Source organism: Pseudochaenichthys georgianus, chromosome 13 (assembly GCF_902827115.2).
Source record: "Pseudochaenichthys georgianus chromosome 13, fPseGeo1.2, whole genome shotgun sequence".
Classification (NCBI taxonomy): Eukaryota; Metazoa; Chordata; class Actinopteri; order Perciformes; family Channichthyidae; genus Pseudochaenichthys; species Pseudochaenichthys georgianus.
The window spans coordinates 30,675,765-30,819,943 of record NC_047515.1 but is presented as its reverse complement, the minus strand read 5'-3'; the positions used below and the strand labels follow the sequence as shown (position 1 = coordinate 30,819,943).

Here is a 144,179-nt window from a genome sequence, read left to right as displayed (position 1 = left end):
CTATTCAGCAAAACTTTCAATAATAATCTAAGGTATTGAGTTTTGGGATATTACTTGCATATAAATCTTGAAATGCCTTCAGGTTTCTAAAATATATATTTTGTGGTAAATTCAACTGAGGACTGTAGTGCCGAGAGATCAACCCAGTCTCATGGCATTTCGTGTTCACCAACACCAATTGTTATCTATTGATTCGTGTTCACCAACACGATTTCCCCCTTTTTTTCGTGTTGCACAGCACGATTTTAAAAGCAATGTATTTCTAATGTGTTTCGTGCCTGCAGCACGTCTTTTTCTCCGGTCGGGTCGTGGAAGACCGGAAGCTGTGTGGTTCATAAAAACATGTTCTTACTTAATATCAAGCCACAATTATTTATTTTATTTTAAATCGTATAATTTCTGACTTTTGTTGCCGTCTGTGAGGAAAATAAATGGGGCTCAGAGCCTCAGAATACTGAAATCTGTATTTTTTAAATCTTTTTTTCCTTCTAATTTGTTATTCTTTTCAAAATAACACACTTTTATTTACTCACCAATAACACACAATTATCCTTGCTTTTTTTATTTATTGGTTTAATTCCATAATCTCAGGCTATTTTGGCGTCCGTCAGGAACTGAATTTCAAAATAAGAAAAACACAGAAAAGACCTCCCCAAAGGCTCGTTGGAGATTTCTCATTTTCCAATGTTTTCTTCCTGGGTATCGTTATGTAGGGATACCCAGTAGCGACGCCCAGAGCTATGGCCGCACCCTCTGCCAGCCAAACATATACTGTTGGAAGCTCAAGTTAAGTTCAAAACTGTATCCAGTCATGCTAACGAAGGTCTGTTGCCTGTCTTGTGAGGGGACATCTTCAATGTATGCCTTACCGAGGGCAGAACCACGACAAAGTCTTCGCAAACATTGTAGCGATTCATGCCGGATATGCACAGCGTAGGACACTGAAGGACGATGCTGTTCCTACTTTGTTTGGACCAACGGGAGATTCGGGTACACAACCTGTAAGTACGCATTGTTGTTTGTGTATTTATGAAGTTTAAAACAAACAAGGTATCTACCACGACTGTTTAAATGGGTACACGTTTTTGGGGCTGCTAAGCCATTGACACAGTGCTAACTGGGCTAACTAAGTTGTTAGCATTTCCATATATCAATATGTGAATAGTATACACATACTATACAGAGATGCTGTATGAGAAACCAATGTGAGTTTTGTTGTATATATAAGACTATGGACTACGATATTTAGGTTGACCGTTTATTGAACACGTTGTTGCACACGCTCCCATGACAACACAACAACAAAACCAACTGTATCCGGTTCACACACCCCCAAACTCCCGGTGCCATCTTAAAGGCACAGTCACACCTGATGTGACATACAGTGGGGCAAAAAAGTATTTAGTCAGCCACCAATTGTGCAAGTTCTCCCACTTAAAAATATGAGAGAGGCCTGTAATTTTCATCCTAGGTATACCTCAACTATGAGAGACAAAATGAGTAAAAAGAATCCAGAAAATCACATTGTCTGATTTTTAAAGAATTTATTTGCAAATTATGGTGGAAAATAAGTATTTGTTCAATAACAAAAGTTCATCTCAATACTTTGTTATATACCCTTTGTTGGCAATGACAGAGGTCAAACGTTTTCTGTAAGTCTTCACAAGGTTTTCACACACTGTTGCTGGTATTTTGGCCCATTCCTCCATGCAGATCTCACCTAGAGCAGTAATGTTTTGGGGCTGTCGCTGGGCAACACGGACTTTCAACTCCCTCCAAAGATTTTCTATGGGGTTGAGATCTGAAGACTGGCGAGGCCACTCCAGGACCTTGAAATGCTTCTTACGAAGCCACTCCTTCGTTGCCCGGGTGGTGTGTTTGGGATCATTGTCATGCTGAAAGACCCAGCCACGTTTGATCTTCAATGCCCTTGCTGATGGAAGGAGGTTGTCACTCAAAATCTCACGATACATGGCCCCATTCATTCTTTCCTTTACACGGATCAGTCGTCCTGGTCCCTTTGCAGAAAAACAGCCCCAAAGCATGATGTTTCCACCCCCATGTTTTACAATAGGTATGGTGTTCTTTGGATGCAACTCAGCATTCTTTCTCCTCCAAACACGTCAAAAAGTTCTATTTTGGTTTCATCTGACCATATGACATTCTCCCAATCCTCTTCTGGATCATCTCAATGCTCTCTAGCAAACTTCAGATTGGCCTGGACATGTATTGGCTTAAGCAGGGGGACACGTCTGGCACTGCAGGATTTGAGTCCCTGGCGGCGTAGTGTGTTACTGATGGTAGCCTTTGTTACTTTGGTCCCAGCTCTCTGCAGGTCATTGACTAGGTCCCCCCGTGTGGTTCTGGGATTTTTGCTCACCGTTCTTGTGATCATTTTGACCCCACGGGGTGAGATCTTGCGCGGAGCCCCAGATCGAGGAAGATTATCAGTGGTCTTGTATGTCTTCCATTTTCTAATAATTGCTCCCACAGTTGATTTATTCACACCAAGCTGCTTACCTAAATTGCAGATGCAGTCTTCCCAGCCTGGTGCTGGTCTACACATTTTTTTTCTGGTGTCTTTTGAAAGCTCTTTGGTCTTGGTCATAGTGGAGTTTGGAGTGTGACTGTTTGAGGTTGTGGACAGGTGTCTTTTATACTGATAACGAGTTCAAACAAGTGCCATTAATACAGTTAACGAGTGGAGGACAGAGGAGGCTCTTAAAGAAGAAGTTACAGGTCTGTGAGAGCCAGAAATCTTGTTTTTTGTAGGTGACCAAATACTTATTTTACCGAGGAATTTACCAATTAATTCATTAAAAATCCTACAATGTGATTTCCTGGATTTTTTCCCCCCATTATGTCTCTCATAGTGTACCTAGGATGAAAATTACAGGCCTCATCTTTTTAAGTGGGAGAACTTGCACAATTGGTGGCTGACTAAATACTTTTTTGCCCCACTGTACATAACATTTACTCCCCCCCCCCCCCCCCCCCACAAGGAGCCCAATTAACTTTAACTATCTACTCTAGATGAACTGGGTAGACTGCCAGTCACCAGCATAGCCATGTGGATTATTCTGCCACGCAACAGACTATGCTCTGAACATTACCCCTGAGAGTCACAAGCTCACAATATAGTCTTCCAAGTATCTTGGTCTGACCCGGATGAGCTTCAGGACGAACCACTGGCTCAACCGGCTCAGGTGGGAACCCGGCTGGACCCTGCAACTGCTCATCAGGAAAAGCAAAGTCCCCGTCCTCCCTGGGTCCACGATGGGGGGCGGTGCTATCTTCCAAAGTCGGCTTGCATGCCACCTTGTGGTCCCGGTTAGGACGGTGAATCCTGACCCAGTCAAGGGAGGCGCTCTCACCCTCCGTCTCTTGTCGAACCGCTGCTTCATACAACGCTGAGCCTCTGCGACCCTGCGGCTGTTAGCGTGACGGCCGCCAGGTCCCGTAGCCGATCCAAAGGGAGCTGCAGCTCACAGCCCATCATCAAGAGGGCTGGGGAGCTGCCGGTAGTTGAATGCGGCTTCGCCCGGTAGTGAAGCAGGATGCGGAGCAGCGTGGCTGAGAACGGAAGACCATCTGCCAGGTGTGCTCTGATCCCGTTCTTTAGGGTTTGGTTGAACCTTTCCACCCCCCCATTTGCTTGCGGGTGGTAGAAAGCTGTACGGATGTGTTTAATCCCCCTCTCTTCCACAAAGGTGGCAAACTCAGCTGAGACAAACTACGGGCCGTTATCCGTGCTGTGATGTTAGACTTTAGCGCAGCTTTCGATGTAATCGATCATAGTCTGCTGCTGAACAAACTCAAATGCTATGGCTTTGATTCTGTTGCTATGTGTTGGATGGAGAGCTACCCGACTAGGAGAAGGCAGCGAGTGTTTTTCAATGGGAGCTTTTCTGAAAGTAAGGTGTTGCAGTGTGGGGTCCCACAGGGGAGTTCTCTTGGGCCGTTGTTGTATTCTATATTCACAAATGACCTTCCTTACGTATTAAATAAGCCCAGTGTAATAATGTATGCTGATGATTCCACAATGTACAGTACAGCATCAACATGCAGTGAGTTAAACTATCTACTTAAAATAGAGATTAAAGCCATGGCAGACTGGGTCAACAATAACAAACTGGTACTCAACATTGCAAAAACAAAAGCAATGGTGTTCGGATCCAGACATATGTTAAGCAGCAATCCTCAATTAAGCCTGACACTGGCTGGTCAGCCAGTGGAACAGGTAAACGAGACTAAGTTGCTTGGCATTGTTCTTGATTCTGGTTTACGGTGGACAAAGCAAATTGACAGTATCGTAACTAAAATGGGAAGGAGGATAGCTGTGGCGAAAAAATGTACAAAGTATGTAACACCAACCACTTTGAAACAAGTAATTCAGTCTCTGGTTTTGTCACATCTTGAGTACTGTCCGGTCATATGGTCATCATCAGCAAAAACACATATACAGAAATTACAAATAGCTCAAAACAAGGCTGCCAGACTAGCTCTCCACTGTTCGAAGTGCACTCATATTGGAGTTATGCATAGAAGCCTATCATGGCTTCCAGTTGAGAAATGTCTGCAATCTCGTGTTATCACTTTTCTAAAAAATGTCCAATTTAGCAAAAAACCACTGTATTTTTATGATCAAATAGTTTACACTAGAGACGAGCATGACCATAAGACTAGACAACATCTAGTACAGCTACATCAGGCCATCTACTGGCACCTAAACCCAGGACACATCTTCTGAAATCTTCTGTGTCTTATAGAGCTATAAAGGAATGGAACTCATTGCCAAACTACCTTACTGAAATAGAGTCCAGAGCCTTTCAAGAAGAGATTGAAGGACCATCTACTAATGACCATGTACCCTTGTGAGCTGTGAACCCTAATTTAATTTGATTGCATGTTGTTGATGATATTGGTGATGTTTTTAATGTTGTTAATGATGTCAGGACTTAAATGTCCTAAATGTTGCTGTATTATTGTTGTATTATTGTTGTATCGTTTTAAGTGTCGGACCCCAGGAAGAGTAGCTTTTGTCGAGAGCAAAAGCTAATGGGGATCCTTAATAAACATAAACATGGCGTTAGGACTGCCCCACCGAGCAAACAGAGAGGAGAGGAAGTCTGTGACCACCCGAGCCGTCACTAGGGCCGGACTGGGACAATAAGTCAGGCCGGGAATTATACACCCAGCCAGGCCACTACCAGGTTTCTTTTGTACCATTTTTCTGGATTTATTTGTCAATATTTACAGCGTTGCTGCCCATAGTGATAGCCCTAAACTTTAAATCTACTATCCCAGAATAAACATATGGACATGAGTTACTAATTAAAAAAAATGTGCAAATCTATTTAGGAGCCTATCCATGTGAACATATTTTAAGTGGAGGTGGGCCTCAAATCCTCTAGGGGGGTCCGGGGGCATGCTCCCCCGGTAGGATTTTTTTTTTTTTAATGTTGGACTTCAATGCATCAATCTGGTGCACTTTGAGGGGGAAATAAAGAAGTCTCTTTATTACCCATATTAAACAGAACTGTATACATTTAAATAATCATAAATTCATAAGAACATGGCCATAACCAATAACATACCATATCCAATATGAAAAAACATTTAAACTTGTTTATTTATTTGTTTTTGGTTCATTTATTGTTGTGAGTGTGTCTGGGCTCCTGAACCAGCCTCACCCGTCTCCACCTCTCCCCCTGCTCCTCTTTGAGGCAGCAGCAAAGACTAGTTTTAGCTCTCAACACGTTTTTAAAGTTTATCTTACCTTTTTTCACCTAGTTTTATTATTCATCCATATTTTACTAATCACTCCCCCTTCAAATGGAAATATGTGTTTACATAAATGGTGACCAAACCGTTTGAGACCCACAGACAGTGATGTACCTGAACGCGTTCAATGAACGCGTTCATATTTTGGGCGAACGTGAACTGAACGTTCTGTATTTCCGCTAGATGAACGTAATTGAGAACGCGTTCATTCTCAGCGCTGTATAACGGCGTTCAAAAGTGCGTTCATTCTCAGCACTGTATTATAACGGCGTTCAAAAGTGTGCCAGATTTCATATGCCTTTCAGCCGAAAACCCAGTTAAAACACACCGTAAACAGGCTTCAAAATAATGCGGAAAACCACCCAATCTGGCAACAGCAAGCTGCCTGTGACGCGTACGCGCCTGTCACCCCTGGCTGTCGCACTAAAATATAAATATACTAAATATATCAGACTCCTCACAACAAACAATGTGGAACCGCGGAACCGGCGAGCATTGAATGAATGAATGAATTAGTATGGACGAAGCCGAGAGCAGCTGCAGCAGCACTCGCTCAGAGTGAGACTCTACGGCAGGGGTGGGGAACCTCCGGCCTCCGGCCGTATACGGCCCGCAAGAGAATTTGGTACGGCCCTCGAGGTAATTTATAAACACACGCAAAAAATTAAAAAAATCTAGACCGCAAACAAATTAAACAAGCGAGTGCCTGTTTTTCCTGGCCAAGGTCAGGGTCCTTGAACACAACACGAGCCTAACGTGTCATCACGTGATATATGTCTCGATTGACAGGGGTGCAGTTCTGACGGAGAGCACCAGAACGCCACTCCAGCACTTCAGAAATTGCAGTACCGATAAGTCCATACACATGCCGCAGTTTCTGCGTGTCTGTGTCTTTAGTTGAAAGCCCAGTGGCGATCTGCTCATCTGTTATACTGATCATACAGTCAATAACTGTGTTGTTATCATTAGCATCTGGTTAGCTAGCTATGCTAACGAATATAAGAAGCTTTGTCTACAACCAGTGAGGTAAAGGCACATCTTTATATGATCATTATAGTTATCAAAAAAATAAGAGAATAAAGTAAACAGGTATAAAATACTATATGACAGTTATTAATAAAGAAGAATACAGTTTGAAAGGGTAGTGATTTGTCAAATATCCATAAATTAAAAGAAAATCTGCTTACAGTTGTGTTTGGGTGTTGAGAGATGTGTCCATAGATCTCCTAATGTTGCTCTCAAAGTGCAACAAATCTTCCCAGGGGAGCATGCCCCCCGGACCCCTCTAGAGGAGGTTAGGTCCCCCCCACTTAAATCATGTTCACATGGATAGGAAACTAAATACATTTGCACACATCTTGTGTCCATATCTTTCTGTTTTGGTGGTCACGCCACACCGTGCACGTGCATGCATACCCGAGTCATGGTGAGATATCTGGATTAAGAGGTTGCTTTTTCTTTGCACAGAATGAAATGAATGAGCTGTGATTTTAGTTTTTTTAAGCAGAGGTCAATAACTTGTACGGCCCTCTGAGGATATTGTAAAAATTGAAATGGCCCATTAACATCGTACAGGAGACAAATAATAGCTCGCAGCAACGTATTGAAAAAAGAACTATGAACTATAAATTAGTTCATTTTTGAAACCATGAACTTTAGTTCAATATTTTGAATTATGAACTATGAACTGAACTAGTTCATTTTAAAATGTGTGAACTGTGAACTGAACTAGTTCATGTAGAAAGTGAACTTTCCCAACACTGCCCACAGAGAACTTAGACTAAGTTAACTATCTAAACACTTTACCTCACCTGAGCTGTAGTTATCAGTCTCTCAGTCTGACAGGAGAGGACTCTCCTCCACCTTGTTGACAGCTCATGATATCCGGTAGCTAGCACCAGATGCTAACAACAACAATACACGTAACTGGTGCACGCGCTTTCTCTCTCGCGACACACATACACACCCTCTCGAGCTTGAATGACACACAGAGACCAATCGAGGGCATTAGTGTATGATCTGTATGAAAGTGGCCATGTCGGCAGGCCACATCATGTAGACAGCCAGTCACTCTCTGTGAGGCAGAGTCAGACCCACATTTGCGCAGCGTTGCGTTCACAATACATACTTAAAAAAAAAAATCCTCAGGCCAGCAGGCCACTTAACAGGCCAGGCCATCGGGAAACCTCCCGGTCCTCCCGATGGCCAGTCCGGGCCTGGCTGTCACGGACCCTGTGGCGACCACCTCTGGCCATTTCGAATGGAGGTCGTAAGCCACCAGGAGGAAGTGTTGGTGGTGCGGGATGCCATGCAGCTCCCCACAGATGTCCAGCTGCATGTGCACTGCAAGGGCGGTGGGGGTGGCGGGCCAGTTTTGCCACTGACCAGGCAGGCCGTGCACTCCTTCACCATTGTCTCTATATCTCGATCTATGCTCGGCCACCACACCAAATCCCTGCAGCGCTGTTTTACCTTCACGATACCCAGGTGGCCCTCGTGCGCCATAGCCAATACGCGTGCCCTGAGGTCGATGGGAACAAACGTGGGGAGGCCACGCAGACACCGTTCCAGCAGGTCAACTCGTCCTTGACCCGATGAAAAGACACCAGCTCCTCCGAGAACTTCGCAGGCCATCCCTCCCGGATGTAAGTGCGGAGCCGGTAGAGCGTGGGGTCCTCCTCCGACGCGAGGCGAAGGTCCTCCAGGGAAACCGCGGCCTGAAGCGGGGCGTGGAGCATGAGTATGAGCTCTGACTCTGTTGCGTCCGGGCCCGCGCCGGGCGCTGGGGTGGGGGTGGCGCGGGGGAGCAGGTCAGCCACCACATTCTCCCTGCCAGGAGTAAACACTGTGGTGAAGTCATACAGCAGTAATCTCTCTGACCATCGGTAGATCCTCAGCGGTTTGTGCCCCGACCCCGATGTAGCAAGCAGGGCTGTGAGAGCCTGATGGTCAGTATGCAACGTAAAATGTCGCCCATACACGTACATGTGCCACCGCTCGCACGCCCAGACGCAGGCCAGTGCCTCCCGCTCCCCCACTGAGTATTTCTTTTCGGCCGAGTTGAGGGACCGAGAGGCGAACGCCACTGGGCGTTCTGGGCCCCCCTGGATCTGGGACAGCGCCGCCCCTATTGCCGTATTGGACGCGTCACAGGTCACGAACGTGGGGCTCGCCAGGTCAAAGAATGCGAGCACCGGTGTTGAGGTGAGCTGCGTCTTGAGCTGGCGAATAGCTGCAGAGCAGGCCGGGGTCCACTCCCAGACTGCGTACTGTTTCAGGAGTTCACGTAGTGGGGAGGTGGTCGAGGAGTACTGAGGAAGGAAGCGCAGGTAGTAGGCCGTCATCCCCAGAAACGAAGAGATCTGAGCTGGACGGCTCAGGCAGGCGCAGCACCGTCTCTACGTTGGAGTGTAGCGGGCTGAAGCCGTCGGCGGTCAGGCGGAACCCCACAAACTCGATGGTTGGAACGGCGAAGTAGCACTATTCCCCATTGAGTGTGAGGTTGTGACTGGCGAGGACGTTCAGCACCCTCGCCAGGCGTTCATCATGATCGGCTGGTGTTGCACCATGAACCACTATGTCATCCAGGAAGACGACCACGCCCGGGATGCCGACGAAGATGGTGGTCATGATTTTTTCAAAACAGCTGGGGGCCGAGCTGAGGCCAAAGGGCATGCGTGTGTAGTAGGGGTGTAACGGTATCCGTATTCGTCCCGTACCGTCACGGTTCGGGCGTCACGGTTCGGCACATGCAGTCACACGGCGAATACGCCTTTTTTTTTTACTACTGGGAAAAAAGTAATTCAGGGCAGTATCCACTACACTATATATAATCCAGGGGGCGGTATTGCACCTAAAAGCTGTTTGCCAGCCGCCCTTAAACAACAAATGAAGAACAAGAAGAAACACAACACCAAACGAACAAAATACAAGAAGAAGAAAAGTTAGTATGGTGAGTTCAGATAACACACAGGAGCTAGAACCCACCTGCTTCTTTTAAATCAGCTGTGTGGGAACATTTCGGGTTCCCTGTGGACTACAATAACGATGAGGTGTGCGAGTGGTGGATCGGACGAGGACGGTGTGTCGGCGTTGTTCGATAGCGGTGCGGTATGCTAATGGAAACACACGCCAAACATGCTAAATCATATCAGAAGGCATCACCCAGATTTGCCAATCACCGGAGCCAGGCAAAATACAACAGCAGTTCAGCAGCTGATCCCCACTGTTTTTAAGAAGCCAATAGACATTAGAGCCGAGAGACCAAAAGTAAATAACGGAAGCTTTTGGCATATGTTTTTCAACGACTTTGCGCTCTTGAAACATTTTCTTATTATTTATGATTATCAAAACATCCTTTTTAGTTTTACAGCTTGATGAAACCTTTTTGTTTGACATCAGCCATTATAGATAATATGGCCATCTGAGTGTACTGTGTATGGTTTGTTTTTAACTGTTTAATACAGTTAATTATTCAAAATGTCAGAGTTCTTTATTTTTAAACTGAAACTTGCACTACTGTTCACACATAAATAACAACAAACCTGGAATTATGCATTTGGGACTTTTTTTTGCTTTTTTGTTGTTGTACCGAACCGTACCGAACCGTGACCTCCAAACCGAGGTACGAACCGAACCGTGACTTCTGTGAACCGTTACACCCCTAGTGTGTAGCGAAACAATCTGACATGAGTCACGAAAGCTGTAAGGCTGCGGCTGTCAGGGTGCAGCGGAACCTGCAGCTTGGCGGTGACATCGTCGCGCAGGGACGAGAGGCAGGCGGCGTATGGGCTGAATCACGGGGTGTACCTCAGGCTTGAGTAGGGGCTGGTGGTCAAAGGCGGTGAGGTAGCCCAAACCACTGAACAGAGCAGGCCAGTGCTGATACCACGGCGAGCCAACAGACAAGATGGCTTAAAGGCACAGTCACACCTGATGTGACACAAGTTTGGAAAATTGCACAGTATAAATCTATTTTAGTATACCTCAACAATGGAATTATGATCAGTAGAAATGGCCATGACATGGGACCTTTAATTATACTTTAAATAAATTCAAGTCAAGCTTAGTAACATGTGATGGTAGCTAGTGAGTGCTCTTACCTGTGTGCCGCCTCCACAACCAGACTGTATTACAACTCTTACAGTAAGTACCAGTTATATCTACTTTACTTCAAACAATTAAAAAGACAAAATCAACTATATTTGAAATAACAATCTTAATTTTAGGTTTCTCTTCTTCTTTTAAATTAAACTTTCAGACGTGAGATATTGAAATACAGTAATAGTATTGTTTATTTGAAAAACTGAGCCACTCCTTACAGTTAACTTCATATTTCTTATTGTCTAAAGCATCTATTACATTACATTACATATTCCCCTCTCATATTCACAGTGTTGATCAATTGAGACAGCGTGGATGTCCAGGGAGTTGCACAGACTTTGTGAGAAACCTCAGTGTGACGGATGTCCTGTCTGTGGGTTTGGCTGGAGAGGACTGAGGTGGAGCGGTCTTTCTCTGGGAGGAGGACCAGGCCTGATGAAGAAACCACCTAACTGCATCTGTGAGCCCATACTGGGCACAGCTGTCACAAAAAAGTATGGTCCTGTTTGACTACACACTATTCAGTGTGCAGATCTTTGTGTTCACAATACAAATGTAGTTTCTTAGTGGATGTCTTGTATTGGTCTTTAATCTCATATCAGCTTTTAATTTTCTTCTTGCCCCTCGGAGAAAACGGTGATGCAGTTGTGTCTTTAAGGTATGTCCTTTCCTAATATAAAGGACAAGAAACATAAAACATATGACATTATTGCAAAGTAAGTGTGTTATTTATGAAAGAGGTGCGTTAGAGGGCTGTTGAAATAAATACACAATTATTTGAATGTTTATGAAATTCATCACTTTGTACTACAAAGATAATCAGATTATGAATGAACAGTCTGCAGTTAATCAACATTAAAATATATGTTATTATTAAAATAATATTCAACTGTTATCAGAACTTAGTGTAAATGTAGAATCATGCTGTTCGATTGTCTCACTGCAAGAACCACTTTTACCACGTTTTTACAGACAATATGTAGAGACAAATGGTAGTAATTTTCACAAAATAAGATAATAATTGCCTTAAATACATGTGAAAGCTGACAAAAAAATCATGTTGCTTGGTCAAATCTAAATGTAACTGTTTGCAAGGAAGGAACCGTCAACTTCCCTGATGTCATGTTTAATGGAATGTATATCAGTGTATTATAGTTGTTACTTTATCTATTTAAACCAGAAAGTTTCTCGATTCTTTGTAAAGTGGTGAATGCTGAAGTTCACTGATGTTAGGAATAGGTCTGTCTCTCGTGGTCAGCATCCTCTGGTCTGTCTGCATCACCTGGAAACTTTAAACAAACAGATAGTAAAGTAACAATGTGTTGGTCACAGACTTTTTTACATGCAAACGTCATGTCCTAATCTTTTTGATTATCCTTAAAAAAAAGTGCTGGATATCACAGCCCTTACTGTATCTTATCAGTTGGATTGTGTATTATTGTATAGTTGGGGTCCTTTTTATTTTACTGTTACTTCTTTATTGTCAGAGAATCTCACACAACGTCATATCTAATATTTAAACAAATCATGTCCTTGTCCCTAAAGCATTGACTACGCAATTTTTCGTCCATAAATGCAGGCATTAAGTTACAAATTCACGTTCTGCTGCCACAATAAGTCGGTTTCTCCAGTGTAATGATAATAAAATGCTTAGTAAGTATTGGTAATAATATTAATAAAAACAACGTTTGGGTTCGTTCGTTTATTATGATGGTAACGTTAAGCTTCAATAATCAACTCCAGCTCAACAAACCATATTGCATTAACGTTATTTCTGGAACCATCTGGAAATGTGAGATTCATATTTTTCAGATATATACACAGATCTTATAGTGAGGTTAATCTCATATAAAGAAACACTACTGTGACGTTAGCTGTCTGCATTGTTGAGCATGGCGATTTTAAATCAACAATATCAATGCATACAGTTACCTAACTAGCAAACTAACTAATGTACGAGGATGACCTTAGTATACCAACCTCACATAGAAGCCTTTTGTTCTACAGTATAATCCTTCTTAATGTTTTACACTTCTCTAATATGTTTTAACTTGTATGCTACAGATAGCATCGTTAGCACAGATGTAGCTTCCTCTCGCTCGTTAGCTGAATAGCTGAACTGACCAGTACGAAATAAAGTGTTTGAATTTCACTTACCGAAGAAACTGCATTCAGGGACGGTCTGTTTTAACTGCAGAGCCATGAGATAAGTCCGATATTTAAATGAAAAATACTTCACCAGGCAAAGTCGTGATCCCCGGATCAGCCGATCCATATCATGAAGGGGGAATCTAACTATACAGAGAATATGGTTTTTTGAACCACGATGTAAACATGTTTATTTCTGCTGTAAAGTTGGTCATTTTAACATGGGGTCTATGGAAATTGCTCCCTTCTGCAGACTGCTCCTGCCGGCCACTAGATGAACTGCAGTTTGAGGCACTTACTTATTGGCCTCCCGGCTCTGCCCAAGAGTTTGTCGCTTGGTTAAAACAACATTTAAAGTGTACCTATCATGCAAAATGCACTTTTGTACGTGTTTTATACATGAATATGTGTCAGGGAACTCACCAAGTGTCAGAAAACACAACCCTCTCTCTTTTCCTCCATACCCATATCTCTAAAAACGGGGCTGCAACGGATCTGATACAGATTTGAAAATTCTCTGACGTCAGGAACGAGGAGCTCCGCCGATATGGGCAACTCTCCACCTATCAGGAGGAGACAGCCACGGCCATTGCCGTTCAAAAGCGCTGAATACGCTGTAGTACATATGCCAGGCCTGTAGGTGGCGCTGTAGTCTGCCACAAAAGCTGCGAAGAAGACTCACAAATTCAGCCCTTGCAAAAACAGGGCTAAAAAAGAGCAAATAGAGCGAAATGAGGCATGGCTAAAATGCATGATCTGTTTGGTATTTTGAAAAAAAAACTTCGCAGACATGTTTTTTATAGTTATGGCCCTACAATATATTATTCAAATATAGCATGATAGGTCCACTTTAAAATATGTTTTTCATATAAGGCATTGTAGTATATATTGGTGAGTAAATATACATGCGCATGATCATTTCAAACAGCAAAAGTTTTATTTTGTAACTAATTTGATATCTTAAAAAACAATATTATTGTACATTACATCTGTAAGTGAAAGGGGGGAGGTAGGATTAGTTGTTTCTGTATCTTTTAATGAATACGTTTCAAACAGCAGATCTTTTTTCTTAACCACTAGTGAGAACCATTTTGTGTGATCAAATCACAATATGTAGATTAAATCAAATTAGCAAAAAGAAGGACAGGGCATCATTAACTACCTTGGGATTTATACTTGGTTTTCACAACACAATTAATGTTGTTTCTTGGAGGCACAACAAAGAAAAATAACCTTGAGAGATGTATAGATGTTGCTGGTACAAAGGAAACTGCAAAGGAAAATACGTTTTCCATGCCAAACCTAACTGCATTCTGATGAGAGTATAGATGTTAGCAGAGAAGAAGATATTTTTGGTCTTAAATGTTGTTAGAATACTTCAGATGTTCACAACCATATGCCCCTTAATACCTCCGCCGCCTCACTCACCCACGCACATGCATGCACACGGATAATGTTTATGAGGTTGAAAAGCAGACATTTGGACCATTTCCATACTTTTGAATATTCATGAGCACCTGCTTTCTACCCAACCCTCATGAGATAACTAACACAACATCACCACAGTGTATGTGCCTCTGATAGGCTGTGTAGTACATTTCAGTTTCAAGTGGGACAAGTTGCATTGAAGTTAAAAGAAAGAATGCTCGACCAAAGATAAATTGATGTGTTGAATGTGTAGATTGTTTATAATGATATGCCTTTTTAGCCCTTTGCCAGATAATTTGATTTACAACTCTATTATAATCCAACAGAAGTGAAAGTTGAACTAAGGCAAAAGTGTTGTAGAATTGTATAGAAAAGATTATGCAGGCATATTTGTATTCAAACCTAATTACAATAACACTATATCATAACCTGTGGTGTCTCGTCAATTGTGTTAGTCGTGGGTCCCTGCAAGCTTCATTGTAGATCGGAGTTTGATCACTGACTTTTATCAGGATCATCCAGGAGGGTCTGGGACTTCCGGAGCAGTCCCTAGAGGGGGGGTACTGTGGTGTCTCGTCAATTGTGTTAGTCGTGTTTGTTTTATGTCTGTCACTTTATGTTTAGTCAGGTATGTAATTCCAAGTCTAGTCAGGTTTCTATGTAGAGTCAGGTTTTCTTGTTACTTCATGTCTTGTCTGTCTATTTCATGTCATGTCTCCTTTTCCCATTTCCTGTTTTATTTTGTACTTACCTCTTGTCTTTCCTTTCAGGTCCTGTTAATTCCTCACGTTGGGTGATTTTCCGTCAGAGTCTGCCCCGCCCCTGATTGTTTCCACCTGGTCCCTATTCCCTCATGTATAAATAGTCCTTGTCTCCCTTTGTCTTGTGCCAGTTCGTCTTGTTTCAGTGTGCTTCCATGTCCAGAGACCCAGCGTTAAAACCAGAGAGGAGAGTTTTGTTTGTTTGAAATCGAGAAGTTTTGTTTTGTCCTCGCATGAGTGATTTTTTGTTAAAACTTTGTTTTATTTTTTCATTAAAATCTGAGCCGTCGCATTTGAGTCCAGTATTTTTGTACCCCGTTCTAACAGAACGAACTGGCCAACATGGACTCAGCCGACTCAGAAAGAATTAAAGCGGCTGTCGAAGAACAGAGAGCAGAGCTTGCTCACCATGCTGCACAGCTGGTCTCCATTAACAGAGGAGTTGGTAACCTCACTGATCGCCAAGCAGAATTCCAGGAGGCTGTAACGAATCAAGTTAATCACCTGGCGGTTCAAGTGCACAGAGCTCTTGCCCAGCTCGAAGCTGGATCATCTACACGGTCTCCTACTATGCCAAGCCCATCCGTTGCATCCACTGGTGCTGCTGCAGACCACATTCCCTCTTCTGGAACGTCGCTTCGCCTTGCATCTCCAGAAAAGTTTTCCGGGGACTCTGGGGACTGTCGCCCCTTTCTGGTACAGTGTGAACTGCATTTCACCCATAACCCCTCAGCCTATATCTCAGACCAAGCTAGAGTAGCCTTTATGCTGTCCCATTTAACCGGGCGAGCTGCCGCCTGGGCTACGGCCGAATGGTCCTCTAATTCTCCAGTGAGCCAGTCAGTGTACATGTTCTCAGAGACTCTAAAGCGTGTTTTTGATCACTCTTCACCAGCCAGAGAGGCCATCCGAGTGTTAATGCAGATTAAACAGGGACCCAGAAGAGTGGCAGATTATGCGATACAATTTCGCACTTTAGCAGCAGATAGCGGGTGGAACACCCCAGCCCTTATTGATGCCTTTATGAATGGATTAAAGGATTCTATTAAGGATCAATTAGCACCCCTGGAGCTACCAACACATCTTAACTCTATCATTACAATGTCTACCCGCATTGATATTAGACTTAATGAAACGAACAGTGAAAGGTTAAGGATCAGCGTGCGCACATCTGCCCCACAACGCCCATGGATAAACGATACACCTCTGACAACATCATCCGAGGAACCAATGCAGCTGGGCGGAGCCAGGATCACGGCAGAGGAACGACAGCGCCGTTTCCGTGAAGGATGCTGCTTCTACTGTGGACAACATGGCCATGCTGCATCTTCCTGCCCGTTAAAAGGACAGGCTCATCGGCGCGACGGAGGGCGCCGGTGAGCCGATTTTCTGCAGCTGACTTTCCTCCACGTTCATTGACCAAGGTAAAATTACAGTTACGTGACCACACCATGACTCAGGGGGTACTAGTGGATTCAGGGGCGGACGAAAGTCTGATGGACTGGGGTCTTGTTAAAAGACTGGGCATTACTACTGTTCCTTTGACTTCTCCTGTAGATGCCAGTGCCTTAGATGGCAAGCTGTTATTCAGAGTAACCCATATAACTGAACCCGTTCAAGTAACCATAGATGACATTCACACAGAAACATTAAGATTCCACTTATTTGACTCTGCACTTCACCCTATAGTTTTGGGACTTCCATGGTTCCTCAGGCACAATCCGAATATTGACTGGCGGTCGGGAAACATTAAGAACTAGGGATCTGATTGTAAAGTAACCTGCTTAGCCTCCCCTGGGAACTCCAGACAGTCTGTTAATCAGACAGACATCCCCAATAGAGTTACCACTGACATCAAGTCAGAGTATACTGACCTGTCCAGAGTGCCTGCATGTTATCTGGACTTAAAAGAGGTTTTTGACAAGACTAAGGCTACTTCGCTACCACCTCATCGACCTTATGACTGCCCTATTGACCTTTTGCCTGGAGCTCCGATTCCTAGAGGTCGGCTTTACTCCATCTCTGCACCAGAAAGAGGGGCCATGAAGACGTATATTGACTCTTCCCTTAAGTCTGGACTCATTAGGTCGTCGTCATCACCTGCGGCTGCAGGCTTTTTCTTTGTGGGCAAGAAAGATGGTTCCCTCCGTCCATGCATAGACTATACTGTAGTCCACTCAATGGAATAACTGTCAAGAATAAATACCCCCTTCCACTAATGTCTACAGCGTTTGAACTGTTGCAGGATGCCCAAGTATTCACCAAACTGGACCTCAGAAACGCCTATCATCTCGTCAGAATTCGGGAGGGGGATGAGTGGAAAACAGGGTTCAACACTCCGAGTGGCCACTACGAATATCTTGTTATGCCTTTTGGTTTATGCAATGCTCCAGGTGTTTTTCAGGGTATGATCAATGATGTGTTGAGGAACTTTCTCAACAAGTTTGTCTTCGTCTACCTTGACGACATCTTAATTTTCTCACCAGATGAGGAAACTCACATTCAACATGTCCGCCAAGTACTCCAGAAACTGTTGGAGAATCAACTGTACTGCAAAGCTGAGAAATGTGAGTTTCATGTCAAGACGGTCTCCTTCCTGGGTTATATCGTCACCGCTAACCATGTTCAGATGGATCCAGTAAAGGTTAGTGCTGTGGAAGATTGGCCAACTCCCACAAACAGGAAACAGATCCAACAATTCTTAGGCTTTGCCAATTTCTACAGAAGGTTCATAAGAAACGTTAGCACCATTGCGGCGCCATTACATGCACTAACCTCTTCTCATGTTGTTTTTAAGTGGAACACTGAGGCGGAGAAAGCCTTTCAAAGACTTAAGACGTTGTTCACAACCGCTCCAATCCTCACAGTGCCTGACCCGCAGAGACAATTCATTGTGGAGGTGGATGCCTCGAACGAAGGCGTCGGAGCGGTGCTCTCCCAAAGGTCTGCTCAGGACAACAAGCTCCATCCTTGTGCTTTCTTGTCATGGAAGTTGACAGACGCAGAGAGGAATTACGATGTGGGGAACAAGGAACTTTTGGCAGTAAAGATAGCCTTAGAAGACTGGCGTCATTGGTTAGAGGGGGCGGAACAACCATTTCTAGTATGGACTGATCACAAGAACCTGGAATTCATTAGAAAATCCAAAAGACTAAACCCACGCCAGGCTAGATGATCATTGTTTTTTAATCTCTTTAACTTCACCTTGTCATACAGACCAGGCTCTCAAAATGTGAAACCAGATGCTTCACGTCACGCATGTACGAGCCTGAACCTGCTGCCAAAAAACCTGAAAGCATCCTTCCACTTCATTGTGTGGTTGGGGCAGTTTCATGGCAAATAGAATCTGTGGTGAAGCAAGCACATGGTGAGAGCCCGGCTCCTAGTGGTTGCCCGCAAAATAGGTTGTTTGTACCTGTTTCAGTTCGCTCACAGGTAATTCACTGGGCTCACACGTCTTTGCTCACCTGTCATCCGGGGGTTAAACGCACAATCTTTATGATAAAGCAACATTTCTGGTGGCCGGCTATGGAGAAAAAGGTGGCAGAGTATGTGGCAGCCTGCACCGTTTGTGCCAGAAACAAGACCTCCAAACAAGCTCAGATGGGTCTGCTGCAGCCTCTTCCTGTTCCACATCGTCCATGGTCACACCTCTCCATGGACTTCGTCACTGGATTACCCGTTTCCGAGGGAAACACCACCGTCCTGACGGTGGTGGACAGATTCAGTAAGATGGCACATTTCATTGCATTACCCAAGCTCCCCTCTGCCAAAGAAATGGCAGAGGTCATGTTACGTGAAGTTTTCCGCATTCATGGTTTTCCCAGGGACATCGTATCGGACCGAGGCCCCCAGTTCATCTCAGGTTTTTGGAAGGAGTTCTGCCATCTCCTGGGTGCCACCGTCAGCTTGTCTTCGGGTTACCACCCGCAGTCCAATGGCCAATCAGAGCGGATCAACCAGGAGCTGGAGACCTGTTTGCGGTGTCTCGTTTCCCAGAACCAGGCATCGTGGAGCAAGCGCCTGGTGTGGGTCGAGTATGCTCACAACACACTGCCCACCGCAGCTACTAGACTTACTCCTTTCCAGTGTGTTTATGGTTATCAGCCACCCTTGTTCCCTGCCAATGAAGGTGAGGTCACGGTCCCGTCGGCACACGTCATGGTCCGTCGGTGCCGCCGGATTTGGGCAGGTGCTCGTCGTGCTCTCCTGCGCAGTGCCAGCCAGATGAAGAAGGTGGTGGATCGGCATCACAGACCTGCTCCATCCTATAGGCCTAGACAAAGCGTTTGGCTGGCTACCAAAGACTTACCCCTTCATGTCATGTCCAGAAAGCTAGCCCCAAGGTTCGTGGGTCCTTTCCAGGTGTCTAAGGTGATTAACCCAGTGTCTGTGCGCTTACGTCTACCCAGGTCGCTCAAGGTCCATCCGACGTTTCATGTGGGGAAGGTCAAGCTTGTAAGAGAGAGTCCTCTGGTGCCCGCCTCTAAGCCCCCACCGCCTCCCCGGATGGTTGATGGTGGTCCTGTCTACACTGTTAAGAAACTGCTTGGAGTCCGTAACCGTGGTCGAGGGAAACAATTCCTCATGGACTGGGTTGGTTACGGTCCCGAAGAAAGACAATGGGTCCCTGCAAGCTTCATTGTAGATCGGAGTTTGATCACTGACTTTTATCAGGATCATCCAGGAGGGTCTGGGACTTCCGGAGCAGTCCCTAGAGGGGGGGGTACTGTGGTGTCTCGTCAATTGTGTTAGTCGTGTTTGTTTTATGTCTGTCACTTCATGTTTAGTCAGGTATGTAATTCCAAGTCTAGTCAGGTTTCTATGTAGAGTCAGGTTTTCTTGTTACTTCATGTCTTGTCTGTCTATTTCATGTCATGTCTCGTTTTCCCATTTCCTGTTTTATTTTGTACTTACCTCTTGTCTTTCCTTTCAGGTCCTGTTAATTCCTCACTTTGGGTGATTTTCCGTCAGCGTCTGCCCCGCCCCTGATTGTTTCCACCTAGTCCCTATTCCCTCATGTATAAATAGTCCTTGTCTCCCTTTGTCTTGTGCCAGTTCGTCTTGTTTCAGTGTGCTTCCATGTCCAGAGACCCAGCGTTAAAACCAGAGAGGAGAGTTTTGTTTGTTTGAAAACGAGAAGTTTTGTTTTGTCCTCGCATGAGTGATTTTTTGTTAAAACTTTGTTTTATTTTTTCATTAAAATCTGAGCTGTCGCATTAGAGTCCAGTATTTTTGTACCCCGTTCTAACATAACCTACATAAATCATGCAGAAGAAAAACAATTGTTTTCGTTTTTGTTCCTGCTGTTATGCAATCATTGCCCTTATTTGGAAGTGCTAAAGCAGTTTGTGATTTTTCTTTTCCGATATTAAAGATGTTTCATTGTTTGCTTGAAGGACAAACAACAGTGTCCCTCTCAAAAGTAGAGAGCAGAGATAGCTACCATTATGCATTGGGTGTCATTGGATGTAGTGTTATTTACTTCTGTGTGATCGATAATAATAATAAATTGTATTTGTATAGCGCTATTCTCAAACCCAAAGGCGCTTTACATTTGGGGAAGGGGAGACAAACAAGGACAGGCAATACAAAAAAACAACAGAAAAGCAGTCAGGAGGAAGTTGGTTGAGAGGGGGTGGGGGCGCTTATGGATATACAGAGTTGAAGAGGTGGGTGATACCATGATTTGGTGTGGGTGAGGAGTCTGGCGGATGCGTTCTGGACACGCTGGAGTCTATTGAGGGATGTAGTGCTGATGCCGTAGTGGAGTGAGTTGCAATATTCAAGGCAGGAGGAGATGAATGAGGCGTGAATGAGGCGTGAATGAGGCGTTCGGCTGCGGGGCGGGTGAGAGAGGGACGGAGTTTGGCAATATTGCGGAGGTGGAAAAATGAGGTTTTTGCAACTTGGTGGATGTGGGGCTCGAGGGAGAGGGTGGGATCAAATATAACGCCAAGGTTGCGTACCTGGGTGGAGGGGGAAACAGGGGTGCCATCAATGGTGACTGTCAGGTTGGGTTTTTTGCTGAGGGTTGATTTGGAGCCGATGAGGAGGAGTTCAGTTTTATTGCTGTTGAGTTTGAGGAACTTGTGTTACATCCAGGATTTTATCAGACAGGATTCAATGTGGGTGAGGGGGGGGGTTGTGGGGGGATTTGGTGCTGAGGTAAATCTGTGTGTCGTCAGCGTAACAGTGAAAGTCCAGGTTGTAGTGGCGGAGAATCTGACTAAGGGGGAGGATGTAGATGATGATGAAGAGGATGGGGCCGAGTACTGAACCTTGGGGAACACCTTGGGTGACTGAAGCTGTGGCAGAGGAGTGGTTGTTGAGGGAGATGAAGTGGGATCTGTCGGAGAGGTAGGACTGGAGCCACCTGAGTGCAGTACCTTCGATACCGATATCGTGGAGTCGGGTAAGCAGGATGGTGTGTGTTGGGAACACAGCGTGCAAAAGTATACAGGTCGTGCTGCAGCTAGATTTTTCTGTCCTCTGTCAGAAGGTGTTGGCGACGAATGTGCAAGGAAGAATGGGTTTCCACAGGCTGTTCCAGTTTAACTACTTTATTGATTTCCAGGGTAGTACATTTTACATGCAATGATAGTTGGATGGGTGTGTGAATGGGTGTGGTATCTGTAACATAAAGATAAACAGGTATGAACAGACATGTACTACAGAGGGACAATGACCAGTGACACCGTTACACAGCAAACCAGGCAGACAAATAAATGGCACAATTAGCTGGCCTATGATGCCCTCTATTGGCCAAAGGCCGCAACAGAATGGCGATTGAAATTACACGTTATTACATAAAGTAATTAACTATTATAAACAATCACGCATGAACAAAATACAGGAATGCACACAATGAAGTCTCTATAATGACTACAATATAGAGAACACTGCATACATTGGCCCCTGCATCAACTTTGCGTTACATTGTTCATTATGCAATGTGAGGGAGCGTGCCTGGTGCGGCCGCACCTCGTGCTGTCCCATAGTCAGCATGGCAAAGTTAGCGGCTATTGCTTAACTGCCGTCTATTGCAGAGTAAGCTCTGTATTATGAACATTAAACCACCAATAACAAAACTAGGCAAGAATATATGCACTTACATTTTCATGCACGAATACATGTCCACAACACACAAATTGAACAACACTACCAATTGTCCGATCGCTACTGGTGTCCTGGCGATCTCGTTATGACAACAAGTGCACGTTCGTGCTGCAATGTGGTTGAAACCATTCGGGCTTATGCTAGGGGGTGCAAGGAATAGTCCAAGTAATGGGGGAGTTGTATACAGTGTGGCTCACGGTATCGAAGGCTGCACTCAGGTCGAGGAGGATGAAGATGTTGAGTGAACCGGTGTCAGCAGAGGTGAGGAGGTCATTGAGGACTTCGATGAGTGCCGTTTCTGTGCTGTGGTGGGGATGAAAACCAGACTGAAGAGGTTCAAAAAGCTGGTTGGTTTGGAGATGGCGGTGGAGTTGTTTGGAGATGATGCGTTCTATTGTTTTTGAGAGAAAGGTTAAGTTGGAGATGGGGCGGTAATTACTGAGGGAGGAGGGATCCAGACTGGGTTTCTTGAGGATGGGAGTGACAGCAGCAGTTTTGAAGGCAGAGGGAACGGTTCCTTGGGACAGGAAGGAGTTGAAAAGGTTGACAAGGTAGGGGCAGAGGACGGGGAGGCAGGACTTCAGTAGAGGGGTGTGGTCAAGCGAGCAGGTTGTGGGTTTGGAGGAGCTGATCAGTTTGAGTATTTCAGGGGGGGTAACCAGAGTGAACTGGGAGAGGCGGCCGTGGGGAGGGAGACACCAGAGCCTGTTTTAGATATTGTAACTACGCAAGGAATCAAACTTGAATTGGTTGCCTGTTACAAATACCTTGGTCTGGCTTGATGATTGTCTCACTTTTAAACTTCATGTCAATAACCTGCTTAAAAAGCTGAGGGTTAGGCTAAGTTTTTTCTACAGGAACAAGTCCTGTTTCTCGCTTGAGGCCAGGAAAAGGCTAGTCACTGTGACCTTTTTACCTGTGCTGGACTATGGTGATTTGATGTATATGAATGCACCTGCCAATTGCCTGGTCAAGTTAGATGCCGCCTATCACAGTGCACTAAGATTTGTGACAAACTGTATGTAAAGCATTAACCCATCACTGTACCCTGTATGCAAGGGCTGGTTTGCTTTCACTAACTGTACGGAGGCTCAGTCACTGGTACATTTTTATAGCCATGTTAGGGAAACTTCCATCTTATATCTGCTCCCTGATCTCACAGAGAATTGTAAGTGGCTACTGCCTGAGATCGAATGCTGTGGTTTTATTAATTGTGCCAACTGCTAGGACTGTCTTAGGGAAGACAGCTTTTAGATGCGCAGCTCCTCTGTCTTGGAACATTCTGCAAATTAAATGGAAACTGAACAATCTGGTGCCACTAAATGTTTTTAAAGCTCGGTTGGATGCTAGTTAGTACGGAGCCCCCTAGGGGACATGGAGAAGAAAAAAAAAAATAATTTGAACAAAAAAAAAAAAAAATGTTTTGCGAGATATCGCAAAACCGATATCGCAAAACCCCTTTGCGAGTTCTCGCAATACTTTTAATTTAGTACTTCCTGGTCAGTTCGGCTGCTACGGCAACACAGAAACCACAACAATGAAGTGGTTCATCGATTTTACTTTGAGCTTGGCCTTAAATATAAAGATATAACATCAGTGCTTGGCAATAGGCACGGGTTTCACACATAGACTGTATATATAAAAGGGTTTCACATAAGTGAAGACACCTCAAGAAAACACTCAGAGCGAGGGGACATGCACGTTCCTCTGAGCTGAGTTATTGACAGATTCGAATTTCGCGGATCACTAACTCATGAACATAACGTTGTAAAAATACAAACAACATGACTTTACAATCATAGCAAGGTAGACAACGAGCTACAGATTCGTTTTTATCAGAACAGTTCGATACGCGCCGTCATCCGAGCTAAACATCAAGAATTGGTCACAATCGGCAGCTGGAGGAGGGAGAGGAGTGCTTAGGGACCGTCTTCAAACTGCAACGGGGTTTTGCGAGATATCGCAAAAGTATTGCGAGATCTCGCAAAGGGGTTTTGCGATATCTCGCAAAGGTTTTGCGATATCTCGCAAAACATTTTTTTTTAAATAATTTTTTCTTTCTTCTCCATGTCCCCTAGGGGGCTCCGTAAGACTAGTCAATCGGAAGCTATTGGTACCTGTTTATGTGGATAATTATGTAAATGATGCTGGATGATGTCCTTTTGGTGTTCTATTTATGTTTTTATGTTTCATGTGGAACTACTTGAGCAGGTCTCCCTTGAAAAAGAGATCAATGATCTCAATGGGATTTATCTGTATAAATAAAGGTTTGAAATGAAATGAAATGAGGAGGGCTCAGGAGGTCCAGGGAGATGGAGGGAGAAATTGTGGCGGTGGGTGTTGGGGGAGATATTTGTGTGTCAGATGCAGTGGAGATAGGGAGTAATTATCCACTATCCACTCTGTAAACAAATCCACAACAATATTGTGGAATATAGAATTGCATTACAGGTGGCTGTGAAATTGCTTAATCCAAACATTCTTATTCTAAATGGCTATGCTAATGGATTGACCTTTTAATGTTCTTTCCTCCTTTGTTTGTTTATTTTTTATTTTTTTCAATCGTGTTAATGTAAATTATAGAATTGTATGTTCTTTCATACTTTAAGCTTTAGGTTAATGGAGCACCTGTGTAAACTATGGACTTCTTTTTATTGCTCTATGATGTCTGTAACATCTACTTCTATTGTCCTTTGTAAAACACATGAGAAGTATATCAATGAAATTACCAATATTTGAACAACATACTCAGAGTTGTGAACAGGCATGCCCTTTCCCTTTTTATGTGACATTATCTCTTAAAATTGTTATACTCCTGGATATACCCGAGTTGTTCTCAGAAGACATAAACTCTGCCTGTGTCAGTCATTGGGATTCAGATGCCACTTGGCCTCTTTTAAAGCAACGGTTTGCTTACAAGGCACGTTCTTTCGAAATCCCAAAATATTGGCAACATCGCTTGAAGGGGCCATTACACATATTCATTTGTGCAATGATTTAATTCTCAGAGGCTCTATCTATCAACATTATCATGACATATTAGACAAGACTTCATGAGCTCTGCTGTAAGACTATTTCAGATGACATAATTATTATCTTTAAAGCTGTCTTTGTTTGGGATTGAAGCTATATTTTGTATCATTAAGAGAGACCTGGATGTTGACTTTTGGGAACGATGAAGATTGATCGTACTGATGAACAGTCCAGGAAATTGATTTGAGCACAGTTCAGCTCATTGGTGTTTACATGAAAGGTCAACATATGTTATAATCCCCTAAATATGAAACTCACACACGGTATGTCCTATTTAGGGTTAGGACTTAACAACCAACAACCATGTAGTGAGGACATGTATTATGATGTACACACACACACACACACACACACACACACACACACACACACACACACACACACACACACACACACGCAAACACACACGCACAATCACACACACCACAAGTCATAAAAGCCTTGATGTAGACCCCCACCTTCCTCTTCCAATACAATAATTTCTCTAAGGCCAATTCTCTGCAGGCACATTCACATCACACAGACATATTTCATCTCTCTCTCTCTCTCTTTATCACACACACACACACACACACACACACACACACACACACACACACACACACACACACACACACACACACACACACACACACACACAGAGCTATATACCATGATTGGGGTTAAGCCTCATGTTATTGTTAGGGAAGGTGGGTGCATGGTGGGAAGAGTGAGTGGATCTAGGTGATGGTCAGATAGATTGTTTGTGTGTTTACGTGTGTGATAGAGAGTTGAGGGCATTTAAAAAAAAATCTGCATTTAAATGTGCTGCTGAAAAGGTCAGGGATTGTTTTAGGAACAAATGTGCTTAGCATGCATGCAGTTATTATGATCATTATAACGGCCATAGCATTAACAACACTCGCCGCTGAATGTTCTGCTGTTCTATAAAAAAAATAGTATATATTTTTTTTTTCTGTCATTGTTAAAAGAAAGTTGGATTCTGACGATCTTGTTGTTTCATTTTTTGTTTTAATACAGACCTTCAAGTCTATGATATGACTGTTTTGGGGCTGAACATTCAATATGTGTATTTGTAGAATCTGTAGCAAATGTCTGGTATGTCATGGAAAATGCTTTTGTTGACCTGAGCATTTAATACAATGCATGGTTTTGTAACTTCTTCTACATTTTGGTAGTCTGTTTTTTAGGTTAATCACACACAATTGCATATTGCAGTTACCATGTTAAAATCTTGCACTAAATTTGTTTAATATTGATTGATATAAAAAACTAAAGTGATAGTATCTACCCTTACGGATTTTAGATTATACAGTGTTTATTATGCTATAAAGCTTTTGGATCTTATTAGCACGCAGGCTCTAATTAAAGCCTACAGATAAGTGAGAGTTACTCGCAGCAGAGTATGTAACTTTCCTCACCTTGTTGGTGCCAACGGTGGAGAGAGACACTTGATTTGATGTTCAAACTTAAGTACCTAGGCATAATATCCATAGTGAATGTCTTATCTTACATTTATGTGGGATGATTGATTTAAATGGAATGTATAGGCACTGTGAATCAGAAAGGGAGCAAGTTGCTACTTAAAAGCAGCACATAAACCGCAGAAGGCATGACATTATTATTTTTTATATTTATACTTTTTTAGTTTTTATGTTGATAAAATTGATAAAAGGAAAGCCAGATTCAGACAGAGTGAAAAGCAAGATCTTCGGACTACTAGGGAGAAGAGAGATAGGGAAATGGCAGAGGTTTGTGACCGCTACATTAGCCTCTGTGCTTGGCTCCCTCCAGCTCCATTAGCATATCATTAGAAAACATCTGAACTCACAGATGTTGGTCTCTTAGCCTGGCAGGCTTGCTGAGAAGCCAACACACAGTAATGCAAGGCATAAACAGGCTCACTGCATATCTAGTGCACTCTCAGTTTGAGCACACACACACAGTGTGTGTTCAACTCCCAGATGTTTTACGTTGGCCTGTGGCAGGATCAGAGAAGAGGAGAGAGGAGCTGGCACAGATCTGAGTGAGAGATCTGATTGTGAGATTCACAGAGATGTTCTGTGTGCATCCATTCAGTAATAGCATGTTCAGGTTCAAACTATTTAAAGATGCCTGCAGACCCAACAACACATGCCAAAGTCTGTCCACCTTCATATTCTTACATCTGCACAAATGCATATTCATGTGTTTTTGATCTGTACTTGTATGTTTCGGTATGCATGCAGTTGAATCAGTGCATATTTGTGTGTGAGTGTGTGTGCTCATACACCCATATTATCTGGGCTGTTTATAGCCATCTGCCAGCCTGTGGGGACAGCGCCGTCTATTATCTGTCAAACAGTCTGCCTTTAGTCTGCCTTGCCAGAACCAGGGCCGAGCGTTTAGACAAGGTGTGTGATAATCCAGGACCATCGCACAAGAGGGTAATCATTATCTGACAGGCACCCAGGGATGGCATTTAATGGTTTTGGCATCCATCCCGGCAAAGTAATTCGCCTGCCAGCTCTGTACCATCCCTACAAGGACTCGTCAAAAGAAAAGGTGATGAAGACAACTTAAATCTTGTGCCGATTCAAGAACACTAAGTTCAGATTCAGTCCCAATAGAATTGGAAAAAAAACTTGTAGTTAACTTAAGAAATGCTGCAGGTTTCTTCTTATAAACAAAAGATGACTCTGGGATTTGATGTAAATTGTCAACATTGTGTATAACCTACACAAAGTCAGACAATCTATCCATTTTGTATGTCAATCAATAGTTTAGCAGCATAATGGCGTGAGTGCAACTTGCTGGGGGGTACGCTGAATGTATACTGTATTTTATGGGTTGATAACATAGTTTTACTGAAAATGTTTGGGCAATTTCAAAACATGTTCGGACCACTCTACTTTTCTTTCAATTTTGGGACAAAGTTGCTAATTTGAGTATACATTCTTGACACATTAGAAACTGTCAATCTAGAAAGAAAAAAAAACAATAGCTTGTTTCTTGATGAGACAACCATGAGCAGAACTGTGCTGGCTTAATCTGTAAATTACTAGCTACCTCATAGTTCCAGCATCCTTTAATTTAGCCTCACGTTAATTCTTGCCGGTAGTCATATTGATGCAGCACACTGTCAGTCTGTCACTGCATCAAAACATAATACAATTTATTTACAAGTCACAGTTAATCTGCAGGCAGGGCTGTCATTTGGCAGATCGGGGAGAGACTGAGTGGAGTCTGAAAACAGTAATGAGCATGCTAGTTCAGTCAATCATCACTGTCTTGTGCAAAGATCTTCAAAGGTTGCCAAAACTACAAGCTGTTGCCTCAGCCTTCCTTACAGTGCTAGAGCAAGCTGCAATTATTTGTTATGACACTTTGGTACCTTTTGGTTTTTGCTGAACATTTTAATCGCCTTTTGAAAACACAAGTGCCATCATTGCCTACCTTTTAACAGAGATTTTGTCTTGAACATAAAGTATTTTAACCTATTCCTTAAGTTAAAAATAGGTTCTCAACAATGAAAAGCGTTGTTTGCCATAACAATGAGAAAACGACACTCATGACTACTTTGCATGCCCACTGCCTTCTGTTCACTGCTGTTGAAATGTTCCATTCATCCTTTAAAGGAAGAAATCAGCCAAAAGTCACAGAGACTGAACAATTGCTGTTCCATGTTATAAATGCACTGTTCATCTGCTGCCATTGACTCGCATTGATCCTCCCCTTACTTAGAGTAATGTGATGAGTCCCCTGCTGCAACCTCACAATGTAACACCATCAATTGATTTGTATCTGCTGATACAAGAGATCTGCTAGGGTCATTGGGGGGCGTGAGAGAGAAAGAGTATAGTAAAAGGAGATGTTCTGCAGCAGAAATAAGGAGAAAATAAGTGTGTTGGCACAGTAGGTTGAGTTGGAGTAAAGAAAGGCTTCGGGGCGAAAAGGAGATGAAAGATACAAGTGAAGAAAAGATACAGAGAGGACTGGTGGATACTGATATTACCCTAACGGTTTGCTGAAAGAAATTCATAAGGGTTAAAGGAAGGAAGGATGGACATTTGGAGGAATACAGTTTAAGGGGTGACTCATCGGGCACATGGCTGGCTAAGGTGAAAGATAAGGCAGAAGAGCTGTCTAAGGAGGAGTATAGGGAGGGCTGGAAAGGAGGAGGTGATGGTGGGGAGGAGAAATGCATTTAGACTGATGATTCACCACAAGCACAGGAAAGAGAAGGAGAAGAATGATGCATGAATAAGCAGCGATAAAAGTGGAAGGGAGGAGGTTATACTTGTAACCTTTAAGTAGGAGTGGTGACAAGTTGACTGGACGAAGGCTTGCAGCGACAAAACAGAACCCTCATGACTCAATGATGATGGTTATATGTATATATAGATGAATCGATAGATAGATGAATCGATGGATGGATAGGAAGATAAACATCGCAACCATATGTCGCTGTGTCAGGAGAATGATTTTAAATGTGGCTACTAGCATGGAGTCCATTAGCGTGTAATGCACAATCTATGGGAGGTCTATCCGTAATGACTGCTCGCTCTGCATGATGATAGCAAAAATAGATGGAGTTAGGTCAAGGGAAAATGGTGGGGGGAGGTGGGCTATACAAACACATTTACACACACTCACACTGACACATACGGCTTTATTTCTCACAGAAAACGTAAAGATCAAATACCGTCATATATCAATTTAAACATTTTTAAACATGAATACACCAGCAGTTAACATAACCTTGACTGCAGATAGGCTATTGGTGTCACAAGGTCTATTGCAAAGTTACATCACAATGACAGATACGGATAAGCAGTAATAACTTTCTGTATTGACATATGAGAGCTGAATGTCAGTGTTAAGTGGTTACATTGGTGGTCATAGTACAAGGGCACATTTAGATGAAAGAAGAAAAAAAGAATAAAATAATGTTATTTGAAAGCTAATCTCAAAATGTTTTTGTAAATGTGATCACTTTTAAGAACACGCTAGAAAACAAATACTGTCCAAGTTCCTTATTGCATTATGTCTCCTGGAAGTCTAATAAAATAGGAAAACAAATTTAAAAAAGGATAACATATTCAGTTCTCTTTTACTCTTTATTTTAATGACCACATAGCTAGTGGAATATGATTGTTGATGGAATGTGGCTCACAACATCTCATTATACATTACTATACAAACAAATCAGCACATATGGACTGGCAAGGGGGCATTAGGTGGTGGAAGAGCCAAGGAGCTAAAGGGTCGTAGTAAGATGATGGGGGGAGGACAGTTTTTGGAACTGTTGGAACTGGGTGGCAGCCATGTATAGCTGCTTCTGAAGGGAGACTATAAGAGTATACAGCCATGCTAGTGGCTTTTGAGGCTGTCATTGCACAGTTGTGCTTTGAGCAAAATACAATGTTAGCAATGTTAGCACGCAAGCCAATCGCTAATTAATATCAGCAGCTGTAGCTCAGTACTGTAGGTAGAATGCCCGGTCCACTGATGGTAGCAATGTTGATATCCTTGAGCAAGAGTCTGAACCCCAAATTCATCCTGATGAGGACTTCTGATAGTTGGGCCAGCACTTTGCATAGTGGTCTGCTGTCATTTGTCTGTCTTTCTTGATTGATTCTGGATCAAATAATCATGGTCCAAACAATCATGTACATGTTGTTTGGACCATGAATATTAGTACACAATTTCATGGAAATTAACACAGCAGTTGAGATGTTTCGGTCTGGACCAGGTACTGGACCAACAAGCAGACATTGTGATTGCTACACTAATGCCTCCAAAGTAGTCTTCATTATAACGAAAAGGATTGTTGTGTTTTGGACTCAATCACCATTTGTCTTTCCAATTGTTCTTATTTGGTAGTCAAACATTGTTGTCTCATCCATTATCCAGCCATATTTGGCAGAGTCTTACAGGAAGTTGAGCTGCTGGCATTGGGCCAGATAGGCCATGTCAAAATATCTTTATTCTTTTAAGCTTTAACTGAAATTTTTACAAATACAAAATATACATGCAATACAAAGGTATTGCACAATAGCTGTGATTTATTTTAACTGAGCTATGCCTGTGGCAAGCTATTTACAGGCTGTGCCTTGTCTTTTTCTTTTTTAGTGTAGTGGAGCCTCACGTCAGAGCGTTTACCGCGATCCATCTTTGGTGTTATGAAGTGACTGAGAGGAAGGGGGGCCTCGCTGCGGGGCAACTGTGGACCTCTGTCGCCTGTCAGGGCAATTTACATGATGCCGTTTTAAAAAATGAAGGGCGCTGCCGGCCCGCTGAGGACCGGCCGTTCTGTGATTCTCCAGAACACACAGATGGCCATTCCGCGCTTACCCTGTATTCCACCGGGTCACCGCGGTGCCGCTGCGCAGACGGACCCGGTGGAATACAGGGTCTACCGCGTTTAGGAACCGTTAAGCAGAACCAAAATTGTGTATTTTGTATGGGTACCCGGTACCCGGCATTTTCTTATCGGTTCTCATCTGGAACCGAGTTTCGGTTCCCAACCCTAGGAATGGGTGGACATGGTGTACAAAATGAGGTTTCTGGTCCGTCACAAAATATCTAAATGATATGTTAATAGTCTACCTTTAACATCACCATCATAGTGTCAGATACCAAATCCCATAGGAGTCTGGTGATGGGTCTGTGTTACCAAGGTTGAATTGACTCTGACCTAAGTTATTGTCTTTGTTCAATTTGTTCAAGTAATCCTAGGCAATAGATATATATGGATTAATTGATTTAGATATATTTGAAAGTGGTATATAGATCAGACGTAATGGAGACTTGGCAATATTTCTCTTGTGACATAATCCTCATTGATGTGTATACGTGCAAAACTAAAAAGGTGGTTATGACCATATATGTGTTGTATATGTACTGAGATGAAATAAACACACAACACAATGTACAACAGGCCAATGGAGAGTTGAGGTTAGTAGTATGTGTGGGGTTGTATGACAGTGGGGTGTGTGTAAATGTTGTGCAGTGCATGTAAACAGAGGAAAGGAAAACACCTAAGAGTGAATAAAGCTGCATGTAACCACTGCAGGGAAGGAGAGAGGGAGACTGTTAGCAGCAGCCAGGGCTTTATAGACTAGGAAACCCCAGCCTAGTTGGGACTAATGATGCCCTGCCACCAGGTACCTCAGGAGTAGAGGAATGGCAGATTGGCAGGGAAGGGCATGGGTAGTAACCAGAAGATGTAGGTCATTCATTAGTAGTCATGTTTTTGGCATGCACCATGAAGTGTGTTGAGTTGATGCCCGCACTGAATCCTACAAAATACTTTTCAGTAAAATGTTTGTTGGGTTTTTCAATGCAATGCATTAATAATGTGTCCCAGGATTATGACCCATTTTATGCCTTTTCTGAACATGTCAGCAGCGCTACAAGAGGTACATGGTTCCAACATGAGGCACATGTATGCAATCATTTTCCCTTCATGTGCATCAACTGTGCTGGCAAAGACAGTGTCGTTTTCTTGCCTTTGTTTAATCCTTCACAAGCCAAAATATTCCCCAAGCTTGTTTTCTTTAATTCATCTTTGATCCTCTACACCTGTTAATCAGCTAGTATTCACATGATCTGGTTATACAAAATGTTGTTCAGGTTATTGATAAGTCTGGGTTAGACATTTGGAATATTCCTTTCACTTGAGCAATACTGTTTTGGACCCAAGCCCCATTCAAAGCTTCAGACCAGAAATACGTTTTAAATGTTGACCTTAATTCATCACAGTTTATGTGTCTTTGAAATCATATACAAGTGATTGTGTTTGGAACATTTACTCACTAACTCTTGTCGTATTGATTTAAGGAAGGCAATTCATTGTGGTCGCCTTGCTGATATGGGAGAGCTTTGTATTAACAGCATCCTAATGTGTCCGAATGAGTGCCTTGTTTTGTTTTTATTAAAGCATTTTTTAAGATTACATATATGGATTAGTGATGAAGAAAATAGAGGAATGCTCATAATTAATGTTTTCCAAGAGCTATCAATGTAAGAGGTTTACCATTAATGGTGTCATGTGGAGTTCAACAAGAGCAATCCAGCCTCCTTTAAAAGGGAAAATTCCCACGGGTAGACCTTGAAAAGATGTAAGTCTCTTCATGTGTTCATTAGGAAGAGTGCCATTAAGAAAACAGAAATGGAAACCAAAATATAATTTCATGTTTCCATCATATTAGCCACAATCTTTGTCACTATTTGTATGTACTGTACAGCCCACTTACATTAAAACATCAGGTCCCAAGTTGGACTGTACAACCATGAAAACACTCTGGTAAGAGAAGTAGTTATCACAGCTATAGTGTTCATACATTAATAACAGACCTGAGTCAATTAACTCCCTTCATGACACATTTTCTTCTGAATTTGACATCTGCAGCAGTGGCTTACCAGCTAAAAATAAACTGCAGTGAATCATTATAACCATCAAACGAACATTCAAAGACATTATTGTACAGATGGCTTAACCCTGGTCAACCAAGACACATTTGGGGATTCAGATGTGTTTGCCTGCACTGCATCATGCACACTCTGGTATGCTGGCAGTTGTATAAAGCCAGCAGAAAGTACACTGGTTGTATTACAGCATTATTTTTGCATCAATGCTGATGTGGCCTATTATTTCTATTTGCAACAAGACAAGAACAAATAATCATAGAAGTAGCAACCATCAAGAGATATTAACTAATGAGTAAGCATGGCTCTCCCTAATAGCGAAAAAATACAACCGCACAGCCAGTGATTTTTGTATTGCTGGTGTTCTAAAAAGCTTTCCTACAGGGCAGTTAAAGCTTGGTGTAAATGTGTGCATATATGGCTCAGCATTATTGCTTCACAATTGTTATTATGAGTTTAATATAAACTTAACATATACCTTGATCAGTCGGCTACGTTAAAAAGTCACTGTCAGCAGCATGAGGTTTTTTTTTTACTAATTAGCACACCTTCAGAGGGCAGCAACAAATCAGTGTCATCTCCTGGCGTGGTGTTTTTGTTTCAGTACTGCATGCAGACTCTGGGCTCTCTGTGCCACATGGTGTGGGAGCAGAGAAGAGCCAGGTCCCCGCTTTATCTCACTGCCTGCATACAGTTTAGCACAGTTTGATTTCAGCACCATGGATAGAGCCCGTCAGTTGGACAGGGGAACTGGACTCCAGCAGCATGAAAACAGCTTGGCGCTGTGCTTATCCTGTTGTAGCCCACATTACACTAGCGAAACAACCACACATTTTCTAAGGCATGTGGGCATATTTTCAAATAAGTTGTACAGAGGTAATTGAGGCAGCTTAGTTGGCATGTACCTACAATAAGTTAAAAACTAAACTTTTAATTCAAGTTTAGAGATATCCCTGAGGGTTGTCTAGCTGGCTGAGGCTCCATGTCCTCATTTAAAGTAAATGAGCATGCTGCCTGTGTAGGAACATGTACTGTGAAATGTAAGAACTTGCATTTGTCCAGGCTATTTGATTTACGTATGCTCAGCAGCAGACCGGGAAAACCCCTCCGAGTTGGGCAGACCGCATCTTTCACTGGGACAAGCCGTGAAGCATCCCTTTCGTTTTGCCATCTGGAAAAATGAAACTGTGCTCTCCACCGTGTAACTGAGATCCCAGACCGTCTGTCAGTTTTACCGACCTGCTACCGGCAGGCTATAAAACGACTGTGAGTGGGATACGGCTATAACATGATGCACTCTAACATAATCTACTCCAGGCTATGATTCCGTTTCATTTTCTTATACACAACACATTAATTCCAGCTTTCATACTATAGTCGCGGAGTGATCGCGCATGAATGTTTGTTTTTCCTTTCCGTGCCCAGATGTTAATGCTCATGAGGTCGTGACGGTGAAAAAAAACAACGATGATTTCAGCGGGATCCCGTGGCGTCTGCTTCCTGCAGCTGTAGGCGGCCTGAAGTTTCCTCTCTGTACGCTGGCATTGGTGGGACGCACCAAGTCTGGGTTGATCGCGGAGTGGCCCATTACGTCAGAATGAATTGGCTTTGTAATGCAACTAATAAGAGCACCTTCTCAATTCCACGTTGGTGTGCTTCAGCAATCCAAACTGTCAAAGCACAACAGATTAACTATCTCCGTTTCCCATGTTCACTTAAACACTTTCTCTGTTTTATTTCCTAGTTGATGACGTTATTGCGCAACATCATTTCTGTTTTCATGAAAGATCTAGACGAGTGGTGATGCATACAAAATAGGAGTCTTGTTAAGATTTCCACTGTCAAGCTTAGGGGACCACGAACACGTAGTGCTAAAAAAACAGTAAAACACACACTCACTTACGCAGATTTGTTTCCTCTTTTTTTTGTACTCCTTTCCCTATGCAACTCGATAAAGCCTTATCAATTGGCAGCAATAAGGCTCGGTGTTACAGCAAGTTAAGGACGGCAGACAGGGGAGGGAAAAGTGTTGTATGGAGAGGAGGGAAGAGAGAGAAGGAGGCTGAGTGGGTAAGAGAGAGAGGGAGAGACGGGGCGCGCATGTCCGTTTCTTCCATGCAGGCTGTTCTCCGAGCCAGTCATTCTAGCGAGTTTCCCCACTCTTCCTCTGCCTCCGTCTGTACATGTGCACCGGACACGCAACTCTCTCCTGAGCGGACACTCCGGGGGAAGCAAGGAACGAGCCCACCATGGAATAGGAATACTGCTGGACAAAACGCGGGAAAACCTCTCTCTCATCTTTCTTCCTTTTTTCCCCTTTTTCTGACGCCCTTTTCTCTCTCTCTCTCTCCCTCTCTCTCAATCTCTCTCTCTCGCGCACCTCTCCCCCGCGCTCTCCCTCTCGATGTCTCTCAACAGTTTCTAAAAGAATTGAAGGAAAGAAAAATGAGGATTATTATTTTGTCTTGGCACTTTCTCGGGGTGTATTCCGCCCTAATGGGGCTGGTGACGGGGGCTTTCCCCAGCTCAGTGCAGTTAGGTGAGTTGGAGGATTACTGAATTTACGCACGGGCACTCAGAGCTGACACACTCCACTGAATGGGAGAGGATTTTAGCGGACAGCAGTCACCAGGGAACGGGGATGTACCGGGACGCTCCAACACACAAAATCAATGTAAAATGAGAAATGTGCGCATGAATGAAGGAACAAGAGCACACACTAGTATATACAACACATTTACCTTCTGGTGCATCTTATCTTTCTTGTCTTTATACAATACATTTTAGTTGTTAGGGGGGGATTGGTGTGTTATCTCTGCTGTGTGTTTTTAAAGGAACACTTTCACTCCATCTGTCTCTTTTTTGAATGTTTGTGTATTTTAAAGACTGTTCGGGGCTCATGAATGTTTCGACAATCGTTGTACCCTTCTAGTCTTCTTCACAGTTTAGACACTGCAGCATTCTCTCTCTCTCTCTCTCTCTCTCTCTCTCTCTCTCTCTCTCTCTCTCTCTCTCTCTCTCTCTCTCTCTCTCTCTCTCTCTCTCTCTCTCTCTCTCTCTGCCCTTTTCTAGTTACCCTCATGTCAGTGCGGAGGAAACCTGTCTTTTCAACCTGCCTTTTAGATCAGAGATAAAGTTAACTGATTCTTGATCATCGTTGGTTTGCTCAGTGCATTGGGACTCCACATGCATGGAGCTGTTCCTCTCTCTTGTACACACACAAACGCACACACACTTAGTAGGCATGTGTGTGATAATGAATGCACTGCATCACTCCTTGTGGGGGGCAGCTGGGAGGTCCTATAATGAGATTCAGCTCCTTGATTCCTTCTCCCTACAGCTGCCAATAAACTTAATACGCTAAATATTTTCTGCTTGGCACACACACACCTATTTGCACAGGTTTTCAAGCATGCATGTGCAAACGTACAGAATGCAAATGCAGTCATACACATGCTGGACACTGTGCACACAGCTGCAAACATGCATTTTAATAAATGTACAGCATGCGGTACACACTTTTTGTACTGGAAAGCATATAGTGCACACACAGTGAACATGCATGCATGCACGTACATGATCGTGCAGAAGCATACACATGCACTCTTTCCTTCTCTCCCACTGACCGTCCTCCTTAAGCACTCGTATATGCTTACATGATCATGCACTCGGCTCTCTCTTAAAGAGTCATTTGCATATCTCTGCATTGCACACAAGTATAATTTCAGTTGAAGCACAGACAGTTTCTTTTTGCAAGTGTGTGTGTGTGTGTGTGTGTGTGTGTGTGTGTGTGTGTGTGTGTGTGTGTGTGTGTGTGTGTGTGTGTGTGTGTGTGTGTGTGTGTGTGTGTGTGTGTGTGTGTGTGTGTGTGTGTGTGTGTGTGTGTGTGTGTGTGTGTGTGTGTGAGAGACAGAGACAGAGACAGAGACTGACACAGACGAGAGCATTAGTCAAATTTCAAAATGGTCATGTTGGGACATATTTATAAAGTCTTTATGTGTTCCAAGGTGGAATTCTAATCAAAAAACATATTTAATTTCTAGACAAATTCACTTTAGATTTCTGATCATTCCCAGGAAAATCTAGATTAATCCTGAATGATCCTTTGTATGCAAACATGCATGTGTTTAGTGGCTCTCTGTGATGACTGATCTATTAAGGCACATAATAAGAAACGCAGATAAAGAATAAATGAAGGTGATACAAACTTTTAGCATGAACGAGACACTGAAAGTTACACACATAAGTGACATTTTATGTGATGGTTGCTTTGTTCAATATGATCTGCCTCCCGACTCCTCCCCTGTCATTTTTTTCCCACCCTCCCTTCCTCCCTCCACTTTCTGTTTATCCCAATGCGATGCCAAAGCTTCACAGTCTGCCATTGTAATCCAATTCTGTTGGGTTGAGTCTGATTCAGTTAAACTTAAGTCAAGTCGGTTTGTTTCCGCTCAGTTTAACCTACCATGTGGAGCAATGTAGAACTAATATATAGGATTAGTATCAAACAAATGTATCAGTGAAATCCACAGCAATATAACACAACATCATGTTCTATTAATGTGAAACAAATGAGACACAGAAGATTACCCTTTTTCAAAGAGACAAGCGTACATTTATAAAATGACAGTTTATCATTCCTTTCCCAACATTGAAATTGTTTATACTGACTTTGACTTCACCTACACATATTCCCAGCAATTTAAGCTTTTAGCATTGCCGTGAATGTTTTGTCAATGCATTGATTATGGCTTGGTTAAAGTTACCCTATCTTCCCCTAATGGCCTGACCTACAACACCTTTCCTCTCTGGGCAGGTCATGGTTAAGAGGTGTGGATTAAGTTACATGGTGACTTTGACAGTTGTCAATGGGAAGTATCTATATCAATAGTATGTTTGATACATTTTCAGTGTATGTGAGTGGTTATTGGCATTACATTCAAGTGTCAATATCAGTGGTTACTCTCGGGAACACATTTGAAAGGATCTCATGACATCTAAATTAATAGAAGAGTCAAAGTATTTTAAGCAGCTGAAGTAATATGCCTCTTCTCCTTCTTAACTTAACTATTCTCTTTTAAATAATACCTTCGCTTTATTTCTTCTTATCATCTCTTCTCTCCCATCTAATTCTTAATATGTCAGATGGGCCCTATTAAGGAATACTCTCCATATTAAAGGGCAACTGACACATACAGTAGACCTCAATTCCCTCTTCCTCTCTTATTGAATGGCCCGTGCTCCTCCTTTATTTAGCCTGCACATTTAGCTCTTCAAACCCCGTGCTGACACCCTCCCTTCCTCCACTTTATGCAGTTCATTCCTACAGTTTTTCTCTGACAAAATCACTGCCATTAATCTCTCCCTATCCACTGCATCTGACACACATACATCTCCCCCAACATCCACTACCACAATTTCTCCCCCCATCTCCCTGGACCTCCCGAGCCCTCCTCCCCACGGCCGCCTCTCCCAGTTCACTCTGGTTATGCCCCCTGAAATACTCAAACTGATCAGGTCCTCCAAACCCACAACCTGCTCGCTTGACCCTTTACCCACCCCTCTACTGAAGTCCTGCCTCCCTGTCCTCTGCCCCTACCTTGTCAACCTTTTCAACTCCTCCCTGTCCCAAGGAACCGTTCCCTCTGCTTTCAAAACTGCTGCTGTCACTCCCATCCTCAAGAAACCCGGTCTGGATCCCTCCTCCCTCAGTAATTACCGCCCCATCTCCAACCTCCCCTTTCCCTCAAAAACAATAGAACGCATCATCTCCAAACAACTCCACCGCCATCTCCAAACCAACCAGCTTTTTGAACCCCTTCAGTCTGGTTTTCGTCCCCACCACAGCACAGAAACGGCACTCATCAAAGTCCTCAATGACCTCCTCACCTCTGCTGACACCGGTTCTCTCAACATCCTCATCCTCCTCGACCTGAGTGCAGCCTTCGATACCGTGAGCCACTCCATCCTGCTTACCCTACTCCACGATATCGGTATCGAAGGTACTGCACTCAGGTGGCTCCAGTCCTACCTCTCCGACAGATCCCACTTCATCTCCCTCAACAACCACTCCTCTGCCACAGCTTCAGTCACCCAAGGTGTTCCCCAAGGTTCAGTACTCGGTCCCCTCCTCTTCATCATCTATATCCTCCCCCTTGGTCAGATTCTCCGCCACAACAACCTGGACTTTCACTTTTACGCTGACGACACACAGATTTACCTCAGCACCAAATCCCCCCACAACCCCCCCCCCCCCTCATCGATTCCTGTCTGATAAAATCCTGGATGTAACACAAGTTCCTCAAACTCAACAGCAATACAACTGAACTCCTCCTCATCGGCTCCAAATCAACCCTCAGCAAAAACCCAACCTGACAGTCACCATTGATGGCACCCCTGTTTCCCCCTCCACCCAGGCACGCAACCTTGGCGTTATATTTGACCCCACCATCTCCCTCGAGCCCCACATCCGCCAAGTTGTAAAAACCTCATTTTTTCCACCACCACAATATTGCCAAACTCCGTCCCTCTCTCACCCGCCCCGCAGCCAAATGACTCATTCACGCCTTCATCTCCTCCCGCCTTGACTATTGCAACTCACTCCTCTACGGCATCAGCACTACATCCCTCAATAGACTCCAGCGTGTCCAGAACGCAGCCGCCAGACTCCTTACCCACACCAAATCATGGTATCACCCCGGTCCTCAAAGAACTCCACTGGCTCCCCGTTTCACACCGCATCCATTACAAACTCCTGGTCCTCACTTACAAAGCCCTCCACCATCTGCCCCCCCCCCCCCCCCCCCCCCTACCTCACTGACCTCTTCGTCCTCTACCAACCACCCCGGTCCCTCAGATCCACCTCAGCCGGTTTGCCCCAAGGCCAAACTCCGGAGCTTCGGGGACAGAGCCTTCTCTGTGGCAGCCCCGAAGCTCTGGAACTCCCTCCCCCAAGACCTCCGTGAGTCTGAGTCCCTCACCCTGTTCCAGTCCCGCCTCAAAACCCACCTCTTCAACTCTGTATCCATAAGCCCCCCCCCCCTCTCAACCAACTTCCTCCTGACTGCTTTACTGTTTTGTTTCTTTGTTTCTTTTTGGTTTTGTTTTTGTTTTGTTTGTCTACCCTCCCTCCCAAATGTGAAGCGTCTTTGGGTTCAAGAAAAGCGCTATAGAAATAAAATGTATTATTATTATTACACCGTCTATTTCGACACTACTCCTCTGTTTTATTTTATGTCCTCTCCAAGTCATTATCTCTTTGAATGTGCAGTGTCGGTATCCATCTTTGGGTTCATTTTTATGTTTGTGTGGGTGAGGATGTGCTAAAACACAAATTACCTTTCGTGACCAAGCTAACGAAGATCTTTGCATTCTTCTCTCTCCTATGTTTTTTCCCTCCCTCCCTATCTATCTTTCTTTTCCCACATTACACTTCTTCTTGCTGTCTCTCACCCTCTCTCGCCCGCTCCCATCTGACCCCTCTCCCCCCTACAATGACTAATTTCCTTTTTCACACCATCGTCCTTTTCCTCCTCTTTGCCCCGTACCCTTATCCCTCTCTCTAGGTGGGTTGTTCATTAGGAATACTGATCAGGAGTATACAGCGTTTCGACTAGCTATCTTCCTCCACAACACCAGCCCTAATGCTACGGAGGCTCCATTTAACCTGGTCCCGCATGTCGACAACATAGAGACAGCCAACAGCTTCGCCGTCACCAATGCATGTAAGTACATGAATATGTATCACTGAAAATGAGGCTTAAACTAAAAGCCTACACTATCTATGTTTCTAAATTTGTGTTGGGTTCAGATTGATTAATTAGCAACTCAAGTTGTTAAAGGATCAAACTGAAAATGTATTGTTGTAGCCTTCTTTGAATTGCCTTGTGTTGAAAGGTGCTATATAAATAAACTTGCCTTGCCTTCTTTGGTGGACATCATGTGAAAACACACTTTTCTGCAACAGTTGCTATACAAATTGCAATTTTTAATAAATGCATTTGAACCATTCTTATAAACACATTTCTCACTGCAAATCTATTTAGAGACAATGTTAGTGGTGTATTTATCCCACATTCTGGCTGATACTGTTCTTTATATCTTACCTCTGCTCCTTTATATATTATTAACATCTTGGCAGTATCCATCCCATCTGCAAAAAGAGCAAATATTACCCAACGCTATTTTAGCTTATATATAGAAAGTTAGTCTTGGAATTGCAGCAGACAGTGGTCAAAATGAGTAATTTGTGTTCAGAACAGTTGGTACTTTAGTCATCAATGATCTCTCGGTGGTGCGTGTGGTGCAGTGGGTTGAGTGTTGGTGTTCGGATCAGGGGGTCACAGGTTCAAACCCCACTGCAGTCAGCATGTCGTTGTGTTCCTGGGCAATACACTTCACCCCTTATTGCTCCTGTGGGGATTGTCCACAGTATTGAGTATGTAAGTCGCTTTGGATAAAAGCGACTAACAAGTGACATGTAATGTAAAGTAATCTCTTGACAGCTAGTCGTTCAGTGTACATTGCTGTTCTCTGGGAACCTAGATCTTATCTTCATACATCCTGTTGACCTGATATAATGTGCCAGACAGTAAGTGGTTTTTGTTAGCGTTGGTATTAACATTCTTATTTGGCCTCTCTGGTCCAGATTTTGCTGTGGGACCCCTGCAGGTTTCCACTTGGTGCCGCTCCGTCCTCACTGCACAGCTTCATGCCAAGATTATAGCAAGATCTTCATAAAGCTTATTAATGACATCAGGTTCCCTATTTATATTGAGTTTATATTCAAAATATTGCCATTAACGGCTTTTGAATCAAGTTTTGACACCAAATGATTTGCCATTGTCTTGTCTATCAATTCTATGAAATCAGGGAAATCCTGATACTCTGTAGGGTTGTGAGCAAACATCGGAATAGGTGTATGCCCGAGTGACTCCCGACTATCTCTTATATTAAGTGTTTGACTCTATCCCCTTTCTGTTGGGGCATGTCTTTTGCATATCAGAGAAAGAATAGTATTAACCAAATGCTCGCCAGTTCACGTCGTCCTACACTTTTACGTTATTGTTTTCCCTCTCTTCACTACGCAGCAACATTTAGTTGCTGGACCACAATGAGTGACACTGGTGTATGCCACACTGATCTTATTTCCTTTTAAATTGGTAGGTTTCTCAGACTGTTTCTCAGATGAGAAGAAATCTCTAAAAGATATTGGTTGTGTAATGTTCTTGCTTTGCCTTAGGTTTTTAGTTACTTTGACACAACACAAAGTTAAAAGTTATAGAAGTGCGACTGAGCTGTTTATTTAATCAGTTCCCTTTCTTAAGGTGTTCAGACAGGGCACTGTTTTTTGCACTTCACTTACAAGCTGAATGTCCCTCAGGGGTATCATATCATATCCTCTCATTTACAATGCCCTTTTGTGAATCAACCTTATTTTAAGGGACGTTTTCAAGTGATTGTACTGTATTGTTTCATCTTCTTATGTTATTAAAACTTTAATAAATCAACCACTGCGGCGACGTAATATCATTGTATTTAAAAAATAATCCTTCAGTATTTTCTGTTTGTAAATGAAAGCTCACAAGCTGCTCCTAGTGAAAATCCCAAATAAGTGGTTCTCAAAGTGCTTCAAAGTCTGAAGGAACGTGAATACAATCTAGCAATCAATATATGTTGTGTTATGCCTGATTAAAATACAATTTTACATTTTACATCCCTGGACGGTAATAATGTATTACATAGAATCAAAAATCAGTGTTTGTCTCCTGCCCCCTGTGACGTAGCCACACTTGAATGAACTGACTAGTTAATACCACCTACAGTGATTGGAAAATGAATAGACCATTTAATACCTCCCACCTACAATATGATCACATGCGGCATCTATTTCTGTTGACTCTTAAGTTGCTTGAGTGGGAAGCTACACATTAAGTACTCATTAAGTAGGTTTGGTATAATGTAAAGGGAGGAGTATGACGTTATTAGTGATGAGCAAATGGTTTTGCTCGAGGGAAAAGATAGGCACAATCAGTTTTAAATGTTCAAAACAATGTATGTATGTTCCAAAAAGCATGGCTAATAGATGTTTTACACTGAGCATCAGAAACCTTCCTTTCTCTTTTTACCTTTACTAATTATTCTATATTCACCTAAACAACAATAACCTTCCAGAGGTTGAGGAACAACAAAGTTCACGATGTGCAGTCAAACATAAACCGAGGGAACCATAAATCCTGAATATGATAACTCTAAATTATTTCCGAAAATGATTCATATAAAATTGGTTAAATCTTCTGTTAACTACTGTATCTTATGCTGTTGACAGTAACACACACACGCGCACACACCAACTCACACACCACACAAATTATATAATTTTAAAATTAAAAGTGTCCTGAAGCGATCGGGTATTTATTTATTTCTGGTTCCACATATTCATGTTAAACACACTTTGGATAACCACTGGACACCTCTGGCTGTCAGTGCTGTGACACCTTGATGCAGCGTGATAATCAGCCACTGGGGTTGACTACTCTTGCAGGCATTGGGGCATGAGGGAGGAGTGTTAGGGAAATGAAGCTCGTATTGGAGAACCCTCTGCTGTCTCTTTGCAGGCTTCACATAACAAGTGTAACCTCTTCTCGGTCTCTCTTTCTCTCTAACTTTTTATCTTTCTCTGTCCCTCTCTACAACTCTTTCTTTTCCACTTGCCATCACACTTGTCAATCTCTCTTCATTTGGCTCCCTGTCACTCTCCACCTTGTCTCCCCATCTTCCTCAGCTCCTCTATTCTTCATCCTGTTTTTCCGTCTCTCCCCTCTCCACAGGCGTGGTGAATGGATCTCTAAATTAATCCCTGGCTCTTGCTCGGGGTGGTGAGCAATGCTCAGAATTAGAATTGGGAATCCTGCCTCTGACCTTGGCTAGTTCCTCTTTATTCTATTATTCAGGAAGCCTGAACGGATCATAAAAATCCCTGGTCCCCATCGTTTTCCATATTCACAGAGGAATACAACCCAATTCCTTGTCCCAGGGTCACACATTCATATATCCTCTTTGGCTGTCAATCTCTCTTTGTGGTACCCTGCTTGCAAGCGTATACCTTTGAGTCTGTGTCTTTTGTAGTATATATATGCTTATATCTGTGTTGGTGTGTGTTTGTGTCTGACGTTCTTCTCGATGTGTTGGCATCTGTGTTTTTGTGTGTGTGTCTCTGCCAGAGAAGCACACTATTCTCCTGGGCTCACTGATGCGTCTCTATTCACTGGCTTATAGAAAAATAATGTACATGGATTAGCATGACCAAAAGCCACAGCGAATGTGTGTGTGTGTGTGTGTACGCATGAGTGGTGACATTTCTGTCAATCCCGAAGGCATGTGTGAAAACGTGTGTGTCACTGAGGTGCAAAGGATCATCCGCTGAGACAGAGCGTGATGAAGATAGACAGAAAGTGATAAGGTGAATTAGGCACGGAGGAGAAAGAAATGGAGAAGAAAGGATTTGTAACAAAGAGGTGGTTATGCCAGGTTTGTGGTGCCAGAGCTTAAAAGGCTCAACGATGTGCCGCCATGGCTGTATGTGATTCTTGATATGTGGGATGACCAAAACTAAGACAAATGACATGATTACAAACAGTACCTATTGTACAGCAGTTGTAATAATGATTATGATGTGTAGTGTGGTGTCTTGGTTTTGGTGGTTGATTATTGTAGTGATGCATACCCTCATTTGTTATCTGGAGTTAATACAGATTGCACTTATAGGGAATCATTCACAAATCAATACTGTTTATGTATTATTGACGGCTACAGATTGCATTTACATGCAGGCTGCACCTGATTATCTTTGCAGCCTGACGGTCAGAGTCAGAATCTCCTTGAGGTGTCAGTCTTGTTTTGTCCCCCCATTGTTAATTAAGGACTCAATTAATTAATTCAGATATGTGGAGACGATAAGGCTTCTGAATTAGGAATGGAAGTTAGATGCACTCATTTCATCAATTACTGTATTTGCATTTATATAATGTTCTAATGAAATATTTACACTTCACCTCAATGTAACCTTGCCTGGTATGCCAGGAGATTCCACGAGGGATTTCTCAGCTAGCGCTTGTTGTGTTTCATGTTTCTTATGCCCCTAAAGACTGTTCATATCAGAAGACAATATAAAGAAAGTTAATGAAAGACTTGGTTGTTGAATGAATGTAAACTCGACATTTGTAAGGGCAGTCGTCTTTCCTTTTTACGTAAAAAGACCACACAAGTTAAGAGTAAAGTGCAGCGTGCCAGTCATTAATGAGAAAAGAACACCTACGGGTGAGCAGCTAATCACACGACTACATTCTAAATAAATCAACGGCTTGACTCACAATATTCATTTGAAATTCATCGTATTGCTTCTGTTTCGAAAAAATGGTCTGTTCCACTGCGTACCATTGACTGCTAGGACAGCAACGTGACCTACAGTAACATGACGTCAACACTGATCAAAATGTTCTCTAATTGTCCAAGTCTGTTCACATTTACTTTTCCATTAACCAGTCTTTAAACACTGTAAAAGCACATGCCATGTTCCCTTTATTTACTTCCCTTCTGTCTTCTTCTGCAAATGTATGTGGTCTAGCTTTCTGAGTCTTTTAAACTCTTTCCTTCTCTCTTGCTCTTTTTCGTTTCTTTACTGGGTACAGTTTAGAAATCATTAATCCAAAGTTTCATGCTCTCTACAAATATAGAAATACATATTCAAAATGTTTTCCACTGCGTTTTGTGATGTAGGAAAACTAATGTTCTTTTTGCCCATCTCTAATAATTAATAATAATAATAATAATTCCTTGCATTTATTATAGCGCTTTTCCAGTGCTCAAAGCGCTTTACAGATACACACATTACACATATATCTCTGACACTAGCCTTAGCAGCGGTCTGCTTACAAAAAAGAGCAGACCTCAGAAATATTAAATCAAAATTGAGTATTCAACTAGTAATAAAATACTATTAAAACATACCTGGATATAACTCCTGATACATTGAGTCTACTTATAATATCAAATAGCTAATACATAAAGTGTTTACGAAGATAATGTGGGAATTAAAGCCAATATGGCCAGATCACAAACTCTGCATCTACAGTAGTGTTTTGGTAGTACTATAAATGAGCAGATCTGATGCTATAAATTACATTTTAAATAATCTCACATACCATAGAAATGTAGGACTCCCATAAATCCCTTGCATCATATATCATTTCAATCAGGAGAGACGTGATGTATGTAATACATGTTTATTATCCGTCACATTATATAAATGAAACATAATGATAGTTTATAACAAAAGAACGAAATGGTGTTTGGCGATTAGGCCCAGGTTTTGTAGGATGTCATTCGGGAAGGGAAAGAACCGTTTCCGATGAACCCCCCCGGGTCTAGACACTGGTGGTGGTGATAAGTGGTTAGGTCCGGTTGGAAGGGAGAAGGTTAAGCTTGGTCCTGAGTTCAATCAATCGATCAATCAATGTTTAGTCATATAGCCCAATATCACGAATGTTACATTTGTCTCAGTGGTCTTCACAGTGTGTACAGAATATCAGTATGACAATACGACACCCTCTGTCCTTAGACCCTCACATCGTACAAGGAAAAACTTCCGAAGAAAACCCAGTTTAAAGGGAAAAATGGGAGAAACCTCAGGGAGAGCAACAGAGGAGGGATCCCTCTCCCAGGACGGACAGACGTGCAATAGATGCCGTGTGTAAATTGAAAAGATAATACATTTGCAACATAGGTAGTCCAAATGTTTGGAAATGCATGTGTGTGCATGCATGGAGTTGAAAGCAGGAGGCGAAGGGGTGGAGGAGGGTTGCGCGTTGACACCTGAAAGACAGCTGGTAGAAAAGGGGAGAGCATATATAGAGGGATTAACAGGTGCGATAATTAGGCTTGTGAATGGAGGGAAGTGATAGGTTGGCTAAGGAGTGGCGCTCTCTCTCATCTAGTGAAAGGAGCGAGTATTGCCATGACGTGCAATACGGAGTGATGGGTCTTCCTGTCTGAACTTGCGCTGAGCTTCATTTGTAAGTGCTCTACCTAACACACCTTTTTGTTGCTTGTTACAACCGACCAATCGCAGTTTAATAGCTCTCTGTTGATTTGAAGTGGCTTGTTTGCACCCTTTCTTAGCACCTGCTCATTAAAGACTTTAGCTGAAAACACACCCTTCAGTCTGTATTCCCCTGTTGACAAGAACATGACAGCATCATTGGTTTAGCTAGCTGAACGGGTGTTTATACAATAATGACCATTAGGACACACATGTATACCCACACACACTTTCAGAGAGTTCATCATCAGTGTTTCGCATTCACTCTACATGTCCAGGCTTGGAGATTTGATTAAATAGATTCTTGGCACACACTGCTACAACTCAGCACCACCCACCTACACACTCAAGTGCAAATACCATGTTGTACAGTCTCCCTCTCTCTGATACGTGTACACATTGATTTGCCACCCTGTCCGTATATATTTCCAACTTCCTCACATACTGTACAGCATTTCTCATTGCCTTTTGCTTGCTCACTTCTTTCGTTAAATGGCTCAGTCGTCTTGTAGATGATTTGAGAAGTTCAATAATGTCACTGTACCATCATTTTTATTGGTGATGTTGTGCGCGGTTATATGTCTTCTTAATGGACACACTCGGGAAAATAGAGTGAAATTATATCTGAAACCTTGGCAGGGCAAGGAGATTTATTTTTGTAGCAAGCCTTCGTTTATTCATGTTACTGGCAAACTGAAAGTCTGGCTGCCTCTCACTGCAACCTAAATGCTTTTCACGGCATTAAGATACATTATCTGGTTGAGTGTTAATTGCATGGGAATAATGGATTTAACTTAAACTCACATTTACAGGTGCCTTTAGTGGAGCAGTCATTTGTCAGTCACCAGTAGGCATTAACGCTGTCATTTAAATGCTTTTATGTTCTTTTTCAGTCAGTTGAAGTAATTTTTTGGTACAGTTTTAATGAACAGTTGTAAGAACAACAACACATTTAGAGATGCATTGCAGCCTAGTATTTATTTGTTCTTGCAATACTTTTATCAAATACAGAGTTTGCATATATGTTTTTATTACCAGACTAACAATTTGAAAAAACACTAGTTTCACAAAGAAGGTTATTTAAATGTCCCCAGACATACATAGTTATGAGTTTGGTAACAATTGCTAAGACAGGAAAAATAACATTTAGAAGGTATGGAGGAAAGTAACAGCACAGCTGGAGTTCCTGTCTTGTAAATTACTTGTAGACTACAAATCTAAAACAGACATAGTTATTGCAAATATGATGTTCTTAGAATACATAAATACTAATAAAACATATTTTTGGAACATGATGAAGCAAAACATGCACAATCTGATTACGTATGGCTCTTAGGTATGTAAGGGAAGTCTACAGTCATATATATTTAAAGGAATGAATTGATATTTTATGTATACTTCAGCATCATTGGGGTCATGGAACTTGCAAACCTTTTCATTTTCTGATCCATTGATGATCAAATGCTGAACTGTATTTAGGTGTGTTTGTGTGTTTGTGTGTGTGCGCCTCCGTGCATGGTGGCTCCTATGGAGTGCTGAGTGCTCCCTAAAGAATCGCTCTGTTGCAGCTTTTTATTCTAGCATCAGCAGTAATGACCAAACAGCAAGCATGTCGCAGCATGTCGCAGTGAATCCACTCATTTGCTCCAGGTAATTTGATTTCATTTAGTGGTACAATAAAACCGACTGTTTCTCATTGTGTCGCACTTCTTTCATTAAAAAGTCTACCGCCGTGGAATAAAACTGACGTCTTAAGGCACTTGCAATAGGGAAAGAGTTTTTTAAAAGCAGTAAATGTTCTTGTTTTCCACTTATATTGCTGAAGGCAATGATGCCCGGGCTGCATTAAGCTCAAGAATTTTGACAAACTATATTTTCAGTAATTTGTTTTTTCTTTATTGCCTGTTGGGCAAATACACATGGAGTCACTTTTTTTCAATTTCTAAGAACAGGACCAAGCTGGGAGCAATGTTCTAGTTGTCATCTTAAAGTTGTAATCCTTTATATCGTGACAGCAAGTGGAGTTCAATACGGCAAGCGCTCCTTGAGCAGCAACTTTCTTGGTAATGAAACACAGCTAGTGTATCTGTTTAAAGAGCAGCCACACAAACTCATAATAATAATAAAAAAAACACTCATTTGTAATTTCAACTTTAATTTGAGTTAATGCTGCACATGGTGTGAGTAGTTTACCACACAAGAGCAGGGCACAGGACATTGTATTACCTTGTTAAAGAGTTGATGGTCTTCAGCATGTCATCCCCAGCTCTTTTGTTATTCAGAGGCTTACAATAACTGTTTCTAATTTTTCCATTACTCCCTTGACAAAGTGACCCGCTGACAAAACAATGTTGAAAATGATCATCTTGTTTTGCCAACATATGCCATTCGCATCAGCAGAAATTCAATACAGTTCAATGCAGTGTACAAGATTACCCTATCTAGAAATATTGAACGCTGTCTTATGTAGTTAAGCCAACACAGGCAGCTATGGTTATAACATATTAATGTTATGACTTTTTAAAGACCTATACCATCATAAATATTTTGGAGATAAAGGTGTTAGTTTGAAATATGTTGCAGTGCATAATCTTGTGGTATAGGAACAAAGGGTTTTAGTTATTAGGATGAAGATGAAAAGACATCTATGGAGTCATACTGAGCCGCAATGATACCGTATTAATGAAATTCTTTTTTGTGGATCTGTAGTTCCTTGAGGCAAGATAAGACACAGTGAGACAGTCGTGTTTCAGGTTTTATAGAGTAGCAAGCCTGAAGCTGGTTAAGTAAAATCCTCCCACAACATGCTGCAGTGTTTTGTCTGCGCCAGCCGAGTGATATTAAAGTAACACGTCAATCAGAAGGATGGAGAGGTTTCTTTCTCCAAGTGGATATGAATCCTTTGTCAGCAACCTATTTACTTTCCTCTTTAATGAACAGTTATTAATATTGTAAGACCACTGTGTCTCAATGAATCACCACATTCCCTGGAGGCTGTCTCTTACCCCACATGGTGACCCACACCTACAGACTTGTATATACACATATACAGCCTCAGGTGCCTTCGTCTAATGTGTTTCATTAAGACCTCTATTTTCCCAGTGGGCATGATATCTGATACAGATATTTGTTTTCCACTCTGTAGTTGTAAGATGAAAAGCATGAGAAGAGATGACAGCGGATTTTAAGTGTTGCCCATCGCTTAAGCAAAACACAGGGGTGTTTATACTGAATGGAGTAATTGTCTCTCAAGTCTTCTTGTTGTTCTTCACTCTTTGGCTTAGCTGCTGTTCTTTTCATGTTCATGATCAAAGAATTTCCATTCACAGTCTTTCTTCTCTTCCCTTTCATTCTTCTCACTTTTTTACGCTTATAAGCACAAGCATGCACTCGGGCATAATCACAAACAAACATGGTGCTTTGCTGCTTTGCTGGTCTCACTTTTCTGCTTCTACTGCTTCAATTCTCACCTTCAATTTCCTGGAGTCATGTTCACCATGTTTCTCTTTATTTAGAGTATTTCCTTCCTCTTGTTTTTATCCAGGTCTCTGTTGAACACCCACCTCTGTCTATCATTGCGCTGTCTCATTACTCGTTAGCTGTTAAGTGGCTTTTGGTGTAGGACAAAAGCTGTGATGTGCGCTTAGTTAATTTATTTAAACTCAAACTGACACATCAGCTGCTGAAGCATCACATCTGTCACTTACAGTACATTTATGTCCCTATGTTTGCTTTGCTCTACCTATCTCTGTCCGCCATTCTCGCAAGCTGGAAATTGAATTAATTACAATCAATGATATATTGTAAATAGCACTGTTTTAATGCATTACAGTTTATTAGGACATTTATTTGTAATCATAAGGCTCACCGTACAATCTAAGCCTGCCCCTCTCAAACACAAACCCTCATGCATGTGTGTTTGTTTGTTTCCATGGATTTATGTTGTGGATGAAAGGAAGGGCTTTAGTTAATATTGATGAGTGCTGCCACTCGGTCCACTCACCGAGGCTCACTTAGAGATGAGAGGCATGACCTTTACACACACACACACACACACACACACACACACACACACACACACACACACACACACACACACACACACACACACACACACACACACACACACACACACACACACACACACACACACACACACACACACACACACACACACCACACAAATGCACTTAAAAACACACAAAAAAGCCCAATGCCGATTCACTTTCTTCCCCAATCTGTGTCCTTCTCTGGAGTTGCCAAGCATCTGCATTTGTGTGCATACACGTGTGTGTTGGTCTCTGGTGGCATACCTAGTACATTGAGAGATGTTCCTAAACCTCAAAGCCAGTCACACCCTTGGACCCATTCATCCATTCCATGGCCCATTGGTATTCAGCAAGGGTAATAGATTCCTATCTAACCAGCAAGTAATTAATCACACTTTCAAATAGGAAGAGACAGAGTATAAAGCAACAAGCTATTACACTGATCAGAGCAGCAACAGGAAGAGAGAGAAAGGCTCTCATGGAAATAGGAAAATAATTAATTATGCACTGCGTGGCGATTATCAAGGGAGCAGATTCACATAGAGGCATTCACATGTATGCACACACACTCACACCATCTCAAACTACAATGCAGTTGAAGCAAGACATCTAACCTTTATGCGAGACAGAGAGATGGCTGCTGTGTATGTTTGGACATGTTCTTGTTTGTGTGTTTACTGGCTGTAGAGGTCAATTTCTTTCTGACAGCATTGGTATTTATCTCCTTAAGCTCACTAGTTTCCTGTGTGTGTCGGTGTGTGTGTGTGCGTGCGTGCGTCCATGTTTCAAAAGTCACATCACGGTTTGCCCACTCACATTCTGGCTCTTCTTGCTGTGGTAGTTGAGTGCATCAAATAACACACAAACACTTGGCATGCGCAGGCACATGCACATGCACACGCGCACACACACACACACACGCGCCCACACACACACACACACACACACACACACACACACACACACACACACACACACACACACACACACATAAACACGCACACAATTGATTTGGCCCTTCAGACATTCCCAGTGATGGATGGACCCTCCCTTGCTTCTATTTTTACCCCAGAGCTCTCTGTGTGTCTGCCTTCTTATCTTTGCAGGGATAGAAACATGAAGAAATCCCTGTATCATCACAAAAGAAACTGGTCTGTGTTTGTACTGGGAGGATACTGGTGATTGTCTGCATTTTGGACTAGCATGTTCTTTCATTCAGCCTCCTGAAACTCCTCCTTCTGAGGCAGCAGTGAGGCGATCTGCAACTTGCTGCCTCACAAGGAGGTACCTGAGGAGTTGTCCTTCTCTCATCAAAGAGAAACATGCAAAGAAAAGCAAAACAAAACCCAGTGAGCAGGGTTGGAAGACCAGGCACATTGGAATCAAGTTGCAGACTCCCCTTGTGCTTGGATGTGCAATCTAAAGTCACCAAGATATGTCTTATTAGGGTTTTACTTAATCTTTTGGCTTTAAATATTGCTTCTTCTACATACTTCTCCTATCACTAGTTTTGGTCACCCATCTACCCAGCTAGAAATGTTTTGTTCTAAAAACATTCTGAGAATGTTACATTCATTGTTCTAGGAATGTGTTCAGCAGGAAGTTATCTTTTGGTTCCCAGAACGTTCTTCTGAAAGGTAGGATAACGTTCACTAAAAACATTCTTAAAATGTTTGGTGATAACCTTCCTAAAATGTTTTTGATAACATTGTTAGAACATTATGCCCTACTATTCATAAAACGTTTTCAGCAGAAGCTTTTATTTTGGTTACCGGAATGTTCTTCTGAAAGGTAGGATAAAAACATTGTTGATAACATTGTTAGAACATTATGCCCTACTGTTCTTAAAACGTTTTCAGCTGCAAGTTAGATTTGTTTATGTTGCAAGAATGTTATTATTTTAGAGAAGGATAACATGCTTTATGTTAAAAAAATTATGTAAATGTTCTATGGTAACAATTTACAAAAATATGTTTACATTATTAGAACAAAGACATAATATTCCTGTAATTGTTTAACTCAAAATTCCTGGGTAACTGGACTGACCACTGTGGTCTTTAGGATGATTGTAACTATTGTAATTTGACTACTAACACATGTAAAAGGATGACTCGGAATCAGCTGGTGAAAGTAACATTTGTTTATTAGAAAAGGGGAGCTGGGAGTGGAGGGTGGTTATGGCAGCAGTGGGAAACAGTTGTTCCAGGGTAGAGAGACCTGGCTGGTCTTGGGAGTGTGGAAGGCCTTGGATTCCTCCTGGGAGAGACACACAAATGAGTGTGAGGCAAAAGCAGGTAAAGTTGTCAAAGAATATGCTGGCAAAAAGCTAGAGCGGCACGCAATAAACCGTCCACGGCAACAATCCGGCAGGGAATGAGTGCAGGCTGCAGGCTTTCATAGTGTGGCTGATGAGCAGGTTGCAGGTGTGGTTGATTGGAGATTGCTCTCAGCCGTGTTGAGCAGACCAGCAGGCAGGTGGGGGGGAGAGAGAGACACACACAGTAGAAACAAACACATACAAACACTAACAGGGGTTTCAGGGACAGGCAGTGATAGTCGGTCCGTTCTTCTATATGTCTGTCTTTGGTTTTCTAATTGTTACTCGATCCATGTGACCATAGAGATATGTGCATAAACAACAAAAACACTTGGGGTATAATGTTCGAACAATGTTATCACCAAACATTTTAAGAATGTTTTAGAGAACGTTATCCTCCCTTTCAGAAGTACATTCTAGGAACCAAAATAAAACTTCTCGATGAAACCATTCCTAGAACAATGAATGGTAACATTCTCAGAATGTTTTTAGAACCAACAATGTCTAGCTGGGAACTCAGACATGCCTACGCAAACATGCAATATCATGAATTGCATGCTTGTTTTTTTTTAAAAAGAAAGGAAAAAGTGGTGACATCAGATTTGTTTAAACATCCTTTTCAAACAAATGCAACAAGTTTGTTTTTTAAAGCGCACTACAAATAAATCTGACATTGACCATGACCGTGTTAATATCTCGCATCACAGCAACGTTTTATAAAAAAAGAATAACCTCCTGAAAACATTATCCAAATGTTGCTTTCAAAATGTTCTTCTTTGGTTATCATGTAACATTGAGGGAATGTTTTATAAAGAACACCTTTAATTAGTTACCCAACAACGTCCAAAACACATCCTTAGAATGTTGCAGGCAAAACGTTCCACCTTTGTTAACATATCACATTAAAGCAACATTTTATAAAAAAACGTTCATCTCAGGCCTCAATAACATCCTCAAAACATCCTCTGAATGTCTTAGTTAACCTTAAACCTTATAGGAACATTATTTGAAAAAATAAATATCCTAAAAAGTTTCTTTAAACATCAGATTAAAACGTTTCTTTAAAACCTTATTAGAACCTGTAGGTAATGTTAGCCAAAGTTGTGAGAACGTTCCCCGCTAGTTGGGTAATGGCTTGGGTGCTCACAGTCAAAGGGCACACGTCTTGTGACATTGAGTATTTGATAACATGGAGATAACCTATATATACCCATGTCTTTGTTACATATACAGTATACATAACAGTAGAAATGTATATTATATGGATTATTATGTCCACAAGGAAGCCTATCAATAGAAAGTAGTTAAAAGCCAAGAACTGACCACATGGAAGGATGGCACAGGATGAGGGTAATTTCTTCATTACAATAGAGAAGGATCTGTTGGAGAAGCAAAACCAGGCAGACGTAATGTTTATAATACCAACAAAGTTCTCAAGATCATTCATAGGTATACTGTGGTCAACTGTATCAAATGCAAAACTCATATTAGGCTTAACTAAAATAAAACAAGCCCAAAATTAGTTACAAGCAAAAGATCATCCCTTACTCGAGCTGTTTCTGGGCAGGTCATTTTCATTTATTTAACTTCTGTGAGATTAATTGAGAAGCAAAAGCCTTTTATTTTTAAAGTTAGGTTTTAACGTAAAAGGGTACAGTGTGTTTCCAGCAGAGGTTGCACTACTGGATTTTATAAAGCTGTGTGGGACAGAGCCAGTTGACAATGAGCACTTGATATTAGAGTGCCCATTGCATTGTGGGCCAACAGCTTGAATTATAGCTTTCAAAAATGTTGGTGGTGTAATCTTCTGGCATTAAACTTAGTTTGAAGTAAGTTGACTGGCAGAGACTTCATTGTCAGATGAGAAGTGTTATGGTCACAGGTGTGATAAGGACCCTAATGTCATCGATTCTGTTTAAGAAACTGCTCACATCTCTCAGGGGATCCTTTATATGCTGGCTGGTGGAAGGTTAAGCACTGAGTTGATTGACTGAAATTATACCCCAGGGTTGTGGCAGCTATTACCAATTAAATTTAAAAAATAAAGAAATACCTTGCATGCTTTTTAAATGTATGCTGATGGTATAGTATCGGACTTTTAAGGATATTAAAAGACACTTTTAGTTGGTCTTTCTTCCATTTATTTTTTGCTCAGCTCTCCTACATTCTCTCTTTAAGTTCCTTAAAGGGCATTACTGTATGTTTTGCTAATTTCCGAGCCTTCTGATAAATGGTATCACAGGAAGATGCAGCTAAGAACTCTTGCCAAAAACTAGCTAGCGAGAGAGAGAGTAGTCATTCAATGTTATTTAGAGATACACCATATGGGACTACAGGTCATTTATTTCCCCTTACATGTAGGATAATCATGTAAGTGAATAATTACCGCTTGAATGAAAAATGACTAATACTTTACATTATAAGAACATACTTAATCCCAAGTGTGTCATACATGCTCTGTGTGAAAATCTGAGCATCAACAATACCTCTTGGCAGTGCAGAAAAAAAAAAGTTCAAAACAAGGTCAGAGCCTTCCCATCTGGGGCCCTTTTAGTTGGAGGAGTCACCAGAGGGTGCTTGCTAAATGGGATCACCAACTGCCTGGAGGACCCCACTGCTGTTATTTGTGTACTCTCACATTTTTCTCAAGGTAGAGGGCACTGCACACGGTCTGCTCCAGAGTTATTTAGCATGTTCTTGACTGTAAGTACATAAGTACTTCGTACAAGATATATATATATATTTTTTTAGAGTTATGTTTTTAATTTTAGGTTTTAATCCATCCATTCGTCCATTGTTCTAGTATTTAAATACTGTTCATTATTAGTTATTATTGTCTGGTGACTGAGCAGCTGGATGGAAACACACAACTCTGAGACCCTGGATTGCAATAGTTGTCATTGCAGTAATTACACATATACAGCGATAGATTTCCCATAGCTTAATGTTAAACTGTGTGTAGGAGTGTTTTTATGCTGCAAAAGTATACTTTTATGTTTCTTATAAATAAAGCTCTGTCGCTTCCATCTTTGTTTGTTCTTCTGTCTTTTTGTGCTGTCTCTCAGACAATATTAGTTGGTCCACCACTTTTTGAGACTGATATTTCATCTACAGTGTTTTTTTATCCAGTGATATCTCTTAACATCTTCCAACATTGCATCTTAGTGACTACTGTGATCCCCTCAGATTGGTCCTCTAGCACCCAAGTGAGTTATGGTTTGGTTTTGATAGAAATGTTCTGACAATTCTGAAAAGGGTTGCCTTGAAATTAAGTACACATATTCAACTTTGTATGAATTCTGAATTTGCAAATATGAGCATGCTAACACACAACTGCAATGGTGAATATGGTAAACACTATACTGGCAAAGCATCAGCAGGTTAGCATAATTGTTTTAAGTATGCAAACATTAGCATTCAGTTCGAAGCGCAGCGGTGCCAACTATGTGATTCTTTTTTCTCTGTTTCTCTGCTTGTGGTAAAACATAACTGACATATGGAGGCAAAAGGAATATTGCATCAGACAGGTTATGGTATTTGTAAGTAGGTGAGACTTGAAAAGAAAGATTGGGCTCATGAATCTGTTTGGTGTCTGCTGTAGGATAGAACAAGAGGGGCAAGATAGAGGAAGGAGATGTATCGAAGCGACACTTCAGAACTGTATATCAATGTATCAACAGCTCTCTATTTATTTTATCCAAACACATACAGTATGTGTTAGTGCAAGGCAAGCCAGTTGTGTGATATATATACAGTATATTGTTTCTGCTTGATGCTCTAGAAAATAATGTTCTTGTTGGCTGTAGTGTTTGCATGGAACATTATAATTGTGTTTGTCAGTGAAAGAGTCATTAAAGCACCGACAACGAGCATCAACTATAACAATCAGCTAGGTGGGGATTATTACAGTGTCTTATCATGGCAGGGTTATGCAGACTGTGAAGTATTGGAACCATTGAACATGCACTTACTCTTCTATCTCCATCTCACTCATCCACATGACTGTAGTCATGCCCACTCACACATGTCCTTATCTCGCTGCGCTCATTCTCCCAAAGGCTCTATTCCTCACACACAGACACACACAAACGGTCACACGCCCGAGGGAATGGATGATAGTACAGATGGCATACAAGAGTAATATTCTCCATATGGGAAGGTAATATTGTCAGAGCAGTCGGCTGGGGAGAAGGAGAAGCAGATTATATCTCAGAGTGAGAGGCTGTGTTTCTGTCGTACATGGCCATAGGATTGTAAAAGACAGCATTTGGTAATGTCATAATTGCTGTTTATATCATCGTAAAAAGATACTTTTAATTGTAGCTCCATTGGGCTTTTCTTTTAAATAAAGTTTTGAATCCGTATCTGATCATATTTTAATTTCTCTCTTGTAAGATAGAAGGTAGCTGAATATGTATATGTTGTTTTAAATAGTAAACTAGATATATTAATTATTGCCGTTATTCCTTACCGTTGATTGTAATAACTTTGGAGAGACTGACTCCACCTCTCTGGTAACTTGTACACAGGCGGACAGGGTAAGGCAGATCACTTTAGTTTTTGTGGTGATTGGATTTAGTTAAACTGTGTTACCGATTTGCAGAAACACCTGTGACAACACCACTGTGTTCTCTTTTGGATGTGGCTTTTAAAACTAATAAATATGGACGCCTTAAACACATACTTGCTGGGAGCTGCCTCAATATTTAAAATCAGAGTTCCTTCACCACCTTTTATGTGTTTGACAATCATGATTGCTTATTTAATTAATCTGGAATAAAAAAAAAAATACTAAGCAATGTGTGACAATCCCAGAGACGACGATACGGTTATACGTTTACCCGCCAAAACAACTAGCGGCAAAAAAGGTCATTCAAAATATAGTTACCCTGAAAAGAGATACTAAATGACATTACTCTGCTCTAGATCGCTTCCAGTGTTCTAGAAACAACTCTAAAAGACTACAGTGTATAGATTGTAACTTCTGTTTATAGAGCAAATCTATTTTTTATGAGAAGGTTTCTGCATTCTGATCTCCCAGGACCTTCTGAGTGTTTGTCTGCTGCGGATTCTACAATGCTGCCAACCGAGAGAAAATGAGAGATAGGAGAAAGAGATAAAGAATATTTTCTCTCGGTCAGTGTATAGGCGGCAAACTGACTCTATAAATGCGTGTTCGTGCTCATCCAACCATTCACCTTAGATGTTGTTCATATCCTGCACACGTCTTTGCACATTTTCCGTCATTTTGTGTGTGCAATTATCTGCACTGTTTGTGTGTGGTTATCTGCATGCAAACAGCTTAGCCTGACGATAGAGAAAGAATGAGTCATTATCAAGCAAAGCCCCTGGAAGCTTGATGTTCAGATAAGGCTCAGAATGTTTATCCGCATATGTGTGATGATACGTGTATAGCATATAAGCCCGGTGGTGTATGTACGTAGCATGGTTACTGTTACAAGGACATGTGTGGATGACCTAAGTCACTTCTTGAATGTTTATTGCTCAACCTAAAAAAAAGACATTACAAATTCATTGATCTTAACTGTCCAATAAAAATGCAAGATAGGAGTACTGTATATGGAAATTAGGGAAAAAAAGGAGGTTGTTATTCAACAGACTTGGTCAATGACGAATAGCTTTCTGCTGACGTACTGTATTCTTTCACTTGTCCTTGTCCGTGGTTTCAAAGCCATACTTGTTAATGGATTATGTTGACTGAACTCACAGGGCTAAAATCAATGTTTTGCACAAGTTCTCTGTCAAGAAGTAATCTGGTTTTTAACTAGGACATTCTGGTGCTGTGTCTCTTTGATAAAGTTGTTTCATTGTATTCACTTGGCAAATCCTCATCATTGAATTCCCTACCCAAGGAAAAAAATAATAAATCACTATGAAATGCAGTGTGAAGACAAATCAAAAGAGAAAACAAAATCTGCACAATAGCTGCATTGTGTTTGTACGTCTTGCAGACCTAGTGTTAACATGACATTCTAGGAGACCTGACTATTGTCATTTGAAATGGTATGGATCTTCAGGGCTTAGGTTTTCTATCTCTCTGGTATAGATTGAACAATAAAGCCATTAATAAGACAACTGTTTTTCTCACACTAAGTTCATGAACACTAGATCAATGCTGTATCCGTCATGGGAGGGACATTTTTTCCATTTTCTCCTCATTTTCTTTATTCATATCCACTTTGCCAACAGCTCAAACTTGTAGAGTATTAGCTATTGTTACCTAGCTCTCAGCTGCCCTTATTTTCAATGTTGTGCCCCTACCTATTCATACTTTCGATACATTTTTGCTCAACCTCTGTCCTTTTTTACAAACCACTGAACAGCTTCACTGGATAACTAAATATCGAGTGCCTTGTTCAAGGGCACCTCAACACAGTTTTTTGAGAAAAGATTTTGAGCACTACTCATTTCCTTTCTCCAACAACACCTGAACCTGACATCCTCTGGTCACATCCCTGTCTCTCTCTATTACAATCTGCCATCACTCTAACTGGATTTACTTTGACATTTAAACGTTTTGCTTTGTCAATTCACTCAAGTTGCCCAAGCATGTTGACAGGTTATTCTGTAATACCAGCCTTAGGTTCTGCTCTCTTGATGTTGAATGGCTTGAACAGCATATTGAAACTCCACCTGTATATAATACCTGAACATAACAAAAAAGTAAATAGAGATATTTTGTAAAGAAATTGGCGTTGAAAAGCATTTACCAACATTTAAGAACATTTAGAGAACATCCATTATCCCCTCACTGATAGAGGGCAACCTAAAACTGCCCTCATAAACTAAGGAAAGACTGCAACATAGACAATGTTCATTTAATGTTCGAAAGGTCAGTTTAAATGATTAAGGGTGTATTATCAAAAGGTTTCTGTAGGAAAATGAAAGCTGTGTTTATCCTTCGTGTGTGGTTTGGTCCGGGGAGGCTTTAAATCTTGTTTAACTTGTTCAACCATGACCATCAGTAATTAAGACTCGAGAGAATTCCTCAGTGTTATTGTGATTCTCGTATGTTTGCGTGTGTGGATATTGTATATCATTGATGCTTTCAAGTGTGCGTAAGTTCATATAGGGTTAAGGTGGACTGTCTCAAGGGAAATGTATGAGCATACAGTGTTGGCGAAGTGTGTGGGTGCATGTGCGTGTCTGTTTAGCTTTCATCAGCAGAGGTTGACTTCTTGCCTGGGGACGGGTACTGTTCACTGCTGCTACCCTGCAGTCTGTCTGTGTGGAGACGCCCAGGGGGAATGGAAGTGTAGCTACTGTGGCACTCAAAGGAACAGGAAGGATAAGAAAAGGTCTTTTTTCTTACACAATCACCTCTGTCCCTTCATCGAAGCGTTTAACTGTTTCATATTCATGTGTGCTTTTTAACCAGAATTCCAAGAGATAATTGCAGCAACAGACGCACCTGGCAGCTGTGATTAGGGGACATGGCTGATTACTGAGTTAATGCTAACTATGAATACTTCTGAGTGTTTCATGGAGGTGTATACCAATTACAAAATCAAGACAATCACCATGTTTGGTAAACAGACAGGAGTAAGATGAAATGTCAAAGTCTAAACACAATTACCACACGTGATTTGCTATTTCCCTTTAAAGTAATTCAAAGCCTCTAAGTTTGAGATTTCAAATATCAGCACCGTGACAGGCCAATCTAGGTCAACATTATGGAGGAAAAGGCCACCAATCATAAATACGATTGAAACCTTTATAACCCCTAGGGTAATTTGCATTGCACAAACTGCACGAAAGTATTTTTTTTAAAACACCATAAACATACATAAATGACAGGACATAATATGACATAAAACCTTATTCATTTATCTTTAATGCACTCGTAGAAATAACCTTACCTTCTTTTTTCCAGGGCTATTGACTATATAGCAAATAGCTCTCATCTAAATTCAGCAGATTAAGCAAGATTGTGTTTTGTTACATGGTATTGTTATGTGTTCACTCGCTTAATAGCTTCACTGTCAAGCTTAGCAGTGTTTTTTAGAACAACCTTTCCTAATTATTCCCCCTTGTGTAGGGCTGAGTTTAGTCCTTGACAACTACATTAGCATTGGAAGAAACATGTCATTACCAGACAAGTTTGTTCACACATTTTCTTAAATGATTAATGTGTTTGTTTTGGATTCCCAAACCTTCTGTCTAGGACAATCTGTGTTTACCCAGGCTGGGAGCTCAGCAGACACACAAACAGTCTGGTGGTTGGTTTGGAGAGAATGCAGTCTCGGTTCCATTTTTTTACATTTTGATTGTAGACTTCTTAGTCACATGCAAACAAAGTTTTTTCTTTGAATTATCTTCAACCCGCTGGTACATGACACAGTTCCACAGAGTTTGACTTTGCCCACCGTGGTTGCCAAGTTGTCCTCTCAATTTCTGCCAGTACATGTGCTAATTAAATACAAAATGTGAGGCTTTTGATTTTGAATTTGAACCACACAGTTGGCTGGTTAAACTCCACATTAACCCTGGCTGTTATACAGACAGATGTACAAAGATATAGCTGATTCTGCGAGAAAACTAAAAAGTGCATATACTGTGCAGAACAACTTGGTATGTTAAAGGCTGTATACTCTATACTCCTCGCTGTTTTGTTGTTTTATTGTTTTTACTATAGAATAGGCGGTTAGTTAAAGAGTACAATTCTTGAAATTGCAAAGTAAAACCCATTTTTGCTGGTGTTGACATTGCAATATATGCAGCTCATGTCCACATCGCATACATAATACAGTTAAACAGGTCAAGTAGGACTGTGTATTGAAATATTGTGCTATTAAGTTAACATAATCTATGGGGGCCAATATTGTTATCACATAAAGTTGGGTAAGAAACCTTAAAGGAGCTTGTTTATATACAAAATATCCAAATACAAGCTTGAGATTCTACACCGTTCTATTATCTCCTCCATCAGCATCAGCAGGGACTACAGGGTCAGCTGTGGAAAGACTAATCCAGAGATGCAGAGTCCTTATGAGCAGAAGGCATATCACAGAGTTGGAATAAATACAAACAAATACGCACTTAGGGGTTGATTCCACCAAGGACTTATTTCTTTTAAAGCTAGCAGCAGAATTCAACAGATGCTTGGGGGAAGTGCTCGTTGCTATGCGATGATATGAGACTACTGGAAGCACAAGGCTCTTTGGGTAATATTGTGCTTAACTTTAATCACACTAGCAAACTAAGTAAAGATACCCTCAGCTCTTACAGTTTAGGACACATATTTTTAACTGCAAACAAGGAGGTGTAGAGGCCAGTGAAGGATGCTTCCAAACACACAGCCTGACTGTGCCAACAGAAAACTGTGAATACACACAATTCTCCTTTTTTATTTTCAATACATCTTTTTTTCTCATTTTAAACTGATGAGTAATATGTGATCAGAGACTCTTCAAAACATAATTGTCACTTAGTTTAAGTGATTGAGAGGCCATCTTACACATCTTAACAGCCATCTTAACACATTGTATACATGCAAAAGCTATATTCCTTAGTTCTACCGTAGCAGAGAAACTAATTTGTGTTTTTAACCATTCCCCAATGAGCTATATTACAGTTAGGGTTCCTTGATTAAGACATTTAACAGATTGAATTGGGAATCGACCAACAATCATGCTGCCAATAGACAACTGGTTCTACCTCCTGAGCCACAGCCATCCAAGCATGTCCTGCGTTGGGATAAGACGAGCCAGTTGACTTTGACATGCTCTAAATTGCCTCGAATTGGATTGAATTGACCAAATTGTATCAAAACAAGTCAAATTCAATGTAATGCTACAGTAAAGACAAGTAGAGATACGAGGGAAGGAGATAAATGGAGATGGAGAAGATGACAGAGGGGACAAGCAAGAGAGTGAGATGGATGGAAAGGCAGGTGAGGAGTGAGAGCAGGAGAAATGGCTGGTGGGATGTCATTTCCTCCATTCAATTACTACTCTGTTTATTTTGTGAGCACACTCGATCACTGTGGACCTGGGAATAAACACGTGTGTGTGTGTGTGTGTGTGTGTGTGTGTGTGTGTGTGTGTGTGGTGTGTGTGTGTGTGTGTGTGTGTGTGTGTGTGTGTGTGTGTGTGTGTGTGTGTGTGTGTGTGTGTGTGTGTGTGTGTGTGTGTGTGTGTGTGTGTGTGTGTGTGTGTGTGTGTGTGTGTGTGTGTGTGTGTGTGTGTGTGTGTGTGTGTGTGTGTGTGTGTGTGTGTGTGTGTGTGTGTGTGTGTGTGTGTGTGTGTGTGTGGTTATATTTTTATTACTTTTTGGGACATTACATTAAGTAATATTCTGACATTCTGCCTATCGTTGTGGTTATCGGAATGGAAAAGGGTGAAAACACACATACACACAACAAAGATAGATACACACTATGTTACCCAAACGTTTTGTCTGAAATGTATTTCTGTCTTTGACCTGTCCCCATGTGAAACCAGATATATAAACACACTCACTATCTCTCTCTCCCACTCTCTCATATCCCTCTCCCATTGTTTACCCATACACATTTCAATCAAAACAGAAGAGACAAGGACAATCATAAAATGATAGTGATCGAGATGTTGCATGTTTACAGGGAACAGAAGGCAGAAGGAGTTGCACCATAGGAGCAGGCTACACACATGTATCCCTAAAAGCTTCTTAATGTGTCGCACTGTCATATCATTATGCATCAGTTAGTGATCAGTGCTTGTTCTAGAGAAAAGTATGCAAGGAAAACGTTTTAGTTAATATGGGCAACTTTGTGATGAAACTATTCCCCAGCCAAAACTGAAAGGAAGACAGAACCACGCAGGGAGAAAGTCCTTCTCAAAGTAGCCTCTAACCCTTATCCCATCCTAAGCCTAACCAAATGTTCCGCATGACATTAGCAGATCTTATCATGGTTACATTTATCCAACAGTCATTGTTAACAGTTTCATAAGGCATAGGCCAATGGTGTCATCCTGCCACTTAAGAAAACGTCATGTGCCGTTCTTAAGAGCAGCTACAAATGATATCATTTGATATTTAATTTGGAGATCTTGTTGGTTGTTTTAAAGAGATTCCATTGACTTCATTCTATATTCATCAGTTTGATACAAAACAGCAAATAAAGACACCATTAGGTGTTAATTAACAGTTGTATAGTCCCAGCAGTCCCCTGTACAAGCACACTTCTGTGATAATGTATCTACATTTGCCCTAGTTATCTCAGTAAACTCCTCATGTTCTGCACTGAGATGCATCTACCTGGGGCTGTCAGGCCTGCATGTGAAATTGACAAGATGAGGATATTTGAAGGTTTGTGCATTGCTAAAAAACTGCATGGAAAATATAAAAGCACATCACAACAGAGGAGTGCATTCCAAGTGTGGCAGGCCAACGTAGGAAATCTGTGTGATGACTCCAGATAAAAGGACTGTACTTATTCAGTATGGGCCTTGCATAGCGAGTGGGATTCTCCTCCCCTCCTCTCTTTCTTCCCCTTCCCTACCTGTCTGCTGTGATGAATGGTTTTGATATCAGCCGTGTGTTTATGTGTGTGTGTGGGTGTGCATGTGTGTGAGCGAGTGCGAGTGTGTGTGTGTGATGAACGACTGTGTTCGTACCGGACAGGCCCGCAGGGCTTTAGCTACTGTTAGTAGTGCTTAAAAATGACTGGAGTAAAAAGGCTCTCTGTCACACATCTCTCTCTCTCTCTCTCTCTCTCTCTCTCTCTCTCTCTCTCTCTCTCTCTCTCTCTCTCTCTCTCTCTCTCTCTCTCTCTCTCTCTCTCACTCTCTCTCTCTCTCTCACTCTCTCTCTCTCTCTCACTCTCTCTCTCTCTGTCACACATCTCTCTCTCTCTCTCTCACACTCACACTCACACACACACACACCACACACACACACACACACACACACACACACACACACACACACACACACACACATGCACACACAGATTAGCCCTGCTTAAAAGAGTGTGTCCTAAGGGTACACTGTGCAGCGCTATGACAGGTGACATGTAGTTTCCTTTTTCTCCCTTATCTTCTCCCTGCCTCCATCCCCCTCCCTATATATTTTTATCTCTGTGGCCGCAGACCTCATTGTTAAGGCAAAGTTTACACAATGTCATTCCACTAGTATATACCGCTGCAAGTATGTGTGTGTGTGTGTGTGTGTGTGTGTGTGTGTGTGTGTGTGTGTGTGTGTGTGTGTGTGTGTGTGTGTGTGTGTGTGTGTGTGTGTGTGTGTGTGTGTGTGTGTGTGTGTGTGTGTGTGTGTGTGTGTGTGTGTGTGTGTGTGTGTGTGTGTGTGTGTGTGTGTGTGTGTGTGTGTGTGTGTGTGTGTGTGTCATGCTGTGAGCAGATATGCTCTGAGCCACCGTTTTGCTGTGGGCCTGTTTTTTTGCTAGGTTTAGTTTAACAAGATGTGTAGCTTGCTTCAGTGAACACAGGTCCTAGGGATATTTTTTTATTGTTGCCATGATAACAACAATTGTTTCATACCTTAAAGAGCATGATATTTAGAAGGTTGGAAAGCTTATTCCAATTACTGATTGAATGGTTTAAGGTTCTTTATACAACATTCAGAAAATAAGACAATAATATAGCAGCAAATAACTGCTTGTGAAATAATGGCATCACGAGTCACTTTTCTCTGCTATCTAACCTAAGCCGGCCGAGTGTGCAAATCCCTCATTGTATGTCCCGATTTCTGTTTTACCGCCCCCGCTCCGCACCACACTCCCACAGAGGTTACCGCTTATAACACCATCTGACTTGCATCAGGAGCGCCCAGCCTCCTGTGGTTGTTTGCACTTGTTAGCACGGACATCACAGCTAGCCGCCACCATCTAAGCTGCCTCTATGATTGTTCTTCGCATTAAAGATGCGAGCCGTGCGCTGGCAATCCCTGAATGCCGCATTAAGCACACAAATTATAATTTGCCATGAATTTACATCAGTTGTATGCATTTCAGCAACCAAACTGCATTATTTCCATACTGATGTCGTTACAATGTGCATGGCAGCTGTGTTAGCCTAGCAACCAATGCTGCATTTAAGGACCCTGATTATAGACACCCTATCTTATCTGCTCTGGTTTGAATATGCTTTAAATGCAACAAATAATCCTCCCTATACAGTATTAGGCTGTGGTCGAGTGCATTTCTATTGCATACAAAATGGAGCATTAGACAAAACCATAGCCCTCACTTCACCTAAACTAACATAGGTCCTACCTTAAGTACATGTTGTAGGCATTTGCACGTCATCTGGCCAATAAAGCAAATAGTTTCAGCTGTGTTTCCTTAGGTGCTTTGTTACAGCATCAGAGTCTCTATCTTTTTCTGGTTATAGTATGATGCATGATGTAGAATAGATACTTCATCATAACTCACTTGCTGCTCAAAGCAATTGTCTCTTGTATGTTTTTGCATGACAAAATATGTACAATATTTGCCTTAATCAATTGCGTTGGTAATGCCTCGTTTTGACAGGAGAGCAACAACCCAGGCCAACTCTGTCACTGTGTGTGATGTGTGTGTCTGTTTTTGCACCACAAGCCTGATCTTCCAAGTAATGTGCTGAGCTACGAAATATGAACTTAAAACACTAATGGATGTCACAAAGATATGTTAATTTCCTCCTGACTTCACAGAAGAGGAACCGATTGATGATCAGTCTTGTCCATGGCTCATTGGACAGAGATAGTGTCAGATAATACCGACGAACAAACCATCAGCGTTCAATCTCATTCGCATGTAATTGCCTCACTCCCAATTTTCTTGTCACTGTCCTTTTTCACTTTTGACTGAATCGCAGAAATGCCACAAACGTAATGGTCAGTCATTATGTATGTCCATGATTCCTTTTAAAGTCCAAGGCTTCGCGACACATCACAAGGGTATTACAAATTAGCAAACTCAAAAAGGCTATTTATAAAACATCAATATCACAGTCCTGCATTCCATTTGTTATTCAGAAAGTAGAGAGCATTTATGTCCACTAAAAAACCAATATAAACACTAAATATCAGGTTTGTCAAACAGCAAATCTTACATCTGTCTTTCAAAGTATTAATTGAACTGCCTGTGTTAATTGGGATCATGCAAAAATAAAAGGTAAATCCAAAAACAATAAATAAAGTAAACAAAAAAAAGATTAACTGAAGTTACATTTTAGCATATTTTTATGAGCATGTTGTATATTACAAAATAGAAATACAGACCAAAAACATACAAAAGATATGAAGACTTTAACATACTTGTGTTTGCCCTCAGTAGTGTACACAAGTCTTTATCTCAGGATGTGTACAGCTACTACAACAACAAACTCTAACAAGGTAAGCTTGTATGCAATTGGAGGCGAAGCCGAGGGCAATCTGCACATGGTTACTGAACAGTCAGAGGACACACTTTAGAACGATAGAATACAAATGTAAATGTTCATTTTGAAGAAATCAAATAAAGATAGTATTGTGGCGGCACCAAATACACACATTTCTGAAGGCTCTCTCTTGCAGCATAAATCAATAGAGGAAAACCAATTAGAGAAACAAGTTAATAAGCTTTCAAAGAACACTACGCTAAAGAGAAACAAGACAATGTGTAAGCTGGTTGGAAACTCGAGCGCAGATCGATGCCAGCATCGTCCCTTTTGTATCCTGAACATTTACCCTTGTGAGCATCAGAATGTGGAAGCCAGTTACGTTCCCAAACTTACCTTGTATATTTTACCTTGTGATTTTTTAATAAAAGAAAGCACTTCATATGCCAAGAGTGAAAATGCAAGTGTTCAAAAATGATATTCAAGTGAAAACTAAATCATTGCAGTTGTGTGGTTGATTAATGATTATCTCTTTTTCTTCTTATTAGACTGCACAATTAGCATATTCACTAGCAGGCCACCAAAGGCCATAGCGATAGCTGACCCCACTCTTAGGCCCTCATTTCCCCCAATCAGTGCTCTTATTCTTAGACCCTTCATTCGTGCAGCCTTAAGGACAGGACCTGGAGGAGAAGTCGTGGGGGGGGGAGAAGGTGCAAGGAAATGGAAGAATGTAATCAAAGAGAATAAAGAAGTGACAGTGGAGTGTGGCTGTTCTGCCCAGGAGCCTTTTTCTCCTTCTGTTCCTGACCTCTGACCCCATATTCAGCCCTGTATTCATTCACGGGTGACCGAAAAAAGAAAACAAAACGGTGTATTCTGGATGGCCTTTGAGGCAGCTCTGTGCATGTCTGAGTTTGAACCTGAATATGCTTGTATTTTCTGCATTAATTGAAATCCAAAGAAGGCACACACACACCCACACACCCACCCCCACACACACACACACACACACACACACACACACACACACACACACACACACACACACACACACACACACACACACACACACACACACACACACACACACACACACACACGCACATGCACAGGTAGAGATGTAAGAGCATTTAAGGACAATTTCCATCCCCTTATTTTCCTTCACTGGCCTGCAGGGCAGCATTTACAGTACTCTCTCTCTCTTACTCTCTCTTTCTCCCTCTTTGTGTACATTCAGTATATAACTTCAACATCCAATTTCTTCTGCTTCTTTTCCTACCTCTATGTTTTCTCTGCAGTGTCTACTTGGCAGACGTACTCTCTCCCTCATCCCTGTCTGAGCCCCTTGTGGGGTTTGAAAACTACTCTCTTCCTCCTTTGCTCTTTTTCTCTCTCTCTGTCCTTTCTTCCCCTCAATGAGTGCCACTGAAGTCCTCTTCTCCTCTCTGCTTGAGGCAGTTATGTGAAAGAGGGACAATAGACAGACAGCAGAAGGAGGCACACAGAGGGATGAATGGCATCATTCACAAGCAACACACACAGCGCAGCGCACATTACACTATCACTCTCAATAATCACTGCCCTGTTTATGAAGCTATCGCGGCTCAGTTATCTTGTGAACTATGTTCTGGTGGAGCGGATCAGATATGAAATCCATAAGGTGGCTGAACTCCCTGCCAGACTATTGATTGTAAAGCTTTATTTGTTATCTTGTCTTTATGATGCTGCTGATGAGCAACATTGCATATTGGCAATCTCTATATTATAGATTTATTTTAATAAAAAGAAGAAAAAAAACATATCTATTAAAAATAACTTAAAATAAGCATATGTCTCTGGGAAGGACTTTACAGTTCTATTTGATTCACCAGAGATGTAATTGGCCGAAAACAGTCAGTGCTTAAACACTTCTCCCATAGGCCTTCTCATTCTTGTGTTATGAAATAGTGAGCATGCTTTCTTCCACAATATCGATCCTCAGGCTTTTATCTTGTCATCATAACTGCTGCTGCTTAGGACGGATGAGTTGTTGTCTGGGCTAAAATGTAGAATAAATCATGTTTATCTTCGAACGAGGAGTAATTGTTTCAAGTCTAATGAAATACAAAGGCTGCTCATATATATTCTATTCTTTAATAGTTTTTGTGATGATGTCATTTGTATGGCTTGTTCTTATCTCTACAGTATATGTTTGTTCGTAAATCCACTGTAAAAAAAAAACACTAAAGCATCATATTTTACACAATTCTAACCTCTGAGGTTGCATTGGTGTATTTCTCTAAGACGTTGCTCTATTGTGTCATAAACTACAGAATGTTGTAGTCTAGTGGAACAAGTTGAAAATCCATACAGGGTCTGTCTTCTCCGCCAAAAATGGATCTCCACCCAGTCTGTCTTGTCTGTATGCTACACTCAAACAGAGCTGTGGTGCCATTGTCATTATAAAATACGTATTTTTAACATCTCTACAGAAGAACCCTTTCGTCTTTGTGTCCATATAGCGTTTTTCACTGGCAGAAGAGTGCTGCCAGGGCACTGGGGAACACTTCCTCTAAGCTTTATCAGAACAACACTCCCTGCTTGTATGACATCAATGACAACATATCACACCGCCATTGTCATATTATCTCATACAATTGGCCCTTTGCTTTGTATTATCTATATTGGTTACTATCTATCTGTGTGCCATTGATTTGTTCACAATGATCATCAGCCAGAGGATTCTTAGTTCCCTGAAAGGGAGCCACGGTAACGATAACAATGAATAGAGACTTTGAACTACAGTAGAAGCATTAGATGGTCTGAGTACTTTTACACAAATACTTGGTGAAGAATTTGTTTTAGATGGTAGCACACCAAGTACTAAATGAACCATTTTATCTGAAGCAACTTCCAATAAGTGCATTAAACCAAGACACAAACTAAAAGAAGCCAGAATCATGCTGGTACATGAGTTATCACAAAGTCAAACCTTAGTAAGTGCTAGTTTCAAATAAGCCCCCATTTTCTAAGTGTTCATTTATTTATTTTGTATACTTGCCAAGCAGCAGTTGAAACAGGTTTGTTTTTTGTCTGAGACGGAAGATGCGTAGAATCTCTGCTGTCGTGATATCAATGGGGGGCTTGTTCCACCATTTTGCAACCAGTATAGCAAACAGGCATGCTTCTGTTGAGGGGTACCTTTGACTCGCAGTGATGGAGACGTGAGCAAATTGGCCGAGAGCGCACTTGCAGGAGAAAGGAACAGATTTCACCATGTCCTGGATGTAGGAATGGCCAGATCATTTTGAAGAATGGTAGCCCAGTAATAGTGTCTTGAGGCAGATTTTGGCAGACATTAAATGGAGGGGAGGAGTGGTGTGATGTGGGAGAACTTCAGTAGGTAAAGACCAGTCAGGCAGCTGCATTCTGGATGAGCTTTCGATGTCGGATGGCACATGAAGGTAGACAGGGAAAAGTTGCAGTAGTCAAGGCCAGAGATGACAAACCGAGTCTATAGTTTACAACTTGCTTTCCATTATTTTGACCATATGTTGTGTAAAAAAATGCGAAAGGAGGAGAGGCTTTTCTTGCATCTTGTGCATCGTGTGTTTTAAATTGTTCATGTTATCTACAGGTTTGTCAGTTAACCTGTAATGCAGGGCTGGGTGTGGGGATCCTGATGGTGCTTTATGAATGATTTAACTATTCTGCTCAGCTCTGGCTGCTGCAGACTGCAGGGGCAGCTGTGACTGGCACACAAATCTCTGCCCTGGTATCTGGAAACACTCTGCGCAGAACACACAGTCCCCGTCATATACAATTAGAATTATAAGGAGAAAAAAAGACAATAACTTAGCATTGAATAACAACTAAATATGGCATTATTATATCATGTAATTAATTATAACTCAAATAATATTACAAGGCGAGGGTACAGGGTGTCAATACAACAGTTAAATCATAAGATTATAGATTACTTATTTACATTTTAAGAAGTAACATCTTGTTAATGTGTTTTTTTAAATAGTCCCAACAAAGATATGAATACAACCATCTTTATAAAATAATAATCTGTATATGTTTTTCATGAAATAAAGGAAACATCGCAATTATAAATTCCATTAAAAAAAAAAAAAGATTGGTTTCAGTGTTCTAAAGCATTATCCTGTATTTCTGTTGGACAAACATGATCTTATGTCTGTCTTTGCCCCTGAGAGCAGCTATCAAACACTGGAGATCAATAGGCAGTTTTACCCAGCATGCACCTACCATTCCCCTGGTGAGATCCATGTAATTGAGAACAGAGGCACAGAGATCTCCCCATTTTTCTTCATTGAATGTTTAACCTTTAAAGACCCCTTTTTGTCGTTGTTTGAGAGGGACAGGGGATGTTTATGTGGAAAAAGCAGCTCAACAGTTGATGCCTCATAAACGTGGTGCACATTATCTGAATGCAGAAACCCCGGTGAGTATTTTGAGATTCAGCCCAGCACCACCAAGGTGAAAATAAGACATTTACATTTATGTATTTATTCATGCAAAAAATGAATTGTTCCCAAGGCTGCATGGGATTAGCATTAAGTGGGCATGTATGTAAAGGGCTGACTTGCGGGAACATTCATTTTAATTTAGATGCCTCGAGGTGAGAAGTCAAGGGACCCCTGTGAGTATGGCCAGGCATTTCCTCGCCATAATGTAGTCTTACACCTTAAACGGTTCTGAAGTCAGAATCCAGGCAGTGATTGTCCCTCAGCATAAAGTCAAATCTCAAACAAATAGAATATAAACAGTTGCTGTTTTCTGTTTGGGTAAATAAGTAACGATTCACTGAAATATATTTGTTGGACCTCAATTAAACAGAACCTAAGTAAAAGAAAAAGGTACACTACAAAGTAACCTGCACGCGACATCATTCATCTCACCTTTAGAGCCTACATCCCTAAAGGTTACAACTGTAAATGTCTGAAACATGAAATGTCAGTGTAAGCCACTCGGTGCTCCCTAATTATGTGGCTCATAAAAGCGTATTATTGACATTTACCTTCCTTCCTCTTGGTGTAGTATGCTGCACTGTCGGTAGCCCTGGGCACTGCCAGGAAAAGTACAGCAGATGGCTTTTGAACTAGTTTGTCTTTTTCTTTCACTCAGGTGCTTCTTTTATCTTGGCCTTTACCTGCATGTAATGAGCGCTCACTGTGTCCTCGTGGTGTTTCTGTGATGGTCTGGAGAATGTGTGTCTGCAGCAAGAGAGTTATTGTTCACACTAATGGGTGAGAAGCCCCTGCAGCATCAGGACTACTAATCAGAAAGTTCAGTGATGGAGGAGGGACGGCTATGGTTGTGTGTGTACAAAGTGCATAGGTGACTATGTGTGTAGTGTGTGTTTTACTTTTGATGTAGTGCAGGAGCAGGTTTATATGTGAGCATCTGTTCTTGCTGTCATGTGAAATACAAACAAGCAGCCGGACTGAAGACATGAACACAATGCTGAGGGAGGTGAAGGGGGGGAGGGAAGTAGAGAGAGAGGAAGGGGAGACACATGGGAAACAATTCCAGATAAGCAAATAGAGCTCGATATTTGTCTGTGTAATATTATACTGCTTGAGCAACATATTTTCTTCCCTGTTATGCAAATTGGACAAATTGAATCTGAAAGAGAAGAAATATAGTGATGTGTGCAGATGATTGAGAGGTCTCTCTACACGCACAGAGACACAAATGAAATGAATCAGAGAGACAGGGATCGCTGCAGTGGAGGATACAAGGATGCTTAGGCTTGATATACTGTATAGCAATGCTGATAAAGGACTGTCGTTTTAAAGAGATTTATGGAGAAGACTGCACACAGAAAAAGCACGGTTTGACATACAGAGGGAATAATTAAGAACCCGACAGGAAAGTGTCCACAGAAAAAACGAACATATGGAGATTCTGAGAGAAGTGAGGGGGAGGCAAGGAGAGCTAGAGGTAGAGGAAGTCCCAGGAGACCTATTGTGTCCGATGCTTTTACTGTGGTGATGATGCACCCTGTCGCTATTCCCCTCCTCTCATTAAAGCTTTATGAGGCGAGCTTTGCACACACTTTATTACAATGACGCCACTGTCTGGCACATTCCTGCCTTGCGTCTGTTGGTGGTGGTGGGGGGGTGGTGGTGGTGGGGGGGGGGGGGTAGCAGGGAAACAAGCCCATGGAGACGTACATCAGAAAGGGACAGAGTCAGAGAGGCAAAGCCAGAATCAGAAGGTGGACAATAAGGGCATTTGAGGAGGTGAATGAGAGGCGAGGACAACAGGGAAAGTAGATGAATAGAGATTGAGACGTACATAGAGATGTTTGTTATGTGCTCTGGGCCTCTGTGTGTATGGTGTTAGAGATTTTGAGGGACAACTGGTCCGCTTTCCAAATCTCCGCGTGTCCCTAACAAGCTGGTTATCATACAGGAAGGAATCCAATGCTACCAAGTAACCGTTAAACAATAATCTACTTTAATGGTAATATGACAATGCAATACAATCAATACAGTACAAATTCAATACAGTTATCTTTGGGATCCCATATTTACCTGAGGTCACGTGAGCCAGCCAGAGGAAAGAGACTGAACACAGCGTGGTTCCTGTCTAATACATTGCTTACAATGGGAGGAGTTATCTGATCCTCCCTTCCAGACCTCCGTGATTGGCTGCCTAAATATCACCAACACCTCACTTCTTAAATCTCCCCAATCACAGTAGCTTAGCTTAATTATCTCCTAGATCTGAGTTGACTGTATGTCAAACCCTCACCTTCCCCCATCTTCCTTTGTTCTCAAATACCACATGTTCAACAGGCCCCAAATTCAGCTCACAGTTTTCTACACAAATCATTTCCCATTTTAAGCTTATTCATAGTTTGCTAACATGAATACATACAAATATTTCCTTACAATGGTTGCAGATGTCTTGGTGTTTAAAAATAGAATGGTTTGGGATTAACACTATCAATATTTCCTTATAGTTTTGATGGGGACCCAGGAGGTGGGTGGGAAATAAAATGTGCAGACAGTGTTGTCACAAACTGCATCTAGGCCATTTGTTTCAGTCAAGTTTAAAAAGACATTCATCTTTCGACATGGGAGAAGCAATACACTCCATGTCACTTCAATACTTGCTCTTGTTTTGCTGCCTTCCTTCGGGTTTTGCTCTGTGCCCTAAAACAGCTGGTCCCAGAAACACAATTTAATTTAGAAACAAGGGAATACCAATTGCCTTGACGATGCTGTCAAATAAATTCAGATGTATGATTCATAGACAGGATAAAGACAGCATTTCTCCGCCATCACGAATAAATGGAAGGTATAATCAATCAAACTTAATATGAGGAAATATCTTAACTGGCTCTGCTTTCTTTTTGCTTCAATCCTTGTCATTTCGCTGTTATTTAGATTTGAGATGACTTTTTCCTGCCTTCTGAGCACCTCATTATAATGTCGAACTCAATGATTTAGTGAGAACATCTTTGTGCATTCCAGGTGTGCAAAATATAGCTCCTGTCATAGTTCATCACACACAGTCTCATCTCCATCGCCATCTCTCAAGTCATGTTGCTATGATCTAAGCTATCAAATTAAACCTGGAAGTGCAATAAAAATCGTCCTGGAAAGCACTACGTTTGTTGACTTTGAGGACGCAATGACTCAGCTCCTACTGAATGGCGCATGCTACGTACGTATGCTAGTTCTCTGAATTGAAGACATTTAGCTCCTGTCATAATCTCAGGCTAAACCCCTGCCTTATCGCCTCCTGGGTGCAGGGGCCTTGGCTTTGTTTAATTGCCACAAGCCGAAAGCGTCAAAGCTGCATCTCCCTCAGTATATACCCCCACAGAGGCTTAGAGCTGATAATGGAATTACTCTGAGTCCCAGGAGGAGGGAGAGAGGGAGGAACAGAAAAGAGGAGGCAGTCGCAAAGGGAGAGAGGGGGAAGCGATGAAGGAAAGTGGATGTTTGAAGCTGAAAGAAAGAGGATGGATGCAGTGTCCGCGAGGGGGGAAAAGGTATGGGATTTAGTGATGCTGAAGGAGATCAAGAAAGGGAGAAAAGGTTACAGTGATGGCAGAGTCTGCCGTCCCCCTGGCTGTCCGTTTACTCCAGTGTGACGTGTAACGGGGTGGAGAGTGAATTATGACGCAGGATAGAGCTCAAGCTCAAAACATGCTTGCCTGAAAGAATCTAGCCTGAAAGGATGAATGGGGCTGAAATAGAAAGGAGAGAGCGGATGAAATAAGAGGATGAAAGAAAAACAACCATTAAAGAGTGTAAAAATAAAAATGAGTAGTCACTTCATTTGCGTAGTTTCTTTTGTTGTGTTCAAACATAGTTGTGATCAGGCCTCACTGATGAACGACAAACCGTAGCAGAGGAAAGATTTTTGAATAAGCGCGACAGCGGGGGGCGCCGTCGGTGCTTTTCACTCAGCTCTGTCATGGCTGAAAGCTGCGGGGTGTTTGAAGACTGAGTCCCAGCGTCGTAGTAGAAAATTACTTCACATTTGAAGCAGCTTGGTCAAGGGTTTTTTTATCTGCCGGTGTGTGTATATGTGTGTGTGTGGGCATGGATGACTTTTAAGGATGTTAGGCTCCAAGCAGGTGGGATTATTTGACTGTAATTTCCTTAACAACTGTATAAGCAGCCGTGCCAGTTTTGCTAGTGGGAACGATTTGGTGACAGAAAGTGTTAAATTGCTTGCCAGGGGCTAGTAGTGTTGTCTACTGTTCACCCATGTATGTGTGGATGGTTTTGCTTGTACTAAAACAGATAGATTTGAATTTGAATCCACAAATCTGTCGCTTTTTGTTTTGGATAAGCTGAAGATTTTTCAGGCTTTTAAAAAACTGATTGATAACTATTTCAAGATTTATCTGAATTTGATGAGACTTTGTTTTGGTAAACCATTTACATACCGTACCGCTCAAAGAGCCTAATTAGCTGAGAGTCACCAAAACGGTTTAAATGTTGAACCATATTCCACATTGTGAATTTTAATTAAGCAACATGTGTCTTTTCCCTTCCTTCCTCTTGCTTGCACATTTTTCACTGTGCATTTGTGTTTTCTAATGTCTCTCCTCTTTTTTTACTTCCTTCATTTGAAATCCCTCCCCAACAACCCGCCTTCATTTTCTCTTCCTTCCTCACATCAGTCTGTTCTCAGTATTCAAGAGGGGTCTTCGCCATCTTTGGCCTTTACGATAAGCGCTCCGTGAACACGCTGACGTCGTTCTGTGGGGCCCTGCACATCAGCCTGGTGACGCCCAGCTTCCCCACCGAGGGAGAGGCTCAGTTCACCCTGCAGCTCCGGCCCTCCATCAGAGGGGCTTTGCTGTCACTTCTGGATCATTATGACTGGAGCCGATTTGTCTTCCTCTACGACACAGACAGAGGTAAAAGCACAATGAAGAATACATTAACAAGTTACATTCAAGAGTTGGTGTTCCAAATAAAATAACAAATGTCAAAATATTGGATATCTTTAAATGTATTTTTTGCGAAAGTTCTTTGGATTTTGTATAGGATTTAGAATGGGTTTCCATATAAACAGGAATAAACCTCCAGGGAAATCATCAATTCGTCCAGTAATATTGTTGGAGCCTTAACGGATTGTTCCTTTTATTATCCAATATAATATAAAGCACTATAAAGTGTTATTTCTGCAGCACAAGGGTGCAACAAATAATTCTACGTTTATAAAATAAAAGTTAGAAAATAAGTAATCCAGAAACTATACAAGAGCAATTAATCTCCGAACTACAAGGCCAGCAGTTTATATAAGTACTCACAACCAGTGTTGTTCATAAGCTAATAATGGAATAATTGCTCTCTCAAGTGAGGGAAGAGTACAAAAGAGCAAATACATTAGTTATTTTTCTCTCTGGGTTCAGGGATTGAAGGAAGAAATTGCTCGAATTTAGTGAGTCAAAGTACATGTTGATTTATAAAACTCCACCAGTTTTAACATCAAAGTGCAGCAGCAGTTTATTTTAAACCCTGTATGATTCAAAAGAAAAGGGTCAGAGGCATCTTGGGGGATTATAGGGTAGTACGCAAAAGGGGCTGCTACTCAGTATTATAGTCTGCATTTACTGTATACCAGAGCTGTCCAAATGAATGTGACTGCAGTGAAGATGTGTCCTTATGGTCCCCCCAGAGATAAGTCAAGTCTGATAACAAGACCTAACTGAGTAGATATACTGTACTGTCTTCTATTGCTGGGCTTACATTAAACAGTTAAAGGACTTTAAAGCAGATTCCCAAATTAGCCTAGTTCCAAATAACTTTCTACGCATGAATAATTATCCATAAATGTGGGTTCAGTTTGAAATGACGCAACATAATTATAATATCATTATATCAAGTCGTAAGAATCTCTTTAAAGGTCTGTTTGCCTGGGATTATTTCCCCTGAATTTAACTCCCAAATGAAGCCTTGTTTTCTTGTTGAAAAAGTACAAAGGTTGTTCTTTTGGATATTTTCTCTCTTGTGTAAGGATCCAGCCGCAGAGACAGGAGTGTCATTTGGCAACTTTGAGCCAGAAAGTCGGGTTTGGCCTCAACTTCTGCAGCATTCACCTGGCTTTAATTTAACCATCCTATCATACACTGCACGTAAGTTAGGGGCTAGGCACAGCTGACGCCCTCAGCCCCTAACCACTGTCATGGGAATGCTTGGCACGTTATCTCTCTCTCTCTCTCTCTCACACACACACACACATACACACACACACACAAACACACACACGCTCAAACTAAGTCCCCGCCACAGGGAGAGAAACACAGGTCAAACATGACACAGAATCCCCAGACCATGGTATAGTGGCGTGTTAGGAAATCAGTGAGCTGCACAGTGTGTGTGTGTGTGTGTGTGTGTGTGTGTGTGTGTGTGTGTGTGTGTGTGTGTGTGTGTGTGTGTGTGTGTGTGTGTGTGTGTGTGTGTGTGTGTGTGTGTGTGTGTGTGTGTGTGTGTGTGTGTGTGTGTGTGTGTGTGTGTGTGTGTGTGTGTGTGTGTGTGTGTGTGTGTGTGTGTGTGTGTGTGTGTGTGTGTCTGCTTCTGCCAGCCTTTTTTCTTCCTCTGCACCCCACGGGTACTAACCCAGACAACTAGGAGCATAGGAAGAAAAAGGAGGGACAAGGGGAAGCAGGAGGTGATTCAAGCCTGTGAGACAGCCTAAAAGAGAGAAAGAAGGAAAGACAGGTGGGAGACATTTCAGGAAGAGATAAACAAGGTGACAGGAGAAGAGGACAAAGTTGAAGTAGATGAAAGGCGCCTGAGGGAGGCAGGGGGGAGATTACATTAGGGACAGGAAGGAGTCGTAAGAGGACAGACAGGACCACAAGCCTTTGGGGATATACAGTAGCATATTACAGGAAAGGGGGTAAAGATGGAGAGAAAGGAGGGAGAAATGGAACGGAGGATGGATGCCTAGAGTTTAGACTTTGCTCACCCTTGACTTGGCCAAGGCAGGGTCCTTCATTAGAGGCTCCCATCAGGCCCTGCTGCCGGTAATGTGCTGGAAAATGGGCAGGAACACTGATATCTGTGTTATGCTCACTGCTCTGCTCCACAGACAGCCTGCAGACACACACTCACAAACACAAATTGAGTATGTCCAGAAACCTGCACATGAGCATTCAAATGCAATGTTTACACAACATGCAGTAGATAACCCCTAACCCTATGTAATACACATCTGAATGTGCATTAATGGATAAATAAGGCAACTGTGGCACAGGGGGTAAAATAAGTATATCAGAGAGTCCCAGAATCCAGTTCTGCAGTCAACATATCGTAGTGTCCTTGGGCAATATTCTTAACCCCATAAGTGATCCAGATAAAAGGGTCAGCTGAGTGAAATTAATTATAATGTAAATTCAACAGTTCAAACGAACACATACATGTACACATACACTACTCTAAGACTAGTGTATCACTGAAAAATACAATAATTTAGGGCTCAGACAAACCTTTTCACAAAATCTCTCTGTGGCAGGAATGGTGAAAGAACAAGCTGCACACATGAATATAGACTCCACACAGAAATGCACTCTCATTCCCACACCTTGATTACAGAGGCTTCAGCTGTGCTTTCTGTTTCAAGTCAAGCAGTAAATTGCTATCTGCGCAGAAAAATAAAACGGATAACAGTTGGAACTGTTGTGCTGCATTGTGTGTGTTTCATTTTGTCTTGTTGTGAGTGTCTGTGTATGTCAGTGTCATAAAGACATGTGCTGTGTGTATAAATGTGACTTTGAGTCAAGTGTGACATTATTCAGTTTTATTCCACACACAATCCATTCTAGCTCAAAGCAGATTCAACCAAATACTTGGAGATTTGATAGAGATTACAACTATCCTCATGGTAACATTCAGTAGCTGTGTGCCAATAATGTGATCTCCCATTTATGTTATTTCTTCCACTTCCCCGTATCATTTACCTTAATTCATTATTGCTTGCGTGGCCACCAGCTGTACATGGGGTCATAAATGTGAAACGTACCCTACAGTATATCACGTCGTAGAGAGTCACATTCACCTGATGTAATCCTCCATTACTGTGTGGGGAAAAAAATGTCCTTACTGTGTTTGGTTCCAGAATATCAAAATGATGAGTGTACTGAAGTGGAAGCGTGTTATCAGATCAAGTGCATTTTAATCAAAGTTAACTTCAGAACAAGAGGCATGAGAAGTTTAATGTCAATGAAATGTCACTATCAACAGCCTCCATTGTGTCGGCAAATAACTCTTTGTTCTGATAAGCTTTCTGAGCTGTTTGATAAAGTGACATACGGAGAAGGAGTGTTGCTTGAGTGCTACAGTAAGTGCTTTGCCACCACTTTTGAAGAGAAATCATTACTGTGTTGCTTTGTCAGATAAGATGGATTGATAAATCGGCTGGATATAATTTCATATCAAAGATTTGGGAAATACTGGTGTGAAGGGACCCTATTATGCTCATTTTGGCTTTGAGATTTGTATGTTGTGCCTCTTCTGTGACATGGGAACATGCTTTAATGTTCATAAAGTGTTTTATTATTCTCATACTGCCTGTGCTGCAGCATCTTTTGTCAACCTCTGTCTGAAACCAGAGACCAGTCTGCTCTGATAGCTAGCCGGCTCTGTTGTGATTGGTCAACCGCTTCAACATGTTCCACCCCATAGCCTATCATGTACAATGTGTTTGAGCGCTAGCCAAAAGAACCATTAGTGTTACATAGTGATATCACTACGTCCTTGAAGTAAGGACTACAATTGAGGCGTGTCAGGCAGAGGGGAATGTATGGGAGACCAGACAATTTACATGCACTACAGGAAAGGGAAAACCAAAGAAAAGCATAACTTGCAAAATGCAATATATTACACCCCCACATGCCAAGAAAACAGCTATTAATTCTCTCTTTCTCCCTTTTCCTCCCTTTACTCTCTGTTGTCTAGGTTATGCAATACTGCAGGCAATTATGGAGAGAGCGGGGCAGAACGGATGGCAGGTCAGGACACACACACACACACACACACACACACACACACACACACACACACACACACACACACACACACACAGATTCCTGGAAACAGGCAGGAATGTGCAAGGACACTCATCATCTCATGTTAAGCCACCACACTTAATTACATCAATGTTTTTGTACTTCATTCCTCAAACACAATTCTTTAAAAAAAATTGGCGTGTGTTCATGACATTTATCCGATACTGTGATGTTTGTTATATGCTTACACACACTTCCTGTATGTATGTATATATGTTAACCCAGGTGAGTGCTATCTGTGTGGAGAGCTTCAATGAGGCTGCATACCGCCGACTCTTAGAGGACCTGGACCGACGCCAGGAGAGAAAATATGTTCTTGACCTGGAGCCTGAGAGACTACAGAGCATCCTAGAACAGGTAATATCATAATACTTCAAACCAAAGTTACTTTGCACCGGACAGAAAATATGCAGCTGCTATACAAACTATAATAAGATTGGTGATGAGAGAAGTAATCTGGCGGGTAAAAGCACCTTATATCAAAATGCAACCATTTCTGAGAAGAAATAGTATTCTTGGGCTTGTGTGCCGCATAAATGGTAGGAAGAAAAATGTACTGATTAACTCGAGAATGTACTTATAAGTTGAGTTTAAAATAAACGTGTTAATGTTGTGGTTATTGGCGGCTTTTGCTGTGATTCTTGCTGTACATTACATAGTGCCTTACTAAGCACTGTAGTACCCAGCGAGAGCACACAAAGGAAAGAAAGAAAAACCCTGCTAGCTTACTGCAGGCACAGGGTGATATTTGAAAACGATCTGGAACCTGAAAGAAATCATGAGATACTGCTTTATATTGAGACCACACTATGTTTAAAGATGCACTCTTACTATCGCTCGGATTCTAACAGACAGGGCAGAGATGACATCATTGAACTGGACTTAACAGCTCTTAACACTGAATAATGAGCCGCAAACACACCACAGTAAGCCACAGACAACAGAGAACGCTGTTTTGGGAAGTAATTAAAAGCAGAACCTTTTTAAGAAATTCAAGTTATCTTGCGCTGCCAGTTATAGCACCCCATATTGGTTTTTTTCACTGCATTACTGGTGTCTGTCTGCCTGCTGACTACTTCTCTCAGCCAGTTGCCACAGCACTCCTTATGCTTTCTGACATCTGGAGAGAAAACAAGATGTTAGTTTATCCCTGGAGTTCATAACAGGGAGTGAAACATGTGTCTTCTCCAACAGCTACTTCAGTGTATGATTGCAATAAACACACCATACTGTCCACTCAGATACAGTGAGTGAGTGAGCCACCTGTCATCACATGATCCTCTGTCTGCACATATGACAAACTCAGTGACACTAACAGCTAAACACTAGTGCTAACATCTAATTGGCTACCCCTCCCACACATACGCAACTCTCATATTGCTAATAATGCAGTATATACCAGTGCACAAGATACGCAAAAATAATATACACACCAGCTTTCGAATACACTTACTCATACAACACACACACACACACACACACACACACACACACACACACACACACACACACACACACACACACACACTTATCACAGTATCCCAGACTGATAGAAAGACAATACATTTCCTTAATTGGCTGCTGTTGTAAGTGAACAGAGAGACAGAGACACACACACACACACACACACACACACACACACACACACACACACACACACACACACACACGCACACACACGTACATCATGAGACAGACACTTGTACACAAACACACACTCCTGACAAAGTGTGTGCTGCAGTGCTGGCATTGGCAAGCGCCCATGCTCTGAGACAGAGACTGCTCTGTTTGACTGCTCCTGCCAGCTGCGGTGTGTGTGTGTGTGTGTGTGTGTGTGTGTGTGTGTGTGTGTGTGTGTGTGTGTGTGTGTGTGTGTGTGTGTGTGTGTGTGTGTGTGTGTGTGTGTGTGTGTGTGTGTGTGTGTGTGTGTGTGTGTGTGTGTGTGTGTGTGTGTGTGTGTGTGTGTGTGTGTGTGTGTGTTTCTGTGTGCGTGTTCATGGGAGCGTCTGTATGTGTCAGTACTTTGCTGTTGATATTTGGCGGTGAGAGAAACAGAATTAAAAAGATTTAAGCAATTTAATAATTAAGTTAAGGCACCCCGCTAATTTGGAGAGCATTTTTCCTCTTTTGTCAAAACTCTAACAATGCTTCATATTTTATTCTACATCCCAATGTCCAGATGTAACACAGATTTCTAAGTTGAGTAAATTAAACTTGACTTCCCTACGATGCCATACTGTTAGCTATCTATTTCAGTAGATGGAGTGGATCATCTTGGACGTGGGTTTGTTGTTGGGACAGCTGAAAAGTGTTAAAAAGGTGTTTTTGTACGTATGTTCCCACTTATTATATCTACGAAATACTATTTTGTGTACAAAAAGGAAAGGCTTTGACTTTTTATTTAATTTTCTATAAAGCAATCATCAGTTATCCCAAAGCAAGTTAAATCATTCTTCCTGCAAGACTTGGGGTTTTTACATGAAGTTGGAATCCACAGGTTTTTGTGTGTGTGTTCTTTATAGAATACTTTTATTGGAGGTTATGGTTGAAAACAGTCTACATTGGTGAATAAAAGCAATGTTATTTCCATTTGTCTTACAATAACAACTTTATAGCAGGCTGGACGGATTAACACAGCCCTAATGGAGCCAACACATTGCAGCAGCTCCAAGAGGCAGCAGAGTTTGAGCCAGTGTGGTACCACGGTCCTCACAGGCTCATCACTCTGCTTTCAATCAGTTTGACTATAACCAAAGCCACACATGGGAGGGAGTCTCTTTATTATTTGTAGTTGGACTCCCCCTCCCACGCTCTTAAACTAAATTGAAACTAACTTTATGTTATCAAGCATGGTAATTCAATGGTGCATCGTTTAATGTGAATCCTAAACACTACATGCATTATAATTTGATAGCAAAGACATGTATAATCTTTCTCTGTTTTTCTTTCCAGGCTGTCAGTGTGGGGAAACATGTGAAAGGTTACCATTACATCGTAGCCAACCTGGTAAGAACCTTTGATAACATTCCTCTGTTTGTTTTATTTTTCGAGATGTCAAATCAAATCAAGTTTTATTTATATAGCATATTTATAAACGATTTTTGGTCGCACCAAAGTGCTGTACATATAATAAAAATAGCCTACAGTAGAGACACTTTACAGCAAATACCACAGCACAGATTGTTCAGAATATCGGTATGAGAAAAAAAAAAAAAAGAAAAAAAAATAGGATCAATATGAAGTCTTAAAAATTGGAATAAGCAATAAAAATACAATCCCTGCTGTTAAGCTATTATCATAAAAAGTGTTTTACTCATCCCAAAGTGGATTTTTTTTCTCGGTTATTAGCATTAAAATAAACCATGTTTCTTGGTTCCATATTGATCTTTCCCTGACTCATGAGAGATGAGATGAGAGATCATGTCCCTTTCACATGATCTCTCCTCAACAAAGTCAGAGACGTACATGTATGTAGCAGCTGGAATTCTCTTTCACGACATGAAGTATCGCGAAGTATCGCTTAACCTTAATCTTTACAATCTGTTCCACCACAATTCTCTTTGAAACTGTGAAAAAGGGTCCATTGAGCTCAGGTCAAGGATAGGCTTTCAGCAATTAGCATCCATCACCCAAAGATCACCTTCACATGTCTCCACCTCTGTCTTTGGCCTGTTCCCAAATGGATCCCTCTTCAGGAGCACTTAACTACGAAGTGTCACTCATCATGAGCTCACTCTCTCAGCTGGAGAAGTCACTCCATATTCAGTGGGGGTACAAATAATCAAATAAACGTTTGCAGTTTGAGGAAATATGATTTTTGTCAGCAGAGGTCCACACAATGTCAGAGGATTTTGTAGTACACTTCCACTCTGTGATTGCAACATCCCATGTTTCACCTCTACATCTCTCTCTGTCTCCCTCTCTCACTATCTCTCCTTCACAGGGATTTAAGGACATATCTCTGGAGAGGTTCATGCATGGCGGTGCCAATGTGACTGGTTTCCAGCTGGTGGACTTCAGCAGGCCTATCGTTATTAAACTGATGCAGCGCTGGAACAAACTGGATCAGAGAGAGTACCCGGGATCTGAAAGCCCACCTAAGGTGATCAAATATGCTGTCTCATCCTTAAACATAAGGAGAGGAACAAGCTGCCACTACCTTAACAAATATAATTTTTAATTGGTGCAATAGCGGGTTATGTTATGGAAATGTTCTACCTTAGGCCACTTCTCTTTCAGGAAACAAAAATGCAGAACTGTACTCAATTAAGCTATTTTCCATGATATAACACATTGGTACCATACAAAACATGAAGATATTTGCAGTGAACGCACACACACATACATTGAGTCGTCGTGACATTAGTGTGGAAATTCTTCTTCATGCACTATGGAAACCAAATGTGCAGCCTCTTTACACAGGTAACCCATCACAGGGTGATATGCTGCATTTGAACCATTCATTTCATTTCAAACCTTTATTTATACAGATGAATCCCATTGAGATCATTGATCTCTTTTCCAAGGGAGACCTGCTCAAGTAGTTCCACATGAAACATAAAAACATAAATAGAACAACAAAAGGACATCATACAGCATCATTTACATAATTATCCACATAAGCTTATCGAAAGCTACTTGAGTAGCACTTGAAATGTTTTTGCTCTATGAAGCCTGATGTACTTATATGATTCTGTTTTCTTCAAGTTTGTATTTTGTTGGTCGAACGCACTTATTGTAAGTCGCTTTGGATAAAAGCGTCAGCTAAATGCAATGTAATGTAATGTAATGTAAACAGGTACCAATAGCTTCCGATTGACTAGCATCCAACCGAGCTTTAAAAACATTTAGTGGCACCAGATTGTTCAGTTTCCATTTAATTTGCAGAATGTTCCAATGTTCAACGCTGCAACTATATGTTGACGGTCATAATCTTTTATTATTGGAATGTCCTCTTTCACCCAAGGACAAGTTTTAGTTGGCCAGTCATCATTCTTAGATGGACCTGATGATTTTGCATTAGTGCATGACGACTGCATAAATCCACACATTCACACGAGAGCCGTTAATGGAGGTACAATTATTTACACGTGATTGTGAAAGATTTACACAGTGAACATGCTTAGTTATTGTCCACTCTTTGAACTTCCTGAACATATCTGAAGTGCACTCAAATGTTATCTTCCAAATCATATTTTCCCTGCTTTTTGCAAACAAGGAAACTCGGTTTTAATGTTAATGATTTATAAATGACACAAAGCCAGATATCTCTAGCGACAACAGATGCTTCCACAGTAAATGGCTCTAGGCTACATTGTGCTGTGTAAAAGCTGAGCTCAGTTAGCCTTGGGCCAACTCGTAGCCTCAGGCCAAGTAGAACTCTGGTCTAATAATGTGCGGTGTGAAAAACCCAACAGGGACATGTCCCCGGCACACTGGAGACTGCATTTGGAGCTCGCTCTGTGCTTTTGGCCATCAATCAACATCTCTTAACCCAGTGATGCTCAGCTGCTGTTCCCCGAAAGGAGCTCTGGAGTGTCTGGAGATGTTGTTGAAGTGTAATGAAAATGATCAGTGACCTGGCAAAGAAATATATTAACTTCATAAAAAGTGAGGCAAGCTGCTTGTGATCAACAAGCAGTGTATAAGGTACAGCCTTTTTGCTTTCTATTCAAATATCAAATTATTTCACACATGTCCCCTAATTGTATAATCAGAATATGAATAGGTCTACAACATCTGTGTTAGCATATACAACGGCTTATGGGCTCCCTTTATCAATATTTGCCCATGTGTAAAACATTAAATGTTTGCCAGAGACCAGCGCAGAGCTAATTGTATTAATTCAATATGCGTGTTCACAACAGCAATAATGAATTAGCTTTGTGTTGTTTTTTCTTACTTTGATTAACACAGCCTTTGCTATATTATGTTCTCTTAGGTACGTAGGTCTTTGGTGAGATAATTAAGTATTTAAAAAGCACGTAGTGTACGCAGTCTTTGCACTGGATTTATTTTAGATGATGATAGAGACAGAGAAAATCAGTTTTGACTTGTTGGATTTTAGCTGAACTTGGAAATGTAAAGCAATCCAAGAAATATCTATAATAAAGAGTTTTTAAAGTGTTCTTTTTAAAAGCCATTACTGTTTCCCAAAAGTACCAGAGGTGTTTATGTCTCTCCTGCTGCAGAAACAGACACAACATGCTTGGCTCAGGTTTGTTGTTGTTTTCTCCTTGAATCTGATCCCATAGTCGTCATGTGTCAGTCGCACGCCTAAAGGCTTCTTTAGTTTCAGCGGGGAGCGATGAAAGGAGGATGACATGGTTTTGCAGTCTTCCAAAACACACCTCATGGGATTCAAATCAAGGGATGTCAGTGAGAGACCTGCAGAGGCGTGGAGAGCATCGGCAGAGTCTCAGCCGACTTCCCTCTTTCCTCCCATTTTTATCTCACCACTCTTCACTGCTGTGATGTGAAGGCGCCCGCTGTGTGTTTGACTGCCTCTGTCTGTCTGCCAGGCGCTGTGCTTCAGTGTGTGTGGGCTGGATGCTGGGTTTGTTGCTGCTGAGTGGGGTGCTCTTCCTCGCTGCGCTGTCTCTTCCCGATAATGAATTTGTCAAACAATCTGTCAAGATCACCACTACATTTAAGAGTTTCATTAAAGAATACATCTTGTAATCTCTTACCCTTTCCCTTTTTCTTACTGAACGTAACATTGAAAAGGTCCCTGTTTTAACTCACCTTGTGCCACATCTTATTCAATGATTAAATGTAATAAAATGAACATTTATACATATTGGAAAGGAAAGTTCCACCTTCAAAAGAAGTACCTTAAAAAGTGGATTGACATAATGGCGATGCAATATAAATTAAACCTGTTTTAATGTAACTTTAATGCCCCAGTTACTCTTTTCGAAATCTATAAGCCTGTCTAGAAGTGGCACCTTTACAGTGATGTTACATGTACAGTGAGGTTGATTGATGTTCACCGGTGTTAAGTGTTGATGTCAAATAAAAGTCAGACTGTTAGCGAGATGGATTAAGGCTCAGCATTTTTAAACACCGGTAAGGGTATTTATATGGAGTTAAGATGGTCAAATGTTATACAGCTTGGATTAATTTACGTCTCATTTACGGAATAAATCATATACAGTATGGTAGAGCAACATTAGCATATTGTCATTTGGGTTTTTAAATCACAGGAAACATATATTCATTGCTGCGTTTCTCATCGAGATAGCGGAGTAGCAAAATCTATGATCACTGTAAAGAAAATGTGGATGCTTTTGTAAAAAGCCAATGAGCACCAAACATACCTTTTAAAATGTATTTGGGTTTCAGTTGTTTGAATTACCTGAAAAACTGTGTGACAGGATAACTTTCTGACGGAAGTATTTATTTTCCTATGAAAAAAAGTCGAACAAATTATAATATTTCTCTTGTTTGTTATCTTTCTCGTCTTTCATTCTTCAGTATACCTCATCTCTGACATATGATGGCGTCCTTGTGATGTCTGAGGCCTTCCGCACCCTTCGCCGTCAGAAAATTGATATCAGTCGCCGTGGCAATGCTGGTGACTGCTTGGCTAACCCAGCTGCTCCCTGGAACCAGGGAATAGATATGGAGCGTGCACTCAAACAGGTTAGCACAGGTTTAAGGTTGTATACAGTAGTTTAGGATAGACAGGTTGCAAAGTGCTTAGACAGATGTTGCACTCAGACACACATTTACATTACACACACACACACAAACAAAAATCAATCAGAAAAACAGCTGGCATGGAAAAGGGGAAAGTATACCAGAAATCTATTTCGACATGTATGTGTTTTCTTGTTTGGACTTTGATAGAGTAGCCTACCCACCAAAGTCCAAACACATACACACACTTGACACACAAACTTGTATGGCTATACTTTCGGGTACATTGACAGGGTCTAAGGTTTAAACTATTTTTATTCCTTTTTACGGTTTAATTTTGTATGCATTTTTTACATTCAGTGATAATCTAAAACACATATAGTAGTTATCAGTGTCTGCCATTCCTGCCCTGAATTTAGATTGCCTGGAACCTATTCATGCATGTAATAATACATGTAATAAGGTACTGTAGTGTATAATGAATTGAAATATTATGATATGAACCTTAATGCTGACTCTTCGCCAAGTTACTGAGTATTTCACTCTGATGCTGCTTCACGTTTAAAATAATATGAATTGTAAAACCACTGTTTGTTTGACTGCACTTTACACATATATAACCTTTATTAAAGAGTTTTAAACAACACTTTAATTTCTGTTACAATATATAATATAAAAGCATTGCCAAATCACCCCTAGAAAAAATACTCAACATTACTAGTGTATTCTTTTTTTATATTCCTCCAGTCCTTACTTTCCTTGTTGTTGTAAATGCAGGTGCGCATTCAGGGCCTGACTGGGAACGTTCAGTTTGATCACTACGGTCGGAGGGTGAACTACACCATGGATGTGTTTGAACTGAAGAGCAACGGACCACGCAAGGTATGCACTTCTCACGGCTTAAAAACAATTAAAAAACACTTTGATTGTGTGGTTTGAACAACTTCAAACCCCTACCACAGCCAACCTATTCTATTCAATCAATATTTATTGTTAAAAGAAAATAATTAACTTCATAGTTATCTCCTTGATTCTTAATTAATAACTGTCCTAATGCCTTTATATGCCTATATGTTTATATAGCTTCAATTGGACCAACACAGCTTGACTTTGAATAGCTTTTTTCAAGTACTCATTGGGGAGCAGGTACAAGTCAACCTGGGGCTACAAAAAGCTCTGCAGCGACACAAATAGCAAAAGTTTGAGCATAATCCTTCTTCGGAATAGCAAAAAGTAGGAGGATAAGGCTCAGGTTGGAAGTACTCATAATTTGTCTTTACTGGAAGAAAAGTATACATATAGCGCCGATAATAAAGAAATAACACCATGTTCCAGCTTCTCAAGTGTTCCTTTGATGGTGACGTGTGTTTATTTAAGGTTCTTCGCTCACATTCAATATCTCTCAGTATGTTCTACAGTTCCAATGGGAAATATGTCGAAGTGAGATCATTCTGATGAATCTTTTTTTTTCATCATTTCTCATTTTCCTTTTTATGTATCTGTTTGAGCAAGACACTTCACCCCAAATTGCTCCAGTGGGGATTGTCCACAGTCCGCTTTGGATAAAAGCGTCTAACAAGTAACATGTAATAATATATTTGATATTTCTTTGTTTCCCTCAGATTGGCTACTGGAATGACATAGACAAACTTGTGTTGGTCCAGAATGAAAACGTTCTGTCCAATGACAGCACGTCGATGGAGAACCGAACAGTAGTCGTGACAACTATCATGGTAATGTACCCTCAGACTGCTTTAATTTCTTCATTCATTTGGGTGAAGCTGTCCTTCAACATCAGTCCGTTCAAATCCACCACTTCATTTCACCCAAACCTTGCTTCAAAGCTCACAGTTGCCTCATATAGATTATTGAAGTACATGGAGATGCAAATGGAAATACAAATCTGGTGCCCAAAAGGTGATTAATATGAATTCTGTTAATAATTAATGTTACATTGGTGCTTAATTAAAAAGAATCTGACATTTTCCAAAATTAGGTGCATGCAATGACAAGAGGGAAGAGGGTATGCCAAGATTTCAATTCTAATTAGTTTGACATGAAATATAGACGGATTGAAAAGTAACAATGGGTGAAGCAGCCTTAACAAAGAAGGTGTTACAGGTAATAATAATAATAATGCATTTTATTTATGGGCGCCTTTCAAAGCTCTCAAGGACACCTTACAGAGCATAATTAAAGAAGAGCACACAGTAATACAAGACTTAAAAAAAAAACAGAGACTTAAAAACAACAATCAGGTAGGCCTTTGCTGCTGTCGTATGGTGTTTCCCAATTTTGGGTTTGGGAACCAATGGGTTAGAAAACACATCTTAGGGCTCACAAGATGATTTAGAAGCTATACGAAAAGGAGATATTCCACTTAAGCACATATCTTTCAAATGTTCCGCTGCTTGCATTTTGTTCAATCAATTAAGGCAAAGAAAAACATTCATTATTGGTTATAATCAGTAAACATTCAAGTTTTCAGTAGGCATTGCTTTGTTTTAATTGGTCACATATAGAAAATGTGAGAAAGTCACTGTACAAGACATACACATATAATTTAAGGTTGAGCCACAGGATGGAAGCTCGAGTTTTGCTCACAGAAAGTCATGGCAAAACATTAAACTTTAAGATGTGATGCATCAGAGTTTTATTAATGTCAAAGATGAGCTGTGTGAGTTGAAGAGAGCTCTCAGAGCACAGCCATGAAGGAGTGGCACTCGTCCAGCTGGAAGATTGCACTAATGTCTCATTAGTAGGCAAATCTAAAACTGGAGTCACATCACCATTTAGAAGTGACCTTAGTCCAGTGTCCTCTAATGGCTTCCACATAGACACAGTCTGCAGTTCAGTGTAATTACTTCTATTTCTTCTACAAACATGGATAAAGGAGGTCTAATCGGTGGATTTGTGCACATCCTCTGCTTACATTTGATGTCACTTCACCCATCTGCAGTCTTTTTATGGTGGCCATCCCCTTCCTGTAAATGCAATCAGACTAATTCAATTGGGCATGCAAAATGATGCAAATGAAAGCAACTCAAAATACTAATTTGAGCCCAGATATAAAACAAGCCACAGATGCTTCAGCTACAGCAATTCAGCATTTTGTTTCTAGCTACGTTGCTTTATCCAGCAAACTTCTAAGTATGACCAAAATATCTGTGTTTGTACTGCAGTGCTTATACCTATAACATGTTCAAAGACTCTATAATATGTTGAAAGTCTTCAGTGCCCCTGGTGGCCGAAGGTGGTAGTCACCAGTCTGTTCTGCACAGAGGAAAAGGTTACACAGGAAAGAGTTCAGAAATATGAATTCAGTTGGACTAAATGTCCCCAGTGAAAGTCCCGCCTGCAGGCCTGCACACTCCAACTAGCAATGTGTTAAACATCAGTGCAGTGTGCAGAGTGGTGCCTACAGCCTGGCCTAAGACAAGAAAAATACAAACACATGAGCACGGTAAAAAAATGAAAGGGCAAGTTATTTTTCTACGTCAAAGTCCTATTTTGAATATGTTAATATAGCATTACTGTAGGAACATATCACACTCATTTGTTGTTCCTGTGGCTTGTGTCTCTTATTACATTCATTTTATGTGGTTGAAAAATATATGCAAATTAGACTTTGGTATTACTGCATACGTATTTGTGGTGTTTGTTCCTCCCCTATATCTTCCCACCCATGTCTGTCTTCCTGCGTTCTTACCTCCATGCCTCCCCCACCTGCATATTTTTATGTGGATGGTGACCTCAGCAGGCCTTGGCTAACGTTAGCTCAGCCACCTCCTCCTCTTTGCAGCCTCTGATGATGAGGAAGCCTCTGCTGCGACACTGATGCCGGGTCTGCAGACAGAGCGACAGGCTCCGAAACCCTCGAAGAGGACAGACTGATAGACTGAGTGTTTCTAAAGCTCTGTACAAATACTCAGTGTGCACTGTTTTTCTTTGTTGTAATGGCTTCTGTTTATTTTTGGTTTACAAATGTGATTTTGAAGTTATTTCTTTGTTAAGAAAGGGTCTGCAATGCATTAGCACAAAATAAAGGGCAAAGAGTGATTGAACGGATGAGAAGGAGATTCACAGCCACCCTGTGTTGAACCTATGAGTCACTGGGATGCTCCTATCTTTTTGTCATGACAAAAGCCACAGCTGGACTGGAGCTCTGCAAGGAATTCTGTGGATTCTGTCAAGATTTGACATTTGGCCACATAGAAAAATCTCCAGACCATCAGGCCCTTTTTATTCAGACTATTTTCTCTCCCCATAATAATGACTAACTCCCATGCTACACTACAGCGAACCTGCAAGAAAAATGACCATCCACAGATGTATATTTTTTCTAAATATGAATAGTTCGATTTTTGGTAAGGAGAGAACTATGTGGAAATGATTTGGCATCATTCCTGCATTTTTCATACCACACTATTTGATACTACCCGCCCTCAATCATCATCTTTCTGCTTCGTCACTCTGTAAATCGACTTAGTCATGCTCACTCGATCACCTTTTCTCGGCTGCATTTTAGTTCCGGCGAGTGCCCTAAAAAGAAAGGTTTTAATCACTATGGGTGTTTGTCTGACGTACATTACAAAAGATGAACACACTTCACATTGTAATGGCACCATTATGTGTGTCTTGTCTTATTAACTTTTACATAAGCATTGAAGCAAAGTGCATTGAAGAGGACTGATTGTTAAGCCTGTCAGCATGTCAATCAATCAATCAATCAATCAATGTTTATTTATATAGCCCAATATCACACATGTTACATTTGTCTCAGTGGTCTTCACAGTGTGTACAGAATATCAGTATGACAATACGACACCCTCTGTCCTTAGACCCTCACATCGTACAAGGAAAAACTTCCGGAGAAAACCCACAGTTTAAAGGGAACATGGGAGAAACCTCAGGGAGAGCAACAGAGGAGGGATCCCTCTCCCAGGACGGAGGGATGTGCCTCTACTAGTGTATACTAACTGCACTAGTTAACAATGACAATCTATTGTTGCATTTGCTTTGCCAATAGTTAATTAGAGCCTACAAAATGCTTGTGAAGTGATTTTGTATGTTTAATTGTCTTAAATATGATATTAGCATAAACAACGATATTTTTACTTAAAGCAAATGTAATTTGCATTTACACATGATTTCAATAGCTGGATTATCAAACAAAGATTTTAAAAATAATCGGCACAGTCCAATAACTGTTAAACTTTCCCAAAAAGTATGTCTATAAATGAGAGGTCAATATACCTTCTTCCACACAGCTCTTCATCAGGATGCAGGACACTCATTCATAGAGCTGTAGATAGACAATCAAGAGAGTTACATTATTTATGAGATCCTATTAAGTAGGTCAAATTACAAAGATAGAAGAAAGTATGCAAGCGTCTAAAGATGTTGACAAATATGTAACACAATCAACCCAAACTTAAAGTTTGTTTGATGGACAAAGACTGTGGTGGTTGAATCATTGGCTGCACAGACAGCAAGGCTTATTTGCTGTTTAGTTACCTACAAGAATGACTTACTCTGCAGCTGACAGTCATTGTGGCTGGAGGACTTAATTGGAAAAGCCTTTTAACTGCAGCCTACAGTCTGTCATTGTGACTAAGACACTGGGTACTGAATGACTTTCGTCTGCTAAATAGTTTACTGTTAGAATGACAGACCGACTGACTGCTGAACTGCCTTGCTCTCTTTATTGCTAAATAGCTGCACGATAATCATAATGACTTACTGGCCAAATATGAGATAGATAGATGATTATGTACTATAATTGCGATAATGAATAAATGAGTGAACTGATTGACCAATTTTGCTGACTGAAACAGGCTGCGACGGCCTGGCTTGCTTCTCTGGCCATCTGAATGGATGGCTCGCAGGCTTATTAAATGTCTCAGTGGTTGGCTACCCCGTAACGTGAGTCTGGCTTCATAAATGCTGAACTGATTGAGCATCTGGTTGGCAGCCTGAATGAATTACTTGACGGATAGGTGACTGTCCATGTGGGTGCCTGTCTTCTCTCTGGCTGGCTAACTGGCTTACAAACCTTTTGGCTCGAGTGCGAAGTGTTTCATGTCTTATCAGCCCAAACCATTTGCTTCTACAAAGCCGTTCTCCCTCTTTCGCCCACCCGTTTTCCCTCCTTATGTCTGTCCTTTCAGCCTTTTCCCTCTTTACTTCTCGACTTCTCTTTTGCTTTATCTCAACTTCACACTTTCCCTTTGTTCTGTTTCTATCTGTCTTATATTCTACCTGTAGCTATTTCTATTTGTATTCTGATCTGCTCCTTCATCTCTCTTGAGTTTTTTGCAGCCAGTATGCATCACATCCTTCTCTCTATTGAATTTCTATCTACCTTTCCCTCCCTTTCAACCACTTAATCGTTGGCCCTGTTTCCGTCCTCTCTCCTTACCTGCCATGAATTGCCATATCCAGACTCATGATGCTTCGTGCAACACCAAAACCAAATGCGTAAAAAAAGCAATATTATTATTTAGTACATGCACTTACACTCACACACATCATTGGCATTACCTTCACACCAAGACAAAGGTGTCTGGGGCAAACTGATAACAAACCTTAAGGAGGCTTGAAAGTGAAACAGTTGGCAGAGCTCCCACTGATGTGTGTCTTTGTGTGTGTGTCTGTTTGTACATGAAGCTAAATTAACTCAACAGAGTAGCTTGCTCTAGTTTCAAATACTTTACTTCTAACATTGTTATTGGGGTTATTTCATAAAGAAAGCAACTGAGATGGTTGCGTCAACTTTGTTGTCACGAATTAGGTAAACGATTCGCCTTGAGATAACAGCCTTTTCTCATCTTTCAAGGGAGGGTCATTACTAAGGCGCAATCCTGATATGGGACACAATGTACTAACGAATGCCCTCCAGTAAATATAAATGAACCTAATGATTGGTTCAACAATCTGGAAAATATTGCTTCTTTACCGAAAGTTAAATGCAGAATGGGATATTGATTGTATACATTACATGTTGTAGAACGTTTCAGTTGTATTATTGTCTTTGAGTCCAAAAGTTGCTCAAAACATTACAGGCATGTTAGAATTATTCACAAAATACTCATAAAATGCACCGGCTAATTTTTGTTAATACAATGTATAGGGTCTCTAGCCAGTTAATATCACAACAGGTTGAAAACAATTATAGCGTTTGATGCAAATCTTTCAAAGCAAACACGCAAAGCAAGATGATTGTAAGAACTGTTTAATTTAGAGCTTCACAGTAATTAGACCACAACCTTGAAACAAGCTGGTGTTGTCCTTTAAAGCTCACATATGTTTTACTTTGTTCCTTTTCCTGCGGCAGTTCTGAACAGTAGTCATTGCTACAGGATGTTAAACTATAAGACTGAATTGACTAGGAACTGCTGTTTGCTGTTCATTAACATTATGATTCATGTTGAGTCAATGGAATGAGCCCTGGGACCTGCTAATGTCCCTGATAATGTCCCTGATAATGTCCCTGATAATGTCCCTGATAATGTCCTTTTTGGAAGAAATGTTTTTCTATGTTTTGACATTCAACCCAATGGGGAAATGTTTGTATTTGATGATGATGTTGGTGACAAAAGTGTTATTTGTTATTTTCATGTGTGTGGTTGGTTTTGGAAGCAATGCATTTTGTTTTAACAAATGGTATACTGATGACTGAATAATGGTTCATTCGAAATGTGGTAATGCATTGCTCCAGGCGGTATTTGTTTGTTTTAAAATGTGAGTTTGTATCCCAACCTTTCATATGTAAATGACTGACTATTATTATTATTTCATTTGTTATTTTTTAATGCGCAAAAAAAAAAATGCATATCCCAGCTTTTAGTTTTTTTGATAAGTGCTAGAGTTATGGCTTTAAATCCAGCTTCTTTTTGCAGGTTGTGTACAGTTTAATTTCCATTGTGGGATTCTTGTATTCCCCTGCCTGCTTTCTTGTGATATAGACTTACTTTCAATGTAATTCAACTTCCTGTATTGAAGATCGTTAACTCCAACTCTGTGGCAGAGGAGTTGTATTACTCATTTGCTCCTGTTTAAAAATCCCCTAAAATCCCCATTGTTTAAACTGTAATTGTTTTCAATGTGAATCAATTTCCTGAATGAAGAATTCAATCCAAAATATGTTATCTTTTATTGTGTTTTATGAACTTCATAAACCTTTTCATAGCATGGGAGTGTTGGATACAGTAAATGCCTGTTTGATTAATTAGATGAGATTAGTCTTTGATTAAAAAGGCTTTGATAGCATTTTAATAGGCTTAGTTGGATTACAGGGTGAGCAGCCTCAGGCATAATACCATAACTCACTGCTGATGGATGCGCTGTCACTCAAAAGTGTGTGTGTGTGTGTGTGTGTCTTTATTTTTCCTATGAATATCCTACGCAGGTGTGGTAATGTGTGTGTTTCTGTGTCATCCCTAATACACCCACAATCTCACTAGACAACATTAAGCCTCCTCTCTGCTTTCATCTTTTTGTTTACTGCATGCATAGACATTTCTCTATCTCTTACGACACATTACCAAAGCTGCAGTTTCCCTCTTTTTCTCCTCTCTTCCTGTTTTGTTTCCCCCAATCTCTTGTACATCACTAACCTCTAAACATAAGTGTTGCACTGAGTCAGGTGCAGGTAAAGTCAGATGGAGGAATCAAACAAGGCACTAGAAGTCAGAAACACAAGATATAAAACATCTTTCTTAGACATGGTCTTGTAAAAAAATAAGGAAAACAGCTGCATATCTATCAGGTATGCACCTATTTCTATACATGTTTGGGTGGCTGCTGTGTTTTTCTGACAAGATATCTGGGAGACTTCCTTAATAGTAAAAGGTGTGATTTCAGAATATTAATGTTATAGTCAAATGTCTGTTCTTCAGTTAAATCTGTCGACATTGCATTGGTGTATATTACATAGCCATGGCCCTTTCTGTTCAGTTGGAAATAGTAATATAAGTGTATTTTCAAACCGTATGTACCTTGATTATTCTTTGTGCAGTATGTGTTTTCCCTTGGTACAATGTTCACAACTAAACTACTTGTACATGTTTATTCCTGCTTTAATAATCGTTGCTGTCATGTTCCTCCAAACTTTTGTCTTTCTCCCCTTATTCTGGCTTTGTAGGAGGGTCCCTATGTGATGCTGAAGAAGAACCATGAACTCTATGAAGGGAACGACCAGTTTGAGGGATACTGTGTGGACTTGGCCTCAGAGATCGCAAAACACATCGGAATCAAATACAAGATCTCCATCGTACCGGATGGGAAGTATGGAGCCAGAGATCCAGAGACCAAGATATGGAACGGCATGGTGGGAGAGCTTGTTTATGGGGTAAGTTTGGATGGGAAATATTTGGATTTGACTGTTTACTCCTAATTGTTTATTACTAATAATAATAATAATTCCTTACATTTATTATAGCGCTTTTTCAATGACTCAAAGTGCTTTTACATATACACACATATCATGGTCAGATACTGTGGACAATACCCACAGGAGCAAGTTCAGGTGAAGTGTCTTGCCCAAGGACACACCGGCTTTACAGACGCAGCAGCGGCGGGTTTCACCCCTTGATCTGATGATCATTGCACAGCGCACTGCGCCACACCGTCCATCTTCACGCCTCGAGGTCATCAAGGCGCTTTTACAAGTACACATTAGTATTATACATGTACTGTGGACAATACCCACAGGAGCAAATCCGGGTGAAGTGTCTTGCCCAAGGACACAACGCCCTGACGCAGTGGCGGCAGTAGCGGGTTTCGAACTGGAGTTCCCCAGCACTCCCCCTTGATCTGATGATCGGATGCACAGACCACTGCGCCACCCGTCCCGATTACTGAGTCATTATAGGTGTTTGTGTTGCAATGTCATTAGCTTAGGTTAATGTCTTTAGTGAATCAGACCTTGGGACGGGTCGGATAGAGATTGTAAGTGATGCCAATTCATGGCCCCAGATGAAAATAGAATAATTCTGCACTTTTTCTCGAAGATTTAAACAAGATAAACCACTGAGGCAACTGTTCAAACAAGTGTAGGACATTATAACATGTTCAACTTCCAATATACTGTAATGCAACCCAGTACACAAGATTGCAAATTATTGCCTCAGAAAAAATGTGTTGGCTCAGAGTCAACCGAACTTCTGTAATTTCGTAATGAAATACTGCAGGGCTTAATCATTGCTTTATTTGTTCTTCTCATGTTGTGACCCCACCATGGGCCATCGAGCAACGGCAGAAGAATGCTCAAAATAACTCTGTCGCAGTAGAGGAACTTGTCGTGCAGAGATGCTTTGTTTCAGAGGGTTCACGTATAAAAGTTGTCTAATAATGCCGTTGCCCATGCACTGTTTGAGATTTCACACTACCGTCTCAATGCAAATGTTATCAACATGCAGGAGACAATGTCACTCTTCACTCTGCGGGAGAGTGGAACTGGAGACGTTACTAGCAGAACACATCAGAATTAATTAGCCTCTAGAAGTCGTCTAGTCAGTGGAAGGCGACACAGCATAAAACCACTGCTTTGATCTATCAGGTTTATTTGTTCCAAACACTTGCAGCCATATATGATGACTCCTCTGTCACATAGAGGAACTACTGAACAATAGCAACACTTCTCTGCCTCCTTTACATATTATATTTGTATGTCATGTTCTTTCTGAGTATCTGTAACCTTCATCTACTTTTTTGCCTGATTTCTGTCTCTTATCTATTACATTTAATGGGTTGTGAACATTTCGTTGCACCCTTGTTACTTTTCCACAAAGCTTCCATTTTGCAGTTTATTCTCCTGGCATTGTCAAATCCTCTCGCCTTGAGGAACACTTGTCAGTTAATACGAGCCTCTTTTTCAGTTGAGACTGCAGACATTTAGATACAAGCAGCTACTCAGAAACAAATACTTAGTGTGCTGAGTGAATGACGTTTTTGACTCTTCTAAAGATTTTGAGTGTGTGTGTGCACACAATTGTGTATGAGTCCTTGCAGGCTCATTTATATGTATATATATATTATTTATATTATATGTTTCATGCCCAAGTATGAATAACTTCTCTGTCATCCTACTGGACTGGTATTCCTTCTACCCCCTCTTTCTTTTTCCACCCTTCTCCCTTGTTTAGAGTAGGTGAGGTCCTGATCATTTATTCCGGTCAATTACTCTACTAATTGACCTGACCGCAGTTACTGAGTCTATGTAAGTTTACTGCTTGGCTCAGATCCACCAACGTCAGCAAGATCTCACCTCTATTAACTCCCCGAAGAACCAGGTTCAATTAACTGCTGTTTCTATTCAGACAACTCTTTTTAATCTGTTTAAGGGATCCCGAAGGATTTTGATATCAGTAAATGAGGTGTGTTCCTACCTAAACATGTGTGTGGCAGGGTGCAGTCTTACCTTTGAAGCAGGAGAGGAGAGCGCAGATTTTCTTTTTAGTTGTCCCAATCCAACAGGTGAGATCAGTTTATTTGAAGAAAAAATAGGTCCAATCTAATACAGAGTCTTTACCTTTTAACACATTATAATCATATGAAACATATCATGCTGGGGTTATATTTTTATCTAAATCCTTAATTCATATTTCTCATCTTTCCCAGATTCAAATAGAGTTATTAGTTCTAAGATCCCTATACGTACTAATAACGTATTCCAGGTCGATCAAAATAATACTATTAGGTCTAAGATTCCCGTACGTCCTAACAACGCCTTCCGGGTAGATCTAAATAGTGTTATTCATTAGATTCCTGTACGTCCTAACAACGCCTTCCGGGTAGATCTAAATAATACTATTAGGTCTAAGATTCCCATACGTCCTTACAACGCCTTCCGGGTAGATCTAAATAATACTATTAGGTCTAAGATTCCCGTACGTCCTAACAACGCCTTCCGGGTAGATCTAAATAATACTATTAGGTCTAAGATTCCCGTACGTCCTAACAACGCCTTCCGGGTATACCTTACCGAGAGCCATCTAACCCAGCTCTGAGGGCCAGAGCTTACTGGGAGAGAGTATACCAGGGGTTTCCCCCTCTCTCCCCCTCGAAATCCAAAAAAGCCAGTCTTTACCTTCCCAAGTTTGTGTAAAAAAAAAAAAAACATGACTAGACATATTCTATGGCTATGACATAACCACCCTTTTGAGGCCGCAATGTGTTTCTCCTTAAGTCAGGAGCCCCCCTCCCTGCTGTGAGAGGAGAGGGAAGAAACTGCCTACTCTCTTATCAGAGAGTAAGGCATAAATCATTATAGGTCTTACACTCAACTTAACAAACCACTTTGTTTTGTTTATGCTGTAAATATAGAAAAACCTAAAATATGAATCATTTTCATTGTGGGTTATACAAGAATATAATTGATTATATTTGATTATAACTAACATTCGTTTTAAGCATTCAACATACTATGAAGCTCTCAACACCCTCTTTTTAAAACGCAAAGTTATCAAACAGCAACAACTAAAATTGTAAGCATACATACATATTCAAAAACCATCAAGAAGCATTCTCATTATGGGTTCATACAAGAATATGATTGATCATATATGATTTATAATTAACTTTCGTTGTAAGTATTCACTTCATACTATGAAGCTCTCAACACCCTCCTCCGCTGTGCCACTGCCCTTTCTTTCCCCTGGTTTTTTATTTATCATATCTCCTTCCTTTTATCGTCATTCTTACCCTTCCATCCTGCATGTCGAGGAGTTCACAGATAATTCCTCCTCGCAATCACTGTTCTGCTTTATGTCAAGTTAGTGTGCATTAGCTACCATTTCCACTTTATACCCAAAATCATCTAAACACACTCTGTTTTCCCATCCACTCTTTGCAGAAAGCAGCAATTGCTGTGGCCCCGCTGACCATCACTCTGGTGAGAGAAGAGGTGATCGACTTCTCGAAGCCCTTCATGTCTCTGGGAATCTCCATCATGATCAAAAAGCCCCAGAAGTCTAAACCCGGTGTTTTCTCTTTCCTGGACCCTCTGGCCTATGAGATCTGGATGTGCATAGTGTTCGCGTACATTGGAGTCAGTGTTGTGCTGTTTTTGGTGAGTGATTGTTGAACACTTAGTACTTGAGTTGGATTGCAGCGCTGTAGCAATTTGAAGAGTTTTTAAAGCTTTAGGGATGATAGAGAAGATGTCTTATTTGGCTCACAGACTAAAATAATCTCAACTATCGAGCGACAGCATATGCTTCTGTCAATTTGGTTATTTTTACTAAATAAAGAAAAGAGGAGATGAGTGTTCTTTTCATGGAGGATTTCATATACAGCTGGATGCACTTTACTGATGATATAATAACTTAATTATTGAATCTTCTTGGTACACCATGTGTAGGTTTTAAGTATTATTAAAACTCTCCTCAGCTGTAATGTATTTTTACAGTCTTCTTCTATGCTGAAAAAATAATGACATACATAAAGATGTCCTATGCAGACATAGCATCACAAACTGCTCTGTATATACATATATATACATTTGATACATGCAAGTTCACATATTCAAGAGGCACCGGAGTAACTGAATATTCAAGGATGTCTCTTCCATAAAAGTCACAAGAAGCGGACCCTCTAGGCCTAGTGTGTGGTATTTAGCTGAATACAATTCTCTCTCTGCTTCATTCTGTATAATAAGAAACTAGATGTGTTTTGTACCTGCACTGTTCGTTCTTCCTTTCTAAACCTCTTAGTGATCTATGACATTTATTTCTTCCTCCTCTGTCTCAGGTGAGTCGCTTCAGTCCGTATGAGTGGCATGCAGAGGAACCAGAGGAGGGAACAACAGAGCTTGGCCCCACCGACCAACCTCCCAATGAGTTTGGCATCTTCAACTCCCTCTGGTTCTCACTGGGAGCCTTCATGCAACAGGGCTGCGACATCTCGCCACGGTGAGTGAGGGAAATGGCGTGTGTGAGACAAACTGAGTGCATTTGTGTGTGCGCCCAACTGAGAGAGTAAGAGATCGTTGTTGTGTCTGTATGCACGATGTGTGGGCTGGGGATAGCGTGTATGTGCACACAAACAAAGATACGCACACTCACAAAAACATGGTGACAAGTGGGAAGAAAACACCTGAACATTATCCAGTGGTGATGTCCGTATGGGTGTGCTCTGGTGGGAGGTCTAGCATTTTGCTCGATGTGTATGAATATTTAATACACCACTGAAGAGGCAGAGTCCGGCCGTATTTTTAGAATATTTATAAGAATATGGCATTTTATTATTGATAACCTGAGAATGCAGTTTATTTAAATATTCATGGCCATCATACTCAAGAGCTTCTGGGAGCAAATCTAAAGAGAAAAGCAGATCGGAAGGAGTGATAGACGAACAGTGGAAAGAAGGAAAAAGTGTGACTTGCTGAGCAAAATGTGTGTGGTTGAGAGAATAGTAAGAACTGGTTGAAGAGACGTGAAGAAAAAGTGGTCAGCAGTTTGTATTGTACTCAAAATCAAATGGTTAAAATTCAGAAATGTCTTCAGTACGCAAATATGTTACAGAGAGATTCTGTATACCTAACATGATAGTGTGCAAGAAGGTTGTTTGTCTTGACTTGGCTTGGAGGAAAAATTGTCCCTGCTGTTCTGATTTGCTCTACTCTTAATAACTTTAGTTCATGTGCAGTCTCACTGACATAGGTTAAATATTTACCTATATTTCTCATATATCTCAATATCGCTTCTGCTTTTTAAACATATCTTCAAACCTATAATGTCTCAGGCTGCGGCCCCACGAGGACGAAAACGGCTAAACGCATAGGATTAACGCAAACGCAATCGCAAACAAGCTTCCGTCCACATGCAATAATTATCCGGATAGTGTCTGCCCACACGAGACCGCTCCGTTTAGCTCCAACCGCTGGAGAAGCTGCAGTACATATGCAGGAGCCTCTACGTGGCGCTGTAACTTCCTCCACAAAAGCAGCGAAGAAGCATGGTTGTCATGGTTGCCCTTCTGTTTATTCTCCGCGGTGGGGGCCAAGGGAACCGGGCAGAGTTTTTCGCCAGTCAGCGTGTATTAAAGTTGAAATCTTCCGGACAAAATTATAAAAGTGCCGGTCAAAGGTCTTCTTTGTTATTTATTGAGCTTTAAAACAAATGAATAACGACTCTATATAATATAATGATAAAATACACGGAGCCTCTCTTTTCCCTCCCTCTCTTCGGACAGCGTCAGTGTCTGTCTCATGCAGCAGCTCATCCAGTAATCAGTGACCCGGCCGACTGTAAAAATAAACATATTTCTAACTAGTTTAGGGAGTTTGAGAGGTAATTAAAATAGCTAAGGGTGATGATCTGACTTGAAGTGTGTGTTTTGCTGCAGAGGGTGGAGCTGCAGGTGAGCAGAGCTGCGTGTCTCCGTCCTGTCAGATTAGACTTCACTCGCGAGAGAAAGATAAATAATCTGAATTCAGGGTGCAGTTTACTTTGACGTGGGGGTGAGCAGCAGAGGTGGGGAGAGGCGGGGCTATTGCCTCATCATTATTGCTGTAGATGTTGCACAAACAACTGTAGCATGGTCAATAGCGTCCGGAGCACGATAGCAACTCTGCGATCCGCCATTGTTGTTGTTGTTGGTGGCGAAACACTTCAGCACTGGCGCGGGGTAAGCGGAGGTGAGCAGAAGAGGTGGGGAGAGGCGGGGCTATTGCGCAATCACTATCAGTGATCTGAAAATGTCCGTATAGGGCGCACACACGGAGCTGTTTGACCCCCCAGAGAGTGGCGTATGCATTTCTATCCACCTTGGGACCCGTTGTCGTTTCCTCAGTCGTTTAGTGCCGTATTCGGTCGTCCTCGTGTGGCCGAACGGTCTATATGACACTAAACAGTAACGCAAACGACCGAATTCGTCCTCGTGGGGCCGCAGCCTCAATCACTTCTACTGCGATACAACTGGCAATTAACATCTAGCACAAAAGTTCTACATTGTTTCCCGAACTTCACTTTCTTCCTCCTCCTCTTTTGCTATTCTGCCCTTCTCCTTCACTCTTTCATCCATCTCTTTCATGCTCTCTCTTTTCCTTCCTCCCCCGCTCCCCGACACCTGTCGTCTCCCACTCCTCCCCTCTATACTGTGACTGACAGGCCAATTCTAGCCCCAACACACAAAATGGAAAACACTCACCAGCTGCAAGCACACACACCGAGACACACAGGATGTGCAAATGCATACACATCTCTTCTCATTCTGACATTGCTTACACACACATGCAGACCTCTCCATCACTTGCAGGACTTGTTATAGATGTGTGTGCATAAGCTGCAGCTGTCATAGCGATAATGTGATACTTAACATGAGGCCACTGTTCGTCATACAAACCACCCGACCCTGTCACTTCCAATACAGCACAGTCCCTCTATAGGGCAAGATTACTGCAGCACTACATGCCTGATCATACTCGTAGAATGACAAACATGTCACTTGTGTACTTTTTTTCATAGTTTCTTGAAGGTTTTAAAGCACCTTTGAATCTTTCTCATAAAAGATAAGATAGAGATTTATTGTCTCCCTTAGGAGAAATTTGTCTTGGGCATCGAGATAATACACAAAACATTCAGGTCAATCAGTCATACGTATATACAGAACAGGCATAAAGCAGCTCATATAATAAGGAGTTGCTATGCATGAAGCACAATGCCATGACATTAACCATAATGCAACAAGAAGTGCTACAGCTGTGTGTATTGGTGTGGCTCTGCTCCTATGAGGATCAGGACACTTTTTGATGGAGACCCGCTGTACATTTTGAACAGGGTATGCAACGTCTTGATACGTCCAGAAAACCGGTTCCTCGATTAGGGCGGGGGACTAGCAGGGGGTGAAAGCAAGGAAAGAACATCACATGGCAATGCTAGTAGCAGAACATGAAAAAGGAACATTGGCCCTGCAGCGACTCTAACCCGCACATTCATTAAAACTCTGCGCGTCAGTCCGAGGTCATTATTTTGTGACATGCTGTTTCCAAAAAGCCTTGTAGCTACGGCTACATTGCTATTAAAACAACATTTATAATGACAATGTGAGAAAAATGTGACAACAGAAAATGTTGGTTGTATTAATGAACCTGCAGAGAATGATCACCTGTGTCTGCAGCTCTTGGGTTTCTTTCTGGGTTTCAGACCATTGTGTTGCTGTCCGGCGTACAACTTACAACACAATTGGACATACATTTCTAAGTCTGCCACAAACAAGTGTAACATCGTGATTGCTCGATGTTTATGTGCAACTGTTGGCTAATAAGCCTGCTATATTTACTTAAAAGGTGATGACATGTTAATGAATCATATAGTTAGGCATGATGCAAATGTTTCTTTTGAAGCTGGATTGTCCGTTTTAAATGTTGCAAATGGTGTTGGATGCAGAAAGGGTGTGTGGGGGAGGGAGATGTTAGACAATCAAAAAAGTATCAAGATTAACATACAGGACCGAAGCGTCTTCTCAGTGTTTCCTAAAGGTAAATGTCAACATAACATTAGAGCCGAGGGAGGTTTCACTGCATTTGAGTCACGCTTCTACACACACCTCTCTTTGCAACACTCGATGTAATCTGTCATGCTCGGCTCACTCTTTTGTTCTGCTTAAGCTAGTCCTGCTACGCCGCTCACAGTGAGCGTCACTGCAGCAGCATCATCATCAGCTGCATTCACCTTTAGCTGATGATTATAGTGCGTTACTACTTAATCTCTCGACGCGTGGGCTTAAGTTCATACAGCAGGGAGTGGAGACATTTGACTGATTTATATGCATCAAACAGGTACTTTAACACATATAACCCTTCCATGTGATCTTAGTTGAATACAGTGACAAAGTCATGATGACAATTTAGAAAAATATAAAGGCATTGTGACAAAAGAGTGAGATTAACTCGTTCATTAGATGTGAATGATAGAAAACTGCAGGCCAGGCTTTCTACCATAAAACCATTTCAGTCAGACAACTCACGTGTTTCTTAATATGTTTAATAGAAGCAGCATATCATTTGAGTTTGGCGTTAAATGGGCTTGGGCCTCATCACTCCACAGAAGAACAGTGAGTGATGATTAGATAACTATCCCCCGAGCCTACAGGTGGAAGCTGGGGTGGAAGCTGAGGTGGTGGTGGGGCAGGCAAGCAAGCAGCAGCAACATGAAACACAGCAGCAGGAACATGACCATAGCAATAGCAAGTGAACACGGCAGTGGCAGCAGCAGCATAAGCGAGGCAGAGGCAGGAAGACCTGGCAGCTTAAATAGAGCGGCATGTTTAGGAGAATGTGTGTGGTTGGTTGTAAGAGGGACGAGGTGCGTCACGTGTTAATGTATCATCGGTGCTCGAGTTGACTGCCTGAACTAGCTCGCAGGCTTCGCCCCATGTGATGAACGAGCCTTCACTGTGACGCCGTGCTCTGCAGAGACATCATGTCCTTACAGAAAGGAGACGTGCCATGCATATTATCATGTAATATCATTTTTCTATCTCTTCACATTTCCTTTAATCTCCCATTCTCTTATTCACCTTTGCAGGCAGACAAAGTCATAGGCTAACATCAGTCATGACTCACAGCAGAAAGGGGATAAAGCTTCAACAAGAGAAACCTTCCTGCATGCAAATTCCCTTCCAACAGAAATATCCAACATTGACTTTCATTACTATATTAAGAATATAGCATGACATGCTCACTTATTCACTCTGTGCCCCTGTATGAGCTGCATAACAATTTATACAAACACTGCGAGCCAATTACTCATAAAGGAGAATATATAAAGGAATTTGAAACATTAGACTCAGCCAGAGTTTCACGAACAGATCAAATCCACAGGGTCTCAATTACAGAGATGTTACACTCTTCTGTGTGCTGTGTTGATTTAGAACAATACGGCAGATGTAATTTTACACAGAAATGTGCTTTAGTTTCTGTATGCTTCAATGATCAAGGAAATGCTTTTAAAGCACGATATAAGGTGGCCATTTTTAAGATTTAAATGGTGTAAAAAGTAGGACAGTTTGTTGGGTTGTGAAGCTAATACGTTTTGAGTCTGTATTGACTTTACAGAACTCCTCTCATAGAATGTGACCATAACGCCAAACTATTTCTTTGCTAAACAATATTTTTCTTCAGATCTTTTCCTTTTTCCATCTTCCATACGTCTGCCCCGACAATAGGATGCTCATTCATGGAGTTATCCATGTTATCCATGCTGCCACTGTATTGCTGGTCAGCAGGGATCAGCGGATTGAGGTTGACATTTACTGTGCAGCTGGGAGTAAAGGGAAGGAGGCTCAGGAAGACGTTTTTTATCGAAGGTTGATTGCCTTTTCTATCTTTTGTGTGTATACATACTGTATGGATGCTTTACAGTCAGCCTGCTCTGCGATTAACTGTGCTCTATCTGAGAGAGTATAGAGTCAAATTGTGTGTGTGTGTGTGTGTGTGTGTGTGTGTGTGTGTGTGTGTGTGTGTGTGTGTGTGTGTGTGTGTGTGTGTGTGTGTGTGTGTGTGTGTGTGTGTGTGTGTGTGTGTGTGTGTGTGTGTGTGTGTGTGTGTGTGTGTGTGTGTGTGTGTGTGTGTGTGTGTGTGTGTGTGTGTGTGTGTGTGTGTGTGTGTGTGTGTGTGTGTGTGTGTGTGTGTGTGTGTGTGTGTGTGTGTGTGTGTGTGTGTGTGTGTGTGTGTGTGTGTGTGTGTGTGTGTGTGTGTGTGTAGGCAGCACTGATGTGGACTCAGACTACAGGGAAAGCTAGCCTGTTTGGGGTTTGCTGACCACTCAGTCTCACACTCAGTATTTAAGAATGCCGCTGTTGGTGAGGATGTTCTGACATTTACCATCAAAGCAAGACTGCAGGTATTACCTACTAAGTACAATCTGTCCACCTGGTACCCTCGCATTCACACTCCATTCTGTTTAAACCATCAGGATTCACAACAACACCTAGAATCCATTGCACACATAACAAATGTATGTAATGCATACAAACGCCTGTACATAGCCCGTCATGACCGTATTGTGGACATTGTGTCTGATGCGGTACAAAACATCTTACCATCTAGCGCAGCAATGTACAAGCACGCTAGAGTGTTACCAGAATGGTTTGGCTTTACCAATGATGTCTTTGCTAACATCCCAAATACACCTGATGTTGTTTTTGTTGACACCAACCATAGGGAGGTGCTAATATTAGAAGTAGGCTGTGCCTTTGATCTGTACATGGACCAGACTTTCCAGAACAAGTATATCAAATACCAACCACTGCTCGATGTGATAACCAGCTTTGGGTACAAGTGTAGATATAGCATACTCATATTCTGAAGTCTTGGCCATGTATATAAATGCACCATGATTGGTCTGAGAATTGCTGGAATGTCAAAGAGAAAAGCCAAACAAATTGCCAAATATTGCTCTGTTTCAGCTATTATTGGCAGCTTAGCCGTGTGGAGAAGGAGATGCTATGTGTACCCTTAAGTGTTATGTGCTGCTTAGCCCCAATGGGTATGTGTGTGTGTGTGTGTGTGAGAGAAAGACTGTGAAGGTTGTGAATTGTGTATTGAGCTGCCATAGTTGGCCCATTGGTATTCAGTGTGGGTCCCTCTGCCGCTGCAGTCATCTCTGCAGTCTGGGAGACACAGTAACACACACTCCTATTCAACTCTCCCACTTCCTCCTTTCTTTCCTGATCCAACTACCATTTGCACTTGTTCCCTTCATTCCCACAGACTATCTCCTCTTGTTAGCTCAAATGTATTTCCTGTGTTGGACTCTTTGTTGTCTTATCATCACATTAGTTAATGAAACTTCTAAGTGGTGGTCAGCATGCATAGGAAAGAAAACGCTTTTTTTTGTATATGAGACTCATACATGCTCTGGCTTTAGCACTCAGTTTTTTTTCTTCACCTTTCCCATCAAACAGAAGGTAATGGCTGGCAGCAGACATGGATGCATTCACACACTCACACGCATCGTTAGTGTGACCTTGAGATGGCATTTGCACCACGCACACCTGTCATCTCTTTTGGGTTTGAGATGTTTTGCCTTGCATGGCCTCAGATCTACTTCATATAGTAGACAAATCTCTTCACTCAGGTATTTTTTCACAGGCCCTGAAAACTGCAGTCATTAAACCGCTCTTAAAAAAGAATAATCTAGATGCTTCAGTAATGAACAATTACAGGCCCATATCAAACCTCCCATTTCTAGGTAAAATCATTGAAAAAGTTGTTTTTCAACAGTTGAGTAATTTCTTGCATTTAAATAACTGTTTCGATGTGTTCCAGTCAGGCTTTCGTCCAAACCACAGCACTGAGACTGCTCTTGTAAAGGTCTTTAATGACATCCACTTAAACACAGACAGTGGCAGAACTTCAGTGTTAGTATTATTAGATCTCAGTGCTGCGTTTGACACTGTTGACCACAGCATATTACTAGACCGACTGGAAAACTGGGTGGGACTTTCGGAAACAGTTCTAAATTGGTTTGAATCCTACCTAAAGGACAGAAACAACTTTGTTTCTATAGGTACATACACATCTGAGTTGACAAATATGTGGGGTTCCTCAAGGCTCCATCTTGGGGCCTCTTCTCTTTAACATCTACATGCTACCACTGGCTCAGATAATGAAAAACAACTAAATAAGTTACCAAAGATATGCAGATGACACACAAATCTACGTAACAATTTCACCAGGAGACGATGCTCCAATTCAAACACTGAGTAAGTGCATTGAACAAATCAATGACTGGATGTGTCAGAACTTTCTCCAATTAAACAAAGATAAAAATGAGGTAATGGTTTTTGGAGCAAAGTCAGAACGTATAAAAGTTAGCGCTGAGCTTCAGCCTGCAATGTTCAAAACAACAGATAAAGTCAGAAATCTAGGTGTAGTCATGGACTCTGACCTGAGTTTCAACAGTCACATTAAAACAATTACTAAATCAGCCTACTATCACCTAAAGAATATATCTAGGATTAAAAGACTAATGTCACAGCAGGATTTGGAAAAACTTGTCCATGCTTTTATCTTCAGTAGACTCGACTACTGCAATGGTGTCTTCACAGGTCTCACTAAAAAATCTATTAGGAAGCTGCAGCTGATTCAGAACGCCCCTGCTCGAGTCCTCACTAACACTAAGAAAGTGGATCACATCACTCCTGTTCTGAAGTCTTTACACTGGCTTCCTGTGTGTCAAAGAATAGATTTCAAAATACTGCTGCTGGTTTATAAAGCACTGAATGGTTTAGGCCCAAATTACATTTCTGACCTCCTGCTAAATTATGAACCATCCAGATCTCTCAGGTCTTCAGGGACTGGTCAGCTTTATGTCTCCAGAGTCAGAACTAAACATGGTAAAGCAGCGTTCAGTTAATATGCTCTAAATATCTGGAACAAACTCCGAGAAACCTGCAGGTCCGCTGCAACTCTGACTACTTTGAAATCCAGGCTGAAGACTTTTCTTTTTGTCGCTGCTTTTAATTGAACTATTCATATCTTGGACTGAACTGTAACTTTTATCCATGTATTTTTTCTTTTAATGTTTTAAATTTAAACGTAATTAAACTCCATGACATTTATGAGAGGGACTGCTCGAAAGTAGGATATTTGGGATATCCGTCGTAGCCAGGGTTTACGATCAGTTTTTGGGTGATTTGTACTGAGGAACAAGTATCACATCACCGACGGGTGAAAAATAGTGTTTTGATAACACGGGGTGTTCAGGTAACACTTAAAGACTTTGTTATGGAATGCAAAGCAGAGTAGGGGGCTAGTACACCCTCCTGAGGGTCCGATTGTGGATGTCATGCGAGCATAACATGGTGAAAACAATCTAAATTAACAATCGGGATGGAAATGTTATTCATATCTTAGACTGCACTGTGACTTTTATCTTTTAATGTTTATTTTATTAGCTTTTCTTTTTAATGACTGATTTTAAATGCCATTTTCTTAATTCTTTCATTTTTTGTTTTTCTTTTAATGTTTCTTTTATTATCTTTTACTGTTTTTAAATGCCTTTGTCTGAATGTCTTTCATTTTTGTAAAGCACCTTGAATTGCATGGTGCTGAAAGGTGCTATATAAATAAACATGCCTTGCCTTGCCTTTGTAATGGCTGTGATTGGACCTGTCAGCTCGGAAAAGGGTGGCAACAAAGTGATGGACAGTCAGGTGATGAGACTGGAGATATTCAAAAGTGGAAATGAATAAATTGCAGAACATAGTGACAGGATGTGCATTGAGGAAGACCCAGAGTCAGTGCAGGAGAAGGAGAGATGCGAGCTGATCGCCAGTGAACATCTCTCAGGGATCGGATCTGTCTCTGTCAATAAACATCTGAAATGACAGCTGTCTTTTGTGTGTGTGTGTGTGTGTGTGTGTGTGTGTGTGTGTGTGTGTGTGTGTGTGTGTGTGTGTGTGTGTGTGTGTGTGTGTGTGTGTGTGTGTGTGTGTGTGTGTGTGTGTGTGTGTGTGTGTGTGTGTGTGTGTGTGTGTGTGTGTGTGCGTGCGTGTGCGTGTGTGTGTGTCTGCTTCTGTGTTAGGGCTTCTGACTCTGAGTGTATGTGTGTCATTGTGTGTTTGTGAGTGTCATGTGCAGTGTTGGAACTAACGCGTTACAAACTAACGCGTTACAAACTAACGCGTTACTGTAACGCAACTACCTTTTGCGGTTACTAATAACGTTACTAGTTACCTATTCCCATTCAATAACGCCGTTATAGTTACTGTGATTTAAATGTGTGCGTTACATTATGTGATCCAACTGAACCGAATCTCCCTGCGGATGTAACTTACAGGCGAATACAGCGATGTCCTCTCACAGTACCATGGAAAAGTGAAAGTGACCAGAGAGGAGTGATGATTGGTTAACGCGGGGTAACATTTCAGGGTAAGCCCATCAGAGACAGAGTTGGGCGGGTCTTGCCTTATGGGGAAAATACACAGACACACAAACACTTGCTAACACACACACATACACGGCAACGTCCACCACCACCACCACCAGCACACACACACACACACACACACACACACACACACACACACACACACACACACACACACACACACACACACACACACACACACACACTATGGCAGATGCAAGTATCAGCGAGAGCAGCAGCGCATTTACAACTTATAGAGATATAACCACTATTTTCAATGTGTGGGGATAAAGGACGCAAAAAACATTACGGTCAGATGTAAAATGTGTGCAGGACAGAAAGCATTGTCCACATCGAATAACAGCAATGCCAATCACCTGAAGCACCTAACTAATGTAGCTACATGTGGGGAGTTGTCTTTTCTCTTAGGGTGCCACAGAACAACACAAAAACTACGACGCTGAAGTTGGCTTCCGATTCAGAGCATCCGATTCGGCAGTTAAGGGGAAAGTTAAGGGACATTTAATTTAGGCAAGGCAAGGCAAGGCAAGGCAAGTTTATTTGTATAGCACTTTTCGACGCAGGGTAATTCAAAGTGCTTTACAAAAAAGAAATGAAAGACATTAAGCATTAAAAAAGAAAAGCTAATAAAATAAACATTAAGGAAAAATACATGGATAAAAGTTACAGTGCAGTCTAAAATATGATTTAATTTAGACAGACTTTCTTCACCATATTTTGCTCGCATGACATCCACAATCGGACCCTCAGGAGGCTGTACACACCCCCTCCCCTGCTTTGCTTCCATAACAAAGTCTTTAAAGTGTTACCAAAACACTCCGTGTTACCAAAACACTATTTTTCATCCGTCGATGCCAGATATTCCAAATATCTCTGCTTTCGAGCAGTCCCTCTCATAAATGTCATGGAGTTTAATTACGTTTAGAAAAAGTACAGTAAAAGTTACAGTGCAGTTTAAGATATGAAAAGTTCAATTAAAAGCAGCGACAAAAATAAAAGTCTTCAGCCTGGATTTAAAAGTAGTAAGAGTTGCAGCGGACCTGCAGGTGTCTGGGAGTTTGTTCCAGATATTTGGAGCATAATAACTGAACGCTGCTTTACCATGTTTAGTTCTGACTCTGGGGACAGAAAGCTGACCAGTCCCTGAAGACCTGAGAGATCTGGATGGTTCATAGTTTAGCAGGAGGTCAGTAATGTATTTTGGGCCTAAACCATTCAGTGCTTTATAAACCAGCATCAATATTTTGAAATCTATTCTTTGACACACAGGAAGCCAGTGTAAAGACTTCAGAACAGGAGTGATGTGGTCCACTTTCTTAGTGTTAGTGAGGACTCGAGCAGCGGCGTTCTGAATCAGCTGCAGCTTTCTAATAGATTTTTTAGTGAGACCTGTGAAGACACCATTGCAGTAGTCGAGTCTACTGAAGATAAAGGCATGGACAAGTTTTTCCAAATCCTGCTGTGACATTAGTCTTTTAATCCTAGATATATTCTTTAGGTGATAGTAGGCTGATTTAGTAACTGTTTTAATGTGACTGTTGAAACTCAGGTCAGAGTCCATGACTACACCTAGATTCCTGGCTTTATCTGTTGGTTTGAACATTGCAGACTGAAGCTCAGCGCTAACCTTTAAACGTTCTGCCTTGGCTCCAAAGACCATTACCTCAGTTTTATCTTTGTTTAATTGGAGAAAGTTCTGACACATCCAGTCATTGATTTGTTCAATGCACTTACTCAGTGTTTGATTTGGAGCATAGTCTCCTGGTGAAATTGTTACGTAAATTTGTGTGTCATCTGCATAGCTATGGTAACTTATTTTGTTGTTCTTCATTATCTGAGCCAGTGGTAGCATGTAGATGTTAAAGAGAAGAGGCCCCAAGATGGAGCCTTGAGGAACCCCACATGTCATATTTGTCAACTCAGATGTGTATTTACCTATAGAAACAAAGTTGTTTCTATCCTTTAAGTAGGATTTAAACCAATTTAGAACTGTTTCCGAAAGTCCCACCCAGTTTTCCAGTCGGTCTAGTAATATGCTGTGGTCAACAGTGTCAAACGCAGCACTGAGATCTAATAATACTAACACTGAAGTTCTGCCACTGTCTGTGTTTAAGTGGATGTCATTGAAGACCTTTACAAGAGCAGTCTCAGTGCTGTGGTTTGGACGAAAGCCTGACTGGAACACATCGAAACAGTTATTTAAATGCAAGAAATTACTCAACTGTTGAAAAACAACTTTTTCAATGATCTTACCTAGAAATGGCAGGTTTGATATGGGCCTGTAATTGTTCATTACTGAAGCATCTAGATTATTCTTTTTTAAGAGCGGTTTAATGACTGCAGTTTTCAGGGCCTGTGGAAAAATACCTGAGTGAAGAGATTTGTTTACTATATGAAGTAGTTCTGAGGCCATGCAAGGCAAAACATCTTTGAAAAATCCTGTTGGAATAATATCAAGGCAGCAGGAGGAGGACTTCAGAAGTTGTATAATGTCCTCTAGGTTTTTATCATTAATCTGATGGAATTGTGTCATGATGTCTGAATTGATGTTAAGTGGACACAGAGACAGCACATTTTCTGTTCCTGATGCAGAGGCACTGACTGCTTGTCTGATTTTCTGAATTTTGTCAGTGAAAAAGGAGGCAAAATCATTGCACGCCCTGGTGGTTAGAAATTCAGAGGCTACTGACACTGGGGGGTTAGTTAGTCTGTCGACGGTAGCAAACAAGGCACGTGCGTTGTTTTTGTTTTTGGTAATGATGTCAGAGAAGAATGATTGTCGTGCGTTTTTCAATTCCAAATTATAAAGGCCAAGTCTCTCTTTATAAATTTCAAAGTGAACCTGGAGATTTGTTTTTCGCCACCTGCGTTCAGCTTTTCGACATTCTCTTTTTTCTGTTTTAACGGTCATGGCCTTTCTCCATGGAGATATTTTCTTCCCAGTCACTTCCTTTACCTTAATTGGAGCAATGGCATCTATAACATTTTTAATTTTTGAATTAAAATGATCTACTAGCTCATCTACTGAGATGTTAGCAGGGGCAAGTGTGGAAGAAAAATTCTGAGTAAACATTTCCCTAGTATTTTCAGTTAAATATTGCTTTGTGGTTACCTCTTTTTGAACACTTGTGTGAACAGAAATAGAGCTCTCAAAGAAAACACAGGAATGGTCAGAGAGCGCAACATCAGTCACCACAACCTTAGAGATATTCAGACCCTTTGAGATAATTAAGTCCAGAGTGTGCCCCTTATTGTGCGTGGGCTCCGTCACATGCTGAGTCAGTCCATAGCTATCAAGAACACAAAACAGTTCTTTAGCCCCTCTGTCCTGGGGGTTGTCAACATGGATGTTAAAATCACCAACAATGACTAGACGGTCAAAGTCAATACATACTATAGACAGCAGTTCAGTAAAGTCATCAAAAAAGCTTGCACAGTATTTGGGTGGTCTATAGATATTTAGGAACAGAGCTCGAGAGGAGCATTTCAGCTGAAGGGCCACATATTCAAAAGAATCAAAGTTTCCATACGATGTCTTCCTGCATTGAAGGGAATCATTGAACAGAATAGCAACTCCACCCCCTTTCTTATGCATTCTTTCCTGACTCATAAAACTAAAGTTGGGAGGGGTTGATTCGATAAGAACAGCTGCACTGTTATTTTGTTCAATCCAAGTTTCTGTTAAAAACATAAAATCAAGATTGTGCTCAGTGATAAAATCATTGATTAAAAATGTTTTTCCTGCCAAAGACCTGACATTTAATAAAGCTAGTTTAAGTTTGTTAGATACACTATCAGTCATGTTTTTTGTAACAAGCTGTGGCTGACATGGAATCACTGCTAAATTAGATAAACTCACACAAACGTTTGAGCGCTTCCTGTATCTAAGATGATTTACCGCTCTTAATCTATTACCTATCAACACAGATATCGGCAAAGCTACTGGCAGGCAGGGCCCTGGCATGTCCTGGAAAGTTAAGGGACATTTAATTTACAGCGCTGAGCGAACAATCCTCCGTGTTTGAACCTCTTAAATCGCTGCATAGCCGATTTATTTGGACTGTATTATCCCAGAGGGTCTAAAGATTCTTTATAACACAGTTTCAGATCTGTGAAACCTTAATTCTATTTGTGAAAATACAAACAAGGGAGATTTCAGTGCTTTTTTCGCATCCTGACCACATTAGACCAGGGGCCTCATTTATAACGCCGTGCGTAGGATTCACGTGGGAAGGTTGCTTACGTAGTAGAAATCCAAATAATAGGTACAGAAATGTTCCGACATTTTCCGATTCACCAAACATTGCGTACCGGCGAGGAAAGTGCGTACAGCACTTCCTACGCCGGTTTCCCTTTATAAATCACAATCGACTCGAAATGCGCTGAAGCTTTTGCGGGCTACATGTAACGCCCATATTTGCCTATAAATAGTCAAAGACACGCCCATTCATTTTGACTGACTTTATGAAGAAGATCGCAGGAAATGACGACAGAACAGCTAACAAATACATCTCATACCGTGTCAGATTTTGGTTATTTTGGGGAGGTCGAGATAAATCATATTGTTTGGTGGATGCAGTTTGAACCAGAGTAGCAGCATGGAGGTCGGATCGTCACCAATATAAATAAATAAATGGCCCGAAAAAGGTTAATGACAAAATAAATACACATAGCCTTCCTCAGGCAGTGTGTTTGTACCGGGGACAGGAGACCCCCCCCTTGATGAGAGACTGTAAGAAATGATCGGGGAATCCCTCCGGAGTGGAGTCATGACGACTGGATCTGAATTATGTTTTTGTATTTGGTGGTTTGTGTTCCAGCTGTCGATCAGCTGCGTCTCCACTGCAGCCTGTGTATCTCAACCCCCCCCCCCCTCCCCGCAGCAACTCTCTATCCACCAGTTAGAGGAAATACAACCAATGTGTTGTGTTATATTAGCTGTACAATTTACCACATATGGTGTTCTTAGTTTCCATACCTCCTGTGTTTTACGAGCGACTTATCAAGTCTTAGCAAACGGCATAACACACGAATAAACATGATAGTATAAAACCATGCTCGTATCTACAACCTATAGAAATGCAAAACGGCGTCAGTTTAGACGTAATTCTGTCCTCCTGCTTACCGCATCATTTATGAGAAAACATTTCATAACATTAACACATATTCGAGGTGGTTTTAAATAATATCCGTATTTATTTATTTCTCCAAGTTATGTGTTTGTGTGCACTGAGGAATCGCAAACAGGCGTTTGTTTAATCATTTTAAGATTGGCTTTAATCAATGTTTGAAAATGAATTCTTCATAAATGAGAGGTAACATTTTGTTTATGGTATTATTTCCACATATTTCTCTCCATTCTTCCTTCTGCCAACGCGGTGTCGCAGTTTCTCGTCTCTCCCGTTTTTGTGCTTAGTGCGTACGCATGGGTTAGAGTTTGCGTGGAGGACCGCACGTTTCCCGTCAAGATAGTATTTTATAAATCGCAAACATTGCGTAGAAACTGGCGTACCCCATTTTTTGAGCGTATATACCTTTATAAATGAGGCCCTCTATTGTATTGGTGAAAATAGAATAAGGTGATCAACAATCAGATACATTTGATGAAAATAAAGAATATAACTGAGAACTGTGTGTGTGTGTGTGTGTGTGTGTGTGTGTGTGTGTGTGTGTGTGTGTGTGTGTGTGTGTGTGTGTGTGTGTGTGTGTGTGTGTGTGTGTGTGTGTGTGTGTGTGTGTGTGTGTGTGTGTGTGTGTGTGTGTGTGTGTGTGTGTGTGTGTGTGTGTGTGTGTGTGTGTGTGTGTGTGTGTGTGTGTGTGTGTGTGTGTGTGTGTGTGTGTGTGTGTGTGTGTGTGTGTGTGTGTGTGTGTGTGTGTGTGTGTGTGTGTGTGTGTGTGAGTGAGGTAGAGGAACAGCTTGCCATTAATCTTTCACACAGAGGATTGGGGAGGCAATCTGTTGGCTATCATAGATGATACATGACCCGCTATAGAATGATTCGCCTGTTGCATACCAACACAAATGACAGCACCACACAGGCTACACACACATTCACACTGCCACAAGAACCAAGGACGTCACTCTCCAAGCTCACCCACGTACACCAAGGTGCACACACGGCCTGATTGATTCAAGCATGTGCCGTCCCTTTCCAGATGGTAAACATGTTTCCAACTTCAATCCAAGGCCAAACACTGGTGAATACCTCCTCCTTCTCCCTTTTTCATTCACATTCTGTACAGGCGCGCGCACACACACACACACACACACACACACACATAACTCTAGTGCGACACATAGAAAGAGTCATGTAGTTAATCATGTCCTCACCCAATCCTTTTATTATTTCCTCTGTCGGCTGTTTGTCTTTCATAAGAATCATTTTTCTTGGACTACAAATTCATAAAAGCCGTATACATTGCCTCCCCTAATCATGTGATATAGGAACATTAATGGATTAGTTTACACCGGGATTTATTTGATCAGCGTCTGTTTTACCATTTACCTGAACTTAAGTTTACAAGATAAGAGGACGGTGTCTGTTGAGGCTGATACATTTCAGGAAACCTTGAGTCTAATCTTGTTGTCGCTGTGCTAAATAATTTTTACATAAAAGTGCTCCGTATGCATTAATGTGCTGCAGGTGAATTTATGGCGCTCAGGAAACTCATCTGTCAAACAAATAACTTCAAACAGCTAGATAAGCAGTTTTATGTTGATGAGTTCATTTCTATGAGATGACAACAGACATTTATCTTCACACATAAAAACAACTTTTAGTAGCTTTGTCTTGCTGCAAACAAACTCCAGTTAAAAATGTGACCTCACTCTGCCAACTCAGAATGAGCTCATTTTCACATTTCCTCATAACACGTGCATTTAAGTAGACAGAATACTCCACACACTAGCTTATGAATGCTAAATAGGAGTCATTTAAAGTGAAGTGTTACCGGAATACTCAATGTATCTAAAGAACAGGCTACAGAAATAGAGATTGTCCCTAAACACTCCACTGCTGTCGCCCACTATTGGTCAGTTATCGCCCCCATCCCCTCCCTCTCTTCTCTCTCTCTCTCTCTTCTCTCTCTCTTCTCTCTTCTATCTTCTCTCTCCCTCTCTATCTCTCTCTCTCTTGAATTCCAATGGCTTTATCCACATGACCATAATGCCTTACATTATTTTCAATGAATTGTACAAATATAAACAACTTCAAAAACCATATACATACACATACATACAACAACAAAAAAAACATTACTTAATACCAGCTAAATCCTATTTGAACTCAAACAAAAAGATGAATAATTGTTCGTAGTTTGTAACTCCAAATGTTGACACTAAGATTTGTATTGTTAGTGCAAGTGTATGTTGGTTCGCAATATTGGATATCCGTCTATTTGATTGCTGTGAGGTCTTACCTGGTTGGGAGAAAAAAAGTAATTGCTGTCTCCTAATAAGTATAAAACAAAACCTTACAGCTCTTTTTCGGAGAATCCATCACAGTGTATGCCAGGTTCATTAATTCAGGTAAACAGATCAATGCCTCAAGGACACATGCTATCAATTCATATCCGCGTGTGTGTGTGTGCGCGCCTGAGTGTGTGTTTGAGTGTTTGAGAGGATTAAGAGGTTTGCTGGCTTTTGAACAGCAGCAGAATGCGGAGTTGCTCCAAAAGGTGACAATTTATGCCGAGTCAGGCGTCAATGCACCTCAGGACTCTCACTCCTCTTCTCTCTCTCCAGCGCAGTCCACTATCTAATTTATCGCTGCTTTCACCTCACAGTGCTATCAACTAATTGCTTCCTGTCCGATGCTGGGCCCTATTTTTGTGATGCACGTAAGAGGGTATAGTTGTCACCAAAATGCTGTTGAAGAGGATGAAAGTCAATATTTGTGTATTTCAATGAAAGCAATTGTTAATGGTTTGTGAATGTGGAAGGGATCACTTGTAGAGGTAAACCTTTTAATAATTATTCCTTAATTCTGCTTTTTACCTCAGCTCTAGCGTTGTGTCATCTTTCACCTCATTATTTTGTTTTTCAGCTCACATTTGTAATGCTTTGGTTCACTCTCACTGCTCTCAGCATCATTAAAAGCGAAAAAGCTAGAACAATTCTCTCTACACACCAAAAACAGCCAAACGTAAGAGACTCACTGATGAGCAAAGAGCAGCTCTTGGCCCTTAAGGAGAACATGTTGGATCAGGTGACCAGAAACTGGACTCAAAATGATTAATGCTGTTGGATTTTTGAAAAAGCAACAGTTTGGTAACATGACTCAATATCAACTTACAAAGTTTCATGAGATTCACTTTTGTGTTCAAGACTGGCTCGTTTTTTTCAGTGAAATTACTTGCAAAGATAAGGTAAGATCTGAAAAGGAATTGCTATGAAACATGTTTCCTTTTATTCTCTGTGAATAACAGAATAACTGAATTGTTATATGTTCACAGTATACTTCCCCAGGAAACCCAATCCACTTCCTCTCTCGTTCTTTCTAAAGCGTGGATATTTGATGTAGCTTTGTGCGCCCATTAGATCTTCAAGGTCTTTCATTAACTGCAATGATTAAAATAAAACATGTTGCTACCTTATCCCAGATCTCTCTCATTTTGTTTATTGTTCTCACTCTCGCTTGCTCTCTTCCCATTTACTCGATGAAAACAAGTTTGTGCAAACAAAATGAATTGCCACTTACTCTGATGCTTTAGCTCACAATTGGTAGATAAAGAGAGTAAACATGGAGAAAGAGAAGAGAGAATGAGGATGAGAGAGATGAAGGGCTGCCCAGATTACAATCTGTTTAATGTAGCCTTTGTTATTCTTTGTGCTGAATTGGTTCGAGGGCTGAGAGAAAATTGCTTTGGCAGTACTGTCATTTTCAGTCATGCAGAGTATTGAAAAATGCTTTGTAAAATGACAGCGTGTTGTGTTGCATAACTCTGACTCAGGAAATAACCTTAATTATGTTTCCTTCTCTGTTTCCCCCTCTGTGTTTCTGTAATTTTCCTTTCACCCATTTAACATCAACCTTCATCTTTTGCTTTATCATCCTCTACTCTTTTTATGTATCTCCCAAAACCTTTCATCTCTCCTGCTTTCATCAAATTCTAACTCCCCTTTTACTTGTTCTCTTCCCTTGTCGCCTTTGTCTCTCTTCTCTCCAGGTCGCTGTCTGGGCGTATTGTTGGAGGTGTGTGGTGGTTCTTCACCCTCATCATCATTTCCTCTTACACAGCCAACCTGGCTGCTTTCCTCACAGTGGAGAGGATGGTCTCCCCCATAGAGAGCGCGGAGGACTTGGCCAAACAGACCGAGATAGCCTACGGGACACTGGACTCAGGTTCTACTAAGGAGTTTTTCAGGGTAAGGACTTCTCACACTCATTGACTTCAATATTTAGGAGACATCAGGATCAGATGACCTGCTGGTCTTGCAGATAATAATGTAACCTTTTTAAAAACCAAAGCAGTGTGCACAACCGATTTCAACTCCAGTTTCAAGGATACCATTCCTGTCATGATTAATAACAGAATAAAAACACAATTATCCGTTCCAAACTGTAGGAGATACCAAAAAATACTGTTTGACCAGTATTGCATGGCATAGAAGACAACATTATTTATGAGTTTCTCCCGTTGTGTTTGCTTCTATTAGCACACAAAGATTCAACATTCCTCTGTCCCACTGGTTTCTCAATATCCCACTTCTTGACATTTGCTGGAAGAAGTGTGTTAACATACCTAGTGTAGAAGAAGAAGGCAGCAATCTGACAAACATAGCCGTAAACCATTCAGGTTTACGGATCTTTGGTTTCATTTTTCAAATAAATGGTTTCCTGATGAACAAATGCATTCTCTAGACCTCAAGGACACACACATGGGTGGATGTAAGAAACACTGAATGTACGTAGTATTGAGCGTAAATTCCACGGGGTGCCTTTAGGGAAGTGGATGTCAATTTTCACATTGCTTATGGTCTTTTTTTATTTGTAAATGACTGTTATATAAATGTGTTGATGTATGTCATTGTGTACCTTGGAGGGGAACAATGCCATACCACTGTGCTTTGCATCATTCATCACCCCCACTCTATCCATTATTGCAATATTGCTCACTTTACAGCATAGAAATTGGATGTAAACAGGGTACAAGGGGGAAATGTTCAGTGGCGGTACAGGAGGTTAGATCATGTAGAATGTTAAAAGCTTTAAAAACAAGCCAAACAATCTCGAAGGCACTTCTGAAATGAAAGGGCAGTCACTAAGAGAAAGAAACTGCGAGAGATGTTCTGTCGCTCATTTCTTGAAGCTGACAAAAGCCAAACAGTAGAAATCTGCTCTGTGTGTAGGTGGGACAAGGACGAGTGACTAATGACGGTGTAAACCAATTTACAATAGTCCAGGTGGGAGGAGGAGGAGAATGAATGAATGGCTTTCTCCTGAACTTGAATTGAGAGAGGCTTACACTTTGGAAGTGACGCTTAGCTGAAATTCATGGCTTTAACTTTTCAAGCGTTCTATAAAACTAGGTTTTGGAGGTGCAGCGTGGGATTTTAATTCATACATTTTGAAGTAAGATTCACACAAATACAAAGGGGCATTTTGTGTCTATCAACCCCTGCATTGAATCACTTCCTTACTCTGTCAAATAAAGCAATCATAATAATCATAATGCAAACAATGAGATATCACTGTAAAATAGTTAGCAGGAAATGAAAGCTGAGGAGAGTGAAGCGGCCCAGATGAATCGTGTAGTGGCTTCACCCATTGACCTCTGCACCCATGTGGATTTCAATTACAAAAGAACTCATAAACACACTCAAACATAGAAACACACGCATTCAAACAGTGCTGATGAAGACACGGGCAAAACACCAGCGTCACCGCATGTACAAAAACAGATCTGCTCTGTCACATAATCATGCTCTGTAGGAATATTCAGAATTGTGTGTGTGTGTGTGTGTGTGTGTGTGTGTGTGTGTGTGTGCGCGTGCGTGCGTGCGTGCGTGCGTGCGTGTATACCAATTTACAGTTATGCTTTGTAAAGATGTGTGCGCTAGAGTGTGTATTTGGGGATGCGGAGGTGGGGGGGGGTTGTAACAGACAGTTTGTGCTTCTGTGAGCGGCTCTGGCATCATCAACATAAGGAGCGGGCTGAAATCTGCGGAGGGTGAAAAAGCAATTTACTCTACCACAGCTGAGGGGGATACCATTAATTATCTGTGTGTATGTATGTGTGTGTGTGTATTTTTGCGTGTAGGTAAGCATGCATGTATGCATTATCCAGCCACATATGTAAGCGTGTAAATGTGCATATTAGTGTGTGTGTGTGTGTGTGTGTGTGTGTGTGTGTGTGTGTGTGGCGATTCTCACAAAGAACAGATTTGTGTGTGTGTGTTAATTAAATATACTATAGTGTTCTCCATAGTGTGGATGCCTGAAGGTGACTTGGAGCATCCATTTCCTCCTTCAACCTCACTCATTGTTAAAGAATCTGGAAAGAGTCACACCGCATTGTCACACATCCATCCTTCCGAGGCCAGGTGCTGCTTTATATGTGCACAGTCATCATCATCACTGTCTCTCCCTCTCTCTGTCTCACTCTCTCTGACACACAAACACACACACGGGCAGATACATACACACAATGCACAAAAGCAACGGCCGATAGCAAACTAAATGAAAGATGAGCAGATATATTACACTTATTGAATGAGAATGATAGAAGGGCTGAAGGTGTGAAGGGACAGCATGGAGGGTTTTTTTTCATAAGTAAAATATGAAAAGATAAAGAATGGGGAAAGAGACAAGGTGGAGAGAAGACGGCCGGCTGGTCCTCATAGATGCGAGTGACATTATTATGGGAAAGGTGTCCGTCACGCACTAGTAACACGCTTCCACACACGTACACACTACCCCCAGGGCGCTGGTTTCAGTATGAGGCCGTGGCTTGTCTCTTGCAGAGCAACAAAATCACACTTAATCACCAGGAGAAAGAAGCAGCTCGCTGGTGGAGGATGACAGTTTGACTCCTCTGCTTGTTATTTTCACTCTCGAGTACACACAGTCCACACACACATTACAACACATAAATTCACACTTACATAGACTGGTGCAAAGAACTTCACACACACATATGCATGGAATATACACAAAATAATGCAATCTATTGCCTCATACCAGACAGATGTCCTCGGCATAGCTGTTCTGTTAGAGCCAGTGACCACATTCATAACGCCACATCCGGATCATTATGCCACTCTGCCAGTCATAAGCCCATTTTAAGTAAGACAAATGTTCGACATGTCAGTAGAGATGTAGTGTTACGTTTTAAAAGTCATTATAAATGTCATTATGCGCCAGAGGATCAAAATGTAAGATGCAGCATTCAATCAGCATTGTAATTTTATTCAAGGCCTTAAGATGGAAAATCAGCGTCAGCGGTTAGCTCTACATCAAAAGAGAAAAATTATTAAATGCAGTAAAATACATCTAAAACAAATAGTACAGTTTTCAGTTCAATATCCGAACTGTATTGTGTCTATTGTAGAAGAAGAACTTGTGGATAATCAATAAACAGCATTAAGTGTCATTGTGTTACCATAATGAGTAGCATTGTTTTCACCTCCTCAGCTCTCATATTAACATCTCATATTTGTCCTCTCTGTCTCAGTGAGCATGGCATGTTGATTTGAATAATCAAATCTGTGGCTGGAGGAACTGATAACACTTCAGTGAGGTGTGAATGGACACCCAGAAGTAGACAGAGCATGGATGCGTAAACAATAACAACGCATTCCTAAATAATGAGGCTGCCTCTGCCTCTGCCTCTGCTCTTATTGTCATCAAAAAACCAACAGTGCATGTTTCAAGTACTTTGAGTGCATCGACCCTGTCGGTTGATCTCATTACCAATCCTATGAATCCCTATTTAAGACGCAAATTATTTCAAACAGTTTACATTTTTATATGTTTTAAAGCACTTGACATTGTAGTTTCTAGCTAACTGTATTTAATAATGAATACATTATGAACATTTGACTAATGGTGGTGGATTAATACACATTTAGCTATAGAGTATTTGCCGCTCCTGGACTTTGTTTGATTGACTCACCACAATACAAAAGTGATGTTTATGTTAATGAAGGAACATGACACCCACTGTGGATGTGTTGCTTGCTGATGTGTTCCCACTAGTTATGTATACAACAATAGGTGTCTATGACCTAGAGGAATGGGCTCTTTGTTTTCACATACTTGTTCGCAGGATTAAATCACAGCCCAAAAACAGAATGTTCTACCTTCAATGAGAAGTGACAGTTTTCAAGTGTCCTTAATTGTGTTTCACAGAGTCACTTAAATGCATGCTTTAATTGAGTGTAAATGCACAAATAGCCTGAAATCTTACTCTATGTTCTTTGATTTTGAGACCTTACCGATCCACAGTATTCTTTTTATCTAAAAAGACAGACAATTGAAGAGGGACACATTTTCTTTTCTCATATTAGGTCATTTGTCGGTGTTCCAACTTACATAGTCTTCCCTTTGGAAAATTCTCCTCCGTGTTATACAATCTGTTTTGGACCGCAATGTTATTAAAATGATGCCAATTAATTCCTAATGTACACCTTTGTTATCTTTCCTCCACCCTAGAGGTCCAAAATAGCCGTATACGAGAAGATGTGGTCGTTTATGAAGTCTGCCGAGCCGTCAGTCTTCGCCAAAACCACAGCAGAGGGTGTGGCGAGGGTCCGCAAGTCCAAGGGAAAGTACGCTTTCCTCCTGGAGTCAACAATGAACGAATACACGGAGCAGCGGAAGCCTTGTGACACCATGAAAGTCGGGGGGAACCTGGACTCCAAAGGATATGGGATTGCTACACCGAAAGGCTCACAGTTAAGGTGGGTGGAATAGTGTAACAATAGAAGACAGTAACAAAGCTGATACTGTCCTATTGCTGCAATATTCCACCTACCCTGCTGTGCCTTTTATACTTCACCTAGAACTGCCTGTCACTGCTGTCAGGTGAAAATCACCCACAAAATGTCAAATGAGTTAACAGATGACCAGCGATTTGGATATTTCTTATCAAAATTACTAAAGAATATGGCATCAGTAAAATTTATATATTTATCTTTTATAAAATCCCAAGTTAAAGCAACTGTTTTCACCTAGCAGCAGCGATATAGAAGAGAATGTTGAATAATCATTTGTTTCATCATGGTTTGCTTGATTTCTTTATCTTTCTCATTCTGGCCTCTACTTTGCACATCTGTCCGTCTGTTTTGTTTTCCTTCACCTTTTTCTGCCACTTCTGTTAATTTAGGGCCTGTTAGCTCCATTTCTGTGTCCTCTGTCCTTTGTCTGTCCCTTCCTGCTCACATCCCTTCTTTCCATCCTCTTTTAACTACTCTATTTCTCCCCAGGGCCACCTTACAGGTAACTTTGTCCATCCGTCTGTTGTCCTCTCTCTTTGTTCCTTTCATCCCCAGAGATGGTAGTCATGATAGTTATGATGATGGAGATGATGATGATAATGATGACAATGATAGTAATGATTATTATAGCAAAGATTTATTAAATGAATATGACCGCGAGGAGGGTCAGAACCTCAGACTGATGCCGCTACATCCAGAGCCGTGAGGGGGAATTTATAGACATCAGGAGACAAAAAGTGAGAAACAGGAAGTAGAGGGGCCTGGGCCAATGGGGGGACTAGAAACTAAACATAATGCAGGATCCCACAGCCAATCTTAAATAAACTAAATGAAACAAATATGAATGGTAATTGGAAAGACACCAAATTAAACTCTGATCATGGAGTAATCCTTAGTTAATTTGTTCAAACTGCACACAAATAAATCCTAATAAAGAGAGCATAAGCTGGAGGGAATGAATGAGAAAGTTTGAGTTCCATAGTTGGTCCTTTTATTGTGATTCTCTCTCAGCAGACATTTGTTTATCGGGCATGTTAACTTGATCCGACAGCAACAGTCCCAGTAGGTTTCACTGAGGTATTCTGTCAAAGCAAATCATTCATTTTCAGGTGACTCTGACAGCACGATGTTACAAATGCCTGCTGAGGTAAAATAATTGACTAAATTCAGCAAAGCTGGGCCACTTGCTATCTATTCTCTCCCTCCTTCTCTCTCCGTCAGCATTTCAGATTTGCCTTATGAAAGGCAAAAACAAACAGCACATCAGCCTCACGTCCTGTCCTATAACTTTTCCCCTGTGTGTGGTGCAAACAAGTCTCACAAACCCCAGTCACTGTAGTCTATCCCTTGTTATTTAAACAAAGGTTTTTCCGTTTATGAGGGAAAAGTGACAGACAGCGGGTGGATAGGTCCCTTTTTTAAGCCCCCTCCAGACAGCATTTCTGGGACTATCCACGGTTGTCTCTGGCTTCTCTTGATCAGCGGAAAACCCGACCTACCAGGAGCGCACATGTGGCAGGAAAGTGTGCACATCAGGTGAGCCTGCCCCTCCTCTCGGTGTACTATAATTACAACGCTAATTTCACTTGATGAGCATAATTAATACCATGATGATTAGAAATGTATGAAGGTATAGCTGCTTTTGATGTAATTATTGGTATTTGACTGTTGCTTTCATGACTGGCAAAGATGTTTGAACTGTTTTCATCCATACCTTTTACATTGATGAGATTAGTCTTGGCTTGTATATAAGATCCCCCCAGATAACATTGTCTCTCTCTGAATCTCTTGACAATCTTTACTTAGCTTACTATTGCTTTCCTAATTTGTCCTGAACTGAGAACCTTCCAGTCAAAAGCCATCTGTTACCCGCAGTCTCCCAACATGCTGCATTGAGATACCTCCAGATAGGCAGGTGTACAGACAGAGGGGCATACTAACAAACAAGCAGGCAGCGACTGCGGTGACCTTTTTGGAAGAGATTTTCCAGCTGATTACAGCATCTCACAAACAGAAGGATAGTCAGCGGTCGGTGGTTGCAGTAGAAAAGACTGACAGGAAGGTCTTTTACAGGTGGCTGTAAAAAGCATAAAGGTACCAAAGCAGGAGACGTAGGACAAAATGAATAAAGGGCATTCAGGAAACAAATTATTTAGCCCCTGCAGCTGTTTTGTACACACTCCTTCGGAAATCACAGTAAGGGAACAGGCCACATATTGAGCAGCAAACGAGATACATTTGCAGGGAATAGGGAAATGTTAGGCAAATTAAAACAGCTGGTTCTCTATGTCTCATGCTGTTGCATTGTTGGTCTTATAAAGGGCATTGTCATTGTGTGTGTCAGCTAAATATAGTATAATTTTTAAGAGCTTTATACAAAATGCCTGATATCAAGAGCTTGGCTGAACACCTGTGCACGCACAGCATGAATGCCGCATGATGTTTAGCCCTGTGTCCCTGCATTTTGATTAGAGGTCAATTCCTTCAGGGGTGTTGTAGGAGACTCAAGCCCACACACACACACACACACACACACACACACACACACACACACACACACACACATAAATATAAGCTGGCAGGCAGGAGAGCATCAGGACAGGAGGGGACAAGAGCACCATCAGCAGGCTGCAAAGACCTGGTTAACACCACTTTATACCAGCAATTTGACGCTCAGCGTAGAGCATCCTGTGTAGTGCAGACAGCCCAGCAGCCCAGTACAAGAGAGCAACAGAGGAAAGATACCGTACAACTTATTTTTAACAAAAGCAAAAGAGTTAAAACTGTTAAACATGTAAGAAAGTAACTGTAGCCGAAAAAAGGGAAAAGAGTAAGAGAGAGCGTTGTCTGGGGTGCATTCTTCCCCACTAACCCACCTTTGTCCCATCCTCCCTTCTGAGTTCTCCCCCCTCTGCTCCCTCTCCTCCCTCTCCTCCTTGTCTCCCTCCCCTTCTTCCTCCTGGCTGTGGTACACGTCCATATTGTTTGTTTGACCCTCCATCCTCTGCTCTGACCAATCTTATCTGTCCCCTCCTTTTTTACTTAAAGAAACGCGGTTAACCTGGCCGTGCTAAAGCTCAACGAGCAGGGCCTGTTGGACAAATTGAAAAACAAGTGGTGGTATGACAAAGGAGAATGTGGCAGCGGGGGAGGGGATTCCAAGGTTAGCCCTCTCTGTCTGACCACCCCACCACTGGGGGGACAGGGGCCGCTCACCGGCTATGTAGCCCGCGACGGCCCCTGTCCCAAGAGTGTAACGCATGCATCTGCCCTGGCGAGGAGTCGAGCAGCAAAGAGCATCAAAGGACACCCTAATTCTCCTGGGACACCCTACAGCTTAAAAAACAGCCACAATGTTGCATCTGCTATCAGTGGTGTGTGCCTTTTTATAAAAAAAGGTTCAGACCCAGTGACAAAGGTACAACACTTGAGCTTGCTGAAACACAGACAAAGTAATATTTCAATTTTTTAAAGAAACAAATTGGTGAACCCAAAAGGGAACCAATATAATTTGTTGTTGAATCATTAGCAGGAAAAACATGCATTTTCTATATCATGCAGGGAAATATGTCCCATTTGTGGGTTAGTACCTGCCAAGATAAATCAAGCAAACCTCATGATCACCATTTTCAAATGTGTTTGGCACTGATCTGGTAATGGCCCTTTGAAAGTACAGAGAGTGAAGGTGGAAAGATAAAGAGAGCAATTACTGTCAAGGCAGGAATACTCGCCCCCTAGTGGCAGCTCTGGGGAGAAGAGTGTGAAGAAGGAGTCAAATTGCAAGACACACCAAACTGAACCTTATGACTCCTTCAGCTGAGGGTCTGTTGTCGGCTACATGGCAGATGAAATAGGTTCTTAAACGTTTAATAGAAAAACGAGATCCAAGTGTAATTATAGCACTCAGATTCTTTTAGGCTCAAGTTGTCTTGAGGCGGAGGGGACGCTGAATAATTGATAGCAGCAGAATTAAATTACCATTATGAAAAGTAGTTTCCTACATCTCTTGTTCGCTTGTCAGGTTTAAACAACTCTATGTAGTCTTTTTCATTTAAGCTTTCCCTTTTGTGTCAAATATTCAAATATTTATATCATTCTTTTGTAACTTTAAAGTACTGAAACACTTCCTGTTATCTCTTGTTACGTCTTGGCAGAGTTGTAATTGAATTCTTGTTCTTGTTAACATTGTACATCTATTGTTTTTATAAAAGAGGAACACTTAAAGTCAAGTGTATTGTTTGAAATACAAACTAAGAGGTACAATTCCAAAGCCTTACTAGAATTAGGATAACACAATATAGGATAATATATTGGCGCTACAAAGTAATTTGTATTTATGGAAGCAACATGCGATCTGAGTGCTACAAAAAATGATCAGACCCGTAACAAGACAGGAGCTTCCTTTTGCCTTCAAAGTCCGTAGAGTTTAGGGATTCCTCCGCTACACATTCAAGGGTCTGTCTCTCTCTCTCCCGGTTGTAGCACAGAGCGAGCCTGACGCCATTAGTCCTGGCTTAACAGTACTTGCCTCTGGCTCAGTGTAGGATCAGCTGGGGCAGCATGGGTGTGTTACCTGTCGTGACAAAGGTGGGTCCCACTCATATGTCTGTATCTCGCATTAGCTCCTCGCTCCCCCCAGCCCCTCCTCAACGAGCATACACACATGTACTCAGTGGGATCCATGCTAGGTCACTTGATGTGAATAACAGTGCTTATCTATGTAACTGAGCTGTGCAATGCAAATGTGAAATACTCTAATAACATAAAATAACATGTCCTATGATGTTATTTATGTTATTTTTACACGCGAAGAACCCCGGTAAACCTTGCAGTTTTGAAACTGAGCGAAGCAGGCGTCTTAGACAAACTGAAAAACAAATGGTGGTATGACAAGGGAGAGTGTGGACCCAAGGACTCTGGAAGTAAGGTCAGTCTCACGCTGCTGCGGCTCTCAGAACGCTAGCCTGAAACTCTCACCTTTAATATGCTAGCCTGAAACATATATTGAATATGCTCCACAGTAGACTTAACTACCCATTAAGGGATTCCCTACAACATGTTCCCTTCCCTATTTTGATTCTGAAAACACATTTACCTAAATATGCATGGAATAAACAAAAATTCTCAATGTATGTAGCAATCTGTGGCAATCCCATATTTATTACAGTTAGCTTTATACAATACAATATAAATTAAGATGATCAATAGCGAATGTTCACTCTTTTTCTTTTCATACGCAAGCATTTTGAGGGAAAATAATACCACTGTTCATTTAGCTTTTACAACTTCTTAAAGATTTAATCAGGATAAGGCTATTTGTTTATCTCCGTCAGTTGGAGGAAAACATTGTAAAGCTTCATATTACAGGTTCCAATTTTTTCAATATCCTTTTTGTGGAAGAACTTTCTTATTGTTAAGCTAATGCAATTGAATACATGTGTAAAGACTTCAGTGAACAGCCGGCCAGCTGAACTTTCATGTGAATTGTGTCAACGAACAAGCTTTCAATTTAACATACAGTATACGGATTTTTAATAATAAATGAATACTGAATTAATAATTGCATAGGTTTAAGTGGAGCAGTCCTTTCTTCTGGAACTCCAAAGTTGCTCATATGCTTGACACAGCTGACTCAATGTTGACTCTATTAAATGCATTACTCCATATTCCTTGTTTTAAAAAAAAAAAAGGAAGTTTTGTCTATTAGGTCTCCTAAAAAAAATAAAAAAGAATGGACCTGTGACATAAAGCGTTACTATTAATAAGCATTTTCTATTAAAGTGCTAGAGCTAATGTATACCCCATACAGAAACAAACAAGAAATTAGAGCCCTTAAATCCCATTCAAACTCTAGTAAAATGTCATCACCGTTCAGATTAAAGCCCGCTCTTTTTGACTTATATTAGCTGTTGATTCAAGCTGCTTTGATATCATGTAACTCTGTTGAAGTAGTAGTAATGTAGAATGTACTGTAGTTGTATTGATTGTTAAAGATGTGTAGTATGTATCTGTTGTGTTGATAGTAGTATTAATTGTAGTTGTAATAGATGTAATTGTATGATCATTCATAGTTACAGTAAGCATTAAAACAAATGTAATGTCATTAGTGTATACTAGTAGTTAGTAGTATTAATACTGTAACTGTATCAGATTTTGTCACTAAATGATTTTTCTCCTGATAATTTCAGCTTGTGTCTAACCCACTGTACCTTTTTGTCTCTGTCTGCTTTTTCCCACCTCTTTTCTGTCACTCCAAACACCTCCTTAACTTCCCTCTCCTGCTTTCTCACTCCCATTCTTTCTCCTATCTCTCAAATGTTCCCTCTCTTCTCTTATCCCACTTGAATTTCTTCTCTCCTTTATCATACGTCATCTCTGTCATGCATCTACCTAAACGACATACTCTATCATGATCCTGCTCTGGTATCCTCCTTCTCTTTTTTCTTTCCCCCTTCTTCTAAACTTCACCTCTCTTTTGCCTCATTTACCTCAACATTCCTATTTCTTCGTCCCCCTCTCTACCCAAAACTTCCTCACACTCGCTCTCTCCAGGACAAGTCGTCCCAGGCCCTGAGCCTGTCCAACGTGGCGGGGGTCTTCTACATCCTGGTGGGCGGCCTCGGCCTGGCCATGCTGGTGGCCCTGGTCGAGTTCTGCTACAAGTCACGGGCCGAAGCCAAGCGCATGAAGGTGGACCTTAGCCCCCCCCACTGCCCAAGCCCCTCCCCCAGCACCCAGAATCTAGCCACTTATAGGGAGGGGTACAACGTGTACGGCTCCGAGGGGGTCAAGATATAGGGGTAGGATTTAGAGGCTCCCATATAGGTGGGGTAATGGTGGTGTTGATCATGGTGGTGGTGCTGTAGATTACTGTATTGTGGATGTAGAGGCTGACGCAGCAGCCCCACGCAACCGTGTTGTTCTTCATGTGGTGATGAGGATGTGGTCAAGCATTGTGGAACCAATGTAGCTTTTTGTGTTTTATCAAAGCTTATTTTAGCTAATATTTTGATATTTTTTGGGTTCAAATTTGTATTGTCTTCATTCTATAGCAGTTCTCCCCTGAATATATTGGGGTTTGATTTGTGTGATTACAAATTTGGTTCCATCATCTTTGGCTGCATGTGATGATGATGATGATGAATATGATGATGATGAAGATGGTGACATTGCTGGTCATGCTCATGGCTCATTACTTGACTAGGCACCTGCATTGTTTCTTTACCTTATAGCTAACAAACTATTGAAAAAGCAGGGATGCACAACTCCATTCTCAGGGGCTAGTGTAGAAGTAAATACATGTTTATATACTCTATAGGGCTGCAATACCTAACTTACTTGCTTATGTTTTTCAACAAAAGTTAAAACCAAATACAACTCATTGTACCATCACAATAGTCAAAGGAAAAGCAGAAAATCCTCACATTGAGACAAAATAAATCAAAAAACGTGACGTTATAAAAGTTTCAAGTGTTTTAATACTAGACCTGAAACACATATTTCAATTTCATCTTGGCTAAACTATTTATAGATTGCAGTGTTGGTCTCGGCACTTCCCTAAGAGCTAAAGTTACTGAGTGTTCCTCATAATCTTCAAAATGCTTCTGGCTACAAATTAATAAATTAAAGTGTGGACACCAATTAGCACAGATTTGGGTCTGAATAAAACTTTTCAGTTGATAATCTGATAGATATCCCAAGAAAAATAAAAATAGTGTTTGTCTGCTATAATTACTATAACTAGACTTGCAGCACCACTGTGAGTCATAAAAACATATAGGCATGAGCTTACGTGCATTGACTTGTTTTTGAAGGGAAAATTACTCTTAAAAGCTGGGCCAATTTATACCAATTTAGGATGAGACAGCACTTCTGACAGCTTAAGCAAAGTTTCAAACATTCCCCCTGAAATACTGATCTAATCTTATCCATTAAGATAAAATTCATACTCAGGCAGTTTTTTAATTACTTTTATTGTGCGATGATTGTGTTAGTGAGTTTGAAATCCCAGAATCTTGTCTAATATACTTCTAATTATTAGTCAAACCAACATTTAAGAAAAAGTACAACCTACTTATCTTGACTTCTGGAAGCTAATCAAAATACTAGGAGTGGATTTGCACTCATAGATTGACATTTAATCTGTGTTTTAATTAAAATGTTTATTAGGCAGAAAGTATTAGTACATGTGAATCTAAATTAATTATGGCAAACCCAAGTGCAAAAACCTTCATAATAGCTTCAGTTTCCCCAGCTGAACTGATCTTTCCCAGCTCAACTATAAACTATAAACTATAAGTGGAGCTGGCACTATTTCCTTTCCATAAACTGCATCTTCAAAGTGTCGTCCATAAAGTGGAGTTGTGCAGCCCTGTTATAGAAGGTCCAAACAGCCACTCTGACTTATTCAACCCCTGACAACTTCCAAACAGCCCACTTACTTAGTTTTAACGCAGAGGAATAATTGATGAAGCAAACACTTCATATAGAACGGCTACCTAGTGATGGTGTTGTAAAACATGTTTATTGGTGTAAAAGAGCACTTTACTAGAGTGAAAAAAACATTGGACCGTAATTTGATGACCTGCTCTACAAACCATTCAGAGGCATAAGGTCATTGATAATTACAGAAATGCACAAATAAAGATAACAAGATGTGACTTTAAATATGAGCTAATATCTGTCCAAAACCATATATTTACATGAAGTTTAATATTAACCACGGATAAACCATTTTTGAGAATGGACTGTAACGTTTATTTAGAGCAGTCCGTATCATGTTTTGTCTTTTTTTAATTAAGGTGAAGTACATCAGCATGACAGCAGTCATAAAAAGAAAAAAAAGGGCAAACGTTTGGCTGTTTCTGGCAATGAATTAATTGTCTTTTCTCAGATATTGTCTTCTTTGTAAAAATGAAAAGAGATTAAACTAAAACCATGTTTTATTTCCTAACATAGATCATTCTCTCTACTTTGTCAATGATTTCTATGGAAATCGTTTCAAGCGGAGACATTTTAATGTGTCCCAATCAAAGCACAAGCAAAAGCCGTTTAAATCATTACAAAAAAGCTTTTTGGCAGTTGTAGATATGAATGGGAATCATCACAGAGTTGCCGGTCTGTGTGAAGTGTTGCCCTACTCTGAGCTGTAAAATCATTCAATCCCTCTCTATAAATCTGACACTCCTTAATGTTTCCCTTTTGTCTTCCCAAAGTTGTCACTTTCCAAATCCTTTCAAATTCCTCACCTTCCAAATCCTTTCAAATCCTCACCCTTATTTTTTGGATAACTGAAACTAAGAAATGCATGGTCACCTATGAAATGCAGATGTCTACAACCCAAATCCTCTCGTCTACTATGAACATGTTTGTCGATTGTTGCCTGCTTTTACTTTTTTTTTTTGCCTTAAGTGAAAGCTATTTACCACAGCACTTGCACTGTGTTTTAGTGAGATTTGAATGTGTGGTTTGGGGTGCATTCACTCAAGAAGTCAGATGCATTTCTCCCAGTAATTATTTTAGTTTGAAGAGTGCAACAAAGTAGAGCACCAAAAATATCTGAAAATACTTTTTCAGGCTGTTTTGGGGGAAATGTCTTAATATCACAAAGCATAAAGGGATTGTTAACCCGGAACAATATACATTTGATGTAGTACTCACCTCCCTGGGCTCTCTATGGTCCCAGAAAAAAAGTGTCTACCATGGCTTTAAGGAGAGCTGACTCAACACCATTTTCAGAAAGTTTTCAGACATTATATTGCCTTTTCTTGCTTCAGATTGAGTCAGATTGAACATATGTGCTTTCTTTTTTCTGGGGCTCAACCCAAAAAGCGACTGGAATGCATATAGCAAAACTTGTTTTGACTATGTGTGTGATTGCACCCTCAGACCTTTCTAACTGTTAGCATACTTGTGTGTTCAGTGTGTGCACATGCATGAATAAGTGTTCTGTGTGCATGTGTTCCTGTATTTATCTGTCTTTACGCAAGTTTGTAATTGCAGTTTTTTGTGCTAATGTCGTGATTTTTTTCAAACTAAATCTCTACTCTGCTATCTCCAACCTCTTCTCTTCCCTTCACCTATCTTCATGTAGCTTTCTTTTTCTGAAGCTATGCGGAATAAGGCCCGTCTGTCCATCACAGGAAGTGTGGGGGAGAATGGCCGCGTCCTGACGCCAGACTGCCCCAAAGCTGTGCATGCTGGCCACGCCTCCCTCCGACACCCCGGCCTTGCAGTGATCTCCTCCGGACTGCCCTGAAAACCAAAAACACCTGCCGTGCCTTAACGACACACAAACATAGAGACTTGGACAAGGATACACACACAACCACACGCAATCACACACTTACCAATATCCTGCATAACACATACACACACACAGACACACAAATACATGCATTTAATAACAGATACTCAAAGCTCACATGTATACACACTTGAAAACAGAATCACAGACTGCGCATCATCATCTCACTTTCCTGCTGCCATCGACTTATTTTACAAGAGATAAGTAAAATTCAACGATGGAGTGAGCAGCGGAGAAAAAAGCAAAGGACAACAATGACGTTCACACTTGCCTGCAGCATTCATTCTATTGTTTTTTGGGAGGACACATGCCAGGAAAGCCAGCACAGACTTTTGTGAAATGAACTATGAGCTTCGAACCTGACCGCAAAACTGATCATGATGATGATGAGACAAATATGGTGATCGCAGCTGACTGTAAAAAAAGAAAAATAGACTACCAAACAACTCTGTTCCTGGTCTTTCTTCGTTGGACAGTGTTGGCCAATGAGCCCCACACCTTGACAACGCCTTACTAAGACTACAAACATTGTTTTCATCATCATCATCATCATCATCATCATCATCATCATCATCATCATCATCATGGTCAACGTCCTCTTAACTTGCCTGCAAAGAGTGCCAGGTGTTATCACCCTTAGAAGACCAGAAAACTGTAAGCTTGAACGTTTGGACTGTACAAACCCCCCTTCTTTGCCATTGACTGTTCAAACTGAATGAAAATGCTTTCTTACTACGCATATAGAATAGTTTCTCGCCCCCAAAACCAGCGAGATAATCAGCCAATACAAAACAGAAGTAACCTCGAAACACACACATGTGGCTAATCTCAACCACATTATTCACAGGGGTTTGTAAAGAAAAAAAACAGTAGTAATTAATGAAGTCTTTCATCAATAGCATCGTCATGACAGTAGAAATGCTAAATAGCAACTTGTCTATTACTTTTTGCCTAGGGGCAAAAGGTGAGGTTTAAACTGTATATTCTTCAGTGATGGAAAGAAAAAAGAAAACACATGGGCAGATCTCAAATGGCTACCTAACAAAGTGCTTCTCAACCTGAATGCAGGGACCTTATTAAAAATGTACAGAATAAATGGGAATGAGTATTGTGTTTAATTATGGAAACCAATTCTGCCTCCATGTCTTCTTGAATAATTAATCCAGGCAATGGAAAAGGCAAATAAAAGTTCATCATTCTTTGCATGTTTCCTACTCACGGCTAGAGTAGTAAACCATTTGTTTCAAGTGCTATAATAAGGTTGAGAACTACTATTCTATAATGTGGGCACTTCATTTAACTTGACCTACAGTATAGGTATCATTTTCAATTTTCTCTAAAGGTAAATGACTCTAATTGGCAGTTAGGTTGTCATTTGAGATTTTCAGTCTTTTCCACTGGCCGGGTAAAGGTACCATATCAGAAAGCTTGCGTTTTAAAACTGTTGTAAATAACTGCGTAGCAAAACAGAAGTCACCTGTCTTTTTTAATCATCTTAGATAACAATTCATTGCAATAATGAATATAAAAGAAAATGCCAATACTTGTAATTAAAATCAAATCTTTTTTATAAATCTACATATTATATATATAATACAAATAAATATATATCTATACGTCTATAGAGAGCTATAGAAAACATTGATCACAGATTGTCAGAGGCCATGGCATACATTCTGTTACATGGCTGTTTTTTTGATAACTTGAGAATATTATTATGCCACAGTCTTTGTGTGTCCTGCTCAACACTGAATGTCCATCTGACACTCACACGGACACACACATAGAATCGCACGCACACACGTTGTTCCATACACAGGGTCAGCTCAGAGTGATCACCCCTCTATTTTTGCCTGTCTGTCTATTTGACCAGTAGTTTATCACTGTTCTTCATTGTCTAACGATGTTTGTTTTGTTATCACTAAACCTTCTGATAGCGAGATGCAAAGGCCCCTGAAACAGCATGGAGATGCCAGTATTCAGCACTGGAGCCGATACAATGAGAACGCTCATTTAGGCAGGCTGCTAGAGAGGATGGGCCACTGCGATCACTGTACTGTAGGGAAACAATGCTGTCTGACTTCTGGAGGGTGTAGCATTTGTGTTGTATTTCATAACGCCTCAGTGCTTTTTGTTATTTGTCTTCTCACCAAATGTGAGTCAGCTTCAGATTGAAATTGAGTTCAAGCTGAGCAGGGTTTGTTATTTCTGGGGACATGTTTTGGTCTATCGTACTTGGCAAGAGCAATCAATCAACATAACAAATCTGTTATATACCATAGCAGTCTGCTTTGGGACATCCACTTAATTCAGGCCTTGGTGAGAGGAAAATATAAAAAAAAAAATAATATCTGAGGCTCAATTAGGATAAATTATTTTAAAGGATTGTCAGTGCAGTTCTATTTTGTTGTAATGCAACTCGGTATGGTGGAAGTGCGAGATAGTGTCATTATACAACAGTACTGTATGTGGGAATGAAATATTGTGTTTTCTGCCCTGCTGCTTTTTCCTTGTCTCCTTTGACCTCTTTGTGTTTTTCCTCCCATTTATCCTGTGCCCTACCGCCCATCCCTCAAATCATACCTCCCTCTTGTTTAGTCTCTCCTTTCCTCTCTTTCTGCTTTCGTCTCCCACTCCTGTCCTACAGTGTGACACAACTCTCTCTACAAGGAACATCTCAGAAATGAAAAATGACTTTATTTTCTGCCTTGACACACTGCAAAATAATGGGATAGAGAACTTGAGACATCACGGAAAATCTGAGTTTCTCCTGGTTCTTCGATCTGAACCTGGTAAAATCATAACCTCTAACATTTTACACAAAAAAGTCCCTTATTTGTTTAACTCACACATGTTTTGTTTTACTTACACTGGACATCAATCCTATATCCAATGTCAAATACAAAAGAAAACGTTGAAAATACTATCTTAAAACCACAAGGTTCTGGCAGAAAAGATAGTTAGACAGTTTCTAATAACCTCTACTCTGCCCGGGGATTAGAACAGCAGCACTGCAGCAATCAAACAGGAGAGGGAAAAGGAAATAGTTATCCAGAGGATACATTTGTGAAGAGACATTTAACAAGGAGTTATCACCACACCAAGCAGACTGTACATTATACTGTTGTGTTTATTTCGTTGCCACCTCCAGCACATAAGATTTCATGCGTCGACAGCAAAAGCAGACTGCTAGTCTGTCCACACTCTGGCTTTAATACTGTTTCTTTCTTCATTTGTTTCTTGTCCTTCCATTTGGTTTCTTTTCTAGTAAAACAACAATGCTAAACCTGATTTCTCTGCGTGGTTATTTATCCACTGATCCTGTCCCTGTACAATATACCGTCACCGGCGTGTGGGCCTTGTTTTACACCCAAATCATACTGTAGAAGTGATTATATTCAACATACTAACATTAGACATTGAACTCATAACTGGCACTAAAACAGGATTAGCAGATATCAAGATTAATCAATAATAGTCAAATGTGAACAAAAACATGATTTGTTTGTTCGAGTATTTGTTTTACCTTTTTTTTTAAGTGTTGAAATGCTTGACAAAGCTACAAGGTCCACCAAAAAAGATATGCAGACATTCATGTGTGTACCCCATTTCATGCTAATCCATCCAATTGTTGTTGAGACATTTCATTAAAAATCATAAAAGTAAAACCATAAAATGTCAGGGGATCATCAAGTCAGTGTCAGTATTTTGGATCTGAGGATAAATGTTGTGCCAATCCATTTAATAAAATTTTAATTATTTCCACGTGGACTAAAGTGGTACACTTAAAAATGTTTATATGAATATGTGCCAATCAGGGTCTTAATCAAACGAAGCCATAGTGGACGATTTAACCTTCAAATAATAGCTAGAACTCAATTAGTCAGTGGCTTTAAATGTTTAAAGAACAGCTGGAACTTTAATACTAACCAGAGTTTGTATGTGTTTCTGTTGGGTATGTGAAGCCTCACATGGCGCAGTTTGGGATGATTTAGACCAAATCAAATCAAGTTTTATTTATATAGCACATTTATAAACGATTTTTGGTCGAGTCAAAGTGCTGTACATATAGTAAAAATAGGCTACAGTAACCAGATGTTATGGGGTTAAATTCCACACTGCAATTTTGTCATTTAGGCTCAATTTTGTTTTAATCCATGGGGACCTTACACTCCTAATGCAGAGCCATCACTGGCAAGCATTTCCCATTATTTCTCTCACACACACGCACACACACACACACACACACACACACACACACGTCATGCATGGGCTATTACTGACAAGTATTTCCCATTTACCCCAATGTGAAGCAAAATAACAATTTTGAAGTGGTTCCACGACCCTTTTAACCTTGCACCTTCATGTGCAAATGCACATGCACACCTTCAATCAGCCCCTTTATTGTCACAGCTTTTCACATTTTTCATTTTGATTGGCTCATCTCAGCTTCTCAGTCGCAGTCTTTCCCCTCTCTCAATTCTGCATTATCCCTCATCCTGTTCAGCTCCTGCTCATCGCTCCAGTTTTCACTCTCTCCTCCTCTTCTCCTTATCCCCCACCCCCCTGTCATACTTCATTCTTCCATTTTGTTGCATCCCTCTCTCGGGTGGAATCCATCTGAAACCCTCATTTCCCATCCACGGCTCTCTCCCATCATGACCAGCTCCACTGCTCTGACTTTCTCTTTGAGGTGTCTATCATGATTGGATAGAAAATGTAATTCCATCAACACTCTCAGCACACACAAGCAGCTATTCTCCATGTCTTGTCCTTTCTTTTGTTGATGGACTGATGAAATGCATGTTTACTGCAGATATATTGCACACTTACCTATTCAGACAAGACATAACAAATAAACACAGAAAGCTGTGATTCTATCTGGTAGAATAAGACTATGAGTGTCTGGATGAAACACATGTTCATTTTAAATGCCATGAGAAAAGACTGAAAAAATTAAAGGTGGGTTAGGTAATTTTGGAGAAACCAGCTCGAGTGCGCTAGAATTTGAACATTTGAAAAAACCCTCCTCCAACACACACGAACGTGCACATGACCAATGAGGGCACGAGATAAGTTTGTGCACAGATGGAAGGCTGACAGGCAGGTAAGCCATCCAGGTATTTTAGCCGGGCCGGCTAAAATGATTGGTCATGCTTTTTACAGTATTACGGCTTCCACAGATGACATTTTTTAATGGATTTTTTGTCAAAGCACTTACAGTAAGATATTCATTGCTATCGGGATGTTAAGAGCATGCCATGGAATATAACAAAAAGTGTATCTCGAGCCGGTTTCTCAAACTTACCTACCCCACCTTTAAGTTAAAGAGTGATTTAAATGGAAATAATTACAAGTAAAATTAGAAGAAGAAAAATAAGGATTTGTTTCAAGATGATTATCATAGATATTTTTCAGTGAGTGAAAATTAAATATGTGCTACTTGGCTACAAAGTATTCTCTCATCCTTAAAGCATTATATTAGAAAATATTAAATGTAGACTTGGATTTGTAGTGTGAGTCGCCTTCTGTTCATCTGCTAATATCAGAAGCAAGTGAAGAACAGGTTGATAGACAATTAAATGCCACTATTCATTCACATCAAGATTTTGAAGCTGGGCGCAAAATGCAGCAAATCCCCAAAGTGCTTTTGAAACTCCTGACAGTCTCTTTAAACCAATGGCCACAACAGTATAATGTTCTCCCCTAAATGTCATGAGTCTGCTGAATCTTTCAAAGACCTGAGCCCCTTTTTCTCACGCAGTCTATCCCTATATTGTCCAAGAACACTGCGTTATAAAAATAATTGGTTGAAAGACTTATTTCCTGCCCAGATATGGCCCAATGTAGAGTGACTGACATGGAACTGGTGTACAAAGTGGACCTCTTTCTGATTAACATGTTTAAAACAATTTAAATGTGTGACGTGTCAATTTGCATCCGAGTTTGAATAATCACATAGCAATCCTTTAATATAGGCCCAATAACTTAGTGAAGGCTTAGTCCTCCCTTGCTTTCATTACCTTCTGCCCCTGCAGGCAGCTAAGCAGATATCACATGGAAGGAAGTCCAAACGGCTGACTTGAGCGTAGGGTAACTATTGACCTCAATACTTCATGCCTCCTAGCCCGAATCCATTGAAAGACCAACAGCGCAACCAATAGAGCATCTGACTGAAAGCCATAATCGACACCATCAATAAAGGCATGCAAGTTGTTTTATCATCCTCACAGAAACCTGGCTGTAGATGAAATACTGGTCGCCT

General features: G+C 41.1%; 1 protein-coding gene across 5 annotated transcripts; it reads left to right on the top strand.

The window, feature by feature from the left end:
- Nucleotides 1-36,140: 36,140 nt before the first annotated feature.
- Nucleotides 36,141-141,650, top strand: gria4a (glutamate receptor, ionotropic, AMPA 4a). 5 transcript variants are annotated; one of them, XM_034097322.2, is made up of 18 exons: nt 36,141-36,327; nt 41,354-41,512; nt 77,734-77,973; nt 82,019-82,071; nt 82,354-82,485; nt 85,081-85,134; nt 86,072-86,230; nt 89,605-89,772; nt 90,547-90,651; nt 91,392-91,502; nt 98,915-99,121; nt 102,626-102,841; nt 103,522-103,682; nt 122,838-123,036; nt 127,325-127,572; nt 132,421-132,535; nt 134,161-134,298; nt 137,702-141,650. In XM_034097322.2, the coding sequence occupies exons 1-18, from the start codon at nt 36,234-36,236 to the stop codon at nt 137,864-137,866; spliced, it is 2,724 nt and encodes a 907-aa protein (XP_033953213.1). In that variant the 5' UTR covers nt 36,141-36,233; the 3' UTR covers nt 137,867-141,650. The 5 variants fall into 5 exon arrangements, with proteins under 5 accessions (XP_033953213.1, XP_033953216.1, XP_033953215.1 ...); XM_034097325.2 differs by lacking the exon at nt 132,421-132,535 and adding an exon at nt 130,657-130,771; XM_034097324.2 differs by having other exon boundaries at nt 134,161-134,408; nt 137,702-137,786.
- The last annotated feature ends 2,529 nt before the right edge of the window (nt 141,651-144,179 follow it).

Bases quoted from the DNA above. Each gene is read 5' to 3' on its own strand.
- gria4a (XM_034097322.2), top strand. From the start codon at position 36,234: ATGAGGATTATTATTTTGTCTTGGCACTTTCTCGGGGTGTATTCCGCC. The intron at 103,683-122,837 runs GTGAGTGAGGGA...TCTTCTCTCCAG, and splicing joins GGCTGCGACATCTCGCCACG to GTCGCTGTCTGGGCGTATTG. The intron at 123,037-127,324 runs GTAAGGACTTCT...CCTCCACCCTAG, and splicing joins CTACTAAGGAGTTTTTCAGG to AGGTCCAAAATAGCCGTATA.